We start from the raw sequence: 134,993 nt of genomic DNA, 5'->3' as shown, positions 1-134,993 counted from the left end.
AGCCGGATACCCCGTAGACACGTTGTAAAAAAATTATTCTTACACCGTGCCCGTAAAGGAAAAGGCTCGACTACGTCGGCAACGACGGTTTTATGTCGTCATCATTATCAGCCTGACTCCACCTACGGCAGGGCAAAGGCCTCTCCCATGTCTCTCCAAGGAACCCTGTCCAGTGCCAGCTGAGGCTTCTCTCGGTATACAGTCCGTTGGCCTTAACGACCATCTGGCCATCACACAAAGGTGAGAAGGCGGCAGAACGCGTCACTGAAACGGCTGAACAGCTGGGGAACGCTACGACGCGTCAAGCACGAAAGCAGCAGGGAACGCTTTACGCACACGTTCTTTTTGTTATATTATAAAAGCCTCATCATAATATTTGTCTAATGCGCATGAATCTGAAAAGTGTGGAGAAGCACGAAAAGTTTTATAAGGAAGGCGAGCGTTTTGTCTTGGTAGGAAAAGAAGTGTATCGCGAAAAAATGGCAAGCCTCGAAAAAATCAGGGAGACCATGCGCACTGCTTAACTCGAGCAGGGGAAACTGGAACTATTTTTATTAATCAGGTTTTGAGATAAACAGAAGCTCTATGTGTCATAGCAGTACCAGTGTTGGAGGGCGTGAAAAAAAGACAGGTGAATCGTGTTTTTATACAAATATATATAACACCTAAACTTGAATATGCGATTGTATTATGAGATTCGTTTTGGAAAACAGAAGAAAATTATCTGGAGATGGTACAAAGAAAAGCAATAAGCTTCATTTTAAACAATTACCGGAGTGCTCGCCGTTCGATCCCGTGGCCGCACACAATCTTCCACGCCTAGAAAAAAAAAAGAACACTCGCCAGGCTAAAACTTCTTTTCTCGCTTCATTATCAACAGTTTAATAACAGCTCCGATGACTTTACGCGCCCACGCTTAGGCCGACATACAAGGCACATTCATGACCACAGCCTAACGTCATACTTCGCCTGCACGAACCTCTTTAGAAGAGTCTCTTTTACGTAGAGAGACTCTCTGCCGACGCTATCACTCAGTAGAATAGCTTGCCAGCTGATGTCTTTGCCGCGCGTGATGTTGCGGATTGTGAAGAGCACGTGTTTGCCCTCTTGTCTTTTTTTTGCATATTGTTTTCCTGCATTACCTGGCAATCTATTTTTTCGTGCTTGTGGTTATTCCCAAACTCGGTTGTTCCACAAAAAAAAAAGTTTTTCTCGGCAATTGGCTGTCTGCGCCTTACGTTTTATTCTTTTTACTTTTGTCTCCTTTTATTCTAATACAATGCTGATTTTCGAGCGAGCTGTTACCCTATGAGTTCATGTTCTTCGTGCGCGTGTCAGATTATTTGCATGTGAAGAGTGTTATTCGTTTAAATATTGTGTACTGGCAATTGTAATCTCCTTGTCTGTTCTCGTAATATTGCCCACTCTGCTTGATCCTCGGGCTGCAGTGTTTTGTAAATAAATTAATAAAACTTGTAAAGTTATAAACCAAATTTTGTTAGATAACTTTTTAACCATTACAGATAGGCGCCTAACTGTAATTAGCGACTTTTAGCTGGCCGTAAAAAACGGCCCGTATCAGTTTTTAGACTTTCAAAAACGCGATTACCCTCACCGCTCAACAAATTTCTGCAATTTCTTGCGCCATTCGAATACCGCACGCCCGCGAGGAGCGCAAAGCGGCGTTCGTCAACTCTCGGTGACGCCACCTACGTGGCATTTTCTGCCCCAACCGCTCTGCAGCAACACCACCTAGGTGGAGCTGGCTGCAGGGCTCCCTGCAGCCAGCGGATTAATTCTATAGAAAAGAAACATAGTGTAGAACTATATCGATGCTGGTAAAGGCAGATCAGGAAAGAACTTTTCTATGATAACTCAAGAGGCAGTGCCCTACTTTTTGAAGCTAGGTCAAAATGTCTTTGAACGCGCAGCTACAAAAAGAAATTTAACGAAGAAGATGACACATGTGCAGTGTGTGGTCGATATGTGGAAACAACTGAACACCGCATACTCAGATGTGATGGTATCCATCCGGATGTCGATGCAGGTAGAGTCAGTCTTCCGGAGGCCCTAGGGTTTAAAGATAACAATGGTCATGTAAATAAATCTGCAGTGGAAGTTAGCAAAAAGCGATTGGAGGATTGGTGGCTGAAAAGCAGAGATGTGGCATAAGGTTAGAATTGTGGGAAACCGTAGGTAAAGATGATGGCGATTCTTGGTGAGAATTGCCAACACAGTAAACAAAAAAAATAATAAAGAAAGAAAAGCTGAGCATGGTGGCAATTGCCACCACCCCGTTTCAAAGGGGGCGCTCCTATGCATCCATCCATCCATCCATCCATCCATCCGGTTTGAGAGACGTCGCTTCGCGCAACGTTGGTTCGCGCTCACCTCACACATGCGCTTTTCAAATGGCTCGACGAATGACCCAAATTCGTCGAGCCACAGCGGCGAGGGTGATCGCGCTTTCGACAGTTTAAAAACTGATATGGCTATTATTTATTTATTTATTTATTTATATATTTATTTATTTATTTATCTATCTATTTATTTATTCATTTATTTATTGTACCCTCAGGGCCAAAGGCATTACAGAGAGGAGTTGGTTAATTAGGATAAAGAACAATGAATATAATACAGTGAAAACAGGTAGTACAAAATAAATTTTCTCCAGAATAAAACAAACAACATTCACAAAGCGTAAATAACATACAATCAATGTACACAACACAGTGGAAACAGGTATAACACATGATCAACTTCCTTCTGAATAAACAATGTTAGCTATTGCGTCGTTAAAGGTTTTGTTGTCTGCAATCGCTGCAATATCGGGGGGAAGGCGGTTCCATTCCACACATGTGCGGGGAAGATATGACTGAAAACAAGATTTGGTGTGGCATGTTAGGATGCCAACCTTGTGGCGGTGATCGATGCGACGTGAAATGTATTCTGGGGGTGCTATGAAATAGTCGTGAAGCGCAACGTGATGATATAGCTTGTGAAATAGTGTTAGGCGACCAGTTTTATGGCGAGATTGTAACGATGGGAGTGACACGTCAGATTTCATGGCTGTGATGCTTGCCGTACGGTTGTAATTGACGGACGGCTAATATTAAAAAGTTATCAATCACAATTTAGTTAATCACTTTACTAGTTTAGCGTGATTAGCCTGTATCGTGATGTCTGTCAACAGTGGTACTGCACAGAAAGCTTCTCTTAACCTCAAAAACCATACTTTTAAAAATTATTGCAGGCTTCCCTGAAACATATGGTATAAAGGCTTGGTTTGGTTTGGTTTGGTTTGGTTTATGGGGTTTAACGTCCCAAAGCGACTAAGGCTATGAGAGACGCCGTAGTGGAGGGCTCCGGAAATTTCGACCACCTGGGGTTCTTTAACGTGCACTGACATCGCACAGTACACGGGCCTCGAATTTCTCCTCCAAAGAAATTCAGCCGCCGCACCCGGGATCGAACCCGCGTCTTTCGGGACAGCAGCCGAGCACCATAGCCACTGAGCCACCGCGGCGGCGCTGGTTTGGTTTGGTTTGGTATGGTTTGGTTTAAGGGGTTTAACGTGCCAGAGCGACTCAGGCTGAGGGAGGAATAAGCCGGGCTAGTTGGTACAGGTTGAGGGACGCCGTAGTGAAGGGCTCTGGATAATTTCGACCGCCTGGGGTTCCTTAACGTGCACCGACATCGCACAGTACACGGGCCTCTAGCACTCCCCCTCCAACGAAATGCAACCGCTGTGGCTGGTATCGAACCGCGTCTGTCAGGTCAGCAGCCGAGCACCATAACCGCTGAGCCACCGCGGCAGCTATATTCTATAAAGGAGACAACATCATAACACATTCCAGAAGAGGGCAAATACGGGCTGGTTGGTACATGTTTTACGAAATGGAAAAACATCGCAATCAAAGACGAGACAGAACAGAAGGACAAAACACCAGCGCTGACTAACAACCAAATGGTTTATTGCTACAGGTGAGGCAGCATATGAATGAAATGGCACGAGTAAAAACACAAAATAAGCATGAGAGAAAGATACCGCGCAACCACACAACTTTACTAAAAAAGGGCACGTCACTGATAAAGATACGCAAGTTCCTTAGGTAGTAGATTTATCGATGGGCTGCTGATACAGGTGTTACCTAGCTTTTTGATATGGCAAGCCTCCGAAATGAGCCTTGTGGTCTCATCTTTATAACGGTCGTTCTGTGGAGTCAGAAGTCACATAGATTTTATCTTGGCTTCTTTATCAGCCTGAGCATTCGATTTACCAATGATAAAATAGAAATGATAAACAATTACTGGCAAAGCCTTTAAGCAGCGCTTGCAGCAGGACATAGTATAAAACTATTAAACAAAAACCCAAATGGAAATTGATTTCTAAAAAGCAGGCTGTTATGTCGTTGATGTGTTATGATGTTTTACGAATTGATGAAATGGAACGAGTAAAAACACAAAATAAGCATGAGAGAAAGATACCGCGCAACCACACAATTTTACTAAAAAAAGGCACGTCACTGATAAAGATACGCAAGTTCCTTAGGTAGTAGATTTATCGATGGGCTGCTGATACAGGTGTTACCTAGCTTTTTGATATGGCAAGCCTCCGAAATGAGCCTTGTGGTCTCATCTTTATAACGGGCGATGATAATGGTCCGATTGAGATGCGCTTCGCAATCTTCCCACTCAGCACAGTGCACAGCGAGATGGTTTCTGCGAGACTTGTTCTCTATATCTTTTGCATGTTCACGCAGTCTCTCGTTGATGCATCGTCCCGTCTCACCGATGTAGAAACTGCCACAAGAGGTCCGGATCTTGTAAACGACACCAACACGACACTGAACAAACTTCCGCTTATGCTTCTTCTGGCAGCCTTTTTTGCTTCCATCCTCAATAACACGTTTGCACAATCTGCTAAGTTTATTCCTGGCTGAAAAAAACTGCCTAATGCCTCTTGTGCCCACTATCTTCTTTAGATTGTGCGAAACTTTGTGCACATACGGGATGCGCACTGTTCTTTTTCTTTCTGCCAGAGCTGCATCGGTGCGCTTGATCTTTCGCAGACTACATTCAGCAAGGAGGGACTCGGCAACATTTGACACCATCTTCGTGGGGTATCCTGCTGCAGATAGCCAGTTCACCTGTGCGTAGAAACTGTCTTTTCTCTGATGCAGACATGATCTTTGCAGTGCGGCTCTTAGGCATGCCTTGGCGATACCACGCTTAACAATCTTAGAGTGAGCTGACCGGAAAGGGAGAAGGCTCTTCCTGGACCGCGGCGAGTATGACCAAAAAATATGGTTGTTAGAAACTGCCAGTTCCATGTCTAAAAACCTGAGCCTATTATTAGAGGGGAGCTCTGAAGTCAATTGGAGGTCATTAAGTTCATAACAGAACACGTCAAAAATCTCTGCAGCTGTTTCCTTTGTGTCATTAGTGCGATATAAAATTAGAAAGTCATCAACATATCGCATTATCTTAACAAAGGGCGCGTCATCGAGCTTAATTCGAAGACGCCTGTCATAACTTGCTAGATGTAAATCACTTATTACAGGAGCGATGCTCGAGCCAATGCAGACTCCTTGTTTTTGGATAAAAATTTGCTGTCTATAGTGACAAAGGTTGATTTCAAGTAAAAACTTAGCAATTCTAAAAATCTGCTAACGTCCATTCCACATGCGTTTTGGAACTTTGTTACGCCAAAGCGGTCCATGCAAAGGCTGACTTCCGCGGTCACAACGCTCAGCGCTGTGTGTTGCCTCAGCGCTCTGTGACCGCGGACTGTACTAAGTGATTTACATCTACCAAGTTATGACAGGCGTCTTCGAACTAAGCTCGATGACACGCCCTTTGTTAAGATAATGCGATATCTTGATGACTTTTTAATTTTATATCGCACTAATGACGCACAGCAAACGGCTGCAGAGATTTTTGACGTGTTCTGTTATGAACCTAATGACCTCCAATTGACTTCAGAGCTCCCCTCTAATAATAGGCTCAGGTTTTTAGACATGGAAGTGACAATTTCTAACAACCATATTTGTAGGGCATACTCGCCGCGGTCCAGGAAGAGCCTTCTCCCTTTCCGGTCAGCTCACTCGAAGATTGTTAAGCGCGGTATCGCCAAGGCATGCCTAAGAGCCGCACTGCAAAGATCATGTCTGCATCAGAGAAAAGACAGTTTCTACGCACAGGTGAACTGGCTATCTGCAGCAGGATACCCCACGAAGATGGTGTCAAATGTTGCCGAGTCCCTCCTTGCTGAATGTAGTCTGCGAAAGATCAAGCGCACCGATGCAGCTCTGGCAGAAAGAAAAAGAACAGTGCGCATCCCGTATGTGCACAAAGTTTCGCACAATCTAAAGAAGATAGTGGGCACAAGAGGCATTAGGCAGTTTTTTTCAGCCAGGAATAAACTTAGCGGATTGTGCAAACGTGTTAATGAGGATGGAAGCAAAAAAGGCTGCCAGAAGAAGCATAAGCGGAAGTTTGTTCAGTGTCGTGTTGGTGTCGTTTGCAAGATCCCGACCTCTTGTGGCAGTTTCTACATCGGTGAGACGGGACGATGCATCAACGATAGACTGCGTGAACATGCAAAAGATATAGAGAACAAGTCTCGCAGAAACCATCTCGCTGTGCACTGTGCTGAGTGGGAAGATTGCGAAGCGCATCTCAATCGGACCATTATCATCGCCCGTTATAAAGATGAGACCACAAGGCTCATTTCGGAGGCTTGCCATATCAAAAAGCTAGGTAACACCTGTATCAGCAGCCCATCGATAAATCTACTACCTAAGGAACTTGCGTATCTTTATCAGTGACGTGCCTTTTTTTAGTAAAATTGTGTGGTTGCGCGGTATCTTTCTCTCATGCTTATTTTGTGTTTTTACTCGTTCCATTTCATCAATTCGTAAAACATCATAACACATCAACGACATAACAGCCTGCTTTTTAGAAATCAATTTCCATTTGGGTTTTTGTTTAATAGTTTTATACTATGTCCTGCTGCAAGCGCTGCTTAAAGGCTTTGCCAGTAATTGTTTATCATTTCTATTTTATCATTGGTAAATCGAATGCTCAGGCTGATAAAGAAGCCAAGATAAAATCTATGTGACTTCTGACTCCACAGAACGACCGCATTGTTTAACCGATAAAGAAAGGAAATGAAAGGGTAATTAATCGTCAGGTGAAAAATATCCCGCGAAAAAAAGCCAAAACTGCTCTCTGAAATAAACACCGAAAAAATTGGGCCCAATTTTTAAAGAATTAAAAGCCGAAATTTCCGACCCCTAAATATTCCGACCCACAACGTACAGGCGCGGCCCTAAGTAAACGGAGCACGCTATTGCGTTCGAAGTGCAATCACGCCTTCTCCATTGGTGATGAAGAAGCGTTGTTTGTCTACAAGAAAGCCCACCATCCATCTTTAATTCCTCGCAATACGTACCCAAAGTTAATCATTAGCTTGGCACCACAAGGTAATCCATTAGATTGGCACCAATTCGCCTTTTTTGGGCTCTCTTCACTGAACCCTGGCCAATCCCCCGTCGTGGGTATGTGCCATGCCACCAAGGCAACAACAACAACAACCACCGCTACCAGCATGCGCGCACCACTGCTAGAAATTTCAATTAGGTGACGCGTGAAAAATATTCGAAGACAGTTGCGTGCTCCGTTTACTTTTGTCCGCGCCTGTACATTTACTAATACTGTGCGGTGGTGCAAGCGGTGGGACATGAATCTGAATGGAAACTGTTTCTCATCGCGTAACCAACAAGAAAAACACACTACAGTGTGTATATAATCTAGAGTCATCACTAGTGCGACGAGTGACGTCCGTAAAGTACTTTGGTGTAACACTTACTAATAGCCTTACTTGGAACTCCTATACAGATAACATCTGTTCACTCGCAGTCTTAGATGAAAGCTATTGCACACAAGAATTTTACGCTATGCATATAGCTGCAAATAATTAACTGATATGTAAGCCCTTAAACGCTGCATTGTAAAACTCATGTGGTCGGTTAGTTGCTTTGGAAACAGTTAAGAAATTATGTTTAGTGCCACTAATGAGGCAGTATACCGTCCAGTAGCGTTTTCTAGCTTCCAAGAAGACAGTGCAGGAAAATCCGGCAAAAATGTTCAGTCAGCAGTCGAAGTGGATAAAAGGAGAGGCCTTACGATATAACGTGCTCCTGTGCCAACTATATTTTCGTCACTTGGTCAGGCGAGCTGCATTTTTAGTAAAGTTGTAGAGCTCGTCCTTCTTACGCCTTAACATTTGGTGTCCCTAGTCCTTCATGAACCTCTGTGCAGTGGTAATAAAGGATCTTAAAAAGGAGACAACACTAATCTCCTCACTACGCAGTTCCTTTTCGCAGACGAATATTATTGTGTAGTTCACACCTAAATGCGAAGCCGTAATATAAAAAAAAAGTGCTAGCTTTCTTTCTGTCGCTTAAGCCTTCAAAAGAGGTGTATGCGACGGCCTCATAGTGCCTCGCCTTCAACCTTTCAAAGAACAGATGCATGCAAAACTTCTGATGCCTTCGTACAGCACTGCAGTGTTTAGCCACTAACCAAAATTGTATCCCTGCTTGGAAAGCAGGTTCAGCGATGCTTACGGCATTGTAGGCTTCAGAACGCGCGTAGAAGACGAAGTTGCTCGAGCGCGCGACAGAGCGCATATGATCGCCAGGCTCGACGCCATCTCTATCAGCTCCTCAGCGGTATCCCCAGTGTTGTCCATGCTCGGGCTTACTAAGCAATAAATGGGGCGGTATCGCTTCCCGCACCACTGCGCACCACAGTGCCTTCCAGAGGTCCGATGTCGCACCAACTTAGCGGTTGCTGTTCCGTTATAACGTTATGATGAAATTGTTCGGCTAGTTCGTACTTTTCCCCTCCACATGGCACAAATTTTCTCCATTACAGTTGAAACTGCAAAAGCACCAGGCGCATTTTAACACGAGAGCGTTAGAACCACCATGTAGAAAAAAAATTTGCAGTGGCGTAGCTTGGTTAAGCCCGGTAATTACGAAAGCAATATCTGTACCTACGCCATGGTTCAGCTGGCATGGTGGTGGTGCTTGTGGTTAGACTTGTGGTGATGCATCGATTATACAATCCAATCCAATCCAATCCAAACCAATTCAATCCAATCCAATTCAAACCAATCCAATCTAATCCCATGCCATTCCAATCCAATCTAATGTAATCTAATCGAATTTAATCTAATCCAATCCAGTCCGGTCCAATCCTGTGCAGTCCAATCCAATCTAATGCAATCAAGGTCAATGAAGGTCAATGGTGGTCACCGCCGCGGCACGCCAAAGGCGTGAAAGTGCAAGTAGTATTGCTTTCGCAATAAAATTGTCCGGCGTCGACGTCGGCGTTGGCGACCGTTTGAAGCCTCGCAGCCGGAGCGGCAGAAGCAACCGGCTGCTCCGGCGACAGCCTAGGTGGGCCACCTAGGTTACGTGTGACCGCATGGCGTCATCACAACCTGCCCACCGTATTGTGAGCAAACTGCACTCCGTGGCAGGTGGCAGTTGAATCAGTAACTATTGGTCACCAGAGGTTGCTCGGAAACCACAACCTGTGTCGCGCAAGCCCCACCGGTGGCCTCACCTGCCATCGCAGGCCAGTGGCGCATTCCTTAAAGGGAAACTGCATAGGTTTTAGAAATAAACGAGCTTAAGAGGGTCGAATGTGTGAAACGTGCAGGTAAAGCATGCGAACTCTTTTTGGGCTAGCACTTGAAATAGTGAAGTAATCGCCGATTAAAAACCGGACGCCCTTCAAGCTTCTCCGCAGCGCTCAACGCCAAGTGAGGGGCGCATGATGACGTCATCGAATGTATCGGTACATTTCCAATGCACAAACGCCTACTTTGAAGCAACAAAACCAACGCCACCGAAGGTGAACCCTTCTGAGAGTTGTTTGGCAGCGTCTAACGCATCAGGGCAGGGTGTGGCTGGGGACAGCGGTAAATTGAAATCATACCTTCCGTGACGTCACGCTGAGTTTTCCTGCACTCCTCCTGTGCACTGAGGACAAGCGCAAAATTCAATCGTCGATTACGTCACTATTTTAAATGCTAGTGCAAAAACACTTGGCATGCTTTACCTACAGCCTACATAGATTTGAATCCTTGAATATCGCGAAATTCTCAAAAAAGTGCTGCAGTTGCCCTTTAACCGCTGCACCCCTGCGCCAGGAGTGGTATAAGTGCGAGAAGTGGTATGAGGTTCCGTATATGCGTAATGACCCGTTCCGCATATACGGGCGAAGCACATATGGGTACTTAAGGCGGACCTTAAAGGTGCACTGAAGAGGAACCTGAACTCGCCTTTTTGCCGCGGGAACTCGATCTACACGTTCCGAGCATTCTTAGAAACTTCGACTTATTGCCCTGTGTCGCCTATTTCTCTAATTAAATCTAATTAACGTCCGACTCCCGCCTTTATTTTTGAATTCTCCCTCTTACGGTGGGCGGAGTCGACCAACGCGTGGAGTTCCTTTCAGCCAGCTCCGTGGAGGCTTTGCTTTCGCTTTATGTTGTTTTTTAGGTTTCCGTGAATAAATAGTTTCATTCGCAGATAATATAGCCGCAAAATAAGCCCGCAGAAATAAAAATACGCGCGGACTATTTGCTTCTGCGGATTACTACGTATTACTCCGCCAATGGCAGAGCGGCAAGCCGCCACGGGACTGGGTGAGAGGCACTCCGCGCGTTGGTCGACTCCGCCCACCGTACGAGGGAGAATTCAAAAAAGAAGGTGGGGCTCGAGCCGGACATTAATTCGAATTAATTAGGGAAATCGGCCACACAGGTCAATAAATCGAGGTTTCTAAGAATGCTCAGAACGTGTAGATTGAGTTCCCGCGGCAAAAAGACGAGTTCAGATTCCTCTTCAGTGCAACTTTAAGTGGTCCCTACAGTTTTTTTTTTCGCAACAGTAATGAGCAAACTGCTGCACTCTGCATCAACGGCTGACATTATTCTTCTTCGTACGCTAAGTTTACGCCAGACACGAAGTAATAAATTTCGTACAGCGATGATCACCACTTGCAATGTCGGGGCTTAGTCCTACAAAGACAAAATCACCTTTAATACTGCAAGCACTTGCCACAACACAGCGCCCAAACACATCTTTTTCATAGCGAGTAGGGGCACTCGAAGGCAAGCGTCAACTTCATGTGGGTCGTCCTCGTTTTCGCAGCCACCGAACGACGGATCTTGCTGGAGATGGCCGCGCCACTACAGAATCAACTCTAAGCTTAACCGGGTAAAATAGCACTAACTACTCTCCTTAGTTTTCTAGACGAACGGCCACTTTGTACGAACAATAACCCCCTAGCTGGAAAACTCCTTACACCTAATATCTGGGGGAGCGATCCTTGATCTTTTACGAGACTGCGGCACAATGACCCTGAACATAAGGTTCTTATAATGTCTCAAATACCTAATTATGTTCTTCTCTTCTTCTTATATGTTTAATGGCGAGGGAAGTATGGTTAGCTTGCTAATACTCACTCTTTGCACGTCTTTGTCCTTTCAGGCCCTAATTTATACACAGCTGCTCCGGCGAAAACCGTCTTCGTTATCAGGAATGTGGTACAGCTGCTAGCTATCGAAGCTTAGCCCCAGCGGCCTCCGCGACTCGAGGGAGAGAAGTCGCGATTTCTCTGCGTCAAAAGCGTACATTTCACGGATTTCCCTTGTATGCTCTGTTGCCAGCGAGGACCTTGATTCTGGTAGCCTTGGTGTCATAGGTAGCATAAGCAAGTTCTAGCACAGCTATCGCCAAGGTAGATGTACGTACCATGGTAGCGTAGGCTGCATAGAAGCCCATACGTTCAAAACATGGCGGCTTATGGTGCGCAGCCAGCGCCATCTTCGAAATGCGTGGACAACTAAAAAGTGACGTCATAATTAAAACAAAAATGTGACGTCTAAGTGACGTGTTTTAATGACGTCATGTTCGTGACGTCAGCGTCACGTGCTGCTTGGCGGGAAAAATAAACTGCTGAACGCCGCGACTCTTCAGCGCGACACCCGACACGAGAACGAAGAAAGAAGACACGACGAGTGCCGAACACCAACGCTATTTTTAGGTAGTCAGTTCTCGTTGTGCCTTTTTCCTTCGTCCTCGCCTCAGGTGTCGCGCTGAATGGGAAAGCGATGAAATGTGACGCCGCCAGACAGGTTATCGCTCGCACATCGTGCAACGGCACACCTCTTTTTTGCGTACTGGGGCCCCATGGCCACAGACGATGCCCTTTTGGGGCAAAACCGACAGAACCGCACCTAACCGAACGAAACTACACAGAAGCGCTGGCAAAAGGGAAAAGCGGAAACTGTACACGATCGATGCACACCAAGAACTCGAGCAACAAGCAACGAGGAAAAAGTAGGGCTAGCAGAATCGAGTTTCAAACAAAAGCAAGCAGAATGGTCAAAAGATATGACAAGGGTATGACATCAGAGCACCGGCAACCTTGGCATCGTCCCGCTGCCATTGCCGCTGCTCTGAGCGAACGCTGTCATAAAAATTTTTACAAAGCAAGCGCTATACTTTCTAACAAAATGCACACAACTAAAACATTTTAAAAAGGAATCACTGCAATTGTTCTTGAATGCTTTTGAAGCACAAAATATGTCCTAATTATTTTCCTCTTCTAGTCGTGTCTGTCCACTCATTACATTTTGGCGCTTTAGTTCCACTAATTTGATGTCGCTAGCACTTGGTTCTGGACCGCATTCGAGCTCCGGCTTCGCGGCCTATTTCAATTGACCTTGGCTATCGCCCTCAACGATTGATTACGTTTCACGTGACACTCTCGGTAACACAGGACGTACTACGTGCACCGCTATGGACGAGGGTGGCGCTGCTGAACACAACCATGATTCGGTTACACTACACATAAATACCCCCCCAAGCAGAAGATTGGACAGCAGTAGCCGTAGCTCAGTTGGCAGAACATCGGACGTGAAAATCGGAGGCCGTGGGTTCGGATGCCACCGGCGGCATGAGGTTCTTTTTCTTCGGCTTTCAAATTCATTGTATTTAATTTGGTATCTATTAATCTAGCTCCCAGCGATGAACAGCGAAATAAAAAAAATCCCCTATGCTCCTATGTTTCAGTGGCTTCCGTCATGTATGTTGTTGTTTTTGTTGTTGTTGTTGTTGTTGTTGTTGTTGTTGTCCTCCAAATAATGGCGCGTACCCACTGCGGGGGATTGGCCAAGACACAGGCAGTAACTGATAGGTGCACAAAATGTTAAACAAGAAAATAATGATGGGGAAAAAATAAAATAATAATGTATGTCACAACAAGCCTCTCTTTTCCTTCCTCCTTGTCTGCTCAATTTCACGCGCCAGCTTTTTCCGCATCATTTAGGTTCCAGGTGGCTGTACAGCTTTCCTTTGTAGCCGTATAGCTGCGCTCGGATGGATGTCAATGAGTAATTTATTCCTTATAACAGGTTATATAGACGTTTCCACTTTATAAATCACAAAATAAATTGATGTGCTTTGCCCCTCTCAGGAATCTACCCCGCCGCGGTGGCACAGTGCTTACGGCGCTCGGCTGCTTATCCGAAAGACGCGGGTTCGATCCCGGCCGCGGCGGCTGAATTTCGATGGAGGCGAAATTCTGGAGACCCGTGTGCTGTGCGATGTCAGTGCACGTTAAAGAACCCCGGGTGGTCGAAATTTCCGGAGCCCTTCACTACGGCGACCCCCATAGCCTAAGTTGCTTCGGGACGTTAAACCCCAATAAACCAATAAACCAAACCTCTCAGGAATCTAAGGAAGGGTGCAGGTTTATCTTTCATTTATTTATTCTTTTTTTTATTTACCCACATTATGACCTGAAGACATTGCACTAGGGGATCTGTAACAAAAAAAAATGACATGTGATCACGCGAATCAGTAGTACAATTGTCGAGGGTAAAACTTCAAAGCACGGCAAATCGTCAAGGGAAAAGAGCAAAAGACATGTAATATTAAAATCTGTAGTAAAACTGTTTGGTGGGATGGTAAGAACACAGATAACGCACCAGCAGCATAGTAGTTTACTATAAAAATTAAAGAAAAATAACAGAAACACAGGAATACAATTGTTCCACTGGAGCTCGCAGGTGCTGCATCAGCACAACTGGAAGAGTGTCGTCGGCAGCAGAAACGACGCATTCTGATAGCCGGTTTCATTAGTTTAATAAACGCGGGAAAAGCGACGCTTGGTGTACAGATGTGCGGCAGGCTATTTCATGTATTTTGCAACTGTGGCCTTTTCTGGCGGAGATAGACGACCTTAGGCAAATAATGCGATGGACGAAAAACTTTCCTTAAAGTATTTCCTTCAGCAATGTTAGCCTGGATAAGGAGCAGCGTGTTTCAAGAGCTCGCCATGAAAGTGCCATCTTCAATGCGGTCACGCTGCCATCATGCCTGTAATAGTAAGTCACGAAACGTGCGGGCCTATTTTGAACGTATTCTAATTTTTTTCCCATTGTAATGTAATTAGCACCCTAGGCTGCGGCAGCATACTCTAGGATAGAATGAGCAATAGTAAATTATAGAGTTGGTCAAATGCTTAGGCGAATCCCCCAAGGTGGAGGATTCCCCTAAACATTTCACCAACATAGTTCCCACTTAGAGTTATTGATCAATACGCTCTCGCCCTACCATAAGCTTGCCGTCCCGGTTTGCTCAATTGGTAGAGTGACTGCTCCGGTGAAGCGGTGGTCCCGGGTTCGAACCCCGGACCAGGACGAATTTTTCTTCAACTACGAAGTTTCTGAGAAAGCTGTATAGCTTTCCTTCGTAGCCGTATGGCTGCGTTCGGGCGGACGTCACTTAGTAATTACTCCCTTATTAAAATATAGAGTTTCCTTAATGTCACGAGGGGCAGTCCTGACAATACAATCGTGAAAACCTTGACAATCGCTCACAAGACTGCAGACGAAGAAGAGTTTCATTTATTACAGTTGAGTTCCGAGTGAATCAAAGAGAAAAGGGTAGTTAAAAACATTCAAGTCGACCTCTTGTTTGGGCTAGTTGGCTTGTGTTGAAAGTAATACGTTGATTACGCGGCCATTAGGAACTGAGAAGGCACTGGTCCTGTCGTCTGCTTGTCTTATCTGTCCACGTTGGTCGTGCCGTCATCATATTACTGTCTAAATATTCAAAGCCGACCTTTTCATAAACTCCATTACTCAACCGCACATGTTCTAATGAGGAAATGTATTAATCCTAACTCTACACGCTAAGGCTAAGCTTAACGAGGAGGCTAATAAGGCAGGCAGAAAAAGTAGACACCTAATGCGTCAAGAGGAGGGAGAGTAATTTCTTTTTGCCATTTCTAGCAAATTCATACATCTGTTTCTTGTTGGCTCCCACCAGCTGTCTTCAGTCTCTGGATCAGGCATATGCAAAATGAAAACGAAAAAAGGAAGCTCATTTCTGAAGAAGCGTTGTACAAGCAAAACAAAACGAACGAATCAAAAGAGCTTATTCTTTATTTTACGCCTGGGGGCTCACTTGTAGCCGCATATAAAAGCTAAACATTAATCCCTGTGCTTACCTCTGGAAGGGGGCTCGCAAAGAATACGACAGAATGAAACCGTCGCCTTTACAGTTCGTTGCCCTGGCTGCATTCACCTTCTGCCTTTCTCCAGTGGCGGCCACAGGTAAGTTGGCTTCCGCTTTGCTTCGAGAGGCCTGGCGCTTGTGCTGTCCTAAGCACGGAACGAGGCTCACGTCACATACCCCCACTTTCAGCTGCGTCACCCCTTACCGTTCAGCACTGCAAGCGGCTCTAAAATTGGCACATAACCGTAAACTCAGGAGAAGCGCATTTTTTTTTTTTCAACGGGCAGTTGTTTATGAACGCAACTTTTTCGCATATCGTAAGATAGTAATCAATATATCCGCAGGTCCCTGCTTCGCACTATTGTCACAAAGGCACTCCACTGGTCTCTAATGGCAGTCCTAACTACTCGCTGCGAGCGCAGGACGCATTCCGCTGCGCGTCGGTTCATAACGGACAGGGCTGCACAGCTGCCTCAGAATTAAAAGCGATGTCAAAGAAAGCTGGACCAGCTTTCATTCCTTGAATACACCTCAGGCGATTTTTCGCCTGTCCGCCGACTTGCTGCGTTGAGCGATGGAGCCGCACGTGGTCTTCGTACTGTAGTAGTACAAAGAGAAGCAGTGGTCACAGTGGTAATATTTCCAGCCGAATTAGTAGTAGTAGAGGTGGTAGTTGTGGTAGCGGTACCCTTTTCATTACGGAAAGCTCACCGCCTTCATCACTTAAGGGTCATGTCTTCAACGTCTCATCACTGAGGATACACTATTCGCATGCACCGTCTCTGATCGCGTGATCTTGGCCTTTGAGCCCTGTAGAGGCGCCTGTTGCTTCGGAAGGGGTTCCAATGTTGGCCACTTTTGACCACTATGAACTGCTGGGTTAGCCGCCATTGCCGTGTTGCTGTGTTGCTGTGCCCGGCAGCACTAAAACATTTTGACCCCTCCTTTAGCGGCAACTACGGACACATATCGCATTGTGTGGGCCTGCCCCTCCAACCCGGCCATTCCTCCCATCCCCAACCCAACCCGGAAGGACTGGGAGGCGACCCTGCTCGGCTGCCACGACCTACAGGCCGAACAAGCCACCGCCACTGGGGTCCCATACTAGGGACCTCCACCTAGTGCTTGTAAGGATCGGTCCCTTACGGGCTGATCCAAACATACCTCCTGTCCCTTCCAAATAAATGTTTTCACCACCATGTTTTCAGCAAATTAGGTTTGACTTTTATTTTTATTTATTCATTTTTTTAGGCAATACAAGTATTGCCCACGAGGCAAGACAAAAGGAGACTATTGGTCTCCTGACTAGGTCTTGGCCTCGCCGGGCGCAGCAGAGGCAGTAGTACATAACATATCGCCATAATCATACATCCTAATCACGATCAGATCAGATGATTATATAATTCTACATGCAATATACATATGCACAAGCTGCGAGAAATAAATGGCACTTTGCTTAATAGCGACATGAAGAAACATAGGAATATTTAACAAAAACAAAGCAAAAAAGACAAACCAGAACATCAATGACACAATAAGGCACGTGCTCTTTGCCTAAACTGATGTACAGATGTAACATTTTTTGCAGTAGCTATGATATCTGGATAGGAATTGGAGAACTTTGAAATTTGATGTTCGATAGTTTGTGTACCATAATTTGTTCTTGGCCTTTCTGTCAGTAAGGTAGGTAAATATTCACTACCGCTTATGATAATGACATAAGACACTTATTCCATAGAAAAGCTGTGTGCTGCAGCGGCTTGTAAAATTCATGACAAAAGAAAGAATGAAAGTGTCTCGTCCATCAATCTCTTATTTTCGTTTAAAGCACTCTGACACTGCTGCCTTTCACATTTCTTGGTGCTGATTTTGCTGCTGAGTTTAGATGAATGAAAGGGCACTGCTTTTTAAACTCATTTATCCTATTATGGAGTTCTTCTTGAAGTTTTCCAGCGAAACCGAAGCCTGTGTGCCCCTTTAGAGCATCGAGGGTCCTGGCATTGTGAGAAGTGAATCAGTTAAGGCGAACCTAAAAAAAAATTTTCGCATAGAAACGAGGTTGTATACGTACAGAGTACGTGTGTAGTGTGTGACCGATAAAAAGTATTGCGTTTCAGCTTCAAGCACGCGTGGCCTAAAAATGCGTTCAAGAAAATGCGTTCTTTTGCCGAAGTCAGAAAAAAATATCGCTCGGCGGAAGTAAATAGCAATAAAAAACAACCATTTGTATTAATATTACTTATGACATTGGGAAGGGCGAAATAAGCTTCTCACGCAAAGTGAATCAGTGAGAGATCTCGGGTGGAGAGTGCAACAGTCCCCATAACGTAGCAATCCGAATTAATTTAGACCACCTGGGGTCCTTTAACGTGCATTGACATCGAACACCACACGAGAGTTCTAACGCCAGAGCGTTAAAGGACCCGTTACACTCCAGCGTAGGCGTTGTGAGCGAAAGATAACGAGCATCACTCTGTCAGGTGTTGCCCAGAGGGCAAGCTAGGAGGCAGGGGGTGGAGGCCATCTAGGTCACGTGATATTGCGGCCCCAACCTGTCCACCTGATAGGGAGTGAAGTTTCCACTATGGCATGTAGCAGTTAAAATAATGGTGTGGTGGCACGGGGATAGTTACCTGGGGAGCACCAGGCCCACCGGTGGGAGCAGCTGCCACCGCAAAACAGTGGCGCTTCGCTTAACCGCGGCACCACTGCGCAAGGAGGGGTATTTCAATTTCAATTTATTTTCGAATTTCTTTCACAGGAAATACAAACACTTTTTGGACCCATAGCCAGCGGCTAGTTCGGGTCCAAGTACACAAAATACGTAAAAGCAAATTCAAAAACGGCGGACATATACAGAAAAGCGTAAGCGTAGTACAGGACTAAAAGCAAAGCAGTCTAAATAACACTGGTAGATAACATTCGGCGCGGCAAAAGAAAGAAAATAGCTTTGAAAACATGACATGCAAAATGAACTTTCGGACATCAAGTGTTAGTAAAAACTATCGTGTTACATACAAAGTACATAATAACAGAAAATTGTGACGAAAAAGAATTTCAGGTTAAATCAATTATTTCAATTAAGTGTTTTTTAAACATAGCAGCAAAATTGTGTGAGTTTTTAAGAGAAATGGGTATCGCGTTCCAAATGTTTACCCCAGCAGACTGCACTAAACGCTCACCATATACATTGCGGATGGGAGGGAGGTTGAAATTGCCGGAAGAGAGGTTTCTAGTGGACCGAAGCGGGAGGTGAAGTATTGATGCATGAATAGGGTGGTTGTGTCTTACTATGTTGTGAATACATACAGAGATTTTTAATCGGTACAATGAATCAAATGGATTCATTCAAATGAATCAAATGGATGAGGACTCCCAGGGATCTATGAATGTAAAGTAGAGAATGGCCATCTGCATATGTGGAAATTAGCCCATTACGCTGCCGCGTCATACCCTTAAGGCGGAGCTTAAGTTTCCCGTCATTTTTTTTTTAATCTGCCTCCACCGAAACGTGGCGGCTCCGTTGGGATTTGATCTCGCGACCACGTCTTCAGCAGCCGAATTAAGTTCAAAAAAAGTTGGAGGCATATCAAGGTTAAGCCCAGTGGATGCGAAGCAGCCTTCGTTTTGCATTCTTATTATTAACGTCCTTAGCGTTTGGAGGCATCTTGACCGCATACACGCCCGGCGCAAAGACGCTGGCGCGGTTGCGGGCACAGACTGACGCGACGGCGGGCGCGCGCCGCTTCATCCCTGGCGTGACGTCACATATCACGTGATGCAGCGATGGTGGCGCCGCCGCCGCGTCGCGCGCGACGGCGCGAACCGAAGCGTGGAGGCCTCCGCCGGGCGACGTCCGACGGCGCGATATGAGGCCCCATCTGCAGCCGGTGTGACGTCATCACGTGACGTCACATCATGTGATCTCACTTCAAGGTCAATGGTGGCCACCGCCGGGCGTCGCGCGAAGGCCCGAAACCTACGTTAATATGCTTCGCATAAAAATTGGAGTCGGAAGCTTCTTCTCGATGACACCCATACAAGCTCTGGTAGCCGTAACGTACGCTGCGTTTTGGTAAGGTACGCATTGCGTTGCCTGCAAAGTAGGGCTCCGAAAATCGTAATGCACGCAGTACGCGTAAGAAAATTTTTAAACGTGCTTGACGGCTTTTAGAAAACTCAACAACTCTCACTGCTCTCGATTCCCGCTTCCGTTTCGGGCAACGTTGTAGGCCTAAAGGCTGCGCAAAGTCCTAGCACGCGTACAAGCCTCTGACAGAATTTCGATTTGCGTTATCAAACATGCGTGTCATGCGTGGGTGAAGCGTGCAAAAGGCAGCACACGTGCATTGAGAGTCCTCCATTTTTGTATATCGCTTATGAGGTGGATTTAAATCCGCACACATTAGCAGGCTTCACTGCAGAATAGTTCACAATCCGCAGTTAAGAACACATTGCATTCAAGACTGTTCAGCCTCAGGACCAATACATATGCGCATATCGAATGTCGCCCACATCACAGCAGTGCCTCGCATATGTTTTTCTCTGGGACATCGAACGACGCACACAAGCCCGCTCTGGTTCTCACTGTCTTGCATCTGTGCTAGCACCCTAAACCAGCATCGCTTCTATTTCAATGCCAGCCGTATCACCCTCTCTCTAACGGGACTCCTTCTCAAGGTTTTGTTGGTTTTATACTCGCAGTGTGGTGCCATCGCTGGGGAGCTGCCACTTACGTCACAGCGCGAGCGGCTAGTATGACTGGTGAATGCTCCTCTATAGAGCATTGCCTTGCGAAACAAAAGTGATGATAAAAGTGCGTTTTCCCATTAAGCGTATAGAGTGTCTCTAGTGGTGCCGCGCTGTCTCCAAGTCGTTGCACAAACGGGGCAAACAAGAAGGCTGGTGAAAGGCAGAGCGTAGGAAAGGATAATAAGAGAAGGCATGATTTGCCTAAACTGGTTGACCAGTCCGACATTGAAACAGGAGGTGATACCCAAATTTACACAGATTGCAGCACTTAGACTACTGACTTCAGGCGCTGTGTAAGTATTGGAGATTAGCAACTACTGATCTCGTTGACATGTGGGACCACTAGTACAGGTTCTCCACCGCAACAGCAAACCACTTTTGGTGTAAAAAATTATAGACGATCAATGCCATATATGCAGTAAAGCATACTTTAGCATTAGTGTTCGCCCCGCCGCGGTGGCTCGGTGGTTACGGCGCTCGCCTGCTGACCCGAAAGACGCAGGTTCGATTCCGGCCGCGGCGGCCGAATTTCGGTGGAGGCGAAATTCTAGCGGCCCGTGTGCTGCGTGATGTCAGTGCACGTTAAAGAAACCCCAGGTGGTCGAAATTTCCGGAGCCCTTCACTACGGCGTCCCTCGTAGCCTGAGTTGCTTTGGGTCGTTAAACCCCAATAAACCAAACCAACCAGGCATTAGTGTTCCACCCGGCCGGAACAACCGCTGCCGCTGAGGTGTTCAGACCGTGCCGCCGTACCCTCTCTTCTCTCACCCTCATCTCTGACTGGAGACAGCAGATTCTCTCTCGCCAACCACCCTCTCTTCGCCTTCACTCCTCTCACCTGAAAATGGGAAGGGGGATTTCCCTCCTTCTACTTTGTCACCTGCCAACCGGGCTTCGGACGGACACTTTCCCGACATGGGAGTTCTAATGCTAATGCATTCAAAGCACGTGATGCAGCCAAGAAAAGCCCCCCCCCCCCCCCCCCCCAAGAGCCCAGAGCATTGTGCTCTAGAAATGGGAAGGCTCTTGGCATTAGGCTGTGTTCAAGAAGCATACCGCCGGTGCTGCGTACGAGGCAGTTCAAAACTGATCTCGTTCTTTGCTCTCAGGACTTGACTCCGACGACGAAAGACCAACGAACGGCAGCGAGCTTGTCGTGACCGTGGATGACCTGCGGCGCCTCGGACTGCCCAAACTCAACAGAACGGTGCGAGACTACTACCAGAGCGGGGCCGACCAAGAACAGACTTTGTATGAGAACACCGCAGCTTTCAAAAGGTCGGCTAAAACACAGGTTTCGCGAAGACCTTCAAACAAGTGGCTGTTTATTCGCTTCTCATTAGTTTACAAAAGAGGGTGAAAAAAAAACGTATCTGATAAGGGAGCAGTTCCGGCAGTCAAATCATTAGGCATACTTTTCGCGGCAGTAATAACGGTCACTGGCCTCGGAAGACACGCATATCCAAAACATTATTCACCCAATATAAGCACAGATATATCCTCGAAAACATTATACTTACAAAACTAAATTGTAGCTCTTATTCTCATCTTTAGCATCTGCGTACACTGCAATAACCGAACACACTCCACGATAAAGCCGCCTTAGAAACTGTGAGATAGTTCAAATGTATACGCTGTTTATACGAAACGCCCCAGCTAACGTGATGGAATGTTTTAAATTTTAACTTTAAAGACTTATGCAAGTAAAACAAAAACAGCATTGAAAGAGGTTGCTCAAAGCAACAGAGCAAGTTCTTAGTTCATATTACGTGTATTACTGAACAAGCCATAAATCAGCATTTAAAAGGCCGGAGGTGAGTGAGAAAATTTTTGTTTCGAAATTGCAGGGAGGCAGGACACTCTGAGCTGCCGTGGCAACTGTCCGCGTAATGTTTTCAAATATTCGGAGACGTACCTCCCACAAGAACGTCCAAATTCTCCTGTCGTCTCGAAAACACCTTCCGAAACGTAAAAACGACAGTATTCGTTTCTTGTTTGTTTTGGTGGCCTACAAGTTTTTAGACAAAAAACATTGTCCACCTGTAATGTTTTTAGCATGTCACTTAATTGTATCGGTATAAATGAAACATGTTCCACCTCACTCCCTGCGAACCACCATCAATAGTGCTTCACTCTCATTGGGGCTATACGTTCCAGTTCTTTATCCCCTGGCTCTCGTAGCGCGCACGATAATTTTTTGGCTGTTTGTTCCTCATAGAGTGCTAATAGGAGGCAAAAAGGCTGAAGGCTAAAAGCCTTACGAGGCCTTAATCCCTTCTACAAGTGTTTACGTTAATGAACAGACCTCACAGGAATGAAAGTTTGGTCAGCAGTAAAGATTTAGAAAACAACTTTCCAAAATATCGAAGGATAAGTTGCATTCTCTTTAAATCTTACAAAAATTACCTACGACTGTAATCACGACAAACAACACGACTGCTGGTAATATATCCAGGTCGGTAAACCAACAGCAAAGGCAAAAATATTCGACAAGTGCGAAACCAGCACAGCATATACGAAAGCCGAAAACAATACATACAATACAAGTATGAAACTAGAACCAGAAAAACAATTCAGCATCTAATAGCGAGCATTAAAAACACTTTCAAAGTGCATAGCGCGGAAATAACTAATATTCGATGATTCAGCATGTTTGGTAATGAAAATTCTATTTATAATGCACATCACTGAGTCATGAGCGAAATGGCTGAATTAACTAAGAAATTTCTACATTAACTAGTGATGGGTTTGTTGAAGTCGATGACCATTTCAGATCTGTTCAATAGTTCAGCGAACTGAAAAGTCAGCGTTTGTCGACCCTAACTGGTTCTTATCAGGCCACTTTTCTCTTAAGATCACTGATCTGGAGTGTACTGTGTTCTATGGGAGGGACGTGCAGTCCGTTTCCAAAAATCCGCTGCAGTAGTTTGAATAGGCCCGGATTGCTTTCAGCATATTGTGTGGAAAGAAAAGTTTCCCCGTTCGTAAGTTACCTCTGTCGCCTTCCCAAACAAGGGCTTATGTACGTGGTTTGGGGCTTTACTTCAAAATCAACACGTTTGCGATCAGGTATCTTTCTTCTTGCAAACATTTTTGGAAACAGTGTTAAGAAATTTGGGTTGCAAACGCTGGAATGACTGAGCAAGGAAAGTACCACTTAATGAAAACGTGTGTTCAATTGCAGTGCCTTCTTTTAACGAGAAGCACAGATCTTTATTGGCTGAAGAAAATTCTGGAATTTTTCGTGGACGAGCACTTTAGTAATCAGCAGTGCGTGAAGCCAGTAAAAATCCCGAAGTGCAACTACTTTGCGCTAACATACCTCTCTGCCAAGCAGTCGTTTTCATCCCAAGAACTTGTCGGGGGCGATAATGGGCGCCATCTTGATCCCCCAAATATGCAAACGACTCTTTTGTGCTACACTTTTCATAATCTCCGGGCCGCTACTAGTGAGGTCCTGTTTATTTACTAGGTATTCATTTCGTGCTGTTGCTTAATCTTGAAACAAGCAAAGCAAGCACAAACAGCAATAAGAAAGTGCTGTCCGTGTGCAAATTTTCCCCCTTTTTGTGTGTGTGTGTGTGTGTGTGTGTGTGTGTGTGTGTGTGTGTGTGTGTGTGTGTGTGTGTGTGTGTGTGTGTGTGTGTGTGTGTGTGTGTGTGTGTGTGTGTGTGTGTGTGTGTGTGTGTGTGTGTGTGTGTGTGTGTGTGTGTGTGTGTGTGTGTGTGTGTGTGTGTGTGTGTGTGTTGGCGTTACTTGTTTCAAGTTTCTGCCCGCTCCCAATTCTTCTAACTTTAATTTCATTAGCTCTAAATACCTTCCATAACGTATTATTCAAAATCTGATACCTTTGGTGCTGGTCGTTCTGACGCCTCGGCTTTCGAAGCGGCAACACTCACTCAGACTATTACAACATCGGTAGCTCATTCCCGGAAACTTAATGATCGGACCTATACTGTCGTATCTTACGGGCTCATATGTGTCCTGAGATTGGTTCGGAGGGGTTGTTCCCTTGAGAGGTCACAAGTAATAGGCACCTGATGGTTTCTTTACGTTGATGCTTCTGAAAACTTTAGTTGCAAGGAAATGCTTGAGCAATTAACGGTGAACATAGGTTTAGTTCGTATTTGTAATTGACTAAGAAGGCAGGCAGAGTAATCAAGGGTTCGACAGAATCCTGTCTGGCGAGGGAGAGGCATAGTGGTAAAATAAAACATACACTCGCCAAAAGATGGTTTTTAAAAAACTTGGGTAATCTCCCGAAGGGTAATCTCCCGGATAACGACGCCCACTCACTGCGCTGTCAAGTGCGCATATAAGAAGCGGCCCATTCCGTCCATCATTCATTGTGAACAAGGGACCCGTAGGGGTCCCGAAACGTCAAGTTTTTTAAAAACCATCTTTTGGCGAGTGTATGTTTTATTTTACCAAGGCAGGCAGAGTTTCTGATGAAACTTGTAACGCATAAAACACAGTTACCAACTCGTCTAAATGGCTGGCCTGATGCAGCTCTGGGTTTGTCTCCTTGGCAGTCGTTTCTATAGAGCTCAGCTGCCAGGCTCCCGTTCCGGGTTTAGCAGCGTGCCTCGGCGTAACTGAGCGCAGCCGAGGAAGAAAGACGGCGATAGCGAAGAGTAAAAGCAGGAGGAGAGTACTACGGTGGCGAGAAGGCAGGTTCCGGGCGGCCATCCGCGGCCTCAGACTAGCGCGTCTCCTCGCTGATCACATCGTGGTCGCCGGAGTAGCGCCCGCTGCAAGCACGCCGGTCGTTCACCCGAGGCGAGGCTCACCGGCGGCAGAACCTTCTGCGCGCTGCCCAAGTCCATGGATGGATGAATGGAAAACGTTTATTTGCTCTATTTTACAATATTTTTTTTGCGGCTTCAGATCGAGTCTACCATCTTCTCTTCAGGGTCGGTTCCCTTAGTCCAGGGCTCCGCTGAGGGTAGCTGCCCTGCGTGCACGCCTTACTAGTCCTCGTTGGACTTTCAGGATGTCGCTGGATAGCATCCTCTCCCACTGTTCCGCACTCGGGTTTTCTATTATGGGTAGCTTGTCTATTTTCTGGCAAGCCCATGTGGTATGGTATAGGGTTGGTTTGTCTCCACACCACGGGCACTCGCTCTTGTACTGTGTGGGGTAGATTTTACTTAGGATGTTTAGGCACGGGAATGTTCCCGTTTGCAACTGTCGCCATGCTACGGCGTCTTCTCTATTGAGTTGTTTGTGTGGGGGCGGGTATTGTCGCCTGATCCCTCTGTAGTAGTTAAGAATGTCTGTATAGCTTTGGGCTACCGGCTCGGGTTCCTCAGCGGGGTCGGGATTGTTGGATGCTCGGTTTGTTGCGTACCCTCGAGCTATCCTATCCGCCTCCTGATTTCCCTTAATGTCGGTATGTCCCGGCACCCAAACTGTCGTGTGTTTGGCCTGGTTGTTTTCGGTTTTCCACTTGAGCGGAGAATGCGGAGCGCGCTGTGGCTGATTCTGCCGTTTAGGTAGTTGCGGCATGCAGCTTGTGAGTCGGTGAGTATTGTTAAGGACCTATTGGATCGGCAGCCCTCCGCTGCCGCTAGAGCCACGACTGCCTCTTCGGCCTCGACTACCGTACAGTTCCGGATTGAACCGCTCCGTTCGGCACCGCGTGCTCCGTACGCGGTCGCCAATGCTGCAAGTACCGGAGCAGCTGCTCTCAAAAACCGAATTACCGAGAGGCGTAATAGTGGGCCAATTTTTTTCTGTGTATGTGACTGAATGAATTTTCAGCCAAATTTGCACTATCTATTTTCGGATCATCGTTACCTAATTTAGGGCTTCTCACCTAAAATGCATAAAGGTCTGGCTTCCACTACTGACCTGATAATTTCAGAGGCTTCCTTCGTGCTTTGAGAATGGTTTGGTTTGGTTTGTAGGGTTTAACGTCCCAAAGCGACTAAGGCTATGAGAGACGCCGTAGTGGAGGGCTCCGGAAATTTCGACCACCTGGGGTTCTTTAACATGCACTGACATCGCACAGTACACGGGCCTCTAGAATTTCTCCTCCTTGGGAATGATCGCAACTAAATGGTGGCATTACCGCAAACCAAAGTCAAAACATAAAACTGCAGTAAATTTCATAATATATCATTCCCCCCCCCACCGTCATCAGGCTGCTCATTCACTGTAGGGCAAAGGTCTCACTGACCTTGAAATAACCCTTCCCAGCGTAAGCTGCGGCCCTGCAAACTTCCTCATCACATCCCCAAGCCTGACTTCCATCGCCGGCTGTCTTCCCTTCGCACAACACGCTGTGCTCATGAACAATTATTCTTGATTTCGGCTGGAATATCAATTTTCCTTTCTGTAGCTCGCTGCGCTGCCCTCAGGTTAATTTCTACCCTTTTTGAACTATCTGCATAGTTTCTGTCCCATAGGTGAGCACTGGCAAACTACAGCTTCTGTACCCTATCCGCTTGAGAGAGAATAAAATGTTTTTGATCACCATCTAAGAGCAACTGTCAAATTCACTACACTACATTATTATCCCCCCCCCCCCCGCTATTTCATTCCCGTGCCCGGATCAAGGTGTAGATGTATAGATTTATTTGTGTACAACTTCGCCGCATATATGGCAAACTGTTGTTCCCTCCCCCCCCCCCCCCCCCCCCCAGTAGGTCGAACACCACTTCAGTATATCCACCCGTGGCGAACAAAGCCTCCCCTGAGAGTTCCCGTACGCGCAGGTGGCGACTGCTCTACCGGGTCCTCGTCAACGTGCTCAACAGGAGTGCGAGCACCACCATGCTGGGTCACGAGGTGAGCATGCCCCTAGGCATCGCGCCTTCGGCCATGCAGCGGATGGCGCACGAGGATGGAGAGAACGGCACTGCCAGAGGTACGACACGCCGTGCTGCACTATCGTCAACAGTCTGTTCTGTAATCGTCTGGTGCTACAGTGCAGCTGCAGAGTTGTCACAAAGTGCTGAACGCCGTTATACTTCGTAGGTCCACATATTGAGTGCGAAATTATATTTCAGAAGTTCTTGACAAACATGCGGACGCACATACACCCACTCACAGGACGCATATAATGCAGACAAGTCACCTTTAGATGAATAATGACACGCAGGCCCAAATAGCTTACTCTTAATAATTAAATATGCATTGAATTACCAAATACGATTATTTGAGCGTGTTTAATGGTGTCTTTCTTTATCTATTGGTGACTTGCATGCGCATGTGATAATAGAAGCTCGTGGGTCAAGTAAATCAGTTGGCAGTGGGCTTCGCCCTGTCGCCTCCCTTCAAGTTCCCTGCGGTTTTTTTTTTTTCGCTTTTAAATTCAGCAATGAACCGGAGCCAACCAGCCCAACAGCAAGTTTTTTTCGAGAGAGAGACCCAGTAATGAATAGGAAATACAATCGCTGTGAGACCGGGCTGGTGCTCTCCGAAGGATTACGGCGTAACTGTCGCGAACGCCGTATGGCATTTCCTTCTGCTAAGGTCAACGCCAGGGGGTGTTATTAAACAACCGTGATCCTTCACTCGGAGGTCGAAGCTTACGCTGCCACTTGTTGCAATGCTTTTGATGCAGCTTCCCAAGACGCAGGAACAGTGATGATATTGAGTACGCTCAGCTCCACGTCCATCGAAGACCTGAGAGCAGCGGCACCCAATGCGATACTCTGGTTGCAGCTGTACGTCTTCAAGAACCGCACAGTGACGGAACAACTGCTCCACCGGGCTTACTGCGCCAATTTTTCGGCCGTCGTGCTGACAGTTGATGCCCCAAGCTGGGGTCAGCGCATAGTAGACGTCCGCAACGTTTTCACCATACCGGAGGGAGTCACGTAAGTATTTGCGCCTCACCAAGAAATGCAAGCAAAAGCGGGTTTTTTACGCTGATTTTTGCCGATATTTTTCATTCGTCAAGAATTCAATTCAATTCAAGTTTATTTGCATTTATACATGTACAGATGACGGGAGTGCAGACAAAAAGCCAAACGGATTTGGCTTGACGGGGTCTGTACCCCCTACAGAAATGGCACTATGCACAATAAAGAGAGCACAAAGGTACAATAATGGATAAACGAAAAAAAAGGCATTAGTGAACATTCTATAACAGAAATACATACGGGCAAAAAAAACGATAGAATGCTCAAAGGAATTAAATAGCAGAAAGCATATGGTATAAAATGATACAAATAAAATAGCTTTGAAATTCACAAGCATAAATCATAAGTTACTAACAAGCAAGGACAATTGGTTAGGCATTCATGGCGTCAGTGTATACTACAGCAAAGCAAACAAAACAAAAAAAGGAAAAAAGGAATAACATGACGTACTCACGGGAGAGGCAACATTTACGGTTTTTCGGTTGCGGTGGATAAATTATCAATAATAACACGCAGCCTGTTTAAACTGGGCAGCGTATAAGGCTACAACGAGACTACGTTCCTTGCAATCAACAAATTACAAGCACGGGTTCTGTAACAGCGTTCCGCGCCAACAAATACTCACAGAATATAAGTTTGTCCAAAAAGTCAGGGCTGTGAGGAGGATGGGGCAGAGCAGTCCTCCCGAATTCGGCAATCGCTTCTTTTGTTGTCACGCTGGTATGAGGATTAATGTTGTCATGATTAGAAGAATCTGCCTCGCACACGCTGGTAACGCTGGTTCACTTTCTGCAGAAGTTTTGTTGTACTTCTCTGAACATACTGTCTCGCTCTTAGGCAGCGTATCCACAAGAATAACTCCGTCACTGTCCCGAAAAACACTGATCTTGAGTTTTCCGGCCGTCTCAGTCGCATTGAACTTTCTTGTTCTTGGAGAACTTTGATGGCGCCAGTCCATGGATTGTTTCTGGCGCGAAGTGATAAGCCTAGCTTTACTTATCGGTCACTGCCCGAGACAAGAAATCCTCCTGTTCAGCGTCGAAACGCTTCTGCAAATGACTTTTCATTGCTCTCTGTGCTAAGCTGAGAGGCTTCGTGGAACCCACCTAGCGCATATCTTGGAGTATCCCTGAGTCTAGATTCCCGCGGCGCTTCATCTGCTTACGGACAGCTCCTCAGCGAGTTGGCGAACCGTAATGCGCCGGTTAGCACGGGTCATGGTGTCATGGTTAGCACGGGTCATGATGTCATGGTTAGCACGGGTCATGGTAGCACAGGTCATGGCCTCAGCGCCTCGGGACTGGTTGCAGTGGCCGGTCGCCCAGGCCACGCCTGATCGTGCCGCTCTGTTTTGGCACTTTCAGAAACATTGACTCCTTTGACCCAGCGTACAACGGTGCTTAAGACGAGTGCAGAGCTTCCATAGACAGCACGAAAACGTTTATGAATACAACGAACACTTAATTCAGCTACAGGAAATTCAATGATAGCTCGCTGCTTACAGCGGACGTCAAACACCGACGCCATTTTCTTAGACTGGTATAGCAGCGTCATCTGTGTGACGGAGCTGAAAGTGGACATACATGCGCGTCAGGCATGTTTCTGCTATAGCCTGTTGAATTCGAGCGCGTTATTTTGTTCTCAAATGGAGAGAAAAAATTGGCGGGGGTTTAGCTTTGGTTAATCCTGGTAGGTTGCGAAAGCAAAAGCGCAGCGCCTCCAACTCAAGGAAAGCAGTGCGCCGCGTCTACGGGTCACGCGTGGCTACCGGCCGCCGCTGCGCGACGACTCAAAGCGTATTCGGTCATTTTTTTTATATTTTGTTTTTGATGTTGTTGCGACTGAGAGAAAGAAAACATAATCTACAGCTGGTATGACGTCAAAGCGGCAGTAGCGCCACAGGTGCGCAGCGCGGCAAACTCACACCGTAACTGCAGCCGGGCTGTCTGAAGGAGCGAGTTGGTCGCCCATAATCCACAGCTGGTATGACATCACAGCGGCAGTAGCGCCACAAGTGTGCGGCGCACCACAGGTGCGCGGCACGGCGTAACTGCAGCCGGGCTATCTGAAGGGGCGAGTTGGTCGCCCATATTCACTCCGCTAAAGGTCAAACGTAACTGCGGCCGGGTCACCCGAAGGCTTGAAAGTGCGAGTAGTATTGCTTTCGCAATAAAAGATGAGGGGCATTACTTTTTGGACAACTGTATTTACGAAAGCATGCATTACATAGCTCTTATCAAACTAGGACAACATTGCGTGAGATTGAAACCACGGAATGTACACTACGCAAGGGGCGCAGGGAGGCTAGAGCCCCGGAGTAACTCCTAGTCGGAGTGGCAAACGCGATCTAAGTAGATGCCTCCACCTACCCAGGAAACATAGTGGGAGCTAATGTCCATTGTCGACCACACTCATTGGGTGATCCGCGCCGTCACCGTCAACTACGACAATCCACCGGAAGCAGAGGAAGTGGCCCTCGAGATGGTCGAAGGCTAAAAGAGGGCCACTCCGTACGCAATAGCCAGACCCCCAGGCGGCCTGCCGGAGCTAGCTTAAGGGTAGGATCAGCCTGCCCTCCAAATCGTAAGTCAGGACCCCGCGGTCGACACCGGCGGGCATCTTGTTATACGGTCACCATGACAGGCCAGCCTGGCTGAGAACTGTGCGGCGGACACAGTAGCTTGAGGACGCACCAACCGAGCTGAAGAGGAGGACTCGCCAGAACCTGGTTCCGACGTATAGTGATATCTTGGAACAACATCGAGGGATATCTTCACTTCCCAGCAAGCTCGCAAAGAAAGCCGCTTGCAGGCGGCTCCAAACAAGCACTTACTGTAGTTTACACATCATCAGCAAAATTAACCCAAAAGCCTATATATAGAGCCTGATGTCCGCTCTGAGATGAGCTGGCCACACTGTATCACCCCTCGTGGGGCTTCCAATGCATAACGGCATTCCCCAATGCAGTTGAACGCCTACGAACGCTTCTACAATGAAACGATCTGTGTAACGAAGGATTTCGTACGTCCCGACCAAATTCCTGTCTTTCGTCTGCATCGTGAAACCTTCACAGCGAATGCGACTACAAAAAAAAATTCCTTCACAACGACGGTGTCCCCGACGGCTGATTTGTTGTTTTACAACGAACGCAGGCAGCGGAGCCGCCATTTACCTGCAATGCGCATGGGGACTACACCACAGCAGAGACTGCGCGGGAGAAACCGAACTGGCTTCTGCAGGTGGAGAAAACAATGTGGCTGCAGATGTACCGATGCTGGAGCACGTGAATGTAATTTTCATAGCATCGAATTTCACCGCCCTGTAGCAGCCTTTAGATAAGGGCTAATACGGTCTGCCAAGGCACACGGGAAAGCTGCAAACGAATTTTGCTGAACCTCGAGCACAAGGTTCCGCTGCCGACTGAGATCACCGTTCGCCGAGCCATCGAAATGAACCGTGCGGCCAGCTAGGTGGAGCGTGCCACTTAGCATACCGTGAACTTTGATGGGATAAGGTCGGCTGCAGTTGTACATTCCATCGGAGGAAGTACCCAGAATGAAAGCGGTGATTTATTTCGATACGCAACTCTTCAATTCACGTCAAATAAACTTTTTCTTTTGTTGACCGTGCTTAGCTTGCTATATTGCGTGCGATACGGTGCACGACCTTCACAACGAAGGGACCTGTGTAACGAAGGGTCTGGGGTTATAAAGGTGTTCGACTGTATACAAAGCCCATCACATTGGGGGGGGGACACTAAGCTCCTCCTTAAGGCTATGACGCGATAGCGTTATTGGGCTAATGCCCATATATATTGAATTGGTCATTATCGACTTGTATATATATTCATAGATCCCTGGGAGTCATCATGCCTCTCCCGGCGCAGTAGTCAAGCGATGCTCCACTGCCTTGTGACCGCAAATGCTGCCACCGGCGGCGATTGTGCGACCCATGTTGCTCTTGATTGATTGATTGATCATTTTATTTTGACAGAACTGGTTACAATACAAGACCGAATAACACACATGGGTGTAAAGCACTGCCAAGGTCGCCGAGCAACCTCTCGCGAGCAATCATTGCTTTAACTGCCCCCTTCCACAATGATCAGCTTGCTCACAATCTAGCGGACAGGTTGTGATGGCGCCACAATATCACGTGACCTAGGTGGCCCACTTAGGCTGCTTCTCTGGAGATTTTTCCCTCACAATGCCAAAGACGACACCGGATTTTCTGCAGAACGTTCGGGAGCCTTAACACTGTATCGTTAAAAGGCTTTGTTTAGCTGAAACATGGAAGACCAGTGATGTCCTGCGGACCAAGCAAGGCTGCTGCATTTTCTTTGGGGGTCCCTGAACTACGCGTAATCGGCAGAGAAGGCTTCACTCGATTCAATAAGCGTTTTTCATTCATTCGTATCAAGAATGTTCCAGACTTCAACTGGAAATAACGAGAGCTATGCAAAAATTACTTATTGCTGCTATGTCCCAAGGATTACCGGAGCAGAGCCCTAGCGGGAGAGGGTAGAAATAGCAGGTCAAAAAAAAAAGGGGGGGTGGGGGGAGAGAGAGAAGCAAACTGAATGCGACACAGCACTAAACGTTTAGAATATCCTGGGCCAGGGTCACCAAAGCCAACTGGTGCGTCAGCTGGTCCGTGGTTAGCCACGCTAAGTTCACAAAAAGTTCACAGAAAGTTCTTCGGTAGACAATATCAGTGCTCCCACCAGTGAATAAATAGTAAGCACAGAAACTCAGGCGCAGTATGCAAGTTATTTTCGTGTCAATTCCTTGGGGAGGTTAGTAACAGTCCGGCTTGCATGCAATGTCGCGAGTCATATAGATCAGCCCGTCGACGCTACAGCTGACGAGTAATGCACTGATGAACCGTGAAGAACATTCATGTCAAAGAAATTGTGAGAATGTAGTTCATGAAGTCCTTCACTAATCGCTTGGAAACAAATACTCTACGGCGACTCTGAACTAGTGTTGACATTGCTTGGCATTGCTCTAATCGCTCCAATGGACAGAAATTAAGCACAAGCCCCTCAGTGGCTTACAAACAGCCAATCTGTGCTGTGTGCGTCTTGTGAACCTGTTTTGTGTTCTAGTGGAAATGATTAGCAGTTTTCGGCTGTTATCTCGATATACCCGATTATCTATTCATTTTTAACAAACCTGTTCAACATTCACTTTTACCACGGCCGCCTTTTCATCCCGTTAACTAGCCTCGTCTTGCCGGACCCGTATCCCATATACGAGCTGTAACGGCGGCCTCCGAGACTCATGCGCATCTCGCGTATTTATTTGACACATCCACTACATTTGGCATCTAATAAAGATTCACTGATTTATTGTGCTAACGCCGGTGGATAGTGGAATCGGTAATATTTTTAATAACCGCTAGATACTAAACAAAAGAAGGCAAAAACAAGAAACCGTACGCATTCTTCGGTACATGGTCTGCATCATAAAAAAATTCGCTGTGGCTTAGCTTGGTTAAGCCCGGTAATTGCGAAAGCAATATCCGTACGTACGCCATGGTTCAGCTGGTAGTGTAGCTGGAGGTGGTGCTTGCGGTTAGACTTGTGGTGATGCATCGGTTATACAATCCAATCCAATCCAATTCAATCCAACCCAAACCATACCAATCCCATCCCATCCAATCCTATCCAATCCAATTCAATCCAACCCAAACCATACTAATCCCATCCCATCCCATCAAATCCAATCAAATCCACTCCTATCCAATCCAATGTAATCTAATCTAATTTAATCTAATCCAATCCAATCCAGTCCTGTCCAGTCCAATCCAATCCAATCCAATCTAATCTAATCTAATCCAATGTAATCCAATCTAATCCAATCTAATCTAATGCAATCAAGGTCAAATGAAGGTCAATGGTGGTCAACGCCGCGGCACGGCAAAGGCGTGAAAATGCAAGTAGTATTGCTTTCGCAATAAAATAACGTGCTCACTTTACTCTTTTGCAGCCTGGGAAATTTCGACCAGTCGGTTTACAGCAACTTCAACATGACGAACGCCACAAGTGGTTCCGGCCTCACGAAGTACACCAACGACTTCTTCGATCAGTCGCTGACCTGGGAAGACGTGCTTTGGCTCAAGAGTGTCACGTCGCTTCCAGTCGTCCTTAAAGGAATCATGTCACGTAAGACACACCCATACGGCTCAGTAGTGCATTCTAAACTGTGTACAACTTCACTGAAACATACAGAAATTCGGTGTTAGTTTTCATGCTAACGTAGCATGCACCCGCACTTCGCAATGTCGAGTTCCCGGTTGCGCTCCATTTTATCATGGAAAAAAGCGTTCTAGATAATAAGCCAGTGTTGTTGCCAGCAATCCTGGTTACTGCACAGTTAGGTGTGCGTGACAGCGATCTTTCGCGCAAAGATGAAAAATACACCGGTTGTTTCAGCGAATGTGAACCGTTTTTTTTTTTATTGCGAAAGCAATACTGCTCGCAGTTTGAGCCCTCCAGCGTCGTCCCGGCGGTGTAACCACGTTTGACCTTTAGCATGACCTCCGCTGTGACGTCACGCCAGACGGAGAGAGACAGAGCCCCAACTCGTCTCGTCGCGGTCGTCCCAGCGTAACTACGGTGCGCCGAGCAGCAGCGGCGCGTCGCTGCCGCGAGTAGGCGCTCGCTGTGATGACGTCACGCCAGACGGAAAGAGACAGAGCCCCAACTCGTCTCGTCGCGGTCATCTGCGACGAGGCGGTCGTCCGCGCTCGCTATGATGACGTCACGCCAAACGGAAATAGTGAAACGGAGAAGTCAAGAGGCTAGTGAAGAGCACTACAGCCGCAAACAAAAGCTAGTAGTGTTTACTAATACGAGGGGGTACCCAAAAGAAACCGGACTTATTTTTGTTTGAACTTATTTATTCACATTTTAAGCACAGACCTTTAATCTCTTTCAAAGTATTCCCCACTTGCAATGATACGCTTGTCGAACCTTTCATTCCATTTTTCAAAACATTGTTTAAATTCATCTTTTGTGATGCTTGACAGTGCCTCCGTCGTTTTTTTCTTCACTTCAGCAACATCAGCGAAATGTTTTCCATTCACCTATTTTTTCATTCTAGGAAACAAAGAAAGTAGCACGGGGCAAGGTCGGGAGAGTATGAAGGATGAGGAATAGGGGCCATGCCATTTTTGGTCCGAAATTGCCGTAGAGACAGGGCTGTGTGAGCAGGGGCATTGCCATGATGGAAAAACCAGTCACCCGACCGCCACAAATCTGGCCGCTTCCACACCACACTGTTGCCCAATCTTTTCAAAACATCCAAGTAGAAAGCCTGGCTAACTGTCTGACCCTGCGGAACAAATTCTCAATGGACGACTCCTCTCACGTCGAAAAAACAAATCAGCATTGTTTTGAGGTTTGGTTTCACCTGACGAGCTTTCTTGAGGCGAGGTGAATTTGAAGTTTTCCATTGGCATGATTGTTGCTTTTATTCAGGATTCGATTCAGGAACACTTGAGTTGTCCCCATAGCATCGTCCTTGAGCGTCTCTCTTAATATTTCAAGAGTTTCCATTCAACTTTTTCCGATCAAAAATCAGAATTTCAGCGGCGCACGCTGTTCACGAAAATCAGCCATTGCAAAAACGACATTCACACAAAACAGTCGTCACTCTAAAACTCTGCCTAAACTAGTCTGACCTCCTTCAACGACGGCACTCGGCTTACTGACTCTGGAATGTTCGTGCTAAGCGCTCCTAGTGGCAAAACGCGGCACCACAGAAGCTTTAACGGGATCCTGGACTAGGGAAGACCGACCACTGAAGCTCCACATCTATCTATCCCCATCCCCCTACTCCCTAACTCTTCCTTTTGAAAAAAAAAAATAAATGTTTTCACTACTACTACTTGCCGACCAAAAAATTCAGTCCGGTTTCTTTTGGGTACCCCCTCGTAAAATGAGTAGAAACTCGCATATGTTGCTAGGTTCTTCTTACGGTGTGCTGGCGTGGCTTTTTAAATTTGTGCATACTGGAAAAATAAGAAAGCTACATGGTCAATTTGACTGATTCCGGAAACCAGGCAGAGCTATCAGAGCGTGCTGGCAGTAAATCCCACGCTTAGATTGAGGCTTATTGCGCTTTAGACGAGCAAATTATGCGAGGCGATGGCATCAAAGAACCTTACCGGGCACACACAAAGGTCCAGAATGCAACAAAAGCACAAACCAGAAAGGGTCACACACGTGTGACGCGCGCGCTGAGCGTGCATCAGTAAATCTTTCTGTCTTATATGCTCCCTAAATCTGACTCTCAGTTACGGGCTAGTGGCTCTTACCCGTCGAGATTTAGCTTAGAGTGTAGAAACATCTTAGTCTACCCAACCACACGCCCTTGCAGAAATTTTTAATGCAAAACCAATTTATTCTCACTATAGTCTGTATCACTTATATTTATAATTTTTTTAGGGTTAAAGGAACGGTTACTAACTAGGTAGTAACTAGCTACCATATTTAGTAAAAAGGTAGCAATGGCTACTTTTACTAACTGTGCCTTGAAGAGGCTAGTAAATAGTAAAAAAGTAAAACGAGCTTCTGGGCAAGTTGGTTACTTTGCTTCCACATCACTCCAGCGTAAAAAAAGAGACTAACACAAAGGAAGACAACACTTAAGACACGGACAAACGCTGCAACAACGCTGCAGCGTTTGTCCGTGTCGTAAGTGTTGTCTTCCTTTGTGCTCGTCTTTTTTTACGCTGGAGTGATGTGGAAGCAAAGTAAAAAAGTGGTAAAACGAAGTCAGAGTAAGTAACTGCTGCACCTACTACCTTTTTACTACCTTTTTTTTGAGTGTGGAGAGCTTTTAGAGCTCTGTCAATTGGGACTTCGCAGCCGAAGACGCACAACTGGCGGTGCACTACGGGGTCAAAGCGATCATTGTTTCCAACCATGGAGGACGGCAGCTGGATGGAGTTCCCTCGACGGTGAGCGCACCACACGGCACTAAAACGCGCCTGAGTGATACAAGGAGCTCGGTTTTCTTGCAAGAAGATAGTCGCGCAATGTTCGAACTTTCTCATCTCACCAGTGGACAGAAATTTACCTGACAAGTACCCACAAAGTTCGGCGCTAAGAAGTAATCTCGCTGCTCATGAGTTTTAAAGTATGCTGGTGCGCTACGCTGAAACGCTATTTAAGATCTGTAATAGGACTTCCCGTCCTACTCACGACGTCGAGTTTCTATACTGCGAAAGAGAAATATAGTTCAGCAGGATGCGTTGTTGGGCAAGTTGGTTCATATTGCTTTAGAAAGATGGGATGCGCACAGGAGACAATCACAAGAAAGAAGACGGGTCGGGCGAAAGAAGACGGGACGGGATTGCGCCCGTCCCGTCTTCTTTCCTGTGATTGTCTCCTGTGCGCATCCCATCTTTCTAAAGGAAAGAGAAATAGGAAAGGGCTGAACCTTGTAAAGAGTCCTGTTTCTTACACGTCCAGCTCACCGCTATGGCCCTCCCATCGTTCGCGTGATTCAAGGGCGGCGTACAGGGAGAGCGCCTTAAACAATGACTGTGAACGCATCGGCAATACTTGATCAAGACCTCTCTGAGACGTCAGTGGTTCAGTTCAAAAAGAGGACCACGCATTTTGTACGGGTGTCCAGCTTATGTGCCACAATTTCTGGCGTAGTACCATCCGCATCCGACGTAGTGTCAACACTCCTCAATTTTGGCTAAAAAAAAATCTCTTTTTTGTTTACTAGACTGTCCGCATCTGGTACATAATCATCACGGGCTACGCATGCAACTATGGCATTAAAATGTATATCCGCAAGTTTAGAATGGTGATCGAGGCTGTCAGAGCACAAAAATTCTGTGATTTCTACGTCGAAAGAAGACTCGTCATTAGACACCTTTAGCATACCGTGTTACAGTTACCGTTGCCGGAGTACCGAGAGCCCGCCTACCGCCGGTGAGCACGCGCTGATTGGTCCCGATGCTGCAGGCGCGCGCGTATCTGCCGGGTACGTGGCGCCATCTGGCGCCGTCAAGGCGATTTGCGCGTGCGCATTGGCTGCGCGCGGGCTCCCGGTACTCCGGTACCGGTAATGTAAACACGGTACACGGTATGCTAAAGGGGTCTATTGTCCTCGACATCTTCGTTGCTATTCTCTACATCGGCTGCAGACGTCCGCAAGCCATCTTTCGAGAAGTCATTCACAATAACGTAACAAGAGATGGCTTTCCAGAGCATCCACTCCTTCGCTTCTGCGTGGAATCATGGCCTTCGCAATCGAGATAGCAACTAGTGCCAGTCAGGACGCGTGAAACCACGCGATGGCAACGAAGAGCAGTGCAAGTATCGTAAAGCTTGCGACAGGATCGCTTTGGGAATTTCAAGCTATAGTGGACGATAGTGAAGAAAATACTTTGCAGTGCACACCTATAGGTAGACCGCGAGGCACATAATTTCAGCTACTAAGCGTGTGGAGCCTACGGACTCCACAGCGGAAATTACGGTAAATTGCACAGCATATAACTGGTTTACAGGAGGCACTTACGCCAATGCAATGGCAAATAAAATGCATACAGTGTCCCGTACTAGGACCATCGCAATTTATGTTCAGCCTTCCTATCGTCACTGTAATGGTCAGCCTTACAGACTTAGAATTTTAATACTGCGTGTTACAAAGTATATATTTTCTAAGCCTACAGTCGACACACTTTTTACTGTATGTGTGTGTGTGTGTGTGTGGGGGGGGGGGGGGTGCGCGTGTGCGAGTGTGTGTGCGCGTGTGCGTGTGTGCGTGTGTGTGTGTGCGTGCGTGCGTGCGTGCTGCACCCTGTGTTCTCCCGACTTCCTCATCTGGAACTCCCTCCCCTCGGCAAATTTCTGTAACAGTGGCTCTAAATATGCTGGCATTTTTTTTTCAGTTCATTTTCATGTCGGTGTTCTGTAGATGCCATTCGCTTCTTGCAGATCGAGGCTCTGCCAGCGGTGGTGAAAGCAGTGCGAGGTGCACTCGAGGTCTACCTGGACGGTGGCGTGCGAACAGGTCATCATCATCATCATCATCAGACTGACTACGTCCACTGCAGGACAACCATGCCCCTCCAATTAACCCTGCCCGGTGCCAGCCGCGGCCACTCTATATCCCCGCAGACTTCTTAATCTCATCCGCCAACCTGACTTTCTGCCTCCCCCTGCTACGCTTGCCTTCTCTTGGAATCTACTCCGTTACCCTTAAGGACCAGCGGTTATCTTGCCTTCGCATTGCATGCCCTGCCCAAGCCCATTTCTTCCTCTTGATTTCGACTAGGATGTCATTAACCCGCGTTTGTTCCCTCACCCACTGTGCTTTCTTCTTGTTTCTTAACATTAGGCCTGTCATTTTCCTTTCCATAGTTGTCTGCGTTGTCCTTAACTTAATTTGAACCCTCTTCATTATCCTCCACGTTTCTGCCCCATAGGTGAGTACCGGTAAGATCATCATCATCATCAGCCTCACTACGCCCACTGCAGCGCAAAGGCCTCTCCCACGTCTCTCCAATTAACCCTGTCGTTCGCCAGTTGCACCCACCGTATTCCCGTAAATTTCTTAACCTCATCCACCCACCTAACTTCCTGCCGCCCCCTACTACTCTTGCCTTCTCTTGAAATCTACTCCGTTACCCTTAAGGACCAGCGGTTATCTTGCCTTCGCATTACATGCCCTGCCCAAGCCTACTTCTTCCTCTTGATTTCAACTAGGATGTCATTAACCCGCGTTTGTTCCCTCACCCACTCCGCCCACTTCCGATCTCTTAACGTTACACCTATCATTTTTCTTCCCATAGCTCGCTGCGTTACCCTTAACTTAAGCTGAACCCTCTTTGTTAGCCTCCACGTTTCTGCCCCATAGGTGAGTACCGGTAAGATTCAGCTGTTGCATACTTTTCTCTTGAGGGATATTGGTAAAATGCCATTCATGAGCTGAGAGAACCTGCCATATGCGCTGCAACCCATTCTTATTCTTCTAGTTATTTCCCTCTCATGATCCGGATCAGCTGTCACTACCTGCCCTAAATAGACATATTCTCTTAGTACTTCTAGCATTGCGCCATCAATTGCGAACTGCTGTTCTCTTGCTAGACTGTTGAACATTGCTTTGGTTTTCTGCATGTTAATTTTTAGCCCCACCGTCCTGCTCTGCCTGTCTAATTCATTAATCATGCTTTGCAGTTGATGTCCTGAGTGACTTAGCAAGGCAATGTCATCAGGGAACTCTTATACCCAACTGTTCCCATTTCAAGTTCCGTAATGCCTCCTGTAAACAGGCAGTGAATAGCATAGGCGAGATCGTGTCTTCCTGCCAGACACTTTTCCTTATTGGAATTTTATTGCTGACTTTATGGAGAACTATGGTAGCTGTGTAATCGTTATATAATATATCTTCCAGTATTTTGACATAACACTCTTCTACACCCTGAATCCGCAATGCCTGCATGACTGCTGAGGTTTCTACTGAGTCGAATGCTTTCTCGTAATCAATGAACGCTATATAATATATGGGCGGTATATTCTGCGCATATCTGTATCACCTTACCCATAAGATACAGCAGTTGTATTCTTTTCTCTTAAGGGATATTGGTAAACGCCATTCATGATCTTAAATGCCAAATGCGCTCCCCCCCATTCTTATTCTTCTAGTTATTTCCCTCTCATGATCCAAATCAGCGGTCACTACCTGCCCTAAGTAGGCGTATTCCCTTATCACTTCCAGCGCCTCGCTGTCAATTGTAAACTGTTTTTCCCTTGCGATACTGTTGAACATTACTGCATTGTGTACAGGTACTGACGTCATAAAAGCGCTCGCCCTCGGCGCCAGGGGAGTTTTCGTCGGAAGGCCTGCGCTATGGGGATTGGCCTACAACGTAAGCGGCTATGCTGTAAAAAATTAAGTTTATTCGGTTCCAACTAGTGCACTGGGCATAAGGCACGTGTAGTCGGAGGCTCCGGAGTAATTTCGGCTTTCCGTGGCTCTTTTATGTGCAACAGTATCTTAGTACACTGGCTCGGATATCAGTAATCTGATCACGGCCGCTAAGCAAGCGCTACGGGTATACGGTTGTGATGAGGCCTGGCAATGCTGATAACCACTTAAGTCCACAGGGTGTGGCAAAAAAAGCTGGCGTAACAAGTACCGTATCTTTTAATTGCCAGCTCGCTTTTTTTACAAACGACGTCATTGTGTGCTTCCTGACAAGGAAAGCCATTTAGATCTTCACGGGCCTGTAGCCACTGAAACCCAGTAACTGCTACCCCGTAATGGATACAGCTGTTATGCACCAATAAGTTTTCTTCGGTCTTTCTACATTCACCGCAAAGGAGAGTAGGTATATTCTATTGAAATGCCTCGTTTCTTCCCTTGTATGACGATAAGAAAGGCAGCAGTATCTCTAAATAAATAATGAAGACAAAACTGAGCAAGTAGTTAAGCGCTTGAGGAAATGCGCAGATAAAGAAAGGCTGATGTAACAAATGCACCTTATGCTTTCCTACTCAGAAAAAAATTGCAGACGAAGGGTATCCTTCCTTTTTCTTGTTTACCTTACCCTTCCTGACTTATTTCATTTTTGTGTAGACAAAAACTATCAGTGTCATTATAGCACATATAACTTCCTTCTAATTTATTGAGGAAACTCATCGGTGCCTGCCTACATACCATGTTATGCTAGAGATCCAGGCTTGCACATAAGGCGGACGTTAACACCACCAATAGAACTACAGATTTTGAAACCACTTTCATCAGCGGCCATTCAGCAACCGACCTGCCTTTCAGGGAACAGACGGTGTCAAAAAGATGTTGGACATCTTCCGGGCCGAAATTGACAGGACACTGGCATTGATGGGTGAGCAGCAAGAAATTCACGAATCACGCTTTCAACGTATCACCTTATGACTCCCTCCCAGGGTCTTAGCTCGTCTGAATGCTACGCGCTTCTGCTCGATCGACGAGGTCATCGCTGCAGGCCGACTGTGGCATCGGCGCGCCCTCGTTCTTCTAAAAAGGGTACGCGCGCATATCAGCCCGCCAGCGGCCGAGGTGTGCGCCACCGGTGCAGTCTGCGTAGAAAAATAATGTATTCCTGAAAAATAGCCAATTATAAACTTTACGTTGAATGATATACACCTTGAAGCTCTCCCCTTTAATAAAAAGTTACTGCCTCGAAGTTAAAATTTATTGAAACCACCTCGTTCCCAAAGCTCGGAAAAATTCTCGGGGCTTTGGCTCTGGTCACAAACGCACATAAAATGAAGAACTTGGTCTTTTTTGCCCAAAGAATAATTTTTTCTATGACAACCAGACAAACGAGGCATAACGCTTTAACTCACCCTTCCGGGAGCATAGCGATGAGATCATGAAATGTTACGGCCTCTTTGACGATCAGTACGAGCCCTTTACGCCACTCGCATTTCTAAACAACGGTTATTGATTTTCACAGGGCACTCATCAGTGCATACCTTCAAGCCGCAAGATCTGATTCGCCAAGAACGCTACGGGCTCCTGTGAAACCCTTCCAACATAAACCGTCGGCCTGGCGTTCAGTCTGAGAAGCTGATTATCTGAATAGCTGGTCGCCATAAAATCTTATCAGCACCTCTTTATTAAATAACGATTTTCGTGTGTGTATGTGTGTGTGTGTGTGTGCGTCCATCACATAACTTTTTTGTGTGTGTTATCTTGCTCTCGGTCACAACTGCAGTCCCTGTTTCGCAGTGAGTATAGCAGTTGTGTTTGGCAGTGAGCGAAGAGATCTTCATTTACGGAACGTCGTGGCTTTCCTGCGAAATGGGCCGGCGATTCCAGTAAGCAGCGGCCACTGGGCCTCGCAGAAGACTGTGTGAGGTAGTGAACAGTGTACACATGTTCAAAATCTCTGGAGTGCAAGCTAACCAAGGGCATGAAAAAGAAGTACCTAAAGCGGCGATAAATGATGCCTCACGCTAAATGGGCGTCTTTAGAGAATAGTTTCTCGGCCTGCGTACATTATGGTAAGGCTGAAACACCTTAGGTCAAATGCAGTCAGATTTTTCAGCTTGCGAGCACCCAATCGTCGGTGTTTTCAACTTTATGGCTACAACTACTGAGGAATATCACAGAAACGTCGTCATCGTCATCATCAACCTGACTACGTCCACTGCGGGACAAAGGTACACTGAAGACGAATCTGAATTCGTCTTTTTGCCGCGGGAACTCGATATACACTTTCCGAGCATTCTTAGAAACTGCGACTTATTGCCCTATGTGGCCGATTTCCCTAATTAAATCGAATTAACGTCCGGCTCCCGCCTTTATTTTTTGAATTCTCCCTGTGCGGTGGGCGGAGTCGACCAACGCGTGGAGTGCCGGTGCCCTCCACTGTGGCGTCCCTCGAGCCGCTTTGGGACGGTAAACCTAAGTAAACCGAACCATATACCAAATACTTTGTAAAGCCTGTTTTAGATTAATGGAAGTCATGCATCCACCAGGAACGTTTCAAGGAAGTGATTATCTGTATAGTCTTCATGTAAGGCACACACACCTCACACACAATTTCCTACTGACAAAGCACGACAAGCCCCAGTGTTAATTATGCGAAGTTGAGCCAACAGTAAACCATGTTTTGAAACACTGAAGAAAAATATTTTAGAATTTTTTTTTATTATGAACCTATACCATTCCATTTAACTTTGCTCTTAGGTGAGCATGCACTTGCTGACATCTCACGGGTTTTCAAGTTTTAAAGAGAGCAGGTGTTTTAAACAAATTGTAGGTTTAATAAATATAGTCAATTTATTACAACAAGCAAACTTTTTTTAACCCCAGCAAACCACAAACCTCCCATAGATGTCCAGATTAAGTCTGAACATCTATGTACCAAACCAAAATCTCTCAGACGTCTTATCTACCAACCTTTTTTCGTGGAAAAGCTGCAAACGTACCCACGACATCATATCTGCCTTAACCTAGACTTCTCGTAGATATTACTTGTCACGTCCTGGGTATGTAAGCGAGATATATAATTTAAGAATTCCATATTTTTCAATCGTTCGATATTTCGTGTTGCCTTACTGCATTTAAAGTTTGAAATCGCTGTTGACTACAAATTGGAGGCATGACCAGCGCTGCCTGTGTTTTTGCGTTTTTTCGTGCTCGCTTCACGGCAACATTATCCTGCCTAGAAAGATGAAAAATACGGGAAGTAGTAAAGACAAATCTGAATGCACACGCATCAGGTTTCTGACTCAACTGTACGCAGTTGGTTTGAAATGCCAGTCACTTTGGTCAGGATTCGCATTGTTATTTCATTACTATTCTTACATTCAATTTATACCTTGTGCTACAGCCTGCAAGCTATCTCAACCACACTGAAAAGTGAGGACACACTAAAAAACTTTTTGTTATTTAGCAGCCAGAACTATATAATAACCATTTTTTTCTGATTAAGCATGTTTTATTCAACTTATCCAACTATTTAAAATACAAGAATTGGTTCAGTGCAATTTTTGGGAGTTATTTTTTTTCAAAAATGTCTTAAATATGCTAATCGTCCAGCAATGATAACTATTGGAATGTTGAGCTGAGGAAAGCTTAGGCATTTGTATTGCTGAATGTGTGACCTCATATTTCTTGAGAATAAACTTCTTGAGTCCCGCTTTTTACCATCATGTCAACACTGTAATCATGTCCAGTGCAGGCCAAAAATTTCTCCAGTTAACCCTGTGCCAGCGGCGGCCCCCTTATCCCAGCAAACTTCCGAACCTCATCTGCCCACCTGCAATGATCCTCTCTGCTGTGCTTGCATTCTCTCTGAATCCAGCCCGTTACCCTAATGATAATTGGTCATCTTGCCTTCATGCTACATGCGCTGCCCATATGCCTGTTCTATGCTGCGGACAGGCGGCGGCGGGGAAACATGGAGGAGTTTTTTTTCCTCCATGGAGAAAACGACTTCAAAACAACTCAGCTTGCGAACGCTGGCCGCGTGACGTCACGCTCCCTCCTTAGTTTTTTTTCCTCCATGCGGGGAAAGTGCGGTGAATTGTCTAAGCCGCCTTCGCGTTGTAGTTCGTATCGTATTTTATCAATAATAGCGCAAACTGCGCATGGCGATTGCAGCTGTGAAAAAGTAATATGCTACAATTTAAAAATAATTAACTTATTTTTCATGCCACACCAAGCCTGCTACTAAGTACAAAAAAGAGACGATACAAAATATGTGACAGTTTCGCACATCCGCACGAGGCTAGGTTCAGCCATGGTGGCAGTGGTAGAGCGCAGGGCGTGTGCGATTTCAATCGTGTTCCGTGGGAGCATTGTGTTTGAAGAACCTCGACACAGAATTAATTATTCTCTTATTATTGCTGGCGAGATTGTTCAACCGTTCTTTCCTTGATGGAGCTGAAGGAAGACAGTTTGCTTGCTTTTACTACTCGGCGAAGTGGACCCGTCAGTACGAATTAGGACTACAAGTCATTTTCACCGGCTGGGATCGTGACCTTTCTTGGTGCGTACTCAGTCTCAGTTTACTCATTGAAGTGTATTTTATGCTATTTTTGCGTTCGTAATGAAAAAATTCTAACGCATTTATCGGCACGTTATATTTTTACGCTCACTCGTTTGGCTGTTTTCGCCAAACTCGCTGTGTATCGAAACAAAGGCTGGTGATGTATGCAACTGGCCTCTACTACCGAAATGTGGGCATGCGTTCGGATGGTGTGCCGAAGTGCGTGTGCAAGCACACTCCGCTCAGCACGACTGCCTTTTAGTGCTGCAAGGGCAACCTTTCACGCTTCATAGACTTGCGTCGGTAAAAGTGGCGTAAATTACTGGGTTTGTTTGTTGTGGTTGCTGTGCCATTCTCTTGTCACCTGTAAAAGTGAACAATTATGCTTTCTTTTGCAGCAACCCTGGCCTATTGGGCTCGGCAGAAGAGTATTGATGCCACCGCAGCTGTTAAACTGACGATTATGCTCAACGAGAAGATTCAGTGAAAGCGCCGAGCGCAATAAAATACTAACGCACTAGGAAGTCATCTGCAGTGTTTTGGGCTCCCATGATGGCCATGTACTCGCTTACTCAACTGTATTTGAGCTAGCTGGAGTGCTTGGACGTCCCGACGACTCCATAGGGAAGTCTGTGGCTGGGATGCAGTAGGTCTCCGTTCCATCTGGAATTGTAACAGGTGTCAGCTGCATCTCGTATTGCAGCTGGTTCCAGTCTGGAAAGGTGTCTCTTAAAACAGTAGGACTGGAACCAGTTAGAAATTTTCACCTGGATATTGATCTATGTATAGTCATATTCTCTTTATATAGACGTCTAGGCTACGTAGACTGGGCGTACTTACATGTTCACAAATATCTGATAAATGTAGAGCGTGATGTCTGCAGTACGTACCTACAACGTGAACTGGACCCCAATTTTCATGTTGTAGGTACGTAGATTTTTCGTAAACGGTACTAATATGGATGTTTAATGGAGGTGTCTAATGTCCAGCGTAAATATCTTGCTGATGTCTATGGTACGTTTTATGGTTTACTGGGACCATACCTCAGCCACATTCCTTCACATTCCTGAGAAGTGGCAGAGGTATTTATTCAAGTGGCTGAAAGCCATCCTTTTCCAGCCAAGGATAGTTGCAGAGGTTACCCGACTTTCTGTAAAGCTTCTACCATAAAAAAGGGCCATTTTTAAAATCCCTTCCCTTTGGCATAACTAGGTAGTAAAACTAACGTTTCAGGCCCTCTACACGACTTTTAAAATCCCTTCCCTTTGGCATAACTAGGTAGTAAAACTAACGTTTCGGGTCCTCTACACCACCTATCACTTATCACATTTTTTTTTAATTGTGCAGAAAAATTTATCGGCACGTCTGAGTTTAAAATCTAGCTCTACCTCGATGAGCGTACACACTTCTCTGGAGTACACCAAATTTTTGTTTGCTTGTTTTCTTTCAAACGACGCGCTCGACATTGGTATACACGGAGCACCCCGTAGTGTTCGCGTACGGGCGCTAAATAATTTACAACTGAATTTCTTCTTGACGCCCCAGTCAAACAAAACCATACTGGAACCAATTGGATTTCCAATGGGTTCCAAATAGTTCCAATTGGATGAGTTCAGTTTCCAATTGGTTCCAATTAGAATGGTCCAAATGGACTATCCAATTGCACCATTTTATCCAATTGGTCCGCCCAACTGTACCCAATTTATCCAATGAATGTTTGCATATTTGACAAAAAAGGTAGAACTAATATGGTACTTACAATAAAAGCTATCAGCAGCTTAGCCTAATAAATTGTGCTCTTACACCACCACTGGAGCTGAAATTAAATTAAATGACTGCGCTCAGTGGGCAAGCGTCACTGGCCCCAGCATGAGAGCCGCGCAGAAGTGTTTTCTCTGGAGGTACTGTTGGTGAATATTGATCTAATGGATATTGGTGGATATTGAGCTAATGTATGCTACTAGTGCCTGAATGTGCAGTGTTGCTTGTGTGTGATGTATGTGTGTCTGTTGGCTTTGATTTCCATAAAAGCATGTTAATTTCAATTCCGTAGAAAAATGTTGATTGGCAGGCATGCAGAGTGTCTCCCAGCAGTCCTCATAAATCAGTTTTCCTTTTGCATATTACAATGTGTCAAGTTGTAAAAAATTTATCTAAGATCCTAGAGCATATTATTCATTTCATTTATTTTTCCCTTAAAGGCCCGAGGGCATTACATAAGGTGGGAGCAAACTCAAGATTTGTACCAACAAGACAAGAACACTACAAAGAAAGAAAAAAAAGTAACAGTGAAAAGGAATAGGAATGTACAGCAGGCAAGGGGCGTCGAAAAGGTTATACAATATGTAACAAGTAAAAAAATTAACACATGCGTAAACAAAGGCTAAGGAATGAAAAAAAGCAAGGACACTTGTCTGTATCAAGCACAACATATAATTGAAAAGATTGCTCTCACGAAAAATGGTCCTTTAGTATTTCACGGAATGATTTGCGATTAGTGCATGATAAAATGGTATTTAGCTACCTTTCTCAATGAACGTAACGTATTTTGTGAATATTTTCTGGGTGAAATAACTGTCTGGCCTAATGGGTCCAATTGGCTAGTCCAGATGGACCCAATTGGTCGGGAGCTAAAGACACAACTAGAACCAATTGGTTCCAATTGGGAAATCCAATGGAAGCAATGGGAATGGCCATTTAGTTCCAACTGGAATGTCCAATTGGTTCCAATGTTTTTTTTTTTTTTTGACTGGGGCTGTTTCGGTTTTATCAACCGAGTTGGCTCTATGAACCGAACGATGGCTGTGGCGGGTAGTTGATGTTTAGGTCACGTGAGGCCCCCCAAAAAAACTGCAATATAACTGCTGATGCGCCGTTTGTTGTTAATTCTCGCTATTGAAGCAGGCAGGATTTTAAAGGGGCACCGCGATGATTTCTTCAGTACCCGTTAATATCATTAAATAGATTCATCATGCTTTCCAGAGACCAGAGCAAAAAGAATTATTGAAATCGGAGCATGCAAACGAAAGTTATTCCACTCTGAAAATTCGAAATGAAATGCTCAGACGAAAACGCATTTCACTCACCCATTTCACTCACCCAGTACCGAGATTGGGCGCTACCAATCAGAACCGCGCCTAGCGCACACGCAGCGGAAGCGTGCATGCAGTTGTTGCTTTGCCGGGGCTGTAGACAGCCGCGCATTTTGACGGCGTCTTCCCCCCGTGTACGCGACGCCGTAGTCAGGGCAGGGGCGACTAACGACAAAGGAAGCTCCCCGAAGTTTCTTTTTTAGTCGGACTGGAAGGCTGTCAGCGGTAGCCCCCCTCCCCCCCCAAACTCGACTCCCGTCTCCTGTCCGGCCTTTCTCTTCACAATTTCGGGCCAGGTGTGTCGACTGGCTTTTTTTTCGCTGCCGTCTTGGTATGGTCACGGCCGGTCTCGACGCGCGCGCTTTCTGGTCTGAGCCAACGTTTCTTGAACAGCGCTGGCCGCCACGAAGGTTTGAAGCGGAATGGAAAGTGTCGCCCCTAGCTGCATTCTTGTTAGTTTTTGCTCGCTTTCCCTGCTTCTTTCCAGTTTTTTGTGGCATGCGAAAAGCTTTCAGTACTCAGACACATAATATTTTGGATCAATTTCGCAAGTATAAAGGAACAATATGCAAACTGGACGCCCAACCAATGAGAAAGGCAGCGCCCTATCTGGATTCCACCTCATTTCCGCTGCCGCAAATGGCCGCCGCGTTGCGACACCATCGGCTCGAAACAAGCATTTCTAGCGAAGATTAAAATATCAAACATTATTATTTCGGTGATCTCATTGCGCGTTCAGGACTCACAATATCCCTTACTCTGCATACAAATAATAAAGAACCCATGCATTATGTACGTCGCAGGGTACCTTTAAGAAGGCAGAAACGTGGAGGCTAACAGAGAGAGTTCAGCTTAAGTTAAGGACAACGCAGCGAGCTATGGAAAGAAAAATGGTAGGTTTAACGCTAAGAGACCGGAAGCGCGAAGAGTGGGTGACGGAGCAAACGCGAGTGAATGACATCCTATAGTCGGATACAGCTTAAGTCTGCAGTGAAGCTCCGCCCACATTCGGCCTCGGCGCACAGAATTCCTCCACGACGAAAAAGTAGTCCGCTGCTTAAACGTTTCTTGTTACCTAAACAAGCAGCTTATCACAAGGAAAAAAAATACGAGCTCTAGAATTTTAATGCGCGGATTGTTTGATATAGTCAAACATTAAAAAGCTAATTTCGTTTAGTGTTGCGATTGACCAGCGGAGTAATACAGGACGCCGCGAACCGCGGCCCAGTGTTAGCAACTGCTGTTTTTTTAAGTTGTATCCTACTATAGTGGAAATCAGTAGGAAGAAATGGGCTTGGGCAGGGTGTGTAATGCGAAGGCAAGATAACGCTGGTTCTTAAGGGTACCGGAGTGGATTCCTAGAGAAGGCAAGCGTAGCAGGGGGCGGCAGAAAGTTAGCTGGGCGGATGAGATTAAGAAATTTGCGGGAAAACGGTGGCCGCAACTGGCAAAGGACAGGGTTAATTAGAGAGACATGGGAGAGGCCTTTGCCCTGCAGTGGGCGTAGCCTCTGTAGCGTAGTCAGGCTAATGATGATGATGATGGTAGTGACGGTGATGATAATGATGATTAAGTGCTGTAGTGTTTTTTTTTTTCGTGCATCATGTGACCGGAAAGAAGAAATTCAATTTTATTTAGTTGTTATAAGCGAAAAACGTGGTGGTCCATGTATTTTTATGTCTATAGCATTACTGGAAAGCAGATAACGCGCCATAAGGCACCAGTTTGGCTTCCATCAAAGACATAATTTGCACCTAAAATGAAGCTAATTTATTAGTTTTTACAGTAATAGATAAGTGGCTAATTTTTTTTGCACAAATGTGCAATTTTTTATACAAAGTATCATAAATGAATGCTTCAAACACCGCGGTGTGACCGCGGTCACCATGTCGGTCACTGGCCGCATTTGTTTTTCCAGTCCCGGACTACTTGCTGGCAGGTCTCGGCTTCCGCTCGGACAGGAAAAGCGTCATGGTCACATGACCTACTTGCCATAGGCTGCTTTCGAACACGGCGCCAGAGTCGGGCTCCCCCTCGGTTACCGTACAAGGACGCTGTCATCTGCTAGCAGACGATGCAAGCCACGGCCACTACGACGCCGAAGCAACGCCGTGCGCTCGATCATGATACTGAGTCGATTTAAAGACTGTACTGTCAGCTTAGCGTAGGTGCATTACAGAACTCAGCTTCGGAGGTATGCTCGCCGCTACTGCTTGCGGCGAAGTTCGCACAAAGTAGCCCAACTCGTTGCGGAAAGGCGGATAGACGAAAGCCTCCGCAAAAATGTTGACAACAAGCTCTATAGCTGCTCCAGTATACGAGTGGTTCACCTGCGATGCTTTCAGGTAAGCGTACAGAAGCATGTGGCAAAACAAGCGAACAAGAACCTCTTGACGACACGAGCAAACAATACGCGCTCGCAGCTCCGAACGCGCGTCCGTGTGCGGTGGATTTCAAGAAAATAAACGAAGATGCAAGAACAAAAAGTCTTGCGATGGCTCAGAGAGGAGCTACGGAGCTCATGTGAAGGTTTAACGCATGATATCGACCTCCAGGGACACGAAAAGCACTCAAAATGCACACGGAGTCTAACTTAATATGGCTGCCAGCGCGGCGCGCAGCTATCGTCTGCTGCCTTCTCAGCAGCCCCAAGCAGCCCGCGGACTGCCATAGGCTAAAAACGAACGCGTTGCTATGACGATGCAAGCAGGTGGGCGGAGCTTTCGGGCTGCCAGAGAAAAACAAATACCGGACTCGAGTCCGCAAGTAGTCCCGGACAGTCCGGGACTGAAAAACAAATGCGCCCACTGACTGGGGAAGTGTCTCCTGCGACCCGGTCGAAATAACGCAAGCGTTATTTCCACCCGTGACGTCGCATCCGGTTTAAAAAATGACGCCACGTCCGGCCATTTTTTTTTGTTGTTTTTGTCATGTTTGAGCCGAGCTACAGCCGAGCGAGCCGAGCATTGCTTGCGGTAGAATGGCCGGACGGTGGGAGGTACGCGCGCTCGTTTTGCCCGTGAGCAATTTCTCTGTTCTTCCTGTCTTTTGGTATGTATTGTATGTATTGAGTGATTGCCCGTTATATGGCATTCGGCATTTCATTTTGAACTTCCTTGCGCCCGAATATTTTGTGTTTGCAGATCACCCAGGACTAGCACTGAGCCCGCTTGCTCGGCAGTGGACACAAAGGCCCTAAAGGTGAGACTCGTCTGTTTTATCCTGAGTTCTGCTGAAAAGCTCAGTGCAGTTCGACAGAAGAGAATATGCGCTGAGTAAGTTTTTGTACCTTTTATCAGCCCGGCCCAACGTAACTTTTGGTCATGTAAAACACGCATGGTTAGCGTGCGCCCGAAAAAAAGGCGAGAAACTTTTGACAGTAGCCCGGTTGAACTAACCGTTTATGCGATGAGTTTTGTGCGCGGTCCGATTTTTTTGTGCCCCCGCTAATAGGAAAGTGTTTAGGTTACTGATTTAATGGTTCATTTTACAGTTGTGTTGCTGTTTATCCATACGAGCCGCTTTCCGAAACAGGGGCACTAATTGCGGCGAGATAAGCGATTACGCTTTGGTGTCTGCAGCGCGTAAACATGTTCTTTTAAATTTATTTTCATTTCAGAAAACGGCACTTGAAAAACCGAAATGCATTTTACTTGTAGGCACGGACCTTCCCGATTCCTGCATCGAGTCCGGCGTTCTCTTGCTGGCGCAGAGGCTGAACAAAATGGGACGATAGAATGCGGAAGCAGCAAAGGCTTTAAGGCGCCACTAGGTGAGCTCTCCACCTCCTGTGAATTTTAAAACTAGTGCTGTGCCACCTGCACTGAGCTTCGGTATTACACGGGGAAGGTGCTTGGACCCACGTAGCTAACTAGCATGGAGCGCATGAGGCAACTGGAAAAGCAAGCTTTCTTTTAAGGCCTCTAAGCTTAAGAGCTTATTACAGGTGATACTGCAAAGAGGCCTTAAGAAGGGGAACATTGTGGACAAAGTGCTTGATGTCCTTTGATATTTTAGAAGCTTGTGAGGTGCATAAAGCTCACAAGGCACTGTTGCAGTGTGTGACAGGGCATTGTGGTTATGATGATTATGTGGCCATTTGCTTTGCACGGGTGAGTGGCAGTTTTTTGCCCTGGCTGTCAAGTAGAAAGAAAAAACAAAGAAAACGTGGGAACATTAACTCTTAATATGGCTTTCACCTGCAGACCCCAGGTGAACAAAGCCTGCCCGTATAGTGAACAAAGCAACTCGGCTGTTATGGATCTAGCAAATTATAATTTTTGAAAGTGGGCCTCCTGCTGTGAAACCGGGAACGTTTGTGCCCCTAGAGACAAGCAGAGGCGAAAAGCCATAGGCGAATGTAGGTAGGACAGGTAGCTGAACAAGGGAGTAGTTCCCATATTTGAAGCACACATGGAAAGACAAGGACGAGGCGTTGTTTGTTGTTCCTTCTATGTTTGTCTCTTTTTTTTCCCCCACAAGTTAAAAGTCGATATTTGTTGTAGTTTCACTTTTTGAGGCAGCCAAAAGATGGAGCTCAGGGATGACTCACACAGCATTAGTGTTTTCGTTTCGTTCCTACTGTTTTGTGCACTTGCACCTCTTCACCTCAAATGCGGCATTGTCATGATCTTACGTGGCGCTATGCTGATAAAAGATGTGTGCGGCGCACCTATGGGTGTGTGGCATTCAGGTTCAAGCACCAACGTAGGGCTTCCAGTGCAGCAGGAATTATGAGAGGAAAAAAAGCCTCAAGGATGGGGGTGGGCAGTTTAGCTCTTCAGTTTGCTTTTTGTGAAAAATTCTGTGGCAGGAGGTTACATGTCAGCCCACCCCTTATATAATGCTGCCTTCGGCCCGTTGAGGTACAGATAAACTGATAAATAAACAACAAAAAGTAATTTCTGTTCAAACAGTATAATTTGCAGCTTTGGTGGAGGATTTTCTGTGGCCCCTTCAGGGAGTGTTTACCCAGAAATTGTAGTTATTCCTTAATGCCTCTTGGTCCGAAGAACCAAACAGTAATCAATTGACCCCATGCCTCTTGGTGAGGGAATCTGAGAGGTCGAAATAATTTACCATAGCTGTGAACAGTAATGGCTGGGTGTATCGCCGGAGAGAACCGAGGTCATCTACTGGACTGAGGGGTAAGAATTTCGGGTTGGTTAAAGCACAGATGGCTTAACATCATATCGCCAGACCTTGCACTGTTGGCGTGTGTGATTGTTGCGGTGTGTGTGGCTGGTGAGCTGTCAACTTGGGTGTGACAAAAGTTGTAAGCTCAGCCAGAAATGCCTGTGCTGTTTGAGCTCTGGGCAAGAGCTTTGAGCGAGGCCACTGCACTGTGTCCCTGTTGTACATTTGCCTTTTGTGGTGCTCCAACTTCCTCCTTCCCCCACCTTTGCTCGGAATGTCGCCAAGGGACTGAGAGAGAGTGGTGTGATGTAATTAGAGCAGTGGCATGGCCATAAGATCCATCCGCACAGTACCACTTATAGGTTGTTTGCTGGTTTGGCACCGCGGTCAGGATTGAGGTGTACGTTGTTGGGCTAGTTGGTCAATCACGGTAAATACAAGGGGGGGGTACTGCACACAAAAAGACATGGACAAGAACATTGTTGTGTTATCTTCTTGTCCATACTGCGCTTGTTGTGTTATCTTCTTGTCCATGTCTTTTTGTGCACAGTACCCCCCCCCCCCCCCCCCCCCCCTCCTTGTATTTACCAGGATTGAGGTGAGTTGTGAGTGGGCCACTGTGGAAAATGACATTAGAGCAGCAGCAAACATGGCACCAATGGTGGAGAGCAAACTTTGATGTCTGTGTTGCCATTGTTGTCAAAGTTATTTGTGAGGCCATCAAGGGCAGCACCTGTTCTGAATGCATCGCATAGCAGTAGATCAGAACTTCACTTTTACACTTGGGTCATGGGCCTCACTGCAGGAGGTGTATCAGTCAGTTCAGATTTCACGTTGAGACGCATCAAATTCAGCAACCTTACTACTCATAAGTACAGTGAAACCTCATTAAAGGTACCCTGCGACGTAGATAAAGCATGGGGTCTTTATTCTTTGTATGCAGAGTAAGGGACATTGTGAGTCCTGAACGCGCAATGAGATCACCGAAATCATAGTAATTAATATTTTAATCTTCGCTAGAAATGCTTGTTTCGAGCCGATGGTGGCGCAACGCGGCGGCCATTTGCGGCAGCGGAAATGAGCTGGCATCCAGATTGGGCGCTGCCTTTCTCATTGGTTGGGCGTCCAGTTTGCATATTGTTCCTTTATACTTGCGAAATGGATCCGAAATGTTATGTCTCTGAGTACTGAAAGCTTTTTGCATGCCACAAAAACTGGAAAGAAGCAAGGAAAGCGAACGAAAACTAACAAGAATAAAGCTAGGGGCGACACTTTCCATTCCGCTTCAAACCTTCGTGGCGGGCAGCGCTGTTCAAAAAACGTTGGCTCAAACCAGAAAGCGCGCGCGTCGAAACCGGCCGTGACGATACCAAGACGGCAGCGAAAAAAAAAAAGCCAGTCGACACACCTTGCCCAAAATTGTGAAGAGAAAGGCTTGACAGGAGACGGGAGTCTAGTTTGGGGGGGAGGGGAGCTACTGCTGACAGCCTTCCAGTCCGACTAAAAAAGTAACTTCGGGGAGCTTCCTTTGTTGTTAGTCGCCCCTGCCTTGACTACGGCGTCGCGTACACGTGGGGCAGACGCCGTCAAAATGCGCGGCTGTCTACAGCCCCGGCAAAGCAACAACTGCATGCACGCTTCCGCTGCGTGTGCGCTAGGCGCAGTTCTGATTGGTAGCGCCCAATCTCGGTACTGGGTGTGTGAAATGGGCGAGTGAAATGCGTTTTCGTCTGAGCTTTTCATTTCGAATTTTCAGAGTGGAATAACTTTCGTTTGCATGCTCCGATTTCAATAATTATTTTTGCTCTGGTCTCTGGAAAGCATGATGAATCTATTTAATGATATTAAGTGGTACGGAGGAAATCATCGCGGTGCCCCTTTAAGGCGTACCTCGTAGCACTGCAGAAAAAACTATGTGCAAAGCGGCAATATGCCCAAACTGAAAGCGGCCTGAATATATCCACTTACCTGGTAAATAATGATTCCTGATCAATTTTTTAAAATGTGCACATGAAACCTTTTAACTGCATAGCTACCGTTCAGCCTCGAATGCGGCTTGAGCAGGGTATGCAATCCGAAGGCAAAATAACCGCTGGTCCTTAAGGGTCCTTAAAGAAGGCTAGCATAGCAGGGGGCGGCAGAAAGGTACGTGGGTGGATGAGATTAAGCAGTTTGCCGGGATACGGCGGCCACAGCTGGCGAAGGACAGGGTTAATTGGAGAGACATGGGGGGAGAGGCCTTTGCCCTGCAGTGGGCGTAGTCAGGCTGATGGGGATGATGACACTGCCATCCTGCTGCAGAACATCTGCAAAGAGCCCTTCACAGGCAGCGTGGCTGTCAATACTGAGAGCTTCGCCCCAATGTGACACACTGCAGCTTATTTCATTTGGGAAGCACGCTATCCATGACAGCGTTGGTAATATGAGAACGCAATGAGAAGGGGCTGGACCACAGCTGCACAGTGGCGCAGATCAGCCGGCAACGCAGCAGTGGTAGGTGCGGCACATGGAGGAAAACTGAAATCTGCTGCAGAGAGGCTGAGTCATGTGACAGCGATAAGCAGTAGCTATAGCAGTGGCACATCTGCATGGCTAGGGTCGTGGCTGCTCGTGCACCAGCACCTGCAAACAGGTTAGTGACGAGCCTCGGGTGTGGTGGGGACAGGCTGGCACCCCCCCTTTCCTTACAATGGGAGGGAAGAGAGTTCTCTTTCCAGATGCGTCAAGCAGCTGCAAGTAGGCTAGGCATGTCAGCAACATGTCTTATTATTAGGGGTGTGCGAATATCAAATTTTTCGAATACGAATCGAATATGAATACTTAGTTCCGAATATCGAATCGAATATCGAATAATCAAGGACAGACGCATTTAATCACTACAAAACATTTATTTGGGCACCCAAGAACATCACAGTTCAGCTATCGATGATGAAATGAACACAAAAGGTGTGTGTGGGTGCACAAAAACTATCAAAGTCTCGAACAAAATTCTTAGAAGAGTGGAAATATCAGAGAAGATGGCTAGTACACAGCATTGATTAAGGCTAGCTTGCCATCAGTACAAAAGCGCGTTGCTGGGATGACGTAAAAGGTTGTCGTGAAGGAAAACCAGCTGCACCACATGGTCTGGCAAAAGTAGTTCCCTTCTAGCTGAAACGACTCCTCCAGCCACAGAAAATGCCCTCTCACTTGGCACTAACCTGGCACGTATTTGCGAGGTACTTCGTGCACAGCTCTGACTATACCAGCTTCGCAGGTATAGCCACAAAAAAGCTCACCAGCGCAGTCAGCTGCGGCATGGCCCTTGGAGGAAGAAAGAAAGAATGGAGGAAGAAAGAAGCTTGAATTAGGAGCTTCGAAAAATTTGATTGCTGGTCTGCACACGATTGTCTCCATGTCCAGGTTTTGCACTATTTCCTAATCCCTGGCACTTTCACTTCAATTGGCACTTTCACTTCATTAAAACTTTTTGTGTGTGTGCTGGCACAAATTTTGGAAAGCTCCTTTTCTAGCGCTTGCATGTTCTTTCCATATTTTCGTTTTTCATGGGGCTGGAGCTTCATGGCACATCCAGTCCATCAACTATTCCTTGGCGTTTTGAGATACTTTGTCTCAATGCATTTGTGTAGTGTGGAGGAGCCGCCGCTGCTCTTAAGATGCTTTGTCTCCTTGCTTTTTTCATGGCCTTCTCCGCAGTGCTCAGGTGCATTTGGGCAAAGTATCGAAAAATGACTAGCTTGGCTGGCATTTCCTCTTGGTCTCTGAATGCACCATGCCGTCAGAATTTGACAAAATTATGGACATGTACACCAGGGAATCGTTCCACAAAGTTATCCAGGATTTATATTGTGAAGAAAAATAGCGTAACACGCATAATTTTTGGGTTTGTTATACGGCACATTACACGAACCAAGAACAGAATAGCAAGGTTCTACTATATTTCTCTGAAGGGCTGTGATGGCTTTACAGGGTGTTTAGCAACCTTGAATCATCAGGGGAATTTTCTTTACCTGGAAAAATGAGTGAATTGTGAGGGATACGGTCAAGAAAGTGGCCAAGTTGGAAAAAAGGACTGACTGAAATTAACGCAGTGGTGTGCCACAAGTTTCAACGGTACTGCGAGTGCCCAGCACACGGTCTGTTCACATTTTGCTTCTAACATGTATGAGGCATGGCAGCCTGTCTGTTTTGGGTGTCTTTTTTTTGTCGTCCATGATGTGAGCATTGTATATACTGGTTCATTCTGTACAGGTTCCCGGACTCGACAGTTAATTTGGGCTAGTGCATATGGATAGACATAGCTGCATTCAAAAGTATTTTCTGTGGAATAAGCCGTAGTCATAGCAATGTAAAGAATTCATGCACTTTCAGTGTACTCATGCGAGGAGCCACGCCACCCTAGCGTGGCATCAAAATCAAACTGAAAATCTTGCTCTCAGGCCTCGTCAATCTTGTAGGCCATTGCAGAAACAAACAGGCTAGTTTCTCTGTGGTTCGAGCTGTGATAAGGTCATAGGAAGCTGATATTTTTTATGGAAATCTCTTGGTGCTTCTCCCATGGCATTGCTGCTGTCGAAAGGGATGCCAGTGTGAGCATAGGGCGCCTTCATTGGAAAGGCAGGAAACGGCAGTACTTTTCACTGATAGAAAAACCATCCTTTGAAAGCCTGAAATAATCTCTGGCAGTACAATGAGCAGTTTATGAATCCCCTGAAAGCATGCGGAGTGTTTTGTTTAGATAATTTTCCAGCATTTTCTCAAAGTGATGCTCTTTGTTTCTTCTGTAAAAGCACATATGACCACCACTCTTATGAACCATTAAAAGAGAGCAGGAACTTGTGAGCATAATTTTAAGAAACTTCCAAATCTAAGAGCCCAGATCACTGAGGCACTTTTCGTCTGGTGAGAAGGAAAACAGCTGCCGAAATTGCTGCACAGATTTTGAATTGAAATGTGCCAGCATTTGTGGGCCCGTTATGGCTAGGGATTCCAGTGTGGTTAAACCCATACACAAGAGTTAAGCGGGCCATGTCCCGTCAAGAATGATGCATCCGGGACAGCATTCCACGGTTGGAGCTGTCCCTAGGTGTCACGAGGCAGCGTGGAAGACAGTCTAGTTAAAGCTCTCACTCACGTTGTAGCTTAAGCTGCTGTTCATTGATTTTTTGTGTAATCTTTTGTTTCTCAGCAGTGTGCCACATCACGTCATACGCCTTTTCAGTGCGAACTGTGGCAAGAGCACCTCCACTTGCCAGCTTGCAAATTCAAGCTGTCAGGTTTTTCCCTGCACACAGTTATGCTTTAGGCAAATTTTACCATTCTACATGATTTCCCCTCATTCATTGAAATGCTCGGTAAGCATTAGGATTTAGGATGTGAGAAATTATGAGAAGTAAAATATTGGTGTGGAATAGTCAGTTTTATTGCTGCATTTTGAGGAAACATGTTTGTATTGTAATTTTAACTATCTGTATTGATATCTGAACTACTCTAGAATATTCAGTTGTATTTGCTGTGAATTTTATTACTATTGTCTGCTTCAAAATGAAAACTGATGTTGACACGCACTTCGTAGAGAACATCAAATGCTGGGAAGAATAAAGGAAAGGGTAGCCACCTATAATAAAGAGATGGACTTCGTAAAAGGAGCTTTCTCAAACAGGGGAAGCAAATCTCTTGCAATGCAGCTTTTGCGGCTTCATTAATTTTTTTCTGTGAATTGATCATGTATACTGTCCATTATTATCGCCACTATGTTTCTCGCTTCGGCCGTCGGGAATTCAAAATTAGTAGCTTGCTGGACGCCCAGTTTTAATTTTCTTTGTTGAATGCTTCAGCTCGCCTAGATAGCATATTTAACTCGGGAATGCATTTAACGGCTACATTTTAGTCTTTTTGTCTGCAGATTTTTGTTATTCTGTCCACACCGCAAGGAAACTCGACTATGTAAAGCACGCAAAAAGATATTTGTTTGAGTGGGATTAGATTCTTATTTTATGTGCAATGTGGATAGCAGCAATGCACTGCACTGTGAGCATTTCATCGAATGCAAGCAGATGCTGCTTTCAGTTGGCATCTAGATCACAAAGGCTTATCCAAGCTGCAACGGGAACAGCAACATTGCTGAGAACTAGCTCTAATTTCATATGCAGCAAAGCACAAGGAAAGCAAATATTTATTTTAAAAATACATTGTACAAAACAAATTTTATCTGCTTATGAATTCACAATATACTCGTGAGATCACCAAAAAGACTCCCAGAAATTGTTGCACCCTTTTATCCTTTTGGAATGGGCTGAGTGTTCCAAAGCTAAATACAACGCTGAAATCGCGTATTCCGACTTGAGATCGTCCCAAGTGAGCTGCTTGGTTTCAGAACTCGACGTTGCCCCTCACCCGCTTGGCTTTGCTAAGCATGTCATAGTACCGGCCGGCAATTCAAAATGCCCTGCTATGCACAGCATGTGTACGAGAGCAGACGACGCCGCAGTCCCTTTGTCTACTTTTGGGGCCCGCGTGACCAGGGTTGCTGCTCTTCCTTGGGATTGACGTCATAACACACCCCGGCGCTCAGAAAGCGAAACCGCTCAGTATAAGTAACACGGTAATAAATTATTTATAGTGCATATATGAATCGTGCAGCATGTGTCATGTATATGTGCCCTGGGGCAATGCAATATTTGAAACAAAGACGCCAACCAAAAATTTGGTGTGTGTCCCCCCCCCCATTTTAAGGTTTTGGGTTTAGCATATGGAGCTTTTGACCTCCTGTGTGCCAGCGTCGGAAGCCGCAAAAGGAAATGCGGCAGTGTTGTGGACTGGCGAAGCTTAACTGCCAAGATTTGAAACCTGATAATTTGATTCTCTTAATTAGTACTGGTCTGACCCAGTGAAACCCTTTTGTTGTTTGTCTTGACTATTTTCATTCTCTCTTGAGCTTTGTGCACACTTCTTTTTGTGTGTGGTTCTTCCAGCACATCTTCAACAATGTTGCTTTTATCCTTTTTTAAAGATCTTTCAAATGTCCATGCACAAGGCCACTAAGGAGTGTGTAGGCTGTTGCGATAGTCTGTTGGCAGATGTTTAACAGTACCTTTTGCTGGGCTAGTTGGTGTGACATTGTGTTCAGGAAATTAAAAACAGCGCTAAATTGTACACAAACCACACAGAAAGACAGCAGCGCCCGTCCTGTCCATCTTTCTGTGTGGTTTGTGTAGAATTTAGCGCTCTTTTTACTTTCCTGAACACAATTGGGAGATGTCCTTATCTTTTTCTCTCTTGCATGCATTCCATTTTTTTTGTGCATTTGTTTGTGGGTTTCTCTTAGTGGTTAATTAGTTGCATTTTACTTTTCTGAGCTTGCCCACTTTTGTTTTCTCTTTTCATGGCATCCAACCCTGCATATGGCTGACACTAGGGGAGGGACTGCAGCAACTGACCTTGCATGACGCAGCATTCTCTGGTCCAAGGCACCTATTCATCGTTCCAGGCTACTGGCTCAAGAACGTGCTCACAAGTCTGCACCTTGGCCTACAAGCAGAATGACAATATACCCATTGCTGCCAGAACTGCTGTGCCAAATAAAGTATTCCTACCAACATGCCTTGTCAGTGATTAATGAAGCATATGAATAGATTACTAACAACTTGGCTGGCCCTATAGAAAAATCATGTTTCAAAACAGTCGGTTGAGACCATACCCAGCCTCCACATTGTTTCCTCTGCAGAGCCGCATATTGCCTTTCTGTTTATGCCCCTGCAGCAGAAAATGCTGCACAAAGTTAATGAGGAAAAGAAATTTCACTGACAAGCTGCTCTGAGACTACTGCTAGAAGGGTACTGAAGCCCAGTGAAAATGTAGGTCAGGTAATGAATATTCGTGGGCGCTGCACATGTACTTTCAATGCATAGGAGGGACCATCCCTTGATGTGGGATGCTTCTGCCTATACCACCACCTCATACAGCACTGACAGTGCTAGGAAATAGTGCTGAATATTGTAATCTGGGTGCTTTTAACTGAGTGGTCTTTGTAGGTATTTCAAAAAGGCTAGGCAACCATCCTAGCACTACTGGGGTTCCAACCCACTGCAAATGAGGCAGATTCTGTAGCGCTTGGCTCTCGCTGGCAGTTAGTGAAATTGGTATCTCCCGAAACTGCACTCTGAAAGAGCATAAAGAAAACTCTTCCACGGTAATTCATGCCATGCAACACGACCTGGAAAAGATCACATGGCTAGTTCATCCATTGTTTTCAGGTTCAAGACATCTGCCAATTTCAATACGGTAGCTTCAGTCTGTTGCAAACTACATTTCTCTTGAAGACACTTTTTGAGCAGGAATTGGGTTTCGCCCAGTTTTCATGATGATGCTTTGGGTGCACAAACTGGGTAATGTTGGTCTTTACCTGTTAACAAAGGGCCCTAAATGATTAAAACGATATTTGGCAAATTCGATTTACAGTCTTCTCTTACCATTTCTGACCTATCTTTCCTCAAACAGAACAGTGCCTTATTGAATTTGCATCACTTGTTAATGTCAGATTTAATTTTTTTCTTGCTCTAACCTTGCTTAGCTGCTAAGGGCCATTATTGCCCGAGAGGTATGTAGGGTGTGTGCTGTACACACACAAAAATCGCTTCATTCAAATCTGCGCTATTTACAAAAAGGTACTTCGGTCCCGTCAAAATCTCGTATTTCAGTGCGACAAAACTGCCGGTAGTACACGCTTATTCAACGGCCGTACAGCTTACCTGTCCTGACCGATGATGAAGCATGGCAATGCAGCGTGCTGCACGTGGCCATCGTGCTTTCGACAGCCCCCGGACCGACAGTCTATGAAGGGTCATTACATGCACTATGCACGCGTTGCTTGGTGTGGGTTGTGGTCTTTGCGGCTGCTTCACTATAGTTCTTTTTTTTTTTTTTCCTGTGCTCCTGTCACGACGTGGGGCCAGTTTATTTTAGAACATGCGAAGCCGATCGAGTGGCATCTATGAGGCGCCGCTAATGCTGCCAGTGCTGATGAACGGTCGCATAAGAATGACAAGACCAGTGAATGCATTAAACCCTCTGGTCGGGCTCTCTTTATTCCGAACTCTATTTTCGGTCCCCTTACCTTTAATTTCAAAACGGCATGATTTAAACAAATTTTCAGTCCCTTAACAGTTTGAAGTATTGAGACTTCGAGATATGCCCGACCATTGGCGCGTGGCGTTGCAACGATATATATCCTTTTCATGGCGCGCGCACAATTTGGCTCTAAACGTGATGGTCCTTGCCTTCATTTTCAAAAGTCTTGGCGCAAATCTCAAAAGTTTACTCGCAACAAACATAAATATAAGACTGCTCAAAGAGAGCAGCACGCGGCTACAAAACCACCGTGCCGCACACACGTGTCCACTCTTGGCACCCTCAGTTCGAATAGAATTTGACCAAAAGTTTGAGCTAAGAAAGCGAGCACGAAACAACGAGAGTTCTCCGTGAGTGCGTGTGTTTGGGGAAGGGTCGTGCTCAATAGGTTTTGCCACTAAAAGCACTGATCGTGGTGCTTGCGTGCGGTACAGCGAAACGGTGATATCGATACGAGATGGAAGTACGCGTTATATGTTGTTCCGCAGCTGGCGCTTCTATAGTCCTCACAATGAAAAGTGGAAGGATTGATTTTTTTTTCCTGCAAAACAAACCTCGAGTAGAACCCCGCTGTTACGTTCGCGGTTGCTGCGTTTTACCAGTGCTACGTTTTCATGAGCCAGTCCAGCTGCCATAGATCGAAACCCATGTATACGTAATTGAAACTCGATCGCCTGTATCTGTTACATAATGCAATTGTTGCATTATTTCCGCATCGCATGCCGCGGAAGTCGCCTCGCGGTGATAGCTTACACCGTTCCGGCATTTGTTCAATGCGTGTGCAATGTCAGTGCCGGGTAGAAAAAGCGAAACTATACACTATATATCGGCCCTTGTCCGCCGCTGTGTTAGGCGACTTCTGGCGGGAAGCCCCCACGACAAAGTGAGCGCGCTTACTGAATAGGTGATTTTTGGTGCGGCTGTTGGCACAGTTACATCGCCGCTGTGATGCCAGCGCGAACGACCCTAACGCGCGAAAACGAAACTATGCCGCGGCAGACGGCACACGAGATGCAGTTGCGCGCGTTGGCTCCGACGGTTTTGTTTCTGCCATCCGCTTTATTCTTGTCACCCGCACCTTAAGATACACAATTTCGAGATTCCAATAGGCGATGATCCTATGGGATTAATGTGGCCACCGCGAAAAAGCGAAGAGGAGCGCGCGTACCGCACCTTCGCACGCTCTAGGCATGCTCCCTCTTAGCTGCTAAAACCCTTCCACAGACAGCTGCTCAGAAGCGGAATCGAAATTTGAGCTATATATATATAGTTGGCATAGCATCATGGAAAAAATGGCACACTCATCACTTGTGTTGTTTGGTCTTCTTTGCTCATGCAGAACGATCCTGAGAACCACACAGCCTTGCTAATTCCAGAAAAGGATGTGACGCACACGTCATAATAATAAAAAAAACTGCAGGCAACAGTGCATAATTTTTTTTCACGCTAAACATTCATCTGTTACCTGGCTGTTACTTTTTTTTTTTGCGGTCCTATGAAAAACTCTGCAGCAATGTGTTTTATTGCATTTGATGCTCTGGTGCATTTAACAACTATATATGGACACTTGAGTGCACTCTCAACTCTCGCCTTAGGTCGTACACACATATGTGTAGCCCAAAAAAATTTAACTTCATATTGTCTCTCCCAGATGCACACAAATCACATACATCACCACCTGGACAACATGACCACAGATTTCATGCATATTCAAGAATGCTGATTCCATGGCTGCAGTTGAGGTTTTCGGCCAGAAGCATGGGTAACGGGGCGAGCTGGCACAGGTTGATTGCTTGCAACAGAGAAGTAATCACTAGCGAAATGCGTCGTAGTATGTGCACCGACATTTGCAGCTGAACTGGTTTTTACTGAAATGTGAAATTTTTAGTAGTCACTGAAAAAGAAAATAAGTAAAGCGTGTATTGCAGAAACAAAAAATAAAAATAAAATTAATTCAGCTGGTGAATGTGAGAGTTTTCAGTTGCAAAGTATATATGCCAATCCTAATTTATCTTTGAGAAAGTACTCTACAAGCTATAATTAGTCGAAAAGTGATGGCCTACAGAGTGTTTCACTGAAGATGTGGCAATTTTTTAAATAGATTAAATACAGCTAAGATATTTATTTAACCCGCAGGCTTGTAAATTAATATATAATTTTTAACTTTTTACCAGTTACAGTAATGCCCCTTATTATAGCTGACCATAATATCCGCATCAGTTTTTAGATTTTTCAAATTGTGATTCTCATCGCGGCTGCAGCGCACTGAGTTTGGGGTGCCCAAATGGGCGAAACTGTACGGGCCAGGAGCACTCGCATCCACGCCTACAAGTCCATACCCAGCTCTTTCCTCGAGCAGTTCCCACTGCGGTCACTAAAGTATATACACACTTCATTCCCTACTACTGTTTTTCAAGCTCAGCCAGTGTAAAAGCAGATCCCTTTAAGAGCTGTTAATTCTTTATAAAAGAACTAATCCCAGCTGGGACACACCTTGCACAGAAAGATTACAGCAGAAGCCTTAACACAGCTGCAATACATGCAGGTTTTTGACTGGTATCAACTGAAAATGTAGACAGTTTAGTCTGACAAATCCCAACTGACCCCTGCTGAGATCACACACAACCCTGTGGTTTCCATAGCTGGTGACCACTCGAAATCTGCCATGCTTGTGAAGTTGACCTGCTATTGACTAGGACAAACATTTGGCTTTTATTATGTCATTAACTAGAACTATTTGCAATGATATTTCAGGCACACTTCAGTTTTGATTACACAGTTTCACTTGGTTCCAGCTCGAACAGTGAAGCTGCTTTGCAAGAGAAGGTGTGGCATCATATATTAGCAAACAGCTATGATTCTTAATTTGAAACTGTGGCCAACAGATTTCTGGTTGAGGCTGAGCGATATTAGTTCATATCAGCTGCAACTATGTCAAATTCTCAGTTTAGGATGTTTCCCTTGCACGTATGTAAATCCAGATGGCAATTGCCCAGTGAAAGCAAATTATATTCACCTGAACTATAGCTTATCTACTGTCTTCATGACTGTAGAAAAAAAGGTTTAAAGCTCCTTCAAGTAAGTGCAATATCAGTACAAGACCCACTTAATTTTCATTGAAAGGTATGATGGCATTTTCATCAAGCAGAGAGATACAGTAGGGATTAGAACTGCAATGTGGGACATGTGTCATATGGTTACTTGGTCATCACAAAGCTGAACTTTTCTTATTAAATAGAAGTAGAAATAATTTGCTTATTGTTCAGATGTCAGGTTGAAAGCTCTTGACTTTAGTTGTTACCAAAGCTGCTGAGGCAAGAAAATTGTGTAAAGCACACATTTTACCCCATTGAAGGTGAAGCATGGAAGAACATACCATCAGATGAACCTGTGCTCACTGAAAAAATAATGCAGACAGTACAATAAGAGCCAGCAGCCCCTGTAAAAGAATTTAAAGGCCCAGATTGCAGTATAAATCATTCATAAATCAATATGTTCAGAACAATCCTTGCAAAGTTTCAAATCAGGTCATTTACTGAGCAGAACAAATAAAATGTACTGAACTCATTCTGCCCACACATTTTTGAAAAGGCATGAATGAATGCCTGACAGTGTAACAGACCTCTTAGCTGTTTTTCTTCCATTCACACAATATTAAATTAAAGATTACAAACAGCCTGACAATTGTAGATACATAAAGGCAAACTGTGCAATTACTCCTACCGGAAGCAAAAGAATCAAAACAAGCAAAAGCTACAAGAAACAATTATTACAGGTACAACAAATACAGATTAATTTTTTTTCTTTTTGAAATGTTAGTCAATCTGATCTTAGTGTATCAATAATGAGAGTGTGATATTGCAAGAAGTGTGCTATAAAGTAGAATTCCTTTTCATGACATAGATTCTATTGTGCCGCGATTATACATTGTCAGCCTCACCTTATTTATGTTCTTTCCCAAGATGCCATCTTGGAAAGGCACTTTCATGTAACCTGCACGCACACACACACATCTTTTTCACTGCCAGAAAACTGCGCGTGGTAATGCAGCAAAACACTGAAGAATAATACAGCAGCTTCAGCTGCCCCTTAGGTTGTGCACAGATGGTACAGTAAAGAGCTCTTTGTGTGATCCACCAAAGCTGTCAGGTACATACATATATGCCAGTGTGCTGCCTTCCTGTACCTAGCTAAATTTTGTGGTTCCGCAACTTTCGATGGGAAGTGAATTTTGTTGAAAAGTTTCATATCTAAAAATGGTGATGAGTAATGTCTGTTTGTAAAAAAGACTATGGAAAGACCTAGAAACAGGAAAATGCGAACACTTGGTGACATAAGACAGCTATTCAAAACACATTTGAAACATTCTTCAAGCTTTATTGCCCACATGGAAAACATGAAGGAATTGAAACAAATATTGTAATACCTTATCTAAGAGTATCATATCTGAGTTCTAATATTTTTTTTTTCTCATGGATACTAGAGTCAAGGATTTCACATTAAAGAGCAACCACAGAATCTTCCGTAATGTGACACAAACATACCATAATAAGCTAAGCTACCACTATAGTATAAGAGAATATGCTAGAATATTTGATTCAGTTCACATATTCCATTGAATTTCAGCTGCACGAGAGAGAACCGCGATTAAGTAAAATACCACTCTATCATTAGCCTTTGAAATATTCCTGAAAGAGATCATTTTTTTTTTGTGCGTTAGCTGAAATTCCATTGTCAGAAAATGATTTAAGCATATAATTTATGTTTTCCTGCAACTAATGCATTGCTGTCTCAAAGTGTACTTGATCTGTGGGCAAAACTGCGCTGTCCATGCACTGGAAGACCAAGCACCTGAAGTTATCGAGCTGAAGCCACTAGTGATTAAATTTTTTTAAAGAGTATGGAAGATAAAATAGAATCCAGCAGTTTACCAGCCTCTATATATTGCCAGTTTACCACCAGGTTCAGTTTGGTTATTTAATTTAATAATGAACGACTATACAAAAAATTCTCAAGGATAGCGAAAAACAGAGCTCAAAAGCCAAGCAGGTACAGTTTGCTTGGTAAAATCCCATGTTTCATCACATCAAAGATTTTCTGAACACTGAGAAAAAAAGTGCAGTTAAACAATTTGTCAAATGACGAATACAGCTCAGCTGCAAATTTGTCAAGAATTAATGCAATGCCCCTTCTTGTAATATCGCGTTCCTGATGATTAAAAAAAACAGAGACAGTTAAAAAATTTTTTCATGCATTCAAATAGGAATTTTTCTAGTATTTGGGATGGGGTCAATGACAGGTAAATTGGTCAGTAGTTCTCAATGCATATTTTGCCTTCCCTTTAATAGTGGCCTATATCAAAGCTTATCAAATCATATGACAGAATTTTCCTGAAACCCTTCAGTCAAAAAGAACGGAATGTTTGCAAGAACATGATGATACCATGGTAGCAATGAAGTGGGCATATTTCGCCTAAAAGTGCACTAACTTGGACAGATCCCCCTTCGAGAGCCTCAGAATGTATGTTAAAGCAGGTGAAAGTATTTTTTAGTGCGCAAGTGGTGTTGTGTTGTGTTACTGCCATTCTTGTTGCAAGCCTGAAATATTGATTGAAATTATCAGCTTTTTATGATGGCTTATTCAGCAAACCATCAGTGCATTGAGAGACCTTACCTCTTCCGTGAAGGGGGTTAATCTGCGACACCTTTGCAGGGTTTTTTGTTTAATTAATAATAACAGTAACAATGATGACAATGCTTTGTATGCATTAAAACAACTCTAAGTCTAAGAAATGCTTCTGAAATACTTCGGATGCAACTGCAGCACAAGCACTTACATTTGCATGAAGGCACAAAATAATCTTGTGACAACATAAGAGGATCTCTTTTGCAGCCTTCTTGTTCCTGACAAACCTCTCACCACTCCCCAACTTCGTTCTCTTCAGTGCATCCTCTTAAGATACACCCCTCACCCCTGGCCATTTTTTTGTCTACCATCTCAGAGCTTCCCCCTGCATGCCCCATTTGCTATCATCCCTATGCTAATCAGGAACGTGCCCTCTTTTCTGCCCCATAATCATCATCATCATCATCAGCCTGACTACGCCCACTGCAGGGCAAAGGCCTCTCCCATGTCTCTCTCCACTTAACCCTGTCCTGTGCACAGTTGCGGGCACCGTACCCCAGCAAACTTCTTAATCTCATCCGCCCACCTAACTTTGTGCAGCCCCCTGCTATCTGTTTGCCTTCTCTTGGAATGCACTCTGTTACCCTTAAGGAGCAGTGGTTATCTTGCCTTCACATTACATGCCCTGCCCAAGCCCATTTCTTCCTCTTGATTTCGACAAGGATATCATTAACGCGCGTTTGTTCCCTCACCCACTCCGCCCTCTTCCGATCTCTTAACGTTACACCTATAATTTTTTTTTCCATAGCTCACTGCGCTGTCCTTAAGTTAAGCTGAACCCCACTGACTTTCAATTACAGCATTACCCATAGCATCGGACAAGCTGACATGGACCAGATGGCTTTGGTGACCCTGGCACAAGATATCCACGGCGCTTCATGTTGCATCATAATAAATCTGTTTCTCTCTCTCTCTCTCAGACTCACATACAGCTGCTGCAGCATATCCATGTATGCGTGTGTTCCTTAATTTGAATGTGGGTGTTTGCGCTGCAGTTACATCTGAAGTGTCAAACAAACTTTCCTGGGACCTCGTTTTCCTCTTAATATATTTTGTTTACTGGTGATTATGTTGGAGTGCCTGTCTATTCTTTAGCTTGGTGGGTGCCATATATCAACTTTCTTCCCTTTGTGTAAATTAAATGGATGATTTGTTGCTTCACCCCACGTCTTTAAATAATGCTGCTCATTCGCCTACTTCTTTTTTGTATCGTATATAGGACAGTTGACCACTTGCTTTTGTTCTGCTGTTCAGTATGCTGTAATGGGTATGTGAGTGCAGTTTACGACCACATAGAATGAGACCATGGTTTTATGCGGTTTATCGTACGTCCCAAAGTGACTCAGACTATGAGGACGCCGTAGTGGCGGGCTGTGGATAATTTCGACCACTTGGGGTTCTTTAACGTGCACCAACATCGCACAGTACAAAAGGCCTCTAGCATTGCGCCTTCATTGAAATGAGGCCAACAAGGCCGGGATCAGGCCCACATCTTTCAGGTCAGCAGCTGAGCACCACAACTACTAAGCCATCATGGCGGCTTGCCCATGCTTTTCATTCAGTGTTTCGGTATATACACTGCATTTGTCATCACCTGTTGGGTCACTTTGTCAAGCCACTGACAGCAGTAGCTTTTTGTGGCTGCTCCCTCTTTGCACGAAAAGAAAATTCAATTTGAATTTAAAGAAATTATGCGTTAAAATATTTCGTTCCATCACCTTACTTATTCACTCTCAAGGCTCAAGGGCATTATTTAGAGAAATGGGTGAACAGAACAAATTATTAACAGAACAAATCAGTTGCAGCTTTCTTGAAGGCGATGTTATTGACGATCACAGTGACAAAGGCAAAAAAGTAGTTCCAGTCGTTACTGGTGTGTGGATAAAATGAACATATGACATGCGAAAACACAGACTTTAAACATGTGGTCATTACGTGATGAAATATAGGGCTCATTGTAGTGCTCGTGAAACGCTGAAAATCAGTGCACCAGAGGAAAGAAATAGAAGTTGTAAAACAGAAAACAAGACTCTCTGTAGTGTTGAAATTGAATGGTAAAAAGAAAGAAAAATTTATAGTAAAGCAAAAGAAATATCAATATTGTTTTGACAAATTTGGCATCAAAAAAAGGGCATTTGAAATGTTAAAAACATCTTGCCATCCTAATATCACTCCCAAATTTTAACTAGAATTGCAGACAATTTTAGAATGTGTGGTAAAATAACTATTTTGATTCAAATTTAATACCCGCCTTTGCTGCTCTGCCAATGCCAAAACTGGTAAAAAATTTTCTCGAAACATGTAATACCTAGGAGCACAATTTGAAACACTTTTTGTATAACGTGTCCATACCTCTGGATTGTAAAGTTGAGATTTCGGGGCATGGTCAAAGGTGTCTACCACTCATATTAATAAGACAGCAAGAGCTGAATTACAGCTATCCAACATTAAAATGATCATTACACTGCAAGATCAAATAGCCCCAGTTGAAGGACTCATTGTGCTTCTGCAAGTTTCAGTGGTTCTCGCTAAGCTGGTCCCAACAATACACGATCCCAGCTCTTTGAACAGCACTTCAAAAAACCTTGTTAGCAGAAGCACGAAGTTGGCAGTGCACAAAGTGCCATGAAATTACGGCCGACCATGCTCACGTCGAGGACCTCATTTCAACAGCAACATACACAAATATCTACACAGTAGCAAGATTTATTACAATGAAAAAAAGGTTTTCCTTGCTGCTAACGAATACCAAGTTGCCGATTTTGAGTATTTGCGACACCTACGGACAAATGAATTGTGCCTTGTAAATTACTTCTGCTTATATGCATTGCTTACAAGGTGAGTTATTATTGAGAAAGTTGGCTTAGAATTGAAGAAAGCATATCATATCAGTTTGAGTAGTTTAAGCACACAAAGAAAGAATGAAAACATGGGAAATGAGCTGCAACCAATCAATTTATTTCCTGGCTGAAGCACTGTACACAGGAAGAAATGAATCATTATTAGTATATATGGCTTCAATGCAAAGCAATACTGCAATTCAATAAGAAATTCAAAAGACAAGCCAGTTATGAAAGTTGTTCACGTGCCATCATGTCTGTGCTATTATAACCGGTACCCTAATCTCTTAAAAGACGTTCAATCTCATAGGTAAATGAATGTGTCTTAAAGGGGGAGGGGTATACTCCATTGCCACGCCATCTAGCATGACCTACTGACAGAATTAAGTATTCCCACAGAACACCACTGCAGTACACCAATTGTCTGGAATGTCTTTCCTGCCACCCATGCTTCCTAACACAAAATGTGCGTGGATTCAGGCAAGACCGCTTGAGAGAAGTGGTGCAAAACAATTAAGGATTCAGGCCACCTTTTTGATGTTAATTGTGGAATATATTGTGGGCTTAGGGCACAACTGCTGTTAGCTTCGGTGCATAAGGCACACTTTGTCGTGGTTTCCATTTTGCCTTAATAGCTAGTAGAATGAAACTTTGGTCACTGACCATGTCGAACACATTGATTGACATTTCAGAACCCTAACAGATTGCTCGTCCAAAATGAAGGACCGGTCATGAAAAAGCAGCTCCTTAACTAATCAGGGCAATGACTTTGCATAAGCCTGGTGAAGGTTTGTTTCCCTTTGTTCTGATGACTGTCTTCAGCATCATCTATATTATAAAGGATTCCAGGTGCAGCCACACTTACAAATTTCTTTCAGTGGCAGAGATTTCCACATTCTCCCAAGCAATTTCGCGCCCTGGTTGTGCATGTTCTGCCACAGCAGCTGTTCGATTCCTGCCGACATCACTGCGATGCTCTTTCAGCCGCCTGGGTATGTTTCTAGCTGTCTCCCCCTACGTAGACCGAATTAATCGTCGCAAGGTAAACGATTCCAGGGAACTTCGAACGAGGCAGAGCATCTTCAACATTTGCACAATCCCCGCGCAATTTACCAGTTATAGCACGTGGGCAATATTCACCTGGTGCGTTTTGAAAACTCCTGCCCTTCGTCTAGAATGTACAGGGTCGTCCACTCTTAGAACGAACACGTTAGTGCGTGGCCCCACTCTGGAGGGCCACTGCGCACGACACGGCCGCGCATCGAAGCGAAGTGGTAGATGACGTGAAGCACCACGTCCAGGTCCAACTTCTCCTGCGCCACTTGGCTGCGATGAGCGGCCGTGCCGGACACAGTGGCCCTCCAGAGTGAGGCCACGCACTAGCGTGCTACGGGTGGACGACCTTGTAGATACGGAACCACTGCTCGCTTCAACTGACGAATGCCTCAGGGACTGCAAAACCACCGTGCCTGGATCGTATTTATGACCCTGGCCCCACGTTGTACTGAATTCACATTATTAACATGCATATCCTCTGCGCAAATCAGGTTGAATGCTCGAAACAAATGAGCGCACATATTCATGTAGATTAATTATAACAAGACTTTCCGGAGAAAGGTGGAGCGTCCTCGAAGGCACTGCACAAGCGCGAGCACCCAAACAACGCAAGCACAGAAGAGTCCTTTCACAACGACTCCAGCGATCACAACGCGTCACGCAAAAGTCAAGGTCACATATACACGGTGGGAATGATGCAAAATGCCATAGGAAAATGCCATAGGATGCATGACCATAGGAAACTTTACCACACCGCCTAAAATCGAAGCGCGACCCCGAAATCACACGTCCAGGCGTGGACAGAGGCTGACCAAACAAGCAAACGATGCAAAAACGGCGGCTCAAAACCCGTCCGACAACAATAAACGAAGCCAAGGCAATCCATGGGTGAAAATAACGCTTTGGGCTGGCTTTTCGTTATTTCCACCGGGTCGCAATAACGCTTTGGCTTGGATTTCCGTTATTCTCACCCGGTCGCAATAACGCCGGCCCACTGACTGGTGCGGGTAAGAGACATATCCAACAGCATCCAGCAGCGGACTAATCCAAAGCTGATCCGACGTGGGCGAGACTGACGCCGCCGCAAGAATGCGTGCAGCTTGAGGTGGGAGTGCGCGATTGTGAAAGCTGTTTTGTTCCGCGTTTGCTTCGTATGAGTCGTATCGCCAGCTGCATGGTTCCGTCAACGCAGCTGTGCTTCTGTCACCGGTGGAAGCTAGCGAATCGTTCATCACGGCCGCTGGCGCGCCGCGTACGGTTTCGCCGTTCCTCCTCATGTTGCGGTGAAACCGACGCGTCGGCTGCTTAAGTCAATGGTGTCGCGCGAAAATTGTATGCTCCATTTCCCCGCTGGCATCCGCGCTGCATTCGAGAAGCCGATCTGATCAAGGCAGTCCATCGTTTCGTCAGAGGTAAGAGCTGCTGTCTCTCTCTGCCTTTTGCAATGGTATCCTTCATAATTGGATCAGCGCCTTGGGTTCCTGCGTGCTAACGTGTGTGGGCGCCGACTTTAAGCAAATCTTTTATGCGTTTGTGGCGCTAGCATTGGGACCGAAGAATATCACATGTAGGGTGGTGTTGGTTGTATTTTGTGAATTGCCACAGCGAAATCTCAAGCTTAGTAGCTAATGTTCCACACCGGCAGTGTAAGTGCGCAATGTCTAAGGTATTTTTCATTTTTTGCTTATTTTTCCTGCACCTTTCTGAATCGCTGCCACCCCATCCATGGATCGGGCACTGGATCGTGCACATGTCATTTGCAGAGTGGCCCATTGACGTCATACAAAGCCTTTGAAGCGAGCCTGCCGTGGGCAGCATTTGTTACAATGTGCGAACAGAAAGACTGCATTTTGCTTCTACTTTTCGACACCTGTCTTAGTGCTCGGCATTTACCCTTCTCTGTGCTTTGTCAGTGCAGCTTCCCTGTGGTGGTATATGTTTTACAGTATTGCCCCAGAATGATAAATGCTTGCAATGCCTTTATTACGGAAGAATTATTGTAAATGTTTATAACGTTAGACTTATTATACGAAAATAAAGAGTATTCCGGAAATTCTAAAATATCCAAAGTGTTGCTTTGACAAAAGCTGTTTTTATCCAAATATTGATTGGAAACTTCTGGAAAGTACAAGCTCATCTACTGAAGTCAGTGTTCTGAATGATAGAATTCAAAGAGCAAATGCGGAATTTCAAACTGCAAGAAAAATTGCAACATGGAAATATGTAATGAAGACATTGGCGAAACTGTAGTCCTTGAATAGCGCTTTATGGTCATGAAACTTCTCTGTAACTCTATTGGAGAGCTTGATGTGCTGCCTGAAACGGTTGCACGATGTCACTGACATCAATCAAAAAGCTTGTTCTGGCGAGCGGCAGAGCGGCAGGCTACCGAACCACATAGAAAGCAGCGTTTTGTAGTGTCATTTTCTTGTTCAGGTACTTTATCAGGCACGTTGTTGAAGTATATGAATGTGTGTGCTTTTGTGAACGATCTGTCGGTCTGTGAATGACACCTTCACCTTGTTATGTTGACTGACTGGCTGCCACTGTGGGTACAGGAGCAATGAAGACAGTGTTTTCTGTCTGATGCCAAATGGGGAGAAGTTGTGAAGCGCCACCCCCCGAAAAGAGGGTGATGGCTGCTTTTTATGCGTAGCATATTGCAATCACTCAGTTCAGCCCTTGGGCGCGGCCGAGCAGCCAGCAAACCATGTGACGTGACGTCACCAAACCACGTTAAAAAAGAAAAGAAAAAAAAGAAGAAAAAAATAAGGACGGCTGAGCATGGTGGCGGTTGCCACCGCCCCGTTTCAAAGGGGGCGCTCTTATCCATCCGTCCATCCATCCATACGTCACGGAGGAAAAGCTACTGAGAAAATCGAGTGCCGCCAAGCAATACCTCGCGCAAAAAAACCGCGCAATATGCAACGCATTCTTGGCTTAACCAAGCTAAGCCTGGGCAAATTGTTTTGATTCTGCATGTTGGTGAGAAACGTTTTGATCCTACGGACATTGTTCAGCACGACTAGTTCATAGTGACTGAGGATGTTTTGTTATCCCAAGCCAAAGCCTGACACTGTTCCTAGGTTTCTTATGTGCATTTACTGAGTATTTTATTCTGCGTTGTTTGTTGTTATTATTTGTTTACATTACTAGATTTAATTCATTATTACGTGTATTTTGTTCAAATTCCTGTGCCATATTTTTATGATTGTATCGCCCCCCCCTATGTAATACCCTCGCACGAGGGCCCTTAGTGGTATTGTAAATAAATAAAATAAAGAAGGGCTTCCACGTCAGCCACCCATGACGCAAAAAAGCAACATGGCCACCGGCCACGGCCGACCAATAGGAGTGCGGCCATGGTGGGGCTAATTGACGCATTTTTGACAAGTTTTTGATCTGACAGTTCCGTAATACGGCCCCAGTAGATTATCTGAAGGGCTTCCACCATATTTGACCAAGCCAAATCCACCTTCTCAGCCATCAACAAAGCAGTGCCACATCGCATCAGATATCTGCACAGCAGTGGACGTCTCGCATAACTCATCCCCGAGCTACCCTGCCGTCAACGAAGCTTGGTGTCTTCTGCTAAAGGGGGCGCCATGTGTAAAAACCAGCGTTCTTCCTGCGTGAAGGCACTGCCAGCAAGAGACGCTCTCTCCCATCCAAGCGAAAATGCCTCCTACTTGAAGAGGACCAAACAAAAATGGACAATGCCACCCAGGTGCCCTACAAGGGGTGAGGAGACGCCCCTCCACACAGGAGAAGGTGGCAGCATGACTTCACGCAGCTTGCGGGTAAAACAAAAAACTTGCTGGGACCCTGTTGGTTCCGTGAACGAGAAAAGCCGCATTTTCAACCACCCTATATTTTTTTAACGTGTGAGTAAAAGTTTAGTTTTCTGCAGTAGAGTTGTTCTCTTTCAGCTCTTGGTATTCAGTTTCGAGTATTGTTAAAACACACAATACTAAATATATTATTTTCGATACTGCCCTGCCGCGGTGGCTTAGTGGTTACGGCGGTCGGCTGCTGGCCCGAAAGACGTGGGTTCGATCCCGGCCACGGCGGCTGAATTTCGATGAAGGCGAAATTCTAGAGGCCCGTGTACTGTGCAATGTCAGTGCACGTTAAAGAACCCCAGGTGGTCGAAATTTCCGGAGCCCTTCACTACGGCGTCCCTCATAGCCTGAGTTGCTTTGGGACGTTTAACCCCAATAAACCAAACCATTTTCGATACCGACACTCCAATACTTTCAGTTTTGCCAAGCGATACCTGATACAGACACACAGTATCTAAAGACAGTATCTCAGATACATGTATCTTTGATATTGGCCACTTGCATTTGGCTACTGTGCTAACATTTGGCTGCTATTCTGACAATTCTGGCTACATTGTGCCAAAATGCATGTTCTTTCGAGAAGCTTGCAGACAAAGCAACCCTCCAGTGCGCTTAACTCAACATAATAGCAAAAATTTGTTCAGCCACAGCACCGAGGGTAACTACACTTTCTAAATTATACAAACTGGTATGGATATTACTGTGGGCTGCACGTCTCTCAGTAAATAATGAGACTAACTATAACTGTTACAAAAGTTAACTATTCCATATTAGTTAGCTTAGCCAACCTGATGCTCTACATCATTGACAGTGCCATGCCAAAAAAAGCGCTCTTATAATTCAAAAAGCCTATTTTTAAAAATTGCAGAGCATATTAGTAGAAACCCGATATAATACGGCACCATGCGTGAATTAAGCTGAAGAGTGAGTGTATAAAACATGCTCACATTATCCCACCTGAATATAGCATTGCCTTTCTTTCAGTCCCGTTTTTCACTGACCCCCTTCCGCGGTGACTGCTATTTGTGTGTTGCCGACCTGATTTCTGAGTCTCTTGCGTGCCCCAGCTGTGTAGCTGTGCATCTCTCTTATCTTGCGCAGCGTAGCTGTTATCTCTACCAGCAGGTGCACCATGCAGTGGCAATATCTGGCCACCTCTACAGTATGACAACGCGTATCGCAATGCCGTGTCAGTTAATAATTTGCTTCCGAACTGTTTAAGCCCAGAGGGAATGAGGGGGTCTACTGCACGCCTTTTATTCCTCTGGTGGAAATAAACGTCGCTCTGGGATGTTAAACCCCCTTAAACCATTCTCCTCTTTGCGAGTTGAGACATGCTGCTGAATGACCCTTTCAGCAACTGCTCAGTTCAGTTCACCTCAATTGTCAGAATGGCGCCGACATGCTTCCAGGGCAAAAATGCTTCTGTCAGCTCGACAGCACATGCCCAGATCTGTGGTTGATGCCCTTGTTAACTGGTTTGTTCAGTGGAGGCAGCTTGTTGCAACCACTGCGCTGCCTGGCAACATTTCTTGCATAATGAGGTGATGCCTAGTAGATTGCCACATACTATTGTGTCTGTGTCAACAGGCAGATTTGTGGGTCCTGTCATTGCAGGAGGTAGGCCATTGTTTTTGTTTATTTTTGTCCATCCAACCATGCACTCTCTGACACATTCAGTAGCATAGCTGGGTAGTGGCTGCTAAAATTGCCCTTGTAGGTTAATAAAGGAACTACACAAAGAAAGACAAGGACGAGACAGTATACGGTCCTGTACTGTACTGTTTCATCCGTGTTTTTTTTTTTTCGTGCAGTTTATTAGTGAACAATAAGCAACCAACTCGTTCAGCAAGCAGTGTGCCATCTTGCTCATGTGGGACCAGGGTAAGCATTTGAGGCTTTAATCTTAAATTTCAATTTTAAATTTTAATTCTAAACATTTTGAATAGCAGTAAATGAGACTGCAAGTTTATCCTGCAAAGCTGATTTCGTAGTGAAAAAGAGCCTAGTAGAGATGTACGCTCGCCGTCGTAATAGTGCTCTGAGCAGCCTACCAAGTCTGTTTCTTTGTCTAAATTGGCTTCTTACTATCCCAAATAACTTCCAAGTTTCTAGTGCTTTCTTTGTGAGATTCTAATTTTGATGTAGTTTCCACATGCGTGCATAACTAAATACGCCACATAAGACGTGGCATGTTTCCAAAGGTGTAGAGACCTGGAGCACAGAGAATGTAGAGATATTATTGAAAAAGAATGGTTGGACCAACAGTTGCAAATTTATTTTTTGTGCGTTACCAGGAACATCCAGACATAAGAAGCACATTTTGACTAGCATTGGAGGGCAGAACTTATGCCTGAATGGGTTGTGACGTACACCTGAATTGATGCTTTCTTGCGCAGCCATGAAGTTCAACGGGGCCCTCAAGCAATATGTGCCGCTGCCACAGAGCCAGAGTGATGATGAGCTCATGCGCCTTGACGAGCGCCGTGCACAGCGCCGCAGTAACATAGTTGCTGCAGCCAGTGTGGCAGCATCGGCGAACGGTCGCTCGGCTGGAGCTCATGGGTGCTCGGTGGGTGCAGTGAACGTCTGTGCAACTCGGCTGGAGACCAAACTTGTTGATGTGAGTGCATTACTGCATGCGTGAGGTCTTCCAAATGGGTGTCAGTATCATCACCACTTTCCCTTTACTGCATTAAGCGAACAGGGTGCTGCATCATTTGGAGACAATAGTTGTGGGGTTCTAAAAATGGGGAGATAGATCCGTTCTCCCCGTTTAACCGCGGCTGGCCCAGTTCAAAACCGTCCGGACCCCACCCCGTGGTCGCGAGTGCTACCGAGCACTCGCCGACCACGGCAGGCCTTGCTCTGCGGGAACAAAGGAACGACACACTGGCTGACACAAACAAGGCATTTATTGGTATAACAACAATAACGCCAGCTAGCAACAAAATACACTGAGGAATTGAGGATGTCCGACTCACCAGCACGGTTACGAGCGAATGTTCGCCCACGGTAGGGCAGAGGGAAAAACTCCGAGGCCGGACGGGACAGGGTGGCGGGAGCATGTTCTGACCACGAGGCACTCGCGGCGAAGAGCGGAGCGGTGCGCGAAACGTCCGCGTGCTTTCCCGGTCCCCAAAGAGAAGAGAGTCGTTCTCCCCTGTGCGCACGTGTAGCAAAACGCCACCATCCGTGGCGCTGCGACGCTAGCGCCCTCCCCTGTTAGTTAAAGTAACACAACTGAGAAGAGTGCGTTGCGGGGGAGCTAACCACAGTTGGGGTGCATTGCGGGAAAGCGAACCACGGGGAGTGCGAGTGCATCCCCACATAGTAAACAACAAATGTCAGTCATAAGATCGACAAAATAAGTGTAAAAGGAGCTGTTATTTACAATAAATAAAAATACGGCAAATGCATGACCTTTGAACCTTGTGTACTGATTCAAGTATCTGGTATGAGTCTGATCTGAGCAAAGAACCCAGCAGTAATACGATGGACAAATGGCCATGGACAAGTTGTCAACTTAGAACCGTTTCAAAACTTGTATGATTTTGTTAGTTCTCCTTGACCCTCAGTTCTCAGTTCAGGTGTTAGCATGTCACAGAATCTAAGATAACAAACATTCGATGTGAGCACTTCATGTGCACAGGTCAAGAATCTAAAGAAAAAACATTTCCCACAATTTTTATATGAACAAATCTCATTCTATCCCAGATTACCCTTGGGAGCAAATTCACTCGTCAAAATTTCCTGCGTTGTCATTCTTAACCCCCTTTCTCTGACCCCGTACTTTTCAAAGACTAACTTATTTCAGCACTCTTTCTTTCCGCAAATTATCATTGACTGGAACAGCTTACCAGCTTCGTGTGTACGGTCTCTTGACCTGATAAGTGACCATTGTTAGTTTGTTTTGTTAGTTTCTTTTTCTCTTCCATGTCATTTCGCGCTGCTCGTTTTCGGTTTGCACTTTGCTATTATTGCTCAATTTGTGGTCTGTTTCTGTATCCACTCCTGCTTGGGCCTCACGGCCTGCAGTATGCCATAAATAAATAAATAAATAAATAAATAAACAAAAGAAGCAAACTTCTAGCCCTTTGTAGTCATTTAGAACTACCTCCTACCAAGCAAGCATATTAAGCCTTGCATTTGGCACATGGTGGCCTCAGTTGCCTGCTTCTGTGACGATTTGTATCCTTGTGTAGTTGTACGGAACAGGCTTCACACCTTGAACCCCTTGCCGTGGCAGCTCCCTTGCTGCCAGGGGCACCTACGTAGCTTCCAGCCCTACTGGTGGAAACAGCGCGGTGGACTCGCGCAGGCAAAGGAGAGCAGAAAGGCACTCAAAAGAACGATGCCCACTCTGGTACTTGGGAGAGAGAGAAGAGCCCACTGATCCTGCTGATTGACGAAAAAGTTGATGCAGATACACGGTTGAAGGTGGACGAACCATAGAGTTTCTTACTATTACCTAGAGGGAAAGCTGGCGGCTCTGCACTTCAGCCACCATGGACGCTCAAAGCACCATGGGGCGGTGAGCTACTTGTTGCGGGACAGTCGTAGTTTTTCGGAAACACGGAGTGGCACTACTAAGACGTTTCATTCCGAAAACGCTGTTCGTGTGTGCGCAGACGACTGTCGCGCGAACGCAGTCTGCAAAAGCCATAGAAGTGAAAACGCAACTACACACGATGCCAATAAAAGGTTTCACTTTTCTAAAATACGATTATAAAACCTCTTAAAGTATTTAAACAACGAAATTTTTTTGAAAACATATTTCCTTTAGCGCTCTTGTTGAGCACGAAATATTAGTTTTTATAGTGTTCAATACTTGGCCAATAGGAGAGCGAGTCGTCTCTTATTTTGGGCAACCTTTTCACTTAAATGCTTTTCTGCTCGTTTGTTGCCATTTACAGACAGGATATTGACTGTTACAACATTCGTAGTTATCGAACAGCTTTATTTTTCTATTATTTTTTGGCCAAAAGTTGAAGTTCTGCAGTCGGTAGCTCACCGCCCCATGATGCTTTGAGCGCCCATGGTGGCTGAAGTGGTCTCGAGGGGCTCCATGCAAACTCCCATAGATGCTCCCAGCTTTCCCTCTAGGTATTAGTAAGAAACTGTATGGGACGAACAGAGCAGGCTCCCTCTCAGCTCTTGTCCCATTTGTTCCTGCCCCTCGTCAGTGTTCATCCACCGCTCTGTTTTGCAGTAGTACTGTGAATCTGTGCCAACTTGCCCCAGCTTTCTTCAGTTGTCTCCTGCGTGCTTGTGCAGGGAGGGTGTCCCGACTGGAGCGGTGATGCGGGGCCAGTGGGGCCGATGTCGGTGTGGCGCAAGCTCTGCCTGGCCCTGAGCCTGGCCGGCAGCGCCCTCTTTGTTCTGGGGCTGGGCTGGCTGCTGCCGTGCCGCTACGGCAGTCTGCAGCCGCTTGAGAGCGTGCCCAGTGTGCTGGAGCAGTGGACGCACCTCTACCAGGGTCTGGGTGCGTAGCCATGAAGGCTCAGATGGATGTTCCTACCGACTGTTGCTTAAATCAGAGAAAATCCAAATAAAAATTATCTCGGCATAACCTCGCGTTCGTTCGGGTTCAAATTTCGCACAGATGTTGCCTCTGGTGGTCAGTTTTGTTTTATACCACATGTAGGTGGGGTACTTGCCTGATTCGGTCAGAATTATTTGGAAATCCCCATTGTCTGCGGCAGCGGGGAACCAAAACCGAAAGGCTTCGCAGCACTGGTACCCGTGGCGCCATCTCGCACTTACCAGAGAAACGAGCCCTCTACCGGGGAGGGCGGTGTAGGAGGACTTGGACTCGCATAGCGAAATCACGGCCATAGCCTTCTCTTGATCGCTGTACGACCGCATTTTTGGTGATGTCTTGCGCTGCTTCGCAGCAGACAGCACCAAGCAAAGATGATTTGCGCACCTATTTAGCAAAGTTGGGTTTCTCCGGTGGGTACGAGATGGTGCTACGGGTACCACTGCTGCGAAGTCTTTCGATTTTAGTTCCCCGTCGCTGCAGACGATCGGGATTTCCAAATAATTCTGACCGAATCAGGCAAGTACCCCACCTACATGTGCTATAAAACAAAACTGACCGCCAGATGCAACCTCTGTGCGAAATTTGAGCCCGAACGAACGTGCGATTAGGCCGAGAGAATTTTTTTGCGATTTTCTCTGATTTGCGCAACACGCAATAGATTCACTGCTGTGCCTTGCAGTTGAAGCAGACAGGCGAGTGCCTGGCAAGGTTGCTTTTAAAGTGATAGTTTTCCCCCTGCTAGGTGAAGCCGGGTATCGCTGTGTGTGCAACATGACTCTGGTGGGTGGTGTCCAAAGAGCAACCTGGGAGGCAGGTGGGCCATCTTGATCACGTGACCTCGCGGCATCATCACAACCTGCCCAGTGAATAGTGAGTAAACTGCCCGCCATGGAAGGTGGCAGTTAAATTAATGATTGGTCGCTCGGGAAGATCAACGTGGGCCGCATAAGGTCCACCACTGGGAGCACCTGACATCGCAGGGCAGTGGCACATCGCTTAACCACTGCACCACTGTGCCAGGAGGGGCATAAGGACTCCCAGGGATCTGTGAGCGTAAAGTATAGAATGACATTCTGCATATGTGGAAATTAACCCACTACGCTATCACGTCCTATTCTTAACGCAGAACTTAAGTGTCCCCTCTTTTTTTCTCTCTGGCCTATCAGTGGGTACGAAGAAAAGTGCTATACTGAGCATTGTATTAGAAAAGCAAGAAAGTGCCTTCGTCATTGTTTGTTTGAAGACTGCGGGCTCCTCCCTGTTCTTTCCTTTCTGTTAAGCTGGTCACAGTGTCTGCCCTCCTAAAAAATTTCCATTAATCAAAGTCAGCTTTTTGCATGCCCTGTACACGTCAACCATTTTTATTACTGGCTGAGACCAAGTCACCGTCGCAGTGTATCTCCAAAGACCCAGGTAGGCCATTCAAGAGGCACTGAGAACAAATTGTGGTTGACAAAGACAACACTTTGTTTAAAAGCCCCATTTGGGGTTAAAGGCAAAGCACAGGTGCTTCCATCACTGGCCGTTTTTCACAATCCAACAACGGTGCGTCAGGTTTTATTGCGAAAGCAATACTACTTGCACTTTCACGCCTTTGCCGTGCCGTGGCCGGTGACCACCATTGACCTTCATTTGACCTTGATTGCATTAGATTGGATTAGATGGTATTAGATGTATTGGGTTGGATTAGATTAGATTCGATTACATTGGATTGGATAGGAGTGGATTGGAATGGATTGGCCTTTGCGAAAGCAATACTGCTTGCATTTTCACACCTTTGCTGTGCCACGGCGGTGACCACCATTGATCTTCATTTGACCTGGATTGCATTAGATTGGATTGGACTGGATTGGATTAGATTAGATTAGATTCGATTACATTGGATTGGATTGGATAGGAGTGGATTGGAATGGTTGGATTGGATTGGATTGTATAACCGATGCATCACCACAAGTCTAACCACAAGCACCACCACCAGCTACACTACCAGCTGTACCATGGCGTAGGTACGGATACTGCTTTCGCAATTACCGGGCTTAACCAAGCTAAGCCACAGCGAATTTTTTCTCATGCAGATCCGATGCTATGCCGCTGTCCACTTCCAGGCAGTAATCATGGATTGCTTTTAGTGCAAAAGCATTTCTGGCTGCGCTTACCGAGTTTCAGTATTGTGTGTCTCTGTGTGTGTGTGAGGCCTCTGGTAGCAAGTGGGTACCTCAGTCTGTGAGTAGTCGGCGGCATCCACCTTCAAATTGAGGCAGTTATGCACTTTTCCTTTTCTCAGAACCCACAGAAGGTTTAGACTCGATTGAATTTGAGGAAAGGAGAGGCACAAAACTGGCTCCCTGGTTCAGTAGACACCTCAGTTGCCCTTTGATGTAGTAGGTGGTGTCCACCTGCAGAAAACTGTGCTTTTGCACAACATTTCATGCTAGGCAATGCTAAGCCACCATCCCTTTTTTTTTTGGACTCCATGTCATGGGCTTCAGTCAAGTGGCGGGAAAATATTTAAGGGGGGACGAGGGTCTTAAAACTGACCTTTTTATTTATGGCTAGAGTCTCATGAAATTTTGCACACAGATGCGTTTTTTCCCTTCTGATTCCAAATATTTAATCATAATTGAGCTGGTGGTCTTAGGTCAAAAGTTATCTTGAGTTCTAGAGTGTAATTAGGTAATTTCTTACGCAGCTTTAATGAACTTTCTCATTGCATTTTGTTGCTTTTCTTTACATGAATTGAAAGCCAGCGAATTCCCGTACCCGATGACATTCTTACTTTTTTTGCTTAGGCCATGTATAAAGAGCAATTTACAATTAGCTCAACGAGTTGCAGTGTCAAATACTGCGACCTTTTACTCTCGACATAGTATATCAGGATGACATCCTTTTAGAAAAAAAACGAAGACTGTCTTTGGGTATGGGAACTCTCTGGCTATCAATTCATGTAAATGCAGTGAGAATGCAGTGAGAAAGTTCATTAAAGCTGCGTAAGAAATTACCTAATTACATTCTAGACTTTGTAAGATCTAAGACCCCCAGCTCAATTATGATTACATAATATGGAATCAGAAGAGATAAACACATCTGTGTGCAAAATTTCATGAGGTTCTAGCCATAAATAAAAGAGTTAGTTTTAAGACCCTCTTCCCCCCTTAACCACTTGTAGGACAGCAGGAAGCATGTTGTCCCACTTGCTTCAAGTGCCGGCAAACAGGCAATGGTGCACCTGTGTACCATATTTTTTTTGTGCTCAATACTACCCAGCTGTCAGGCAAGCCATTCAGTGCATCTTTATTTCGTACCAATGGGTCTCTTTGGTGTTTAAGCAAACAAGAAAAGGGGAATGAGGGCCTCGTTATAAATATGAAAGAAGCCAACAGCCACAGAAACCAAGGGGCACAGGGGATTTTTTTTTTATTTTATTTATTTATTTTGTGGTGTTGATCAATTTAGAATATTACTGAATATGTTATCGCTTAAAGCTAATTGATTAGAAAAGCAGAAGAAAAAACAACCACATGCCGCCGGTGGGATCCGAACCCACGACCTCCGAATTACGCGTCCGGTGCTCTACCTCTGAGCTACGGCGACGGCTGTCAAATCTTCTGCTTTTTCGGGGGTATTTATGTTTACAAGTAACCTAACCTTGAGAGTGTTCATCAGCGCCACCCAAGTTCATAAGCGGCGGACGTGGAACGTCCTGAGTTGCCGCAGGTGTGACGTAGAACGTCATCGAACGGAGAGGGTGGAGAGGCATAAGAGGGTTCTCACGCAGCTTCCACCCTCTCCGTTCGATGACGTTCTACGTCACACCTGCGGCAACTCAGGACGTTCTACGTCCGCCGCTTATGAACTTGGGTGGCGCTGATGAACACTCTCAAGGTTAGGTTACTTGTAAACATAAATACCCCCGAAGGCAGAAGAATTGACAGCCGTCGCCGTAGCTCAGAGGTAGAGCACCGGATGCGTAATTCGGAAGTCAGAGTGTGCAGTTTGGTCCAGCGCATTTTGGTGTATAGAAAAAGTTTTGAGAAACTATTGAGCTTTCGAGCCTTCTCCATCCATCAACTGCCTCACAGTACTTCTTGGAAGAAGTTTCAAATTTTACCACAGTGGTGGTCTAGTATTTAGAGCATCCGCCTCACATGCCAGAGGTGTGGGGTTTGATCCCCAGTGCCGCTGGGTACCCACCAGTGATACAATGGGTACAAGCTTTCCCCTGCCTGGTGCTTGGCTTATCTGGGCCTGGGAATTGGGTCTTTGGCCCCACCGTGAGTATTGTGCCATGGTGCTGTTTGGCCACAGGTTGCTCTTATGCCATAAAAATTCATCAACTTTCAGATGTAATGCAAGTTTTCTTATACATCCAAAAAAACAGGCACAGATAAGTACCATGTTTGGGGTCTTTTTGTTTTACGAAGTTGTTGGTACAGTGTGTGCCCTTTCTTTCTTTTTTTCTATAAAACAAGCATTCGAAATGACTTGGAAGTGATGTCATTGAATTTCTAGTCATCTTCAAGTGCAATTTTGCCATTTGTATGCACGTTGGACATGCATAGAGCTTGTGCCTTTATAAGGGGTTAAATCTACCGTATTTTCTGGTGTATAAGACGCGGCTTTTTTTCAAAAATCTTGCTGATGTGTCCTATACAAGGGTGCGTCTTATACGCTAACTTTTCATTTTTGTTTGTGAGTTCAGAAATTACTCAGGCTCTTGTTCAAGTTTTTTTCACCGAAAAAATATCACTACCAATGACGCGGTTGTAAGACGGTTAATGCTTCAATATGGGGACCGCCATGCGCCACTTTTTTAAGTGAACTTTATCATGAAACGGCAGGGATGACGACTTCCGGGATCACAAACACGCGACCGTTTCAGGGGCCCCAAGCAAAAGTAATGTGAAATGCCAAAAGATGGTGACAATCGCGCTTCTTGCCATTGTCAAGACAAGCCAAAACAAGCCGGCGTTCTTTTTAAGTCATCCTTTGCAACTTTCTTTGCTTCGTGTACGTAGTGAGAAGAGAATGTGTCAGCCACGTTGCCTCCAGAAATGGGCGAACTTTTTGATAGCACATTCGAAGATGAAGACTTCGAAGGTTTTAAGTAGAAATAAAATGTTGTTATGGATATATGGGAGAGCTCTTTCGCTCTTTTTTTTTTTTCTAAAACATGGGCGGGTATGGAGTGAGTGTTGCCTTTTTCGATCACTTAGCGTTGCTTAGGAATTTCTCACAGGTACGGTGAATTTCGCGATGGTCGCGCAAGCGTGTTTAATTAAGCCTCACTAGCCTAACTGGGTAAATTGGGGTGTGTCTTATAAACGGGTGCGTCTTATATACCAACTTTTTCAATGACAGCCTGCATATATGGTGTGTGCGTCTTATACAGGGGTGCGTCTTATACGCCGGAAAATACGGTAATTGCTCATTAATAAACATGTTTTTTGCATCCGGATAAACATCGGCATGCTTACAGAGAGGCGCTGAATCAATTTGCAAAGACTAGATGGTGCTCTCTGTTCCCAGTGTCTCTTTAACCTTCTTCTTGGCTGCTCCTGCTTTTGTGCCACAAAAAATTCCTCATCATTACCACCACCTTCCTTTGTCACAACGCAGTGGTGACATCCAACGTGGAGGCCTCGTTTGAAGGTGAGGGTGAACGCGAGTGCACGGTGCACCTGGGCTTCCGGCAGTATGCGGAACATGGCGGCACGGCACCAACGGTCGGGGTGGCCGCGGTCAACGGCATGACGGGGGCCATGGTGTGGAGGAGGGAGCTGTACGCCACCGTTGTGCATCAGCAGTGCCTGCCGGATGTCTGCTTCGTGCTGGGCGACGGCTCCAACTCACTTCTCGCCGCTGTCAACAAGTCCACAGGTCAGCACTGCACTCCGCCTTCCTGGTGAATAATGTAGTGAAAGCTCGTTAAAGGGACACTGAGGAGAAATTGAAGTTGGCTTGTATCGACAGAATACCAGCTCCTGATTACAAAAACGCCACTCATACTGACAACAAAGCTCTTGTAACGTAGAAAAGAGCCAGAACCAAAATACAGGTATCGCCGCCACAGGCCAAACTCGCAAGTACAAGCGTGATGACGTCATAGGACAAAACAGTGTTGCTAGAACCAACGGTTCTAAAAACACTAGAACACGAGAAGCCCCGAATCACTGAGGCGCAGCCAATGCATGCGCAAATCTCCTTGACGCCGCCAGATGGCGCCACGTACCCGGCGGCTACATGCGCGCCTGCAACATCGGGACCAATCAGCGCCAGCTCACCGGCGGTAGGCGGGCTCCCGGTATTCCACTAATGGTAACAAGGTACACGGTATGCTAAAGGTGTCTATTTGCTAGAACTTCGTTGACGACTTCGAGAACGGGATCCATCGTAGCGCGGGCAAAACGCGGTGTAAACGTAAACGAAGCGACGGTAGCGACGGCCGCAATAGCCAATAGATGCCTTCATCGTGCGGCCGGCGGTAGCTTCTTTTCGGCTGCTGCTGGGCCACACTGCTGGTTGCCAGAAATCACGGAGTCTGCGTTACGTCATGTGTACATCATGTTTCACGTCACTTAATCCTGTGTCATCATAAGAGAATCCCAAGTTTGAGTCAGAGCGGCGGGAAAAACTTCTTCAACTTCGAATCCAAATTTCTTAGAAATAAATGCATCTTTCGCTGCCGGCAAAGTGGCAACAAAGCCATGAAATGCCAAACTATCGGATTTTGCTGTAAAAAAAATATTAATATAGCTCTCCTCACTGTCCCTTTAGTTTGGATTTCTAGATAATTCAAACTGAACAACTTTGTCCTTCCACGCTCCATTAAAGTCAGTATAAAAGAAGCCTCTTAACTCGAGCGAAAATCTGTTCCGCACCGATCATTCAAACTGCTTACCGCCGCAACTGGGTGACCAAGCAATGCACCCGTGAGGCTGTGCCACCTCTTCAGTGGAGATGTGGACTATAAAAAGAACTTGCGAGGCCGGTGCGGTTCTCGCAGCACTGTGACGTCCAAGATTTGTACTCAACTGCTGCTTGTTGCTGATCTCGAAGGCTTCAGTAGCTTTCTGCATTAGCTTTTTTTTTGTTGAACAATGGATGGCACAACTGCTGCTGAGAGTCATTCAATCGAATGCGTCGCGGTCTCACTGGCATTCCGAAGCCACATTTGTGGATGATAGTGCAACGCGTGCGAAAATTTGTATGCATCTTTATATTGGCTTTTAGGGCTCTGTGTGTTACATTCCATGCAGTTTGTTGCAGCGGTCGACTCAGTTTAAGCCTACATAGTGTTGCTTAGTGTAGTGACTTTCTGTTTGTGGTAATTAAAGCTCCAAAATGCTTCAAGAAAATATTGCAGCGATGCATGAAGTTGACATGCTGTATGACTTTGTATTTTTGGCTGTAATATGGGAAGTCTACTTACTACGAACCTCGGATACAACAAATGCCCTCTGCGTGACTGTCAGGTTCGTTATAAGTGGGCTAGACTATATCACATAATGTGCTTAACCATAAAGTGCTCACTAAGATGCAAGCAAGTGTAGGGATGGGGCATGGGAAATCCATGAAGTACTCCTAGGAACCTGGAGGTTCCATGCAACCCAGTTTGAAAACCTCTGCACTACTCTTGTCAGCTTACATACTTCTAACATGTGGATCTCAAAATGGTCGACCTTGCCCATGTAAGGTGATTCCATATGACTGGGCACATTCGTCTGTCATCCTTATCCAGGCAGAAGACATAAGAAGCTTCTTTATTCCTATGCAGGTCATAGAGATGGCAGAATCTATGCGAACACATTGAGAACTGCCCAGTCAGGTGGTGGCTGAGAGCTTTAATAAAAGAACTTTTTGTAGATGAGTACGACAGAATGCTTAAATTGCTACTCTATTTCTAAGCACCACTAAGTTGGCACAGCATTCCAGCGTACATTCAAGCCTACTGATAACAGTATTGAAGTGCCGTGGAAGTATTGTTATAAGTGATGATTGTTATAACCAGGTTGTGCCAAAAAAAGGAAAACGTAAAAAACTTCAAAGTCAGGGAAAGGCTTACAGTGGTCATTTCTTTGCAAGAAGAAATCTGTTATCAGTCAGCTGTGACTGCTTCAGGGCAATTTTATTTCCATCTGTACCACAAATCAAGTCCCGAGGGGCTTTGGTTGTTTGTACGCAAGGCCTCTTGACATGACTCAACTTGTATAGGTTTTTGTTTGTCTCATTATCTGCGCCAATGAAAACTGTGATTATTGCTTTGCCAGCAGGGTCTTCATTTGTCATGACCGCATCGTCAACGTGCAAAACTCGTCTCCACACGCAGCCATCAACACTGTTCACCAATGACCAAAGCACCGTCGTCACTGTATATATGGGAGCTTTGAGAGCCTCCTCGTCACTGGCATCCCAATCAAAGCCCTCTTTTCAAAAACAGTTCAGCCACTGCAGTGGCTCAGCCGCCGACCCAAGAGACGTGCGTTAGATCCCATCTGCGGCGATCGCATTTCAAGGGAGGTGAAATGCTCGAGGCCTGTGCACTCAGTGGACAATAAAAGCCGCAAGTGGTCTAATTTATCCAGAGCCCTCCACTACAATGTCTGTCATAGCCTGAGTCGCTTTGGGTCTGTAAACCCCGCAAACCAAACGAGACCGAACCAAATCGGAAAAAGTTCCTGATGGAAGATTCGAGGAGCTAGCAGGACCGAGGTAACAGTGGTGGCAGACAGGAGAAAAACCACGCTGGCCATATTGAACATGTGGCCATATTGAACATGTGGCCATATTGAACCATATTGCCACGTATCATTGTAGTGTTTGTTCGTTCACGCTCAAGGCTGCAGGAAAGGGTTGTTATCACTTAGGCCTAGTTAGGAAGAATATGGGGAGGACATGCTCTCACTGCCAGCCCTCTCACAGAATGGAAAAAAACAATGCGAGTGGGTGCGTTTTTGCGAGTGACATGTTTTCGGAAGAGCGTTAATAAGAGACTGCTCCACTGAGAGTCTCCTCTTTGTCACCGCCACATGCAGACATCCTGGGCACACTTGGTGTCTTTGTGTGCATAGTGACATGCCCTCTTCACTGTCACTGCCTGGGCTCGATCTGCTGGTCATTGTAAGCGTAGTTTGGCTGATGTGTTCATAGCGTTTTCTTGGTTTTGTGTTTTGTTCCTTCTAACCCTTTGCGGTCCTGGTCGGACCCCTCCCGACAACTCAGCGCAGCCGTTCCAGTCGGCTGCCAGGCATCGCCCTACACGTGTTTTTGTGGTTCCTAGCTGTGCATGATGTGGCACCTTTAAACCACATGTTGCCCGGATATTGTTGACACTTGGGCCCGTAAAGAAACACCAAGAAAATCATTCATCAGGTTTTTTGCGCAGTTGTTTTCTCTTGTGGTGCCGAAAGCTTGCGAGATAGTTTTGAACCGGAATGGCTGCAAAGTGAGTAAACGTTTGGACCACGAAGGCTTAAGGTTGGCTCTCAGTGACCAGATTTAATTGTTATAATCGATAAAATGCCATGAAGGGATTGTTATGAGCGGTTTATTTTACCATAAAACACATGGTGTGGTTTACGGTGCCGCAGTAGTCCATTGTTATATAAGATGTATTGTTCTTACGGGTACTGTTGTAAATCTTGGACTGTACAGTGGTTATAAGAGTGAAGCCAGCTTTTAAGAGCATGCACTTGAGTCTACTGTCAAGTCATACGAGAACTTCCTTGCACTTCTCTCTTTTTTTTCTTTTTTTATCATTAGGAGCCGTCCTGTGGTATGCTCATGATCATGGGCAAAGCAGGAGCAGCCAGCTGGCTGGCGGCAGCCTGCAGTCCATCTCGGACTTCCTCATTGTGCCGGACTGCAATGAGGACGGACTGCCGGACTTGGTCGTCTCCCTGCAGGTGGGGCTGGCATGCGCGCACTTGTGAGAAGTGCTATCTGTTACCAAACCAACATGAGGGCTCTGTCTTCTTTACCAGCCTTAGCCACCCTTGTGCTTAGGTAATGCCGTCCGTGAAGAGTAAAAATTGAGATGAGGACAAAGAGCGTGTGCGTAATGGATGACCTAGCGCTTCAGTTGGCAAAGCTGTGGTGCACATTGGTTAATTCCTTTTGCAGCAGAAGCATGTTTAAATTCACTGTGGTTGCCACGTCCCCACCGTTCGCCAGAATTTTGGTGACGTGTGATCACATTTGCAAACGTTTAAACTGGCAGTGTTTAAACTGGAAAAGCAGTCTGCTGATTTCCGTCTTCTTGGGCTTGTTCTGAAGCTGGTCTCTTTGTGCCCATTTTGTGACATCTCAAAATGGCGCCGCTCAAGCAGGATGGCTGCCCTTGTTGATTTTCTAAAGGCAGTTTCCAGGCTGCTGATTGGCTGGTGCGCTCGCATGCTTGAGGCAGCCCCAACCACGAACGCACGACGGACGCACGGCGCGACGCGCGTCGGTGGCTGCTCTGTTGTTGCTGGCGGCGCCGTAGCCAGCACCCTCGTTCTCGTGTTTGTTGCCACTGGACGCTGGACCCCTCAGTGACAGCCTTTCCTTTTTCTTATAATAAGGAATCTTCGGCGGTGATTGTTCCCGTGGCACACGTGCGTCTCGTATGCACGTGTGCGGGAGGGGAAACGAAGAGGAAGGCGGAGGTTTGGAACGCTCGGAACCTCTTCTTTCCTAGGAATTTGATTGGCTGGCATGCTTTCCCCAGTGTCTGATCAGCTGACGGAGGCTTTGTTGTCCTTTCCCTGGACATCAATTGGGGAGAAGTGTCGATTGTCTTATTATTGGTTGCTGTCCCCACCAAGGACGGAGACAAAAGGCTTAAAATGGAACGCTCCCGTTTAAGTGGGGCTGATTTCGTGTAATAACGTTTCAGTCATGTTGTATATAGTTTTCTCCTTGCTTGTTTCTTCTTGTTTATTTCGTGTAAATAAATAGTTAACCTTCTTGTCCTGCCATCGAGTAACGTGACTGTTTGCGACTCCGAACCATCTATTCATCATCATCAAGTGTTTCCTCTCGTCACCACCTGAAGGGGAAACTCAACTGACACAGTCGAGACAGGATCTCAACTGGCGTAGACGATGACAGGATTTCAACTGTGATGTTGTCGTAGGCATCGAATGTCAGATTCGAAGTCTGTTGTCGGTGTCAGCGTTGTTGACTGTGAGCAAAAGTTAGATGGAAAGTCCCCAGAGAAGCAGCCTAGGAGGAAAGTGGCCCACCTAGGTCATGTAACCTTGTGGCGCCATCACATATTGCCCACCAGATTGTGCGCAAACTGACCACCGTGGCAGGTGGCAGCTAAGTTAATGATTGGTCACGAGAGGTGGCTCGGGAAAAACAACGTGGGTCACACAAGCCCCACCGATTGCAGCACCTGCCATCGCACGACTGTGGCGCATCGTTTAACTGCTGCACCACTGCGCCAGGAGTGGTATGAGGAGTCCCAGGGATCTATGAATGACCAATTCCGCATATATGAGCGTGAACTCATCAACACTATCGCATCATATTCTGGAGGCGGAGCTTGTGTGTCCCCTCCAATTTTCTGTTAGTATATTTGTTTTATGTTTGCCACTTTGCACTTGCCTTTCTAGAGTTCTCCCAGCCGGCACACAGTCTTTGTTTTCTGCCGGGATGTCTGGAGACAGTCGCCTAAAGTAGATGCTTGAAGCATATGGAAGAAAAAAAAAGAGAAAACGAAAGCGTCCATGGAAAGCACAGCTGAGGATTGTTAATGTTAGCTTGGCATTGACGGCACCCCACCAGGATTGCCTGTCGCATCCGTAGTGTAGTGTTCTACCCACCCTATCTCCATTAAATCTGGGATCATCGAATCGTCAGCCGGCGCTCCCTGGGGCATTCAGGACCGCATTGATACAGTGTACTATCCAATTGATGATTCTGCTGAATGCATGAGAAATGTGCCGAGCATGAATGAATGACTGGCTATGCAGAGCGCAACGGGAGGGAAGTGAGTGATGGTGAGGAAAACGGCACAGAGTTTGTCATTGTGGACTTAGCGGTGATGAACGTGTTCTTTGGGCTTGTGCTTTGCTCTGAATGTGGCACGAAAAGTATGACTTTGTCCAAAGTCAGGCAGGGAGTATGGGCTCCATTCAAAGCTTATCCTCGCCTGTAGCAACTTGCTTGAAGCGTTTTTCTCACTTCCGAGGGCAGCCGGTGGCACTGATGTCAAAGTTACAATAAAACCTTGTTACTTCGACCCCCCGTTAATTCGGGAATTCGGTTAATTTGGAGTGCTGTCGTATTCTTGCCAAATGCCCATGTGAGTGTGTGGTGTCAGAAGCTCATTAATTCGGATGCCCCGGGGCTGGCATAGATTAATTCAGACAGGCTCCCAAGCGACACCGTGTCTAGGTATGGTCTACTCGACAAGCAGTCATCCAGATATTCGTCCTCAGGTCTGCATTGCAAGTATATTACATTGTCTCCCACGCTTCTCAAACTTGCACGTGACGTCAGGTGTGTTGACAATTGCCATGTTGCCCCCATTGATAAGCTGAGAGAGTTCGCCACCATAGTTTCGTTTTCGGTGCTTTGCCGCCATCTTGCAACAAAGTCGGCTATCGGCCACGCATATCAACCAGCCAGCCAAGCCCTCTTTAGAACGGCAGCTTTTTTTTTTTTGTTTTTCAATCGTGTCTTGCCATTCAGGCACCAATGCACGCTTTCCTCACTTTCATTCGCATGACGTTTCTGCTCTTCCAGCCGGCCGAAGCTTTCCTCTTGGAGAACAGAGCCGCATGACGATGCAAGTCTATGAAAGGCCTGGCATTTTTGCGCGAGCTTTTGCCGCTTGCTGGCAGTCAATCCTATGCAGAAAGAGTACCCACTGCAAGATGGCCGCCGCGGTGGCTCAATGGTTACGGCGCTCGGCTGCTGACCCAAAAGACGCGGGTTCGATCCTGACTGCGGCGGCCGAATTTCGATAAAGGCGTAATTCCAGAGGCCCGTGTACTGTGCGATGTCAGTGCACGTTAAAGAACCCCAAATGGTATAAATTTCCGGAGCCCTTCACTACGGCGTCCCTTATAGCCTGGGTTGCTTCGGGACGTTAAACCCCAATAAACCAAACCAAACCAACTGCAAGACGCTGCTGTTTGGAAATGTTGCACTGTTTCGCCACTAGTCTGGATGAACAACGAATTCGAAATTTCTGAATGTTTAGCAGGTTCGAAAAGCGTTGCAAAGTGAATTGAACAGCAAATGCCATATTCACAAACTATTCAAAGTTTCGGATTTTTGTGCAGCCCTACTTCTTTTCCCTCTTCCTTTGCTGTTTGTTTTTTTTTCTTTGTCTTTTTTTTTCTTTTTCTGTTCCTGTTTTATTCTCCTTTCAAGCAGTGTCGCTAGTGCGCTGCAACGCCTGTGTTGGCAGCACCGCCCATGTGTGGCGTTGTTCACTCGCAAGTCTTCTCGTGCATGCAGGTGGAAAGGCCAGACGTTGCTGAGCCCTTTGCAGCGGCCGCAGTCGACCGGGCTCTTGCTCTGGTCTCTCAAGATGATGGTCGCCTTCTGAGGGCACCCCTAACACTGCCACAGTGTCAGAGCATCCCACGGATCTTGGGCTCATTGGAACATGGCCGCAACTTCACGCACGACGTCGACATTTTCGTGCACTGCCTCACGGGTGCCAGCAAAGGTGACTGGCTGCAAGCTTTTCAATGCACTAGTAGTACACAGTGAACATTTTTACACCCCCTTGAGTGCTACCAATGAATTGCACCCATTGCTGTGCCCTTTCAACACTGCGATAAAGAGGACTTTGTGTAGCATGGACATGGAGTACAGTGAAGGAAGAGAATGTTCAATCTGTCAACACTTCAATGCCCACTGTTGCTCAGGGACAACACGCTGAAAAATAACTTTTTTCAGAGGCACATTGCGTGCTTTCAGGTATACTCTGTTTCATACATTGCAGTCAACGCTGAGAAGGTTGCTGAAATAGTTCATCCGCGAAACTATGTTACTCTGCCACGTATCATCCGTTCTTCTCGAAGCTCCGGTCATTGTTTGGACGAATACAAAGAGCGGTATAAAACGATGTGGTAGCATTGAAAATCACGGTCGAAGCTGTGAGGCGCTCAGTGTTCGGGCTCTCTGGCCATAGTTTTCACGGAGTGTGAACTACATTTTGGGCGCGGATTTAGTAGAAGCAATTTGCCCTACCAACCGCGTATCATACCGTCGCGTGTACTTTTTGCTTCTCGAAATCTCGACGAGTCGCAGGACAAAATATGGCAAGAGGTAAAATGAAGTCCGGGACGTGCCAGTCACGACACTTAGGATTTGTCGCTACGAAATATGTTTGTGTTCGCTTTGGTTGTACGGCGAACTACTTTTTGCATGCGGACTTAGTTTGCGCAAACAGGCACGCTAGCTTTGGCAGCGTTGCATGCTATGTATGAAACGGAGTATAGTTAGCACCACCTTATATAAACTTGAAAAAGCCCACGCCTCAACAGCTGGAAAACTTAGAGTAGCACTCATCCATTCTTGCTCGACAGCAGGATGGTTTTTGACTTGCAAGGAGGCATGCCTCGCCACTAACTAGAGCGAGATAATTTTTATACTAGCAAAAGCTCGGAGTGATTCTTCAACCAATAACTATGTGCAACGCTTCGTTTATGACACAGGCAACATTCATGGGCGGTTGAACTGAGTAAAAAAAAAGTTTATTTATTTATTTATTTATTTATTTATTTATTTATTTATTTATTTTATTTCGATGCACTGAGGGTCATTGCAGGTATTACATGAGAGGGATGCATCGAAGAAAACGTAATACATTTACAGTATAAAATACAAAGGGCTGAACACCAGAATAAGCAAGGTAAGAAGCCAGGTATAAATTAATAAGAGAAAGGAAAAAAATTGGCTTGGAACAGGTTCTTGAATAGTAACAATAAAATACACATATAGCAGGATAGGCAAATAAAGTAGTTCAGAAAAAAGAACAAAAATTTCTACTTCAGAAGTTAACGTAACATGGCATCTAATGTTTCTCAGAGTCCAGCGACCGACACACACCCACCGAAATAAACAAAAAATAGTGAACCAAGATTCTAAATATGACAAACAAACTTTTTGAAAGAATGGTGTTTGAGAAAAAACCGCAACACTAAAAGGAAGCAAATTCCACTCTCGAATAGCCAGGACCAAAGGTGAGTATTTGTGTCCTTCTGTTCTAGTGAAAATGTGTTTGTCTTGATGTGATCTGCACGAGCCAATGTGTGCAGTTCCAGGAGATTATGTGAACATACAATTGGTGTGTTGCCATGGTAGATTGCATGTATTGGCGGTAGCAGGTAACATGTTTAGACCTTTTATGATAAGTAGTGGCTAGGTCCAAAGTGCTTTCATTGTGGCCTGGTAAAAAATTGGGCATGGAAAAGAAATCATTTTGGTGGCCAGTGTAGGGAAAGTGCTTTTTAGGCGAACACGTCCATTGTTCACAGTTTCTGCTATGTCTCTACCAGTAGTGAAATCTTGTGCCAAGCATAAATTAGGAGAGAAGTTGAGGCATTCATTGAACTAGAGCTTAAAAAATGCACCGCAGCACTGCAGAATGCCGCCAGCAACAAACTTCACGCATCGGGTGTCTGGGTGGCCAAAAACCACAGGAGGTCAACCAGTAGGCCTGTGCAAATATTCGATAATTCCGAATATTGGGGCAAGTAGTAAAGTATTCAATTCGATCCGAATGTTTGATGTTGAGAATCTGGAAGTATTCATCTCAAGTGAATTGCGTTTCTGGTACGCTTGCTTTGTGTGGTCTCTGGCCGGCGTACGTTCTCCTGGATGGTAACACAGCTCGTGCAGCCAATGCCCACATCCGTACCTCCCAGGTGTCTGTGCCCATGCAACCACGGTGCACACGTGCTGTAATTAGCACAGTGGCATGCATCAGTAGAGACTTGGCACAGCGCCATCCATTTCCAAACAACTGGCTGGCACCTGGCACTGTGTGGCACCTTTTGGATCTGCTTATGCACAGTGGCTCCCCATGGAAGCGGATTGTGGTAGTGGCTACTACGCTAATTATCTCTAATCCGAAAACACTCGGCTCCGTTGACTTCCGTAGACAGTTTGATTTGACTGCAGCTGTCAGACCAGCTCTTCTTCGCATGCATTTCGCTACTCAAGCACAACAGTGCAAGCATGAAAGGGCAGGAGGCACATGGAGATGGGTCCCCCCTTTCAGACTCTTCCTGGCTCAGGGTGGCACTTGATGTGCAGGCACGTGTGTGTATGATTAGCAGGTGTTCGTGGAGTCTCCACTTAAAAGCAGCAGCTACACAGTGACACGGTCACAATTGAGGCCAGCAGTCGGAGGTCCCACAGATAGGTCGCGCACCCTGCAAATATACATCAGCTCCGCATGTGTATCAACTCTCCAAATTTCTGGCGGCCATTTTTACACGAATTTGACACAGTTGCAATAAAGCTTTAATGAAAATTTATATTTTTTTTGCGTGTCATGCCCTGCTTGTATGCCTGCTTGTAATGTTCAACATTTTTGTATGCCAAAAGTATAATACTTGCTTCGAAATTATTTAGAACAAAATTACTATTTGCTTTGAATTCGTTTAAAAAAAAAAATTAAAAATTCGCACAGCCTAGGAAAAAGAATTTTTGTAGCATCATCATGACTGTTGTGCTGTGTTCAGTTGTAGACTAGTAATCAGCTGAAGAGGATGCTGATGTGCTGCCTTCTTCTTTAGGCCTGTTGCTGAAGGTGACGCTGGGGCAGCTGTCTTCTGCCAACAGAACAGAGGGCGCCACTGCTGAGGTCATTTGGAGGTGAGGTTGTGAGAGCTTTAACCCTTTATCCTTGTGCGACAGCGGGACACGTGTCCCTTCAAGTGCTGGCAGATGGAAAACAGTGCATCTGCGTACACTATTTTTACTTTCTGAATACTATCAAACAAACCATTCAGTGCATTTTTCGTTTCGTTAGTGGGCCTCCTTAGTGTTCTGTATGTTTTTGCAAGCTCAGGTGCACAGTTTGACGAGATTCATCTTGGAGGTAAAAAAAAAATATTTTGAAGAATTGTTAAGCTTTTGAGTCTTTCCCGCCAGTCATCTGCCTCATACTACTTCTTGGAGCAGTTTTCATATCCAATCCTAGTTGTGTTAGACTCCTTTGTTTATTGACCTCTGCATCAGAGACAAACTAGAACCATACACAGAGACAAACTAGTACTAGCAGTGCTTGAGCTGTACTAGTTGGTGATAGTACAGCAAAAACGTAATCAATTCGGCCCCCATTAATTTAGAGATTAGTATAATTTGCCTCCCTGCTCCTTCCCACCAAAAAATTTGCACTGTCTGTGGCAGCAAGCTCTCTCGGTAATTTGGAGCGAAATTATGTGCACACCGGTTAATTTGGAGTGGCAGCACTGGTGTTCAGCAGAAGGTACTTGGAGCATGCATTACCATTACCATTTTTCAGGAGCCAGAAACCGTCCCTCAATCCGGAAACAGTGCTGTTATACGTTCAAGGGGGGATTTCAAAGCGTGCATCGCTGCACTTCTGAGGTGACCGCAGCAGTGGCCTAGTCGTTTGAGCATCCGCCTCGCATGCGGGAGGTACGGGGTTCGATCCCCAGTGCCGCCCGGGTACCCACCGGTGATGCAATGGGTACAAGCTTTCCCCTGGTCTGGTGCTCTGCTTCTTTAGGGTGAAATGCTTGGGAAATGGGTCTTTGGCCCCACCTTGAGTAGAAGAAAAAAAAACCTTGTGTCATCGCACTCTTTGGCCACAGAAGCCTTTGCACCATTAAATCACTTCTCAGATGAGGATGGCATAAATCAACTTTATGATGATCTGGGCATTTCTTCCAGTCCCTTGAAATCTGAATCAATGTGGTTCTACTAGCCGTCATGTTATTTTCAATTGCCGGTCGTGTGTCAGTTCATGGATCTCAATCTGTTACTCATTTTCCATGACCACATTACCGGTTGCATGCTGTTGTGCTGTGCAATCAAACGGTACATTTCTGTGCACATCGTGTTTTTTTTTATATTGTGCTGAGTCAGTCTGTTTTATTTCAATGGTGAAAATTAAACATTATCTTGAAGAGAATAAGGGAAATGTTTGCGTGTTTATCTTCTTCTAAAATATATTATTCATATGAACAGATATTTTATATTAGATTCGATATTGCAAGGAATTTTTCCTTCAGATTCGTACTCATTTGCATTAGAAAATTTCAGTATTCGCAAGCCCCTAAATAAAATAATTGTTCGTGTGCCATTTTTTTGTTGTTCATTGGACGGTTTGGCATTTGGATAACTCGGACATTTCTTTAACTATCCTCAAATCGGAGTCAACGAGGTTTTAGTATATTCCATGATGGCTCAACAACACAGCCAGCAGAATGTACGAAGAGCAAGAGTGCTATTGGATGAGTGCCTGTCCAACTACGTTCATGTATTCATCTGTACTGTTGACTTATCCAGCTGTTTTGTGCTTCTGCATGCCATGCAGTTGCCCTTAAAGGGACACTGAGGAGAAATTGAAGTTGGCTTGTATCGACAGAATACCAGCTCCAGATTACAAAAACGCCACTCATACTGACAACAAATCTCCTGTAACGTAGAAAAGGGCAAGAACCAAAGTACAGGTATCGCCGCCACAGGCCAAACTCGCAAGTACAAGCGTGAAAACGTCATAGGACAAAACAGTGTTGCTGGAACCAATGGTTCTAGCAACACTGGAACACGAGAAGCCACGAATCACTGAGGCGCAGCCAGTGCATGCGCAAATCTCCTTGACGTCGCCAGATGGCGCCACGTACCCGGCAGCTACGCGCGCGCCTGCAGCATCGGGACGAATCAGCGCCTGCTCACCGGCGGTAGGCGGGCTCCCGGTATTCCGCTAACGGTAGCAAGGTACACGGTATGCTAAAGGTGTCTATCTGCGAGAACTTCATTGACGACTTCGAGAACGGGATCCATCGTAACGCTGGCAAAACACCGGTGCAAACGTAAACGAAGCGGCGGTAGCAACGGCCGCAATAGCCGATAGATGCCTTCAAGGTGCAGCCGGCGGTAGCTTTCTTTTCGGCTGCTGCTAGGCCGCACTGCTGGCCGCCAGAAATCACGTAGTCTACGTTACGTCATGTGCACGTCATGTTTCACGTCACTTAGTCCTGTGTCGTCATAGGAGAGTCCCAAGTTTGAATCAGAGCGGCGGGAAAAACTTTTTCTTCTTCGAATCCAAATTTCTTAGAAATAAATGCATCTTTCGCTGCCGGCCAAGTGGCAACAAAGCCATGAAATGCCAAACTATCGGATTTTGCTTTAAAAAAAAATATTAATAGAGCTCTCCTCACTGTCCCTTTAATGTCGTGATCATTGAATGCAGCAAGGGCAAAGCAGCTGGCGGTGATGGTCTCCGACTGGTGGTGCTCCAGGAGGACGAGGAGCCCTCGGTCATCCTCGCCTGGGGTCAGGGCAGGCTGCTCAAGCTGGCTGGGAGCACGTACCGCCAGGAATGGAGCACCGACCTCAAGCTGGACTCGCCCATCAGGTACGAGGATGCAGCAGGCTGGTTCGTTGCACTTAAAGGTGCACTGAAGAGGATTCTGAACTTGTCTTTTTGCCGCGGGAACTCGATCGACACGTTCCTAGCATTCTTAGAAACAGTGACTTATTGCCCTGTGTGGCCGATTTCTCCAATTAAATCGAATTAACGTCCGGCTCCCGCCTTTTTTTTTTTAATTCTCCCTCGTACGGTGGGCGGAGTCGACCAACGCGTGGAGCGCCTTTCACCCAGTCCCGTGGAGGCTTTGCTTTCGATTTATTTTGTTTTTTAGGTTTCCATGAATAAATAGTTTCATTCGCAGATAATATAGCCGCAAAATAAGCCCGAAGAAATAGAAATACGCGCCGACTATTTGCTACTACGGACTACTACGTATTACTCCGCCGATGGCAGAGCGGCAAGCCGCCACGGGACTGGGTGAAAGGCGCTCCAGGCGTTGGTCGACTCTGCCCACCGTACGAGGGAGAATTTAAAAAAAAAAGGCGGGAGCCGGACGTTAATTCGATTTAATTAGGGAAATCGGCCATACAGGGCAATAAATCGAAGTTTCTAAGAATGCTCGGAACATGTAGACCGAGTTCCCGCGGCAAAAAGACAAGTTCAGATTCCTCTTCAGTGCACCTTTAAGGCTGTTCGAGGTGCTATGGCACACCGATTAATGCTTATCGTCATCTTCAGCCCAACTACTATGTACTCTGCAGAACAAAGGCCTCTCCCGTATGTCTCAGATCAACCCTGTCCTGTGCCAGCTGTGGCCGCGTTATATCCCACTAACTTCCTGATCTCATCTGCTGACCTTACTCCACACCCTGCTTCGCTTGCCCCCTCTTGGAATCCACTGCGTTGCCTGGGGGAACATGGGTCTTAGAGCATTTTTTTTATTTACTGACCAAATGCAATGAAACTGCACAGACTTATTCAGGTTTTTCTGCTAATTTCAAATATGAATTTGTTTATTTCTAGGCCAATTATTCCTGAGATATTAATATATATCATGCCATTGTCTGCTCAAACAATATAAAAAAATGGGCCACCAGAAATTTAATTTCAGTATGAGGGTAGATACTACAATGTGCGAGGAATGCAGCGCTGGAAGCAGTTTTCAGTTTTTTGTCAGTGTGAACAATTGGCCTAATAGTTAGTTTCATGTGTGTTCTGGCACTGTATGTCTGGTTAACTCACTTGAAAACTAACTATTAGTCCAATTGTCCACACTGACAGAAAACTGAAAACTGCTTCCAGCGTTGCATTCCTCACACATTGTGGTATCTACCCACATATTAAAATTAAATTTCTGGTGGCCCATTTTTTTTTTGTATTGCTTGAGCAGACAATGGCATGATATATACTAATATCTCAGGAACTAATTGGCCTAGAAATAAACAAATTGCATATTTGAAATCGGCAGAAAAAACTGAGTAAGTCTGTGCAGTTTCATTGCATTTGGTCTGTAAATAAAAAAAAATGCTCTAAGACCCATGTCCCCCCTTAACGGACCATCTGTTATCTTGCCTTCACATCGCATACCCTACCCATACCCGTTTCCCCTCTTGATTTCAACGAGAAAATGATGGCAATCACTTTCGCTGGATGTTGGCTAGAAATTCACTGCATAAGAAACCCCGGGCCTTATGCGAAGATTGTACGCACAGTGGTGTGCAATGTTTTGCTGCTGTTGTTTTTGATGTAGTCATGCTGAGTGTGTCTGGCAACATTCAATATGCGGTCTGAGCTTGCTCGATGAAGTGCTGGGCACATTTAGCTTGCACTCGGAAGGAAAGGGCCTCTGGCAGTGCGTATCACAGCATGGTCCATTGGTATTAGAACACAGGCCACAGTACAGTCACCGCCAGTGTGTTGTAGCTCATAGTAAGCTTGACTGAACATTCTTGGACAAGCTGGCGTGAAACGATGGAGGTGCAGCCAAAAAAAATTCGCTGTGGCTTAGCTTGGTTAAGCCCAGTAATTGCGAAAGCAATATCTGTACGTACGCCATGGTACAGCTGGTAGTGTAGCTGGTGGTGGTGCTTGTTGTTAGACTTGTGGTGATGCATCGGTTATATAATCCAAACCAATCCAATCCCATGCAATCCAATCCACTCCACTGTAATCTAATGTAATGTAATCTAATATAATCTAATCTAACCTAATACAATACAATACAATCCACTCCTATCCAGTTCAATGCAATCGAACCTAATGTAATCTAATCTAATCTAATCCAATCTAATGCAATCAAGGTCAAATGAAGGTCAGTGGTGGTCACTGCCGCGGCACGATGGTAGTCACCGGCCGCAGCACGGCAACGACGTGTTAGTGCAAGTAGTATTGCTTTCGCAATAATATGCTGGTGCTGGCTCCACGCTGCCGTGACAGTACACTAACACGGCACAGGAGTGACACCCACATCCTGTTTCGAGTGCAGTGACCCTGTCAGTGTAACACTTCTGAAGGGCACATCTCGGCTCTCCTTGCGCAGAAAATGCTGATATATTTGTGCGGTCATCTGTGCTTCGTGGCATTTTTATCTCATCATCGGTTTGTGGTAGCTGCAAGCAGTTTTCACTTGCTTCTCTGTCACTGAAGAGCAGTTTTTCCGCGACTGTACATAAACTTTCTGTCCTCGCATTCTATCAGTTACAAGTACAGTTGATTAAGCAGACAAGGAAAGGGGAATGAGGGGCTTGTTATGAATATGAGAGAAGCCAACAGCCACAGAAACCAAGGGGCACAGGGGATTTTTAATTTATTTATTTATTTTGTGGTGTTGATCAATTTATAATATTACTGAATATGTTATCGCTTAAAGCTAATTGATTAGAAAAGCAGAAGAAAAAACAACCACATGCCGCCGGTGGGATCCGAACCCACGACCTCCGAATTACGCGTCCGGTGCTCTACCACTGAGCTACGGCGACGGCTGTCAAACATTCTGCTTTTGGAGGTATTTATGTTTACAAATAACCTAACCTGGGTGACGCTGGTGAACACTCCCAAGGTTAGGTTATTTGTAAACATAAATACCCCCGAAAGCAGAAGGTTTGACAGCCGTCGCCGTAGCTCAGCGGTAGAGCACCGAACGCGTAATTCGGAGGTCGTGGGTTCGGATCCCACCGGCGGCATGTGGTTGTTTTTTCTTCTGCTTTTCTAATCAATTAGCCTTAAGCGATAACATATTCAGTAATATAAATTGATCAACACCACAAAATAAATAAATAAGTAAAAAAAATCCCCTGTGCCCCTTGGTTTCTGTGGCTGTTGGCTTCTCTCATATTTATAACGAGCCCCTTATTCCCCTTTCCTCTTCTTCTTAATTGCTTAACGAGGGCCTCGGTTCTGGCAGCCTTGATGCCTTAGGAAGCATAAGAGGGTTCTCACACAGCTTCCACCCTCGCCGTTCGAAGACGTTCTACGTCACATCAGCGGTAACTCAGGACGTGCTACGTCCGCCGCTTAAGAACGTGGGTGGCGCTGATGAACACTCTCAAGGTTAGGTTACTTGTAAACGTAAGTACCCCCGAAAGCAGAAGGTTTGACAGCTGTCGCCGTAGCTCAGCGGTAGAGCACTGGACGCAAAATTCGGAGGTCGTGGGTTCGGATCCCACCGGCGGCATGTGCTTGTTTTTTCTTCTTCTTTTCTAATCAATTAGCTTTAAGCGATAACATATTCAGTAATATTATAAATTGATCAACACCACAAGATAAATAAATTAATTAAAAATCCCCTGTGCCCCTTGGTTTCTGTGGCTGTTGGCTTCTCTCACAAGTACAGTTGATGTACTTGTAACATGCCTCATGGCCACTGTGTCTGGCTTGCCGCATCTCTCTGCAGGAGCTTTGTTGCTGGCCACTTCACGGCATTCAGCATGTACGAGCTGTTTGTCGTTTCCGACCATGGCACCCGTGCCACCCTGGTGAGTGTCTCCAGGTGTCCTTCTTTCTTCTTGTACTTGGGGCTCTTAGGAGAGTGCCAAATAGGGAAACTTTAGCTGGAAACTGGTCTCTCAGTGCCTGTTAGTGGCAGATAAGAGTTACGCCGCCGCGGGGGCTCAGTGGTTATGGTGCTCGGCTGCTGGCCCGAAAGACGCGGGTTCGATCCCGGCCGCGGCGGCTAGAATTTCTTTGGAGGAGAAATTCTAGAGGCCCGTGTGCTGTGCGATGTCAGTGCACGTTAAAGAACCCCAGGTGGTCGAAATTTCCGGAGCCCTCCACTACGGCGTCTCTCATAGCCTTAGTCGCTTTGGGACGTTAAACCCCACAAAACAAACCAAACCAACCAGCAGATAAGAGTTGAAATTTGTTTCATTGCGTATTGGAGAATCTGCAGGTTATCAGAGCAGCAGTGAGGCCTGTTGTGTTAGGAGGATGGTGCTGTGCTGTGGTGGTCGTTCTTCTGAGGAGTAAAATTGTGTTTGCACCTCTTCTGAAGAGTAACAACGTTTACTGCTAGACCTTCGAGCTAAACATGCTAGTGCGCTGCTGCGGTGGCTTAGTGGTTATGGGGCTTGGCTGCTAGCCCGAAACATGCGGGTTCAATCCCAGCTGTAGCCGTCGCAATTTGATGAAAAGCAAAATGATGGAGGCCCGTGTCTTGTGCGATGTCAGTGCACGTTACAGAACCCCAGGTGGTTGAAATTATCCGGAGCCCTGCATACGGCGTCAATGTGTAACACATGAACTAATGGTGCCATAAACATTGCCGTGGGTGCAAAAGTTAGTTGCCTAAACTTCAAATCTGTTTTTCTCGGTTGTTTTTGTAGCGTGCACTCAGCTTTATGGTGCTTTTTTCTTCATTGCTCTTGAGTGACAATGACAGATTTGATTGTCGAAACGTTGGCAAGCACCCTGAGTTTTTCTTTCCTTATTCGCTTTACAGATTTGAAATGAACATAAAAGCTGATCAAGAAAATTTTAAGACCCGCATTCTCTCTTAAATCACATTTTGATGGCTCTGAGTAGCAACATGCTCCGAACTTTTGTTACCATGTACAAGAGATCAGTTTGAATGTAAGTAAAGCACAATAATTTGTGGTAGTCTTGCCAGTAAGCACCTCTGTCGAAGTCGGAGCAGCTTGTGAGGTGTGCTGTGGCGCATGACCGTGTCTTTCTCTTGGCTGCAGAGTAAGAATGCACAGAGAAAACTAGCAGTGGTACAAACTGACAGCTCTGTGGCTTCGCATAAAAGGTAACAAAGTGCCATTGAAGGCGCATCCTGTGGTACCTCCTCATAGGGCTTGCTGCAGCATGCTTTGCTTTTTTTTTTTTTCAGAGCTAAATAAATGCCTGTTGGGGATTAAAAATGCAGAGATGCTAAAACTGCTTGGAGGTAACTGTCTTTCATACACCGGAATAAAGTCTTGAAAGTCAGTCATGTGTGATTAACAAAGACATTGATGATATTTTGCGTTGATGCATGTCAGATGAAGAAATCTTTGAGACCCTCTGTTCCAAGAGGAAGGAACAGACAAGATGTAAGAAGTTGGTTGGTTTATGGGGTTTAACGTCCCAAAGCGACTAAGGCTATGAGAGACGCCGTAGTGGAGGGCTCCGCAAATTTCGACCACCTGGGGTTCTTTAACGTGCACTGACATCGCACAGTACACGGGTCTCTAGTGTTTCTCCTCCAAAGAAACTTAACCACCACGGCCGGGATCGGACCGCCGTCTTTCGGGTCAGCAGCCGAGCACTGTAACCACTGAGCCACTGCGGCGGATGAAGATGTAAGAAGTCTCCTGGCTTGAAAAGAACTAACAGTGTTTGTTGTGCAGGAGGTAGAAAGATAACAAATGGCTGTGTAAAGGATTGGTGGGGTTGAATTAGGCGATGGAATAAATACGCAAAGAGTGTGACTGTGTAGGAAGTGGAAGAAAGTGCTGTGTTACTAGTGTCCCAAACATCACTGCCGCATGGTACCTGACGTCCCTGAGCTTCTTGAAGCTCCTTGGAAGTATACACGACACGTGCTGCACTAGACAACGGAGTTGGTCTTTCTTCTTAAAAAATACTTTCTCTGAAAGTGGCTCAGTGTTCGTGCCGTCTTGCATGACTGCTTCTGCCCGTGTCTTCCTGGGCGACCCCGTGGACGAGCAGTTCCAGTTGCTGAGCGCATCGACGGGGCACGTCAGCTGGCAGATGCAGTACGAAGGCTCGGCGGCACGCGTGGCACACCTGGTGCCAGCCATCTCGCGTTACGTCGATGGCGTGCTCATCAAGGCCACCAGTCGGCTGGAGGCCAGTCAGCAGGACATCGACCTGTGGGTCAGTTCATTGCATCCAACACTGCCAGACTGGCTCATGGCTGTGTTCAGTGCACTTACATTCAGGGTTCTCAAACGGCACTCTGCACAACACCAGTGTTCCTTGTAGTGCATTCTGGGTTCCCCCATCTTTAAAAGTGCAGCTCTTGAGTGTGACATGGACCTCAGCTTAAGGGGGGAGCCTGGTCTTGAAAAGAAAATTTTATTAATCTAGTTATAGTTATGAAATTTTCGGGCCACATGTATTTTTGTGCTCTGATTTTAGATATGCCATTTAATTTCGTGTAAAACAATTCCTTGAGCACTTGTGCAATTTTTATGCGAGTATTTTGTGGAAAGTTTTGCAGAAAATTTGCTGCAGGAAAAGAAAATTTGCTGCAGGAAACTTGCTGAAATGCATGCCATTGGGTTCTCTTGACACCAAGGAATGCAATAAGGGTAAAATTATCATCCTGGCTATCATAGAACTTGAGTTATAGGGTACTGAAGCTGCCCCTTCAGAAACAGGAATAGTACACATTTTCCTTCTCATTTCTGAAGCGACAACTTCAGTACCCTATAACTCAGGTTCTATGATAGCCAGGATGATAATATTACCCTTATTGGCTTCCTTGATGTCAAGAGAACCCAATGGCATGCATTTCAGCGAGTTTCCTGCAGCAAATTTTCTGCAAAACTTTCCACAAAATACTTGCATAAAAATTGCACAAGTGCTCAAGGAATTGTTTTACGCGAAATTAAATGGCGCATCTAAAATCAGCGCACAAAAATACATGTGGCCTGAAGATTTCATAACTGTGACTTCATTAATAAATTTTTTTTTTAAAGACCAGGGTCCCCCCTTAACAGGCAGAGTGATGGAAGCATGGCGATAACAAAGCGAGCACGAGGAGGAAAGCAAAGGAGGAGGAGGGTACACTGAGAGTGCAAGGAGGAAGTGAGAGGAGGAGAGACGAGAGGGCAAGAATGGTGTTACGCCGCGGCGACTGCTGCGAAAACAGCCACCTGAGCACAAGCTCAGCAGTGGCGGTGCCAAGCTGTTGATTCCTCGCGCTGTGCCGTTGACCAAGGCCAAGCACCGCCACTATTCGGTGCTGTGTGTTCCGTCACCGATTGCCTATGGTTCAAGTACTTCAACAGCTGCACTCAAATTTCGCATTACCGTCGTAATCATGGAGTGAATTTTTTATCACCCACTTTATTGCGGGACTTAACGTGCTGTAACTGCCCATAGGTGGGCTCTTTCACCGAGCAGTCAGCCATTATTGTTTTTTGTCATATATATTGAGGGGCCATATGTCTGCATGCTCTTTTGTTTTCTCATGCGTGTCATGGAAAAAGGGGCAGAAGCCAAGAAGTGCAGTTTTTCTTCATATGTTTTGAAAGCTGTTGGGGCTCCCTGAAGCTGGAAAAGACTAAGTGCCCCTGATAATTACACTTGTGGACACTTCACATGCAGAGTTATTGCCCAGATATGACGCTTATCTTTCCTCTTTAATGGATACAGGTATGACTTCAGCCAGTCATCTGTTTCGTCATTAATTTCTACTCCCCTTCCCTTTGTGGGCGTCGTCTGCTGGAGAATCTCTTCGTACTGCATTCGCCATGGCATTGATGTAGACATGCATTGCAAGCACAGGCTTCTTTCAGTGCTCTTGTGGACTCACCTTCCCCCCCCCCCCCCTCCCACCCAACAGGTCAAGAAGTTGCAGGAGCCCAAGTACGCCCACTACCTGGACACGTTCCATGGAATTCACGACTACGACCCACAGGTTAGTAGTGCACACGTGTTTCTCCGAGCAAAGTAAAACTGGAAAGCAGTGGAATCAGTGCAGACAGATAGTGTGCTGCTTTATTCTTCATTAGAAAGAAGAAAAATTACCTCTGGTAATTGTGCATGTGTCATTTTAAGTAAACACTGGCCAGTTCCTTATTACCTCACCTGTATGGAGCAATGTCTCTAAACCTTGGTTTATCAGATTTTCGTTGTGGACTTTCCATCTAGGAACTAGGTACGAGTGAACGACAACAGTTTGTTGTTGCTTTCACTATATTCTGTAGCATCTGTTCCCATGGCTATCCATGACCAACAATTTCAGCTGTGGACACCAGGGCAGTTTGCCAAGGGCAGCAATTAGGGAGAGGTCAGGGAAATGCGGCATCAAAATTTTGCTGGTAAAATAGAAAATAGGGCATCATGTAGTAATCAACGTACCTTAATTAGCATACTGATCCTAAAAACTTGTTTATAATACGAGTTTTTTTTAGCAGCATTTCAGCTAGTCAAATTTCTGCTTCTTATTATGTGAGAATCCAAACAATATTCAGCCCACATCCACAGTTCCAGTTTTGTTATTGTTCAACACCATCTCCATCAAGCATTCAGCAAGAGGACACGCTATGTAGATGTGGTGGCAATTGGGTGTTTCAATTTTGATGTCATTTCATCATGCTGACCCCGCGGCGCCCACACTATCAGAAGCAGAATGTGATCGCACTTGGTGCAATGTCCGGACCTCTAAAAGCAGTACTCGGCTGCTTTTCAAAGGAAGTTACTTTCTGCTGCTGAAAGCATTGGCACCACATTGCTACATGAACAGGATAAGGTAGGGAAAGCCTGCTGTTACTGCCATCGGGTGGCTGAAATGGGCTTCTCCGGCCACACCGTACAGTTGGATCACAGATGCTAAGGTCAAAAAACCTAGGAGCTCATCATTCATGCTTTCAAAACATGTAGGATATCGACTACACTCATTGGTGTTGAAGAAGGGTATCTGTGGAACAATCTTTTCCTGGAGAATTTTGGAAGTCAGTACAGCGGATGATGACAACCACTGAAGTGCGAAATGCAGTGCAAATGAATGCTGTTGGGTGAGTTTTCCTCGGTCTCATTAAATGCCCATAAAAACTTTTTTCCCATTTTTGCTGGCACCATATTGTACGTTGTATTACTGTGGCTTGGTAGTATTTAAGGCCTTTTATGGCAGTTAACCTTTCCTGGCTTTTTGCGTTTCACATGACACTAGAAATCCAGTAAAAAGACCTTTGTACTGGTTTGAAAACCTGTCGGCAACACCATGGCGCAAGACTTGCTAGACTTGCTAGAAGTTTTTTTGTTCTCACTCCTATAGTTTGAAAGTTTTCAGTTATATTGTTGTGTGTTTTATGTAGTTTCATATTGTTTTCTACTTTCTTCTCCATTTTTAATGACCAACATTAACGAGTGTTGTCACTTATTAGCTATGTTTTTCATACAGTGTCAGTGCTTTCTGTTTAGTTTTTAAATTGTTACCCCCCGTTACCGTCTGCTTTTTAGACGAGCCCTGGAAATAATCCCCTGTTCACGCCTGTATTCAGTTTTGCCTGTCTTTTTGTATATGTTGTTTTTTTTTATTATTGCTTATCCCGCTTTCCCGAAATACTGTACCATAACATTAGCCTCTGTTAATTTTTTGTCTGTTACATTCTTGTCGAACTGTTTGTTACGTATGTTGCACTGTTTTTTTTTTTCACTGCATCGCTCCCCCTCTGTAATGCCCTCTGAGCCAAGAGGGTAACTTGAAATAAAATAAATAATAAATAAAGTTCAGTGTGTCGTGACATGTTTCTTGCTGCATTCACTAGTTTGTGTAGCACCCTATTTGCAAGGTGAAGGATACTAAATTAGCCTGCAGTGAAATTTGTGCTTCAGTGAAGAAAAAGTGCGAGATTGCATTGTATGAAATTATGTGCAAAGTTCCTTAAAATGTTAAGCATTCTATGACGGTGGTATTTTACTCAGACAGGGCTGGGCTGCTGTGGCAGCAGCGGCAGAAGGCTGCACGTCGAGCCGAGGCTAACGAGTGGCATGCTAACGAGTGTCATGCTAACTAGTGTCGAGGCTAACGAGTGCCATGCTAACGAGTGTCGAGGCTGACGAGTGTCATGGCTAACGAGTGTCGAGGCTAATGAGTGTCATGCTAACGAGTGTCATGCTAACGAGTGTCGAGGCTAATGAGTGTCATGCTAACGAGTGTCATGCTAACGAGTGTCAAGGCTAACGAGTGTCATGCTAACGAGTGTCGAGGCTAACGAGTGTCAAGGCTAACGAGTGTCATGCTAACGAGTGTCGAGGCTGACGAGTGTTATGGCTAACGAGTGTCACGTTCATGATGCAGAGGCACCAGCTCGTACTGAACACCCAGGAGGAGCAGTACTTCATTGTCGACTTCACCAACAAGACGGTGGACATCCTGGCTAGGCTCACCGTGCAGCAACTCTGCTTTGGTACGGGTCTCACTTGTAAGCTTTGCAACGTAAAGCACCTATAGTCGGATACAGCTTAAGTCTGCAGTGAAGCTCCGCCCACATTCAGCCTCCGCGCACAGAATTCCTCCACGACGAAATAGTAGTCCGCTGCTTGAATATTTCTTGATGCCTAAATAAGAAGCTTGTCGCAAGAAAAAAAATTATGAGCTCTAGAATTTTGATCGTGGATTCGTTTGATATAGTCAGACATTAAAAAGCTAGTTTCGTTTACTGTTGCGATTGGCCAGCGGAGTAGTACAGGATGCCACAGACCGTGGCCCAGTGTTAGCAACTGCTGTTTTTTGTGTCCTACTATAGTGGTTATTTTTTAGGGCACTAGCACTTATAGTGCACATTCCCCACATTTAGCCACCGTTTGTCTGCTTGTCTGAAGAAGCTTGCGTCTGGCACGTGGCCCCCCTGCCCAGGTGTGCGTGAGTGCATCACACACACGTGGCAGGTTGTGATGAGGTCACGAGGTCGTGTGACCGAGGGGCCAAGTGAACTACCTGCTTTTGTGTTCACAACTCACACAGGACAGTAATGCTGACGACACGGAATTTTCTGCAGAACAGTAGCCACGACTGCTGTGCATGCGTGGAACGACTGCAACAGACATGTCATATATAACTTCTGTGCTTCATCTATACCATACACCAGTTTAATCACCTAGCAATATTGTAACGTAACGTTACAAAGAAGTCACTCTTCCACCGAGGAACACCAGCAGCCAGTCAGGTCAGCACGAGACAGAGCAGTTTCACTTCGTCTTTTTCCAATCGCCCATGGCGTTCTTCCTCATCTTCTAAGGAAAGCATGTGTCATTGCCCCCTTGTTTGCAGCATTGCCTTGATGCGGCCAACTAGGAGCATATCATCAATAAAAAATCATCAATATCATCAATAACAAAGCGTCACCTCAATAAACAGTGCAGAACACTAATGCACCTCATTCGGATTTGGCCTAACTGCGCACATTGACTGTCATTTTCTTTTTGCAGGCATGTACAGTCATTGACAGAAGTTTGCGGGCTGTAAATTCGCGGAAAAAAATTAATTTCTGCGTTGCCTCACTAGCCAGTCAGGTATTCTTATACGAGATAGAACACGGATGTCTCCTCACTCTTCTATGGTTTTCATTGACCTGTTGTACGTAACTGCTCCGCATTAATTTTTTTCCCATGAATCCGCAGCCCGCAAACTTTTGTTCATGGCTGTACAAAGTTAAATGCAGATTTTACATTAGTTTGAAGTTGTAGCACTAAAACTCCAGGAGTTGTCAAATGAGTGCTTGAGGGATCGGGGAATGGCATTTAATTTTTTTTTTTTAATCCACATGATGCTAGGAACCCAGGAAAGAATTTTCAGGTGATCAAATTCTGCGTTAGCAGTGATAATCTTTTTTTTTTTTTGTCCTTCGCTGTTGTGGCTCTTCTCATTGCTTCTGGTGTATGTCAGGAAAAGGGGGGGGGGGGGGGGGGGGGGCATGCCCACGAGCTCATTCCAAAACGAAACTGTATTAATCACTGTACTTGTCCACACTTGAGCCATCGACCTCACTAGCGCTGCCTTTATTATTGCTGCAGTCCCACAGCAGGTCGTTCTAATGTCATCACCACTGTCCAGTGAAATTCCCACTTCGCAAACAACTACAACACGTTGTTGTCCCACAAAATCCCGCACTTCACAAGCTACACACCACGACATCGCATGGAATAGCTGAAAAGTTCGCCTTGCTGCAGCTACCACCGCTTTGTCATCCTTTCCAAGACATCGAACTTGCGGCCTGGCACGCAGTTGTTCGTTTCTTTGGCGTAAAGAGTGGCAGCCATCTTGAATGTAATTGTGAGCGAGCACCGGACACTTACCATACCCAGAGCACAAATCACGATTGTCAAATTGCTACATTAAAAACTGGTAAAACTTGGCCAGCCGTTGTCGACGCAGCAGCCGGAATTGGGAATGTTACAGCTCTGTTCTAGTGTAGCAGGTACGTAGAGGTACCAGAAGTCTCGAAAATGCCTTCTCTAGGCCTCATGAAAAAAATAACATGTACGAGCTTCTGTGCAGGCTGGTTTACACATACGCCGATGCATTTTTCTTTTTTAGTGCAGTTAAGGGGGGACGAGGGCCTTAAAACTAACTTTCTTAATTATGCCTAGAATCTCATGAAATTTTGCACACACATGTGATTTTTCTTCTGATTCCAAAAATGTAATCATAATTGAGCTGGTGGTCTTAGATCATACGAAGTATAGAATGTAATTAGGCTATTTCTTACGCAGCTTTAGTGAACTTTCTCATTGAATTTTGTTGCTTTTATTTACATGAATTGGTAGCCAGGGAATTCCCATACCCAATGACATTCTTCATTTTTCTCTCAAGGCATGTCATCCTGACATACTATGTCGAGAGTAAAAGATCACAGTATTTGACATTGCAACTCGTTAAGCTAATTGTAAATTGCTATTTATACGTGGCCTAATCAAAAAACGTAAGAATGTCATTGGGTATGGGAATTCTCTGGCTATCAATTCATGTAATTAAAAGCAACAAAATGCAATGAGAAAGTTCATTAAAGCTGCGTAAGAAATTACCTAATTACACTCTAGAATTTAAGATAACTTTTGATGTCAGACCACCAGCTCAATTATGAAGACATTTTTGAAATGACAACAGAAATATGCATCTGTGTGCAAAATTTCATGACATTCTAGCCACAAATAGAAAGGTCAGTTTTAAGACCCTCGTCCCCCCTTAAGAAGGGTTGGCATTTACTTGGGTTAAGCCTGCACCTGGCAACTGGAGGCAGGTGCCTCACCACTCTTTCTGCCCATGCAGGCGGCAGGTGCAGTCCGGACATCTTCTCACGCAAGGAGAATGGTGAGTTGGGCCTTTAGCTTCCTAGCTATCGCTGTCAAGTTTGCAATCCAGGCTTGGCTTCAAGGCCAAGGGAAAGCCGCAGTCTGGAACTTTTTCTGTTTTCTTTTCATTTCAGAGTCTGAGCTTTGAAAGCTGTTGTTGAGAAAAAAGCAGCGCAGTTGAGTGAAGTCAGTGAGCTGGTTGCATTGTGTGTGAGGACCCATCTCTGCTTACTCCCATCTGCGATGCCGGTTGTCTTAGCAGTATGCCAGGGAATCACCCCGTAGTAATTTCACTTAAAAAGCTCCAAGCTCTAACTTCCAGGAAGTAATGACCTTCTAGCTGTCAGAACCATGCCTTGGCTCTAGGTACGGGCCTTCATGTTCAGGTTGCTTTCTTTTTTTCTTTTTTTTTTTTTGCTGAATTGAGGGGGGAGGGGATAAACAATTTGGGCGATATATATTTTAAGCTCCAATTCAGGCAAAACGAGTTATTTAGAAAAAAGTTCCATAATTTGGGCTTTGTCATATATTGCAGCAGAAGCCGATTTACTGTAAGCACTTGTTTTTGTATGGGACAGACATAAAATGCTCAGTGTTGTGATTGCTGTGCCAATAGGGGATATTCAAAATTTCCCAAGTGAGCTTTCCCACATAACTATGTTGACTAAAACAAGATGGCCAACTTCGCTATAAAGAAACTACGTGGGCTACAGGACAGGCGCTAAAGGTGTGGATATAATGTAAGACGTATTTTGGAAGAATCAAACAAAAAACTTGTCTTTCTTGCTTTGTTTCAACTGGAAACGAACGGTCAGCCATCTTGTTTTGGGCAATATTGTTATGCGGGAAAGCGCACTTGCGGAATTTTGAATATCCCCTATTGTGCCAAATTGCACCAAAAGTAAAAGCCGTGTCAAAGCCGTGCTGTGTATTACGACAGATTCCAAGTAATCTGCTGCATGCCTGCACCAAAACTCCATGCTTCCTTATAAACAAATTCTGTATGATGTGAGCAAGGAAAGCTAATGGGAAGTATTTATTTGCACCATTTTGTGCTTTGTGCACTATTTTTGTGTCAACTGATGGACACTTGGGAGTTTGCCCGGTACTGGTTCTCTCCCCCTCTTGCGCCGGCACGTCTGGTCAAGAAATTCCATGCTGTAAAAAAAAGAGCAGCTTAAACTCTCCCAAGCGCTCGAGTAGCCACGCTATTCTGATTGTTGTAAACCAGTGTGCCGTTCCCAGGATGTGTGCAGGATGATAGCGTGGGCACCAATACCTGGCACGTGCAGTTCTGCGAACCTTGCCTGCTTGTACCGCATGCCATGCGCACGCATGTGTACACCTAGGGAGTGCCCTTGTGGCCGAGGCTTTAGTAAAAGTCGTCAAGTGTACCGTCTTCAGAGAGTCCTGTGTGAGAGACCTTTCTACAGAAACTCGTCTTTAGTACCATCGAGTGATTGGATATCCTGGGAAGAATGGCACAGCATCAAGTAACGATGACAGCAGGAGAGTACACACGTGCACAAGCGTCTTGTGCATGCATGTGCTCTCCTGCTGTCCTCGTTACTTGATGCTGTGCCATTCTTCCCTTTTACATGTCTGACCAACTTCCCCAATCGTATTATGCACTGGACATCCTGATTTTCTTGAAAGCACGGACATGCTAAAATTTGAGAAACAGAAAAATCTCTTGCTTATACGTGGGTTTTTAGGGCACTTAGAAGAAAGGAAAAATTGTCTTTCACTACTCTGTATAGAGTAACCATTGCCTGATTGGAGCTAGATGTACAGTTTTTGTCAAAAGTAACCAGGCTGCGTGGTTTGCTTCTAGCTTGTATAGTGGAGCCCCTGTGGCTTTCCCAAAGATCAAAACGTGTTGGAAAGTAAGAAGATCCCCAGTCCTTACCTTTAACGACCATTTCAGCATCAGGGAAGCTGTAAGGGCTCCACTGTACGTGCTAGAAGCAAACCATGCAGCCTGGTTACTTTTGACAAAGACTGTGCCTTTAAGGAACGAAACAGCGCAACTAAAACGAAGGACCAAGAAAAAGAGAGACACGAACACGCGCTGACTTACAACTGACTGTTTTAATCGGAAAACCACATATAAATATAAACCACATATCTCTAATCGCTGCGTCACAGGCTCACTTCGTCATCGCAAACCACTAACATAAAAAGAAAGGAAAAAAACCATTGGCGAAAGGTAAGCACCTACAGGCTCCCACGCTTTTCCAACAGATATATCTCGCGCTTAGACAAGGCTATCGAAGTGCTGCTCACACATGAGTCACCTTCTGTGCAGATATGATACGCCTCTACTACTTCCCGTACCAGTTGTTCTTTATGGCGATACAGCACAACAGTGTTGTCAAAGTACGGAGTGCATAGGCAGGATTTGCAATGTGCAGCCAGTTTTGACGAACCGGAGCCACGCAAAGAATTTGCGTGTTCCAAAAGGCGTTCGTTGAGGCACCTGCCTGTTTGACCCACGTAGAAATGGCCGCACGAGAACGGAATCCTGTAAACGACTCCAACTCTGCACTGCACAAACTGTGCCTTCTAGACCATTGTCAGGGGTGGCCTTTACTGCCACTAATCCCCACCTGTGCCTCCCCACTGTAGTGGCCATGCAGGTGCTGCAGCACCGTCCAGGCAGCTACTACCTGTCGTTGGCTACCTCCTCAGCAAACCGGCGCTCCAATGCGAGCGTGCCCCAAGACACAGTGGTCCGGGTGGCGCTTCTCAGCCACCAGCACCCGTCATCAGCTGTGCAGCATCTGGCAGGAGGGGCACCGGGGTCCGCAGAGTCCGCGGCGGGTCTTCTGTTGCAGCACAGGCAGTGTTGCCAGCCCTGAAGTTCATGCGTGCCCATGTCTTGAAGTAGGACACAGTTTTGTCCGGACAGAACGCTCACCGAGTGAGCACCAGCAGATTGTGTGAAGGGTTGACAGGCAGCCTTGTCTGTCTGTCTGGCTCCCTAGCTTGTATTTTGCAGCGTTTCGAAATTCAGTTTGTTGATTTTCGGTCTGCTCCCTAACAGCATGGCATTTGATCAGGGTGTATGTTTGGGCAAGTTGGTTGCTCATGATGAAAAAACTGTAGCGCTCGAGACAAAGGCACAACGAAGATGACAACACATAGCGCATGTGTTGTCATCTTCGTTGTGTCCTTGTCTCGAGCGCTACAGTTTTTTCAGCATGGCAAGCTTGCTCCAGCCTTGTGTGCAAGCGTGCCTTGTCACTGCAAAGAATGTAGGCATGTTAGATTTTGCGGTACTGTAACAGGCACGTGGAGCACAGAACTGTTTACCAGGAAGCCTATTTCTGTGCTGTGTTCAACTGACAGATCGTTATATTTGTGTTTGGAGCACAGGAAACAATAGAAGCCAGCAAATGGCACATTAAGGAAGCGGTGCAATTTTTCATCTCTTAGTTCACTTTTTTCGTTCCTCACTTATACTGGGGTGCAGGAATAAGGTAGTTGCATCTCTAGAGAATTTTGTAAGTTACCATCCTGGTAAGGAATCTCATAAACTTTTAAAATATGGCTGTTTGCTTGGGTTATGTGACTTGTGACATGAGATAGCCCGTACCTCTTTCTCGAGATGTCAAGCGCCTAGAAAGTTGGGTTACCAGATCAGAAAGTATGCTTGTGCCTGTCAGTTTTTTAGTTGCATTTGTGGTTTGGTTTGCATGGTGAGATTTGATCCTATTACTTACAAGGCATGTGTGGTATCAGTTGGCCTTGACATGGATTTATAGTTAGTCTTGCTGCAGTTATCCATTTCGGTAGCATTTAGCACAGAATTTCATGGATTGCACGTCCCATTCCCGGTGAACAAATATTTTATATGCTGTGTTTCGTCAGTCTTGCATAGTTTCTTTTTTTACATGGAAATGCCAGCAGCTCAATTGCTAGAATTAGGGAAAAGTGCACTGAATCTTAATTGTTAGTGTAGTATCATTAACTATTTGCGGGGCTTGAGCAGTGCAGTAAATGACTGTCGAATTCAGCTTTTCTGTAGTAATCCCCAGAGGAGGACATTGTTTATTATGGAACAGTGTGATCGGCACATGAAACTGCGTAGTTTCCGGTACTTGCTATTCTGCTTAAAAATGAGTTCTTCTAGGCTTGCCATTGGTCGGGGGCAATCTTCATAGAACCAGTGATGCAAACTGGTGTTGTCTGTCTGTAAGTAGTCTTTGTTCAGCTCTTCAGCTGTGATCTGCACTGTGCACTGTGCTTCATTACCCTTTGCATGTAGGAGACCTTCCCATTCTTGTTCAGTGCACTCTTTGTTAAGCTAGTCCTTGTCATTTTTTCCTTGTTTTAGGAAGTGTAACACACTGGCAGCTAGCCTACTGTGTTTGGGTAGGCCCAGTGGGTCATGTAGGGTTCCTTCAGCTGTTGGCTACTCTGATCAGCTCAGTTGTGGCAAGTTTTGCCTGGTGTGGTGGTGGCCCAACTTTGTCTAATCTAAGGACATTCTCTTTGAAGTGACACTGAAGGCAGCTTGGCCCTCTCTGGCTGTGTTGATGTGCAGTAAGAGACGCAATGATTGCTGGCAGTCTAATTTAAAAATGGAAATTGTCTTTCTCCCGCCACTCAATTCACACCTGTGGAGTCGAGGTCACGGCTTGGAACGGAGCTTCAGTCCTGACAGCAGCTCGCTTGGTAGCAGGGATAAATGTATTCCGGCTTTTTCTGTAGCTCAGTTTTCAGTGACAGCAGCTTTCTGTGACAAGGTAGTCCATCGATGCAGGCTAACTCAACTTCTCCTCAGTCCCCTTAATATTTTTGTTGCACCTCCAAGTCTGCACTAAGACGGTTGTTGCTGTAGGTCTAAACTTCAGTTCATATGTGTTATTTATGCGATAATCTCTCCTCTAGTCATTTATTGTTTGGTGCTGTTTCTGTGTTGTGTATAGCACTAATGAAATGTTAGGTTGAAGCTTTGTTCTTTCAGGTAACATCCTGCAGACAGCGCATTGCCATTAGTGGGTTCAATTTTGGAAGAGTAAGCAGTAGCCACTGCAGATTTATTCACTGTTTGCAAATGTGACAACAAATATGAAGCGAAGTCATTTCCACTTGCATCAACTTTTTTCATTTCTTGAAAGATACAAAGAACTTGTCTTGCAATGCAGAAAAAAATTTAATACAGTTGAGCCCACTTATAACGGCCATAGATATAATGAATGCTCACTTATTACGAGCGTTTGTGGGGCTACCACAAAAAAAAAAAAAAACAATCAGAGGGGACGCACAAGCTGTGCTTTAACCCTTTCACTGCCATGTTTGTTTACTCACAGCTGCACACACCCTGCCGGGTTTTTTTTTGCATGTTAGTTTCCTGGAAATTTTTTGCTAGTAACGCACTAAAATGCTCTGCAGGGCATGTAGACATGTTTATTCAGGATAATCTTATAGATATTAGTTGTACTGAATCAAATCTTCCAGCACCAATCGTGCCTGTCGGATTTCCTTTTCTTACGCGGATTTTTCGGTGGAAGGGGGACTTCATCGCTGACATCACTCGACAAGGCACTTAGGCGGGCTCCTTCCTCATTCTCATTATCATTGGACTCCGAATTCACAAGCAGTTTTGAATTTCTTCGTCCGTCAAAGCGCGGACGAGTGTGGCACATTGCCTCACATTGCTCCTGTGCGGAGACCAAAACGAAGCGACTCTGATTTGGAAACATGCGCGCTATCTGTTGTGTAAAATTTACCCTGCAAGATCTATGAGTTTATAGCGTCTCTCCATAGATGGCGCTACATGTTTGCATCGTTTTTTTTTTTTTTACACGAGTACTATCGGGAGCGGCAGGGGGTGAGTTAAAAAGCCAAAACGAGTAAACTCGGGAGAGGCAGGGGGTGTGCATATGTGGTAGCCCGAGTTATCTCGGCAGTGGCGGTGAAAGGGTTAAGGGCATAACGCGGTAGCGTTTGTTGGAATTGGTAATCCTCTACATTACATTCATAGATACTTGAGAGCCTTCATACCACTCCTGCTGCAGTCATGCAGTGGTGTTAAGCGATGCGCCACTGCCCTGTGATGGCAGGTGTTGTCGCCTGAAGGGCCTGTGAGACCCATGTTGCTCTTCCCGCGCAGCTGCTCACAGCCAATCATTAATTTAACCCTTTGAGGGTTGAATTATTTTGAAGAAAACTTTCCCAGGTGGTCAAATTACTTTATTGCGGATCTTGAATCTACAAAATGTATATAATCGAGAATAAATAGTAAAAAAAAAATTAGGAACAGTACTTTGGTGACAGCATCACTCACAACTGGAAAATGTTCAATAGAATAGAATAGCAACGGTGATAAGCAAGCTAAGAGCAGCACCAGTAAAGATAGAAATCAACTTCGGCAGCCCCTGCAAGATAGTGCTGACAAAAAGGAAACTCAAATTTCGCGCGACTCCGTTGCGATCCCGCGGCGGAATCGAAACCGCGTAGGCGCGTTGCCACAGAGGGCGAGAATACCTCGCGAGCAATGGTGATAAGCAAGCTAAGAGCAGGGCCAGTAAAGATAGAAATCAACTTCGGCAGCCCCTGCAAGATAGTGCTGACAAAAAGAAAACTCAAATTTCGCGCGACTCCGTTGCGATCCCGCGGTGGAATCGAAACCGCGTAGGCGCGTTGCCACAGAGGCCGAGAATACCTCGCGAGCAACGGTGATAAGCAAGCTAAGAGCAGCGCCAGTAAAGATAGAAATCAACTTCGGCAGCCCCTGCAAGATAGTGCTGACGAAAAGAAAACTCAAATTTCACGCGACTCCGTTGCGATCCTGCGGCGGAATCGAAACCGCGTAGGCGCGTTGCCACAGAGGGCGAGAATACCTCGCGAGCAACGGTGATAAGCAAGCTAAGAGCAGTGCCAGTAAAGATAGAAATCAACTTCGGCAGCCCCTGCAAGATAGTGCTGACAAAAAGAAAACTCAAATTTCGCACGACTCCGTTGCGATCACGCGGCAAAACCAAAACTACAAAAGGGGTGTTGCCGCAGTCTGTGCCGCCACGCTAAAGCTAGACATAAGTTCTGCTTATCTCTGTAAGAAGGCAGCACAAAATTCAAACACTTCTTGTAAGTCCTAAGAGGTGGCAGCACCCCCCAGTGAGCACGCATTGTTCTTTTGGCGCAAAATTTCAAACGGAAGATCGAAACCGTACCCGTACGGCAAAGACCTTGCGGGACAGAAAACCGCCGCCGTACATATACGGCAGAAACCTTCAAAGGTTAACTGCCATGGTGGTCAGTTTGCTCACATCCAATGGGCAGGTTGTTATCATGCCACAAGGTCACATGGGTCGCCCGGGTCACGTGGCCTAGGTGGCCCACCCAGTTTGCTTCTCTGGGAAATATATGCTCACAACGCTGATGCCAGCAGAATAGGAGCCTTAACGCTGTCACATGCATTAGGGCAATGGCAGTTCATCTCGGACACAACGAAGAACTCTGGCCACACAACTCTGTTGTAACGAACAAAGAGGCGACGTAAACTCAACCCTGAATTTGAAAAACTGGCACTTTAGCCCCTGGAAAAGCGAACAAAGGTGACATTGAAACTGTTGTTAACTGCCATCCAAGCATGCTCTGATCGCCTACAAGGTCACTCATTGCCTTCGTGTGCACTGGCTGGTCAAAGCTCCTGGCTGCTGCGCATAAGCGTTTATGAAGTAATGAGAGCGGTTTGAGAAGCCTGAATGCCTTGCTGGTATGCATCGCCCTGCAGGGCATTACATCAGTGGGGGGGGGTACAGACTTCATTATTGGTATAAAAACAATTATTGCAGTGCATGGAAAAATACATCATTAGATGTGATACATACAATGCTCGATGGCAAACTGTTCCAGTCCCGAACAGTTCTAACAAAAAAAGAATAACACAAGACGTCACCCTTGCAAGAAAATTCCCTGACCTTCAAGCAGTGGTCCAGCCGCTTTGAGATATAATGAGGTGCCTGGATATATTGTTCGCGGTTTATGCCAGTTTTCGAATAATAAATCTCATGGAAAAATTTCACTCTGATGTACCTTCTACGGTCCTTCACCTCTTGCCAGTTAAGTTTTCGCTTGCTTTCCGTCATACTAACTTGCCGATTACAATTACCAAGAACAAATCTAACAGCCCTATTCTGAATTTTCTCTAATTTGCCTACACACTCAGATGTGTGTGGGTCCCAGCAAACACATCCATATTCAAGTATGGAGCGTACTTGACTGAAATACAGCTGTATTTTTAAGTTACTTGGTAAAGGGCTAAAATTCCGCCGTAGGAAACCCAAACGTGATGCTGCCTTATTCGCAATATAATTAATGTGCTTATTCCATCGTAAGTCCGGTGTAAAAAAGACGCCTAGATATTTAAATGACTTGCTTATGTTTAGAGTAAAATCTTTTGTTGCTGCATGCGCTCACAAACGATGGGCAAGACGAACATGATCAGGCACATGCAGATTTGCGACGTGTTGTTGATGCATAGCTGGCTGGATTTTGACTCAGATGCCTACGTTCATGTGGGGACAAAATCGCAGAGCTGTGCTGTGCAAGCCCCACTGTACAAGCACTGCACTACTGCTAGGATCATCAATGATTATGCGAGGCAGGTAGATGGGTTTCTTGACAACACGCAGGGAACAAGGGAGGGGTAGCCCCAGTGTGCTTGCCAATGTTTCGACTTGTCTTCATCTGGGCGAAGCGTTCATCATTGGTAGGGTTTAAATAGGGCTGCCTTCACTCCAATTATGAGCCCATCCCTAAATCAGAGTTTTGGCAACAAGAACCTCAGTGAGGACAACACGACCACCTGTGGTAATTCTGCTTTCAAGAAGTAGGCGCACATGAAGCATTTTTTACGAAGTTATCGCCACTTTTTGCGGACTTAGTAATTTTGGCTGCAATCGTGGGAGTCCAAACACAATCTTTGTGACCATCAGGTTCGTTATAAGTGGGCTCGAATGTATTGGAGGCACTCGTGGTATGTGCCAGAAAGATCATTATGAAAATACTCTATTGGCAAGGGAAAAAGGACAAGACAGTTATACCAATTTTTTTTTTTTTTCCACTGGAAAGTATACTTTTCATTTCTTTTACATGGTGTTAGGGTTCAGATTGACTTCAGACGAGGTCTTGTGATTACAGGTTGGTTAATGAAAAGATGCTTTGATCCACTCATTTTCATGAAAATCTAGGAAAAGTATCCCTCACGAATGTACTCAAACAGTGACTGCATTCTGCACGTGCTAGAGGGCTTAAATCTTTTGGAGTGTGTGTCCTCAAGAAAAAAAAGGCTTAGCTGTGCCTCGCCGTCTGTAACAGGGAGCCAGTTTGGGGTAGTCAGCTTTAATATATGAGCAAACTTCCGTGGACTCTTGTCCGGTGAAAATCCTAGTCAAGAATGGCTAAGCCCTGGACGATTGTGTGGGATTTTGGGGTAGTGTGCAATAGCAGCAGCAGGAAAAGGATGAAAGAGCTAAGCCTCTCGCCGCATTATTCAACTACTCGTAGCTTTTGCGTTGCACAGCTTGCACTGTGTGAAATGGGCTCTGATTGATGGAAAATTTCCAGCATGTGAGAGTAAACATAAGAAGCACAGCTCCCTGGGATGACAAAACAAAGAAAATCTCATTGTAGTGGTACTTTATTTTGGTTATTTATTTTATTTGCATGTACTGCAAGCCCGTTTCAGGCCCAGAGAGGAGTGTGGAGGGTACAGAAGAAAATACAAAACATATAACTTGGAAAACACATGACTAAAAGGCTGATTTGAAGCCAGAGCAAGTTGTCGTGCCATGTGTGCGAGACAAAGCAAACAGAATGCCACATATTACTTTTCTATCTGTGTGTGTGATGTGCATGCTTGAAGCCAAGGTAGGGAACTAAGTCAAGTAATCAATTACAGACAACTCGTTATTTCTCACACATATTCCTTCTTCAAAACACTCCACTAACAGTTCTTGATTGTTATGAAGGAAGCTGTGTAGTCGGAGAAAAGCATCTGTCATGTTTTGACACTTTGCCTTGGAATGCTAATATGAGGACAGTAGATAACGGCATGGGAAACGTGCAAATCAATTGGCTGGGTGGTTCTGGCTAACAGAGGGTTCATATAGCCATGGTTCTGTATCATGCCCTTCCTTTGTTATCCGCCGGTGATGATAGCAGACAAATGCCTTGCAGGCTTCCTTCTGGCCATGTTAAAGCCACCTATTTTTGTTCAAGGTTTTATATGTTTGCATTTTTGCTGTTTCATTCCTTTGTCTCTGTTGTCCTTGGGTTCAAGGGTTTTATTTATTTGCTGTTGTGGTTTGCTGTTTATTGCACAACTGGTTGGAACAAGTCAGTCATTTCTGGGTGCGTGTTGAGATTGTTGAAGCTGTACAGTGTAATGAATGTGGGTTCCAAATGGATGGAATGAACTTAGCCTGGGGTGTTTGTTCCTTATATTGCTACGTAGAGAACACGCTCCGCCGCCGCGGTGGCTCAGTGGTTATGGTGCTCGGCTGCTGACCCGAAAGACGCCGGTTCGATCCCTGCCGCGGAGGTCGAATTTCGATGGAGGCAAAATTCTAGAGGCCCGTGTACTGTGCGATGTCAGTGCACGTTAAAGAACCCCAGGTGGTCGAAATTTCCAGAGCCCTCCACTACGGCTTCTCTCATAGCCTAAGTCGCTTTGGGACGTTAAACCCCATAAACCAACCAACCAGAGAACACCCTCCAAGTTGATAATCGTTTGGAAATAATTTAATTCTGACTTTGGTCTAACCTTTTCAGTTCTGCTTTTTTTTTGGTGCAATTTCTAAAGACCCATAGATGCAAAGTTCACTAGTACGGAGAACTTACCTATTATTGAAATCAACCAATCATAGAAATCAATCAAGCAGAGGAACGCGCAACCATGGCGTGGTTAGCAGCAAAACCATCCGGAGGAAGGTAACCGAGGAAGGATGAGGGTGTGGTGAGAACATTGGAAAGCTTTAACTGTAGGGTAGCTGCCGCTAGGCTCACAATTCCTGGAGTTTGAAATATGACAGGACGATGAGGCATTTGATGTTTGTGCTGACTGACCGCCTGCTGTTGGATCAAGATTCACGTGGGGAGAGCAGGCTGAACTTTCTTGCGGCTAGGTCAAGGCTGATTGTCCACACTGCAGTGGAGACGATGATTGCAGGGTGCTTTATAGGTATCTGTGGAGATTTCAGAGGTTATTGCAGAGCCTGGCTGTGCGAGAGTTGCTGCACAGTTGTCGGCAGTCTGAGCAACCTAAAAGCTGCATGTGGGCAATGATATGCCAACATTCATCATCATCATCAGCCTGACTACGCCCACTGCAGGGCAAGGGCCTCTCCCATGTCTCTCCAATTAACCCTGTCCTTTGCCAGTTGTGGCCACTGTATCCCCGCATACTTCTTAATCTCATCCGCCCACCTAATTTTCTGCCGCCCCCTGCTACGCTTGCCTTCTCTTGGAATCCACTCCGTTACCCTTAAGGACCAGCGGTCATCTTGCCTTCGCATTACATGCCCTGCCCAGGCCCATTTCTTCCTCTTGATTTCAACTAGGATATCATTAACCCGCGTTTGTTCCCTCACCCACTCCGCCCTCTTCCGATCTCTTAACGTTGCTTGATGCCAACATTAACCAACTTCAAAACACCAGGTTGCTGCGCCTGTACACCTGACTTGCTTTTGTCTGAAAGTAATCGAGCTAATGACGCTGCAAGAAGTTGAAATGTGTGATCAGGTACACAATTAACTCTCATGCAGCGTGTCCTCACTTTGCAGTCGTGCACTGTGTTCTGTCAGTATCGTTTTTTGTTTTTTTCTCTCATCACTGCACTAGGTAGTTGGTGACTTTTAATGTTTGCAGAAATGGAAAGCACAGGTTCCCTCACGTTTCCACCACAAGAAATTTTTTTTTTTTCATAAGCAAATTTTTCATCCATAGCAGCTGATAGAGAAACGTAGTTTTAGAACTACTACCTTGTGCAGATGCATTGTCATGCAGAAGAGAACCACGCAGTACTTCTAATATCGTCCTGGCTTGAACTTGGTTAGAATGGAAAGTAAAATGTATAATAAGAGATATTACAGCATGCCAGTACTTTGTGCCACAGTCGTTTAAGCCTTTTAAATGAATTGACAACTAATCATAATGTCATGACTTAACCCCAGATTATTTTCCAGCTTATTCATACTATTAACAAAAAGCACACTTTTTCGTTTTTTTTTATACAGCCAACCATTGTACTTTGTGTTGAGGGCTAGTAGACCCTGCCCTTTTTTTTTTCCTACTTTCCATGCCTCAGGTAAAAAGCCATAAGAGTTTTTTTTCAAAGTTTTCTGCTTTTTTTCTGAGCTCTGCCTTTGCCAGCTATGGCACCCAATGGCTAGCACAGTAGATTTTTTTTTTCTGATGCTTTTTCCTTTTTCACATGTGCGTTGCAGAGAAGCCACCTTGGTGGGGAACTGCAGCTGCATTCCAGCTCTTTGTTTCTATTGCCCCCAGGTTCGTCCCACTCGAATATTTTCACATGTGCATATGTCACTCAATGTGGTGTACAACCAGAGTATGTGAACGTATTGAACCTAGTAGCCAGGAAATCGTCTTACGCAGGGACGTATTAACCGGAAGAAAAATAGTGCAATTCTATGGGATATTTTTATCGCCCTTGATTTTGAGCGTATGAACACGGAATGTATCGGCAAGGTTTTGCTGTATATCTGGCTTTCTGTAACCATTTCAATTGGGCCAACTTATAACAATCCTATTTGTTTATAATGAGCATTCGCTTGTTGCGAAAAAAACTGACGTTACCTCACTTCGGTGGGCTGCCTTCTGGCTGAGGTAAAAATAGACAGCACCACAAAAGTCCACTTCTGTAGCTTTGCCATGCAATAAATGATGGCACTTGTTTATTGTTTGACACTTGGGCTGCTCACTGTGAATTTTGAGACGTGAACAAATACCACCTGGCAGCCAGGTTCATTAAGAGCGCGACTGCAGTGATCTGTGCTCAGGAGTGGAGGGCACACAATTCTGTGCTCAGCTTTTGTGCTGGAGTATCGGCTGATGAGCAAATTGGCTTTGCGTGCTCCAGTGCTTTTTGCTGATGCTTGAAGTTTTTCATACCTTCAGTAGTGTTGCACGTGTACTCCTGGGTATTAAGAAGGGTCAACCTGACAATGCAACAAGCATGTCCTTTTAAAATGGAATCTCGTGCTTATTTATATTGAAAATGAATCAAATTTTTCCTTTTTAAGCAAGCGATGTACATATGAGAATTCATGCAAAAAAATAAAGCGCATGTTTTATGATGATATGATTGTGAATTTTTATGGCCCAAGGGCATCTGTGGCCAAAGAGCGCCACGGCAAAAGCTTCTTTTAAGTTGATTTCTTTCATGTTTGTTTTTAGTTTTACAAAAGCTGCCATGGTAGCTCAGTGGTTATGGCGCTTGGCTGCTCACCTGAAAGACACGGGCTGGAGCCCTGTCACAGCAGTCAAATTTCGATGGAGGCGAAATTCTAAAGGCCTGTGTATACTGTTCCATGTGAGTGCACTTTAAAGAACCCCATGTCGTAGTAATTTCCGGAGCACCTCACTATGGTTTCCTTTATAGCCTGAGCCGCTTTGGGATATTAAACACCCATAATCCATTAACCATAAACTATTTTTACAAAGGAAAACGTTCACGTCATGAACCGGTTAGCATCATTATTCATGTTGATGGGACACTGAGGACAGCCTCATTAAATTTTTGCCAGTAAAAGTTCATTCTCTGGCTGGGTGTCTCTAGCAGCAAGACATGCACTTGCAGCTGTGAAAATTGAATTTAAGGAAGATGGTACCTCACAAGGTGTTGGAGCTATGAAAATTGAGTTTAAGGAGAATGGTACCTTGCAAGGTGTTGGAGCTATGAAAATTGAGTTTAAGGAGAATGGTACCTTGCAAGGTGTTGGAGCTATGAAAATTGAGTTAAGGAGAATGGTACCTTGCAAGGTGTTGGAGCAATGAAAATTGAGTTTAAGGAGAATGGTACCTTGCAACGTGTTGGAGCAATGAAAATTGAGTTTAAGGAGAATGGTACCTTGCAAGGTGTTGGAGCTATGAAAATTAAGTTTAGGGAGGATGGTACCTCACAAGGTGTTGGAGCTCTGAAAATTGAGTTTAAAGAGAATGGTACCTCGCAAGGTGTTGGAACTGTGAAAATTGAATTTAAGGAGCATGGTACCTCGCAAGGTGGTGGAGCAATGAAAATTGAGTTTAAGGAGAAGTGTACCTTGCAAGGCCTTGGAGCTACGAAAATTGAGTTTAAGGAGAATGGTACCTTGCAAGGTGTTGGAGCTATGAAAATTGAGTTTAAGGAGAATGGTACCTTGCAAGGTGTTGGAGCAACGAAAATTGAGTTTAAGGAGAATGGTACCTTGCAAGGTGTCGGAGCAATGAAAATTGAGTTTAAGGAGAATGGTACCTTGCAAGGTGTTGGAGCTATGAAAATTAAGTTTAGGGAGGATGGTACCTCACAAGGTGTTGGAGCTCTGAAAATTGAGTTTAAAGAGAATGGTACCTCGCAAGGTGTTGGAACTGTGAAAATTGAATTTAAGGAGCATGGTACCTCGCAAGGTGGTGGAGCAATGAAAATTGAGTTTAAGGAGAAGTGTACCTTGCAAGGCCTTGGAGCTACGAAAATTGAGTTTAAGGAGAATGGTACCTTGCAAGGTGTTGGAGCTATGAAAATTGAGTTTAAGGAGAATGGTACCTTGCAAGGTGTTGGAGCAATGAAAATTGAGTTTAAGGAGAATGGTACCTTGCAAGGTGTTGGAGCTATGAAACTTGAGTTTAAGGAGAATGGTACCTTGCAAGGTGTTGGAGCAATGAAAATTGAGTTTAGGGAGGATGGTACCTCACAAGGTGTTGGAGCTCTGAAAATTGAGTTTAAAGAGAATGGTACCTCGCAAGGTGTTGGAGCTGTGAAAATTGAATTTAAGGAGCATGGTACCTCGCAAGGTGGTGGAGCAATGAAAATTGAGTTTAAGGAGAAGTGTACCTTGCAAGGCCTTGGAGCGACGAAAATTGAGTTTAAGGAGGATGGTACCTTGCAAGGTGTCGGAGCTATGAAAATTGAGTTTAAAGGTGCAGTGAACAGGAGTCTGAACTCGTCTTTTTGCCGCGGGAACTGAATCTACACGTTGCGAGCATTCTTAGAAACTTCGATTTATTGCCCTGTGTGGCCGATTTCCCTATTTAAATCGATTTAACGCCCGGCTCCCGCCTTTTTTTTAATTCTCCCCGTACGGTGCGCGGAGTCGACCAACACGTGGAGTGCCTTTCACCCAGTCCCGTGGCGGCTTGCCGCTCTGCCATCGGCGGAGTAATACGTAGTAATTCGTAGAAGCAAATAGTCCGAGCGTATTTTTACTTCTGGGGGCTTATTTTGCGCCCATATTATCTGTGAATGAAACTATTTATTCACGGAAACCTAAAAAACAAAATAAAGCGAAAGGAAAGCTTCCACGGAGCTGGCTGAAATGCACTCCACGCGTTGGTCGACTCCGCCCAGTGTACAGGGAGAATTCAAAAAATAAAGGCGGGAGCCTGACGTTAATTCGATTTAATTGGAGAAATCGGCCACACAGGGCAATAAGTAAAAGTTTCTAAGAATGCTGGGAACGCGTAGATCGAGTTCCCGCAGCAAAAAGACGAGTTCAGATTTCTCTTCACTGCACCTTTAAGGAGGATGGTACCTCGCAAGGTGTTGGAGCTATGAAAATCGAGCTTAAGGAGAATGGTACCTCGCAAGGTGTTGGAGCTATGAAAATTGAATCTAAGGAGGATGGTACCTTGCAAGGTGTTGGAGCTGAAAATTGAGTTTAAGGAGAATGGTACCTCGCAAGGTGTTGGAGCTATGAAAATTGAGTTTAAGGAGGATGGTACCTTGCAAGGTGTTGGAGCTATGAAAATTGAGTTGAAGGAGAATGGTACCTTGCAATGTATTGGAGCTATGAAAATTGAGTTTAAGGTGGATGGTACCTTGGAAGGTGTTGGAGCTGAAAATTGAGTTTAATTAGAATGGTACCTTGCAAGGTGCTGGAGCTATGAAAATTGAGTGTAAGGAGGATGGTACCTTGGAAGGTGTTAGAGCTATGAAAATTGAGTTTAAGGAGAATGGTACCTCTAAAGGTGTTGAAGCTATGAAAATTCAGTTTAAGAAGGATGGTACCTCGCAAGGTGTTGAAGCTATGAAAATTGAGTTTAAATAGGATGGTACCTCACGAGGTGTTAGAGCTATGAAAATTGAGTTTAAGGAGGATGGTACCTTGCAAGGTGTTGGAGCTGTGAAAATTGAGTTTAAGGAGGATGGCACCTCGCAAGGTGTTGGAGCTATGAAAATTGAATTTAAAGAGGATGATACCTCGCAAGTTGTTGGAGCTGTGAAAATTGAATTTAAGGTAGATGGTACCTCGCAAGGTGTTGGAGCTATGAAAATTGAGTTTAAGGAGAATGGTACCTCGCAAGGAGTTGGAGCTATGAAAATTGAGTTTAAGGAGGATGGTACCTTGCAAAATGTTGGAGCTATGAAAATTGAGTTTAAGGAGAATGGTACCTCGCAAGGAGTTGGAGCTATGAAAATTGAGTTTAAGGAGGATGGTACCTTGCAAAATGTTGGAGCTATGAAAATGGAGTTTAAAGAGAATGGTACCTCGCAAGGTGTTGGAGCTGTGAAAATTGAGTTTAAGGAGGGTGGTACCTCGCAAGGTATTGGAGCTGTGAAAATTGAATTTAAGGAGGATGGTACCTCGCAAGGTGTTGGAGCTATGAAAATTGAGTTTAAGGAGGGTAGTACCTCACAAGGTGTTGGAGCTGAGAAAATTGAGTTTAAGGAGGATGGTACCTCGCAAGGTGGTGCAGCTGTGAAAATTGAATTTAATGAGGATGGTACCTCGTAAGGTGTTGGAGCTATGAAAATTGAGTTTAAGGAGGATGGTACCTCACAAGGTGTTGGAGCTGTGAAAATTGAATTTAAGGAGAATGATACCTTGCAAGCTGTTGGAGCTATGAAAATTGAGTTTAAGGAGAATGGTACCTTGCAAGGTGTTGGAGCTATGAAAATTGAGGTTAAGGAGGATGGTACTTCACAAGGTGTTGGAGCTATGAAAATTGAGTTTAATAAGGATGGTACCTCGCAAGGTGTTGGAGCTATGAAAATTGAATTTAAGAAGGATGGTACCTCGCAAGGTGTTGGAGCTGTGAAAATTGAGTTTGAGGAGGATGGTACCTTGCAAGGTGTTGGAGCTGTGAAAATTGAATTTAAGGAGGATGGCACCTCGCAAGGTGTTGGAGCTATGAAAATTGAGTTTAATAAGGATGGTACCTCGCAAGGTGTTGGAGCTATGAAAATTGAGTTTAAGGAGGATGGTACCTCGCAAGGTGTTGGAGCTATGAAAATTGAGTTTAAGGATCATGGTACCTCTCAAGGTATTGGAGCTGTGAAAACTGAGTTTAAGGAGTATGGTACCTCGCAAGGTGTTGCAGCTGTGAAAATTGAGTTTAAGGAGGATGGTACCTCGCAAGGTGTTGGAGCTATACAAATTGAATTTAAGGAGGATGGTATTTCGCAAGGTGTTGGAGCTGTGAAAATTGAATTTAAAGAGGATGGTACCTAGCAAGGTGTTGGAGCTGTGAAAATTGAGTTTAAGGAGTATGGTACCTCGCAAGGTGTTGCAGCTATGAAAATTGAGTTTAAGGAGGATGGTACCTCGCAATGTGTTGGAGCTATGAAAATTGAGTTTAAGGATCATGGTACCTCTCAAGGTATTGGAGCTGTGAAAACTGAGTTTAAGGAGGATGGTACCTCGCAAGGTGTTGGAGCTATGAAAATTGAATTTAAAGAGGATAGTACCTGACAAGGTGTTGGAGCTGTGAAAATTGAGCTTAAGGAGGATGGTACCTCGCAAGGTGTTGCAGCTGTGAAAATTGAATTTAAGAAGGATGGTACCTCGCAAGGTGTTGGAGCTATGAAAATTGAGTTTAAGGAGGCTGGTACCTTGCAAGGTGTTGGAGCTATGAAAATTGGGTTTATAGAGAATGGTACCTCGCAAGGTGTTGGAGCTGTGAAAATTGAATTTAAGGAGGATTGTACCTCGCAAGGTGTTGGAGCAATGAAAATTGAGTTTAAGGAGAAGTGTATCTTGCAAGGCGTTGCAGCTACGAAAATTGAGTTTAAGGAAGATGGTACCTTGCAAGATGTTGGAGCTATGAAAATTGAGTTTAAGGAGGATGGTACCTTGCAAAATGTTGGAGCTATGAAAATGGAGTTTAAAGAGAATGGTACCTCGCAAGGTGTTGGAACTGTGAAAATTGAATTTAAGGAGCATGGTACCTCGCAAGGTGGTGGAGCAATGAAAATTGAGTTTAAGGAGAAGTGTACCTTGCAAGGCCTTGGAGCTACGAAAATTGAGTTTAAGGAGAATGGTACCTTGCAAGGTGTTGGAGCTATGAAAATTGAGTTTAAGGAGAATGGTACCTTGCAAGGTGTTGGAGCAATGAAAATTGAGTTTAAGGAGAATGGTACCTTGCAAGGTGTTGGAGCTATGAAACTTGAGTTTAAGGAGAATGGTACCTTGCAAGGTGTTGGAGCAATGAAAATTGAGTTTAGGGAGGATGGTACCTCACAAGGTGTTGGAGCTCTGAAAATTGAGTTTAAAGAGAATGGTACCTCGCAAGGTGTTGGAGCTGTGAAAATTGAATTTAAGGAGCATGGTACCTCGCAAGGTGGTGGAGCAATGAAAATTGAGTTTAAGGAGAAGTGTACCTTGCAAGGCCTTGGAGCGACGAAAATTGAGTTTAAGGAGGATGGTACCTTGCAAGGTGTCGGAGCTATGAAAATTGAGTTTAAAGGTGCAGTGAACAGGAGTCTGAACTCGTCTTTTTGCCACGGGAACTGAATCTACACGTTGCGAGCATTCTTAGAAACTTCGATTTATTGCCCTGTGTGGCCGATTTCCCTATTTAAATCGATTTAACGCCCGGCTCCCGCCTTTTTTTTAATTCTCCCCGTACGGTGCGCGGAGTCGACCAACACGTGGAGTGCCTTTCACCCAGTCCCGTGGCGGCTTGCCGCTCTGCCATCGGCGGAGTAATACGTAGTAATTCGTAGAAGCAAATAGTCCGAGCGTATTTTTACTTCTGGGGGCTTATTTTGCGCCCATATTATCTGTGAATGAAACTATTTATTCACGGAAACCTAAAAAACAAAATAAAGCGAAAGGAAAGCTTCCACGGAGCTGGCTGAAATGCACTCCACGCGTTGGTCGACTCCGCCCAGTGTACAGGGAGAATTCAAAAAATAAAGGCGGGAGCCTGACGTTAATTCGATTTAATTGGAGAAATCGGCCACACAGGGCAATAAGTAAAAGTTTCTAAGAATGCTGGGAACGCGTAGATCGAGTTCCCGCAGCAAAAAGACGAGTTCAGATTTCTCTTCACTGCACCTTTAAGGAGGATGGTACCTCGCAAGGTGTTGGAGCTATGAAAATCGAGCTTAAGGAGAATGGTACCTCGCAAGGTGTTGGAGCTATGAAAATTGAATCTAAGGAGGATGGTACCTTGCAAGGTGTTGGAGCTGAAAATTGAGTTTAAGGAGAATGGTACCTCGCAAGGTGTTGGAGCTATGAAAATTGAGTTGAAGGAGGATGGTACCTTGCAAGGTGTTGGAGCTATGAAAATTGAGTTTAAGGAGAATGGTACCTTGCAATGTATTGGAGCTATGAAAATTGAGTTTAAGGTGGATGGTACCTTGGAAGGTGTTGGAGCTGAAAATTGAGTTTAATTAGAATGGTACCTTGCAAGGTGCTGGAGCTATGAAAATTGAGTGTAAGGAGGATGGTACCTTGGAAGGTGTTAGAGCTATGAAAATTGAGTTT

The 134,993-nt window shown here is 45.4% G+C and overlaps 2 protein-coding genes, 1 long non-coding RNA gene and 1 other non-coding gene across 5 annotated transcripts; all 4 read left to right on the top strand.

Annotated features, from left to right (window-relative positions):
- The first annotated feature begins 15,636 nt into the window (after nucleotides 1-15,636).
- LOC149348107 (uncharacterized) lies at nucleotides 15,637-42,771 on the top strand. The gene is made up of 10 exons (XM_089541687.1): nucleotides 15,637-15,709; nucleotides 21,473-21,641; nucleotides 27,083-27,234; nucleotides 27,934-28,189; nucleotides 34,225-34,400; nucleotides 37,110-37,201; nucleotides 39,198-39,273; nucleotides 41,049-41,131; nucleotides 42,040-42,109; nucleotides 42,704-42,771. Exons 1-10 carry the CDS (start codon nucleotides 15,637-15,639, stop codon nucleotides 42,769-42,771), a joined length of 1,215 nt encoding a protein of 404 aa, XP_089397813.1.
- A 9,027-nt stretch (nucleotides 42,772-51,798) lies between these two features.
- On the top strand, nucleotides 51,799-61,576 carry LOC149348106 (uncharacterized). Of its 2 annotated transcripts, XR_016292716.1 has the most exons (4): nucleotides 51,799-51,891; nucleotides 51,984-52,041; nucleotides 52,500-52,612; nucleotides 61,394-61,576. It is a non-coding gene; the product is annotated as an uncharacterized LOC149348106 (long non-coding RNA). The 2 variants fall into 2 exon arrangements; XR_016292715.1 differs by lacking the exon at nucleotides 61,394-61,576 and having other exon boundaries at nucleotides 52,500-53,266.
- Nucleotides 61,577-78,333: 16,757 nt separating this feature from the next.
- On the top strand, nucleotides 78,334-118,181 carry LOC149348104 (uncharacterized). Its single transcript, XM_089587927.1, has 14 exons — nucleotides 78,334-78,412; nucleotides 78,928-79,151; nucleotides 81,806-82,013; nucleotides 87,690-87,950; nucleotides 91,833-91,975; nucleotides 95,526-95,739; nucleotides 98,822-98,900; nucleotides 101,470-101,634; nucleotides 105,482-105,563; nucleotides 107,740-107,907; nucleotides 109,604-109,678; nucleotides 112,064-112,172; nucleotides 115,034-115,075; nucleotides 117,685-118,181. Exons 1-14 carry the CDS (start codon nucleotides 78,400-78,402, stop codon nucleotides 117,915-117,917), a joined length of 2,016 nt encoding a protein of 671 aa, XP_089444053.1. The 5' UTR covers nucleotides 78,334-78,399; the 3' UTR covers nucleotides 117,918-118,181.
- Nucleotides 105,191-105,262, top strand: TRNAL-CAA (transfer RNA leucine (anticodon CAA)). Its single transcript has one exon. It is a non-coding gene; the product is annotated as a tRNA-Leu (tRNA).
- Nucleotides 118,182-134,993: the final 16,812 nt, after the last annotated feature.

The sequence above is a fragment of the Amblyomma mixtum genome, chromosome 4 (genome assembly GCF_055824585.1).
Source record: "Amblyomma mixtum isolate Tamu chromosome 4, ASM5582458v1, whole genome shotgun sequence".
NCBI lineage: Eukaryota > Metazoa > Arthropoda > Arachnida > Ixodida > Ixodidae > Amblyomma > Amblyomma mixtum.
This window is presented reverse-complemented; position numbering and strand designations above follow the sequence as displayed.

What these genes read in the sequence shown, in the direction of transcription:
- LOC149348107 (XM_089541687.1), top strand. Translation starts at nt 15,637, where the DNA reads ATGAAACCGTCGCCTTTACAGTTCGTTGCCCTGGCTGCATTCACCTTC. An exon ending in CCTTAAAGGAATCATGTCAC is followed by an intron (nt 34,401 to 37,109) that starts GTAAGACACACC and finishes GGGACTTCGCAG; the next exon opens with CCGAAGACGCACAACTGGCG. An exon ending in TATGGGGATTGGCCTACAAC is followed by an intron (nt 41,132 to 42,039) that starts GTAAGCGGCTAT and finishes CCTGCCTTTCAG; the next exon opens with GGAACAGACGGTGTCAAAAA.
- LOC149348104 (XM_089587927.1), top strand. An exon ending in ATGGCACCCGTGCCACCCTG is followed by an intron (nt 105,564 to 107,739) that starts GTGAGTGTCTCC and finishes GTGGACGAGCAG; the next exon opens with TTCCAGTTGCTGAGCGCATC. An exon ending in TTCACGACTACGACCCACAG is followed by an intron (nt 109,679 to 112,063) that starts GTTAGTAGTGCA and finishes TTCATGATGCAG; the next exon opens with AGGCACCAGCTCGTACTGAA.